General features: G+C 35.4%; 6 protein-coding genes across 6 annotated transcripts in view; all 6 read left to right on the top strand.

Moving 5' to 3' along the window:
* The window catches only part of LOC141485505 (uncharacterized), a 15,882-nt gene extending 8,621 nt beyond the window's left edge, over nucleotides 1–7,261 (top strand). Inside the window, exon 3 of the mRNA XM_074182330.1 lies at nucleotides 5,940–7,261. Coding sequence (XP_074038431.1) covers nucleotides 5,940–6,093 — 154 coding nt within the window. The 3' untranslated portion in view covers nucleotides 6,094–7,261. The remainder of the gene's footprint in view (nucleotides 1–5,939) is intronic.
* Nucleotides 7,262–12,451: 5,190 nt separating this feature from the next.
* On the top strand, nucleotides 12,452–53,585 carry LOC141485495 (uncharacterized). The gene is made up of 2 exons (XM_074182309.1): nucleotides 12,452–12,632; nucleotides 52,628–53,585. The coding sequence occupies exons 1-2, from the start codon at nucleotides 12,553–12,555 to the stop codon at nucleotides 53,547–53,549; spliced, it is 1,002 nt and encodes a 333-aa protein (XP_074038410.1). The 5' UTR covers nucleotides 12,452–12,552; the 3' UTR covers nucleotides 53,550–53,585.
* LOC111514793 (facilitated trehalose transporter Tret1) lies at nucleotides 24,762–36,535 on the top strand. Its single transcript, XM_023171035.2, has 2 exons — nucleotides 24,762–25,001; nucleotides 32,410–36,535. The coding sequence occupies exons 1-2, from the start codon at nucleotides 24,905–24,907 to the stop codon at nucleotides 33,804–33,806; spliced, it is 1,494 nt and encodes a 497-aa protein (XP_023026803.1). The 5' UTR covers nucleotides 24,762–24,904; the 3' UTR covers nucleotides 33,807–36,535.
* Nucleotides 53,586–59,440: 5,855 nt separating the features above from the next.
* Nucleotides 59,441–66,660, top strand: LOC111514792 (facilitated trehalose transporter Tret1). Its single transcript, XM_023171034.2, has 3 exons — nucleotides 59,441–59,630; nucleotides 62,614–62,901; nucleotides 64,453–66,660. The coding sequence occupies exons 1-3, from the start codon at nucleotides 59,522–59,524 to the stop codon at nucleotides 65,550–65,552; spliced, it is 1,497 nt and encodes a 498-aa protein (XP_023026802.2). The 5' UTR covers nucleotides 59,441–59,521; the 3' UTR covers nucleotides 65,553–66,660.
* A 12,098-nt stretch (nucleotides 66,661–78,758) lies between these two features.
* On the top strand, nucleotides 78,759–85,428 carry LOC111513121 (facilitated trehalose transporter Tret1-like). Its single transcript, XM_023169283.2, has 2 exons — nucleotides 78,759–78,931; nucleotides 84,437–85,428. Exons 1-2 carry the CDS (start codon nucleotides 78,856–78,858, stop codon nucleotides 85,282–85,284), a joined length of 924 nt encoding a protein of 307 aa, XP_023025051.2. The 5' UTR covers nucleotides 78,759–78,855; the 3' UTR covers nucleotides 85,285–85,428.
* A 20,928-nt stretch (nucleotides 85,429–106,356) lies between these two features.
* LOC111513119 (facilitated trehalose transporter Tret1-like) lies at nucleotides 106,357–116,958 on the top strand. Its single transcript, XM_023169280.2, has 2 exons — nucleotides 106,357–106,475; nucleotides 115,455–116,958. Exons 1-2 carry the CDS (start codon nucleotides 106,367–106,369, stop codon nucleotides 116,819–116,821), a joined length of 1,476 nt encoding a protein of 491 aa, XP_023025048.2. The 5' UTR covers nucleotides 106,357–106,366; the 3' UTR covers nucleotides 116,822–116,958.
* Nucleotides 116,959–120,909: the final 3,951 nt, after the last annotated feature.

The raw sequence follows: 120,909 nt of genomic DNA, 5'->3' as shown, positions 1-120,909 counted from the left end.
AAAATATGATGTAAATTTAGTATTTAGTCTACATATAAAAATCACTACGTGAAGAAGTATAAAAAACAAATACAGACATACATAAAAATATACCTAATGTCAACATATTAGTTCAGGCCTCCAGAAATTCCTCTAACGAGTAGAATGCCCTGGATTCTAAATACTTGTAGAGGAAGTTTTTGAAAATTCTCAGATCGGCAAGATCAATTTTGCTATTAAACAAATCTATGAATATATTATAGCAGAAAATACCTTTATATATGTGTGAGTTTTGCCCAATGTTTAATCTTGAGTATGGTTGATGTAGGTTACCACATTTTCTTGTATCGTACTTGTGTAAACTGCTATTTTTAAGAATGGAATTCTCTTGTGTTTTAATATTCAGAGTAATTTGAAATATATATAGTGAATACACTGTGAGAATATTTATCTTTGGAAAAATTGATTTACAAGATGTACTAGGCTTGACTCCAATCATACTTCTGATGATTTTTTTTGGAATATAAATATCTGATTTAGGTAGCTTGAGCTACCCTAAAACATTAGGCCATAACTGAGTGTTGATTGAACCATTTCATAGTATGCCAATTTCAGAGTTTCAGTTGATACAGTATTTTTCAGTTGTCTTATTACAAAACAGATTTTACACAGCTTGGTGGTTGTTTCGTTTATATGATTTTTTTTTGTAAATTAATATTTTATTAAAACAACGATAAAAATAAAATAAAAACAACAATAAAAATTAATTGGCGCTCCGGGGCAACTTCATTGATTCCAGTGGCGCATTTGCTTTTTCAGCTGCAGGAAAACCCGGAAAAACCTGCAACACCACATCATCTGAAGATCTTGATCCAACAATGTCCTCTCTCTTATAAAACAAAATGTAGGTTGTCTTCAGAGACTCCAATAAAATCAATGCATCACCAGAACACTTCGTGACACGACTATCGTCAAACTTAAACCAGTCCGTTTCTTCTTTGACCAAGGCGTAATAATGACCAAATTCAACGCCAGAACCACAGTGAACAATGACTGCATGAATATTATAATAGTGGTCTGCTAGGTTAAAATGTTCATCTATTTCGAACCTTCCAAAGAGTTTCTTGCTTCCGTTAGAGGTTGAGTCTTGTTTGAAAATCATCAGTGTTATTATTGGATTGACTGGAGCCTCAGCTATACTTGTTTCCTTATAACAGTCAGTTAGTTTGGCGCATGTTTGACAATACAGTCGATCATCACCTGTTAAAAATTCCATTTTCAGATGATTTTACAATAAGCTTTGCACGGACTGGTTATTAGTCGTATTAGGAAAAGCTAGATGAAGTTCCAGAAATTCACATAAGTTTTCGGTACTTCTTGAACATCTACCACAAAGTAAACCAGTGAGGATTTTTCCAGCAAAAGATTTACAAACACAAGACGAGATGGGTTGTACGGAATCATTCAGTCCAGAGCGGTCAGGAGTATTGATTTTGCTATTATTTTGCTCACGAAGAGTATTCAACAAGAACCCCAAGAATTCGGAACAATGATTTTTTCATGTCATTTAATTATCCAATATAACTCGCAGAAAGCGAGAAACATCAATCTGCTCAATGCTACTATGATTTACTCTTATTGATAAACTAGAATTCCTATTCAGATTTTTCGTTAGAAACTGCATGAAGCATGTTTTTTCTAAATTCACCACTAGACTATTGTAAGTACACCAGTTATAGAATTCATTCGCTACAGTATTGGCTCTAAGTACCATATCACATATTGATTTTTCTGATATAAGAAAATTGGTATCGTCGGCATACATAATTATATTTTGCGCACTTGGACATGAGTTAATCATATCATTCATAAAAATGATGAAGAGTACTGGGGCCATTATAGAACCCTGTGGAACACCCATATTAATTGTTTTTTCTTTTGATTTATTATTATGCAATACTGCAATTTGTTTTCTATCTTTCAAATATGCTGTAATCCAGTCATTCGCAACTCCTCGAACTCCTATTCGATATAATTTTTCTATCAAGTATCATGACTCACAGTATCAAATGCTCTGCTTGAGTCGAAGTATAGAGCTATTGTGTTTTGTTTGTTGTTTGAATAGTTATAAATGTTTTCACAGAGTTCTGCTACTGCTGTTGATGTTGATTTATTTTGCCTAAATTCATGTTGATAGTTTAAGACTAAATTATGGTGTTCTAAAAATTGTTGAGGCGGCAGTTGAAAGCAAAGTCGAGAATTTTTGATAACTGACTTTGTAAGCAGATGTTTCTATAATTATTATCGTCATTATTGGATCCTTCATTTTTATATTTAGGTACTAATTTGGAGGTTTTCAAATTTGTTGGGTATTGACCTGTAACGATTAAGTGTGCTAGTGGCTCTTTAAATGTTCTCTGACATATCTCAACGGTTTTCCAGAAATTTCATCAATACCTTCGGCTGTTTTCTTGGTGGTTTTTAGCTATAATATCCCAAGGACATTGATAACTAACGAAATAATTTTATCACAGTTTTCGAAAGCACGTTATTTGGTAACATCCCGACGCCGAAGGCGGAGGGATGTTACCTAAAATAACGTGCTTGAGGAAGTTGTGATAAAATTATGAGTTATTTATCAATGTTCGAGGGATATTCGGTGAGAAAATTTTTTGCAATTCGAACAAAATTATTTATTGAACACACAGTTATTAAAAGAACAATTCGTATAATGATATTCCGTTGATCTTGCTGTATTTGCCTCGGTTACTGCATAGGTGTTTCCACGCATACTATTGATTATTTGGTTATGATGTTCCTGATCAATATTCAAATAAGGTTTTATGGAATTTCCATTATTGTGCCCAGTAATTTTCAACAATTGCTGTTCTTGAACTCCACTCTTAGCTAGTTGACTGACTGCAGTTGCTCTATTAGAGTGATTGGTTATTTTCCTCTGTTTCGTATCCAAGCCAATTGCTTCAGCAGAAGATTTCGTCCATCCGTTGATTATATTTCTACCCAGAGGCATATTGTCATACCAGTTATCGCTTCCTGTCTTCCAGTGACGATTTGGCCTTGAAAATAGTCTATTTGTCTTGATATTTGTGCCTCGTTTTGATAATAATTTAATGAATAATCTGACAGGACAAGCATTGTTATCACTAGTTTGAACTAACCATTTGCTAGAGGCGCAGTTCTTTGAACCCCCTTGGCAAGTTTTACTGAAAATTGGATTATATTCTATCCTATTAGTTGGAGATCCATTGTTGTCCTTTTCGATATGAAAATAATCAACTAAGCAAGCAGCACCTTCACCACCTCTCCAAGCCAATTCCACCGCTGCTATGTGATAAAATTTGCGTAGGAGTCCTATAGGGGTATTTTCATCCCAAAAGTTTATAATTTTACTCATTTCATTTGAAGTTAATGGTACTGAGCTTGTTTTGCGTTTAGTGGGATCTGTTTGTAAATTTATTCGTGCTGCGTCGCGTGCATTCCGCGCTTGTTTGAATGCAACACTTTTAAAGGGGTCTAGCATGATATTATACTCCTTGTAATACTTTTCTTGTAATAATTTGCTTGTTATATTCCATACGGATTTAACAGTAGCCTCCTTAAACTCTGTGCTATCCTTTTTTCTCATATCAATCGCCCAATCCTTGAGTATTAATGCAAGCTCTTCGAGAGTACGATTTCCATCCAATTCATATTTTCTGGCGTCACAAAACTCCATAAATATTTTCCAAGTGTATTTTTTACTATTGACAGTATTTTTTGGTGTATTTTCTTCAATGATTTTGTCAATTGCCGCATCATTTTGAACACCAAAGCGAGGAAGTGACATTTTCGAAATAAATTGAATTACTGAAATGTCAAACAACTTTATTGTGATTTGAAAGGGTTATATTTTTAGGAGTGATTAATTTTTTGGGAAAGAAAGTTTTTGGCTTTCTACTACTCCATCTGATACAAAAAAATGGATTGGAGAATCTTCCAAAGAAAGGAAGGATTAATCAACTTGAAAATAAGTAACTCTATACATGGATGTGTAGATCATGCAAAGAAGTAACTTTCAGACACAAACTGAAAGAAAGTCCTCCTGAAACAGCTACTTTCATATAAACATTGAATTACACGAAAGAAAAAAATTCTTCGAAACAAATACTTCTATATGAACACTGAATTATACAGAAGATACTTTTCTCTATTCAGTTTGTATATCGTACATTTGTGGAGGAATAAGAATCAGATATCATTCACATGAGTTCTACTTTGAATGAATGGTAATAAATTGTACTCACATGGAACACTGTCACCCTAAGTGGTATACACGTGTTCATATAGAAGAAGTATTTGTTTCGAAAGAATTTTTTTCTTTCGTGTAATTCAATGTTTATATGAAAGTAGCTGTTTCAGGAGGACTTTCTTTCAGTTTGTGTCTGAAAGTTACTTCTTTGCATGATCTACACATCCATGTATAGAGTTACTTATTTTCAAATTGATTAATCCTTCCTTTCTTTAGAAGATTCTCCCATCCATTTTTTTGTATCAGATGGAGTAGTAGAAAGCCAAAAACTTTCTTTCCCAAAAAATTAATCACTCCTAAAAATATAACCCTTTCAAATCAAATAAGATTCCTCATGGCTGGGATTAAATCAAATAGGTGAATGAATGTCATTACGATGTCATCGATGACATAAGCAGATCAAGCTTATTCCGTGACATTCAAAATCGTAATTCATGAATGAAGTGTGTGTATTTTCTATAATGTTATCCAATTTGGTACTGAAGAGCCTTAGGGTAAGTGTCTTAAGGTGAAACACGTGTATACCACTTAGGGTGACAGTGTTCCATGTGAGTACAATTTATTACCATTCATTCAAAGTAGAACTCATGTGAATGATATCTGATTCTTATTCCTCCACAAATGTTCGATATACAAACTGAATAAAGAAAAGTATCTTCTGTATAATTCAGTGTTCATATAGAAGTATTTGTTTCGAAAGAATTTTTTTCTTTCGTGTAATTCAATGTTTATATGAAAGTAGCTGTTTCAGGAGGACTTTCTTTCAGTTTGTGTCTGAAAGTTACTTCTTTGCATGATCTACACATCCATGTATAGAGTTACTTATTTTCAAATTGATTAATCCTTCCTTTCTTTGGAAGATTCTCCCATCCATTTTTTTGTATCAGATGGAGTAGTAGAAAGCCAAAAACTTTGAATTGAAGGGGTTATATTTTTAGGAGTGATTAATTTTTTTCTTTCGTGTAATTCAATGTTTATATGAAAGTAGCTGTTTCAGGAGGACTTTCTTTCAGTTTGTGTCTGAAAGTTACTTCTTCGCATGATCTACACATCCATGTATAGAGTTACTTATTTTCAAATTGATTAATCCTTCCTTTCTTTGGAAGATTCTCTCATCCCTTTTTTTTGTATCAGATGGAGTAGTAGAAAGCCAAAAACTTTCTTTCCCAAAAACTTTCTTTCCCAAAAAACTTTATTGTGTTGGTTGCTTAGCAATGTCATGACATAAGTGATAACTACCCGTGAAAACTATCCATGGGTAGTTATCAGTGTAATGATGGTTTCATTGGTTATTTCGACACACATGACTAGAAATAGACAAATTTGATAGGATAATTTTTTTGTCAAAAAATTTTCATAATATAATCCTCAATTTCATATGCAATAGTCGGAGAGAGAAAGAATGTATGATAGAAATGAGATATTATTTTGATTTTATCATTATTAACTGGGGGACATTGCAAATCATTGAAGTGATTACTGAATATATTACAAATTTCTCTCAAATCTGTCACACAGTCTCCATTATAATTGAGCTTTGATACTGATTGATTTTGACTATGATTTTTTGATTCGTTAATAATTTTCCAACTTTTTTTCATCCTGTTTGAGGCATTTGTCTTTTCTTATCACTAGACCATCTTCGTTTCAGGCATGGAGGCGAACATGTGGTTATAAAAATTCCAGAACATATCCACACCGTCAAACATACGCACACCATCTACAAAACAATTCATCACAAACATCATGGAGGAGGAGGAGAAGATTACCATAGCCACGGAGGAAAACCTTTCCATTGGCACTGAAGCAGAAGAAGATTGTAGAGTAGTTGAATTAAGTTTCTACAAATTTTCTCGTGATCAACTGTAACTGATAAGAATTAGAGTTATAAATACCTGTTTAGTTTATAAAGATACAAACAGTTGGCTCGACAACGCGCCATCGATTTGTGCATCCGATATGAGTCGACAAACTAAACGAAATGAAACGTAACCTAACATAACCCAACCATTTTAGCGAACAATTCCATTTCTGCAATTCACAAATATTTTAAACCCTATTTTAAGGTTTTGGGAAGATTTTGCAAAATTCCTAAGTTATTCTGTGGAAACACAGTTATTTTCTATTCAGTGTTTCTATCGTCATTCGGATTTGAAGGCCGTAGTAGTTCACCGGTGACTCGGTCATCGGTGAATCGTCAAGATGAATAAACCTCTGAAGAAGCCAGGCGAAACGTTGGGATACAGTACCAAACCACGACGGCTTTTAAACCCGAATGAAGATTGTAACACTGAAAATCTGGGCGGGGAAAGCCTATACCAATATATTTTCTATTGTCAACTTCAATCGGTCAACTTAAATATTCTAGTTTACGGAATGTTAGGCAAATCTATATCTAAAATTCATAATAACAGTATCAAATTTACTTTCTATGGAATATGAAATGGTCCACAGGTCATTAGTTGTCTGTATAGTGTAAAAGAATTGAGACTCCACAATTAATAACATGTAAACAATGTAGACTGTGAATTGATAGTGCTTCAACTAGCTTCAAAATCTGAGGATATATCGACGACTCACGTTTGTACTCAGTGCATCATCCAATCAAGATATAATGCAAACATTAACTGTTTTGCTTTCCTCTTTCATTTGTACAAGAAAAGGATGGCATGTAAAAGTAGGTGTTTTATCGCTTATTTTGTTGATATCGCATGTGTATCCTTTCGTCCACCCAATTATATATATTTAGTTTGATTTCATTTCAGTTAGTCTATCGAAGCAGTAATGATATCTTTTCATCCGTTCCCTATTACCAATCCGTCATAAATCCACGATAGATATGTTTACTGCCAGACAAAAATATTTTAAGTGAAATTATTGTGATTAATTTGTTTTTTAGTGACCGTGTTTATATGTAATTGTTACTTTTGTTGTTGTGCAAAGTTTTCTGTAATACATGTTTTTTAAAAATCTGTTATTCGTTTCATTTCAGTCCTTTCTATCAAACATATTAACAGTGTAATTATCTTCGTACTTCCAATAAAAGTCCTGAATTTCATTCATTGTTTCAAAAAAAAGTAGTTGAAAGTTGGTAGTTCTGGGAAGAACTTTCTACTTTTCTATCTTTTTACAGAAAATGTGGGAATCTTCCAAAGGAAGGAAGGAAGTTAACTCTATATACAGGGCTATTCAAATTCGTATCTGTACATGGGGATCTCGTAAACGATAAGAGATAGAGTGTCAGTTGAATTGTGGCAAAGTTGCGTATTTTAGAGACCTATTCAATGATGTAAAAAAATCGAATATAGCTCTTTTGGTTTTGAAGATATACAGGAAAAACCAAAAAAACCCAAATTATGTTTTTGCCTATATCTTCTTTATTCGCAGACATATTGGAAATTTGTAATGAAAATTGAAATGGTGTAATTTATATACACAAAAAAATTAAAGGCGCAATAAATGTTCGAATTGGAGTCCTTTCATTTCGAGACATTTTTTAACTAGGTTTTTCATATTATTTATTGTCTATTATTCACTTTTTTGCTGCATTGTTGCGAAATCGTTCAAAATTTTCAATCTCGCCATATTTTCTATCTCTCTACAAATCCTATTTTTCAATGTCCCCCATAGAAAATAGTCCAAAATAATAAGATCTGGTTATCTTGCAGGCCATCTTATTGGCCCATTATTTGTCTCGAAATGGAAGGACATTTCGAGACAAATAATTATTGCGCCATTAATTTTTTTGTGTATATAAACTACTTCATTTCAATTTTCATTACAATTATAGTGTTCGTATGGGATGTCATATCATAAAAGATTTTCTTATTCGAAGTTCATTGTAGAAAACGCTTCCAGCAAAGGAAAAAATATGAATAGATACCTAAAAGTAAAAAAAAACTCTTGAAAAACTCTACGGTACATAGGGAGACGTGAAAGTTGCCATTATGTTTTTATTCAAATCAGTCAACCAATTTCCAGGGCCGTAATTTAAAAGGAAATAATTCGCCCAATTATAATCAAATATTACCGAAACATCCCGAAATATAAAATAACATTTAATTTCTCAGTATGAAGTGAACGTCTACGATCCAAAAACTACAACAAAAAATACAGGTCTGTATTTAAAAATGTAAAGATGAGGGTGGCCCAAATCAGATGACACCCTATATAAAACATTCATGGACATATTCTGATAGCCCACATCAAGTGCCAATAGCAGAATGTGGACAGATTTTCAATATATCCGCGAATAAAAAAGATATAGGCAAAAAATAATTTGGGATTTTTTGGCTTTTCCTTTACATCTCCAGAACCAAATATATATATTCGATTTTTTCACATCACTGAATAGGTCTTTAGTAACTGACGTTACTACAGTTTCGTCCATTTTCAAACACATACATTAAACATTACATTACATTACACTTATACATTATAGATTAATGTAAAACTTTGAAAATGACGTTATAGGACGAAAGTACGGTAACGTTAATTACAAATAAAAGTGGTAAAAAACAGAAAGTTTCAATTATATTTTCTTCATTATGATTTCCTACCACGTAGTAACAGGTACATCTATCAATTTACTATATAAAAATGTGTAGAGCATGCAGAGAAGTAACTTGCAGATACAATACATAATGGAAAAAAAGCTTTGTCGATGCACCAACTTTCATATGAACATTGAATTACACGAAAGAAAAATAGTTTCGAAACAAATACTTTGATGGAGTGAAGATCAAACTGATTTTTCTCTTGAAGATGATCACTTGGTTTGGTAATCCAGTAATATTCATTACTACACCAAAGGTTCTAAACAGTGAATCACAAGTAAATACTTTGATACGAACACTGAATTATACAAAAACACTTTTCTCTATTTGTATTCCAAACATTCGTTATGGAATTGAAACAGATATCGTTCATAGGATTCGTACACAATATAGTACATGAAAGAGGTAAAATTTCACTCACATGGAACACTATCATCCTCAATGGTGAACATTCGACGTTTCGGCTTGAGACACTTGCCTTATCGCATCTTCAGCATCAAATATGGATAACATTTTAAGACGAAACACTCAATTCATTCATAAACGTATGAGTTTATGTCACAAATGAGTTGAATCTACTCATGTCATCGATGACAGTACGTAATGACGTGCATTCGCTCATTTGATTAATTTCCCAGCCATAGGATTCTTGTTTGAACTGAAAGGAGTATCGATTGATATCTATTGAAAATATATCCCTTTCAAATTGATAGTTCTATTATACAACTTTTCTGCCGCGAGGTGACAAGGTGTTTTGACAACTGACATTTCGTGATATATTTTAAAATATTCAAAAATTATTATATACCACAATATAATATTTTTACAACTAAAAGTTGCTGGAGCAAAGTTGACAAACATATCTTCAACTTCATTATTTAAATTTAAAAAAAGTCACTTTCTGGAAAAATATCGATTTTGAAAAGATGTGAAAATTATGTTCATCTGAATTCGATTTTTTTCCATGAACTTATAGTTTTATATTCGTTTTTGACATCGACAAACAAACGATAAAAATCATACTTTCAAGAAAAAATTCTCTCAAAACCCATTCCAGTTTATGAATATTCATAATATGTATCATTCACTTCTTGAGAAAAATGAAATCTGTTAATGGATGCATTTCTCACGGTATGAAATGGTCCTGGAATAATTTCGTTTTCAGCACCTCTTATTCTCTCCACAAGTTTTGAAAGGAACTGCGGTTTTGTCACGTATTTCCTCAAAATCTCTACAGTCGTCATATCTGGTAATTTAGTGGGCCATCTGAGGGGCCACGTCTATCTACCGCTCTGGATAATTGACAAACCCAAATGAGTTTTTAAATGATCTTACATTCAGGCAAGATGAAGTATATCCCATTTACAACAGCGTTTATAACATAGGGTTTACAACATAGTCCTTTAGAATGGCCCACTAGCCCACCTCATATGACAACCTTATATTTTATGTGAAAATTCGGGAAATTTAAAGTGTACATCACACACCCGCAGTATATATAGTTCAAGTAAACGATATAGTGCAACCTACCTTTCAACAGCTCCCCTTTAATAATACAGTTAGGGAGCTAACTAATTTCATTATTCAATAATCATCTCTGATTATATAAGAATCACTGTCACTGTCGTCATTTGAAAGAATAATGAATTCATTTCCACCATTAATGTGGAAGAGTCCAATCTCTATAGAGCCTTTTTCAACTAAAACTACTTTTTTAATCCTTCTCTACCAGTCTTCTTCGGCAATATTAGATACTTCTTCTTCAATCAGCTCTATTACCTTCATACCAAATTTTGGAAAATTATTTTCACGCCCGATGCTTTTTTTCAATTTTCCCCAAATCAACTCGATGGGATTGAAAACACAAAAATAGGGGGTAGTCTCAGTATAGTGTGTCCAAATTTTTCAGCAATACTTTCAAGGGCAATGTTTTTGTCTGTGAAACTTCAAGTAGTTGGTTTTTGGTACAGTAATCTTCAAAATACAAATTGTTATTCATTAAAAAACTTTGTATTTCATCTTTCCTCGAATTTTTATTCGGTAAAGAAATCGGAACCCATCCTTCATTTCCTCTGCAATACACAATAATTAGTCGCGATCCTTTGTTTGCAGGCATGTTAGGCGTACACATTCTTGAACCATTAGTCCACCCGTTCGTAACTGTGTCGTGAGTGTCATACCAAGTTTCGTTCAAATAGAAAACTTGCCGTTATTTTTGTCTATATTTAGTTATTTGTTATGTAATTCCACTATTCTACTGCTTTCCATAACAGCTTGACGTTTGTTCATTATTTTAAATCTAAATCCTAGTTTCTTTATCCAATTCTGGAGAGTTTTGTCACAACAGCTCACGTTATGGCCGAAAGTATTCAATTTATTCCTTATAATTTCAGTTGTAGGAATCTCATTGCTTTTGTAACAGTCGTTTATTATCAATGACTTTATAAGATGAACATATAGAGGTTTTGATAATCCTGTATTACATCGCGTTTTGTGCTCATAAGGTTTGTTTTTGACTATTTTACGTACTTACAATTGAGAAAGGAATTTCGGTCATATCTGATGTTGCTTGTTATAGTTTGTTTTCCCTCGAAACCAAACTTGAAATTTTGATTCTTATATACATTGAATCAACCTCTCTGTGTTGCATCCGAATCTTATTCACTGGTATCTCTTTTTTGCATTGTTCACCATCGCTATTAGAATCACTACACTGGAAAAAGTCTGCGTTGTTATCATACTCGTTATTACTATTAGTACTTGCTCAAGGACGCCACATTTTAAACAGATAACAAAAATTTCGAATTTCATTTTCATGTATTGGTTTTTTTGGCCTTTGAGAGTGCCGCCAACTTTAAGTGTGCACAATATCGTTTACTTCGACTATACCAGAGCTCTCGGATAGAATAAGAGGTAATCCTACTTAAATTATCCTAGAAATATTCCATTATGTAAGAAATTAATTGTAAATAGAATTTATCATTGCCAGGAGATGAATGAAGAACATTTGAAATAACCGTTGGGTGACCTGAAATGAGTTTCGGATATTTTTTTTCAATTGTGATATTTATCGTTTACATATTCTTCAAACGGATATAAACAATGCTAATCACTCAAGATTGGCCGATCCGATTTCCAAAAATGGAACAGTATTCGCAATAAGGAATAAGTATTTATTGAGGAATGAAACTACAAAAACACTTGAGACTTAAATGTAGATTTTTGTTGGCAGGAGACACATCTGTGATAATTCGTGTGAATTTGTCTTCCAATACTTTATATGTGAACAAATTCACTTTCTGTTTACTTAAATCAGTCAAGCGTCTTTGACTTATGATATGCATGAAATTCAACGAACACCGATAATGTTTCCAAATTCCTACACGTATCTTACAAATTTCTTGAGCTATTACAAGATATTCGAAATGTTTATGGTGCATGTTACACAATAATATCTATGAACTATCTAGGAAGTAAACAGTTATTTAACCGCGAAAAAAAGAATTTTTTCTACCTTTATTTTGGTGTGTGAAAATTGGCGAAAAACCACAACAGTTCCACATCGTGATCAATTCGAATAAAAACTCGATGGTTACATATTTTCGGTTAGTTTTGTTCTGAAAAGAGTGATAGAAATTCGTAGGAGAGTTTTGAATTTTTCCGAAGACTTTGATTTTCGTAGTTTACGTGTAGTTTAGTGCGATCCTCATGAAGCTAGACGTGCTCTGTTTGATTTTTGTTGGATATTTCATAAATGTATCTGAGGAAAATGGAGGAGGCGGTAAACAGTGAGTTTTTTCTACTTATCTACTTATTAAAACAGTCGAAAATAATCATTTTTAATTTTTGAAGGGACTTTTCAATGATCCTTTGACCCTTTTTACCTAGTCGATGGTGGAGGTGTCCTATTAGCCTGTAAGAGTACATTCAAAACTGAATTAGTAGATACTTCCCATTTCGATGTCGAATTTCCTTCAATTGATTTATTAATTTTGAAATGCTCCATGAGCTACCAAATCTATCATATTGTTGCGATGTATATACCTGACAAACTAAGTTCGCTTGAATTTGAAGTCTTCTTCGAGTACCTGGAACAACTCAACTATCTCAGTGATGCTTCAGTTATTTTGATAGGTGATTTTAATATTTCCAAATTTACTGATGATAACTCTGTCGATACCAAAGTAGTAACAATGAAAAACTTCCTGGAAATATCCAATTTGAAACAATTAAACCAAATTAGGAATAATTTAGGCAGATTACTAGATTTAGTTATTTCCAATTTGGATTGTGAAGTGACCAGGGACTATAATCCATTAGTGTATGAAGATGGGCATCACCCAGCTCTGATGATGAACTTTACTAGTATCATAAATGAACAACCGAATTTTAGAAGTAATTTACAACAAAAAACGTATAATTTCCGAAGAGCAAACTTTCCATACAGAACACTGTATGAGATGAACTGGGATTTTTCCAATGTAACAGATGCTAATATGGCTGTAGAACTATTATATAAAAAATATTCACCATTTTTGATGAACATGTTCCAGTTTATAGAAATTATGCCCATAAACATCCTCCCTGGTTCAATTCGTCCATCATCAAAAATATTAAACTTAAATCTTCTCATAGAAAAAAATATAGAAAATCTGGTTCACAAGCAGAATTCCTTGAATTTTTGAGACTCAGACGTACTATTAAATATCAAATAAAAATGTCCTATAGTGAGTACACGGAGAACTTACAATCTTCTTTGTCAAAGGACCCCAATAAACTCTGGTCATACATTCACTCCAAGAATAATACAACCAGAATACCGGGCAAATTATATCTTAACAATAATACTGTAGAAAATCCGCAAAATATTGTCAACGCTTTTGGAACATTCTTTAGTAGCGTTTTTCAACCTCCAGAACGGAATACCATTGCCAAATATAATGACCAGAATCACGTTTGTATTAATTTCTATCCAATTGAAGAAGGTGAGGTTGTAAGTGCTCTGAAGAAAATGAAGGACAAAATGACATTTGGTCCAGATAACTTACCTTCTTTCTTCATCAGGGACTGTTCTGGTTGTCTCACTGTTTTTTTAACTAAGATCTTTAATTTATGTTTAAAAACGAGAACATTTCCTGAAAGGTGGAAAGAGGCTAGAGTTTGCCCGATATTCAAGAATGGCGATAAAGATAAAATCGAAAACTATAGAGGTATTTCATTGCTCTGTAACTTTGCAAAAGTTTTTGAAATCATTTTGTTTAATCGTATATATTCCTGTATCCGAAATATGATATCTCAAAATCAGCATGGATTTGTCAATAATCGCTCAACAGTGTCAAATCTGATATTTATCCCTCTATATATCGCAGAGGCGCTAGATGACCATAGTCAAGTAGATGTCATCTATACAGATTTTGCAAAAGCATTCGACAGAGTGGATCACACCATTCTATTAAATAAATTGAGTGCAATTGGCTTTACTGAAAATGCAAGAGATTTTATAGAATCTTATTTATCAAACAGAAAGCAGTATGTTTCATATAACGGATTCAATTCCGACATTTACCTAGCATCATCTGGCGTTCCTCAAGGAACAAATTTGGGATCACTTCTATTTTTAATATTTGGGAATGATCTATGTAACAATTTAATATGTGAAAGGTTGTGCTGTGCTGATGATTTGAAGATTTTTTCTATTGTGAATGATACTAATGACTGCTTAAATCTGCAGAAACAACTGGATTATATTCAAAATTGGTGCAATATTAACAAGTTATGTCTTAACGTTAGAAAATGAAAAGTTCTGAGTTATACTAGAAAAATTACACCAATACACTGTTCTTACAAGGTTGAGAATACTCAACTGGAACGATGTACCAAAATCAAGAATTTAGGTGTTATTTTTGACAAAGAGTTGAATTTCATAGAAAACACAACCTTAAAAGTCTCTCAAGCACTGAAGACATACGGTTTCATAATGAGAAATTGTAAAAATTTCACCAACATCAAAGCATTGAAACTACTGTATTTTTCTAATGTACGATCAAAACTTGAATATGCTAGTATTGTCTGGTCCCCTTTTTACGAGTGTCATAAAGCAGCCATTGAGGGCGTTCAAAAAAGATTTTTGAAATTTCTCATCTTCAAAATAGATGGTACATATCCTGAAAGGGGAACAAACAATGAGGAATTATGCATGAGGGTCAATATTGACAGCTTAGAGTGCAGAAGAAATTGTGCATTTGTTATATTTTTGTATAAAATCTTGAATGGCCTTATTAACTCTCTCAGTCTGCTCAGCCTGATTGATATCAATGTTCCTTCATATTTTTCTCGAAATCATGCAACTTTCAAACTTCCAAGAATAAGAACAAATATGCAATTGAAATCTCCCCTTTATATAATGTGTAGTGAATTCAATAAAATTAGCAATCGAATTGACATGCATTCATGTTCCATCAAGGAACTCATCTCGGTGATGAAAAATTAAACAGCATTGTTATATCGATATTTCGTTAATTTTTGATATGTTATTTTAATTATTGTTTAATCTACTGAATATTATTATTAATTTACTCATACACACCATTTTATGTTTTGTCATTCTTTAATATTGTCCTGTAAATGGGAAACTGTTGGACAATAAAGGCTATTATTATTATTATTATTATATATTGAATTTAACTTTTTCGGCTGTTTGAGATTGTGTATATAGGTTCGTGAAAAATACAGTCGTTTCTTTCATCATGTGGTGTATAAATTGTTTTTCTGTTTGATTGTTGTCACTAATGATGGTGGTTATTTCAAATGAAACGCTATGAAAATATCAAATTTGACATATCCTGTAATAAAAAAGAAGGGTCCGTATTTAAAAAAAAGTTGATGGTGGCCATGTTGACACGAAACGTTTTATCGAATATTTATAATTACATCGTCATAGTTCACTTCAAATACAATAGAATTTTCTTTCTGAGTTTTTTGATATTCTCCGAAATAACATTTCCATTCGAAAAAAACGAAAAACAGCATTTTTGGTTTTCCCCGTATAACTCGGGAAGGGCGAGAGTCCCTGTAAATGTTTTTCGACCATTGTATTGTTCCCGATGACAGTTATCTTTTTTCCCATTTATTCGTCTTCGTATCTGTTACGGTTTAGAATATAGCAATGTTACCACATGATAAAAGGAACTGCCTGTATATACCAACTTACATTCGAATCGTTTGAGCTGTTTAGGCATGAAAAAATAAAGAACGTAAATACATACATTACATCTATCCATCCATCCTCACAAACTTCACACATTTATACGAGTAATATTAGTAGGAGTAGGATTAGTAGGATTACCTATTCCAATGTATCTCACTCCAATCCTTTCAGTGTTTTTTTAATGATGCTATTCAACATTTTTCAACTATAAACCATTCAAATGTATGCTGAAATCAGCTTATATTGACAAATACAGACTTACCTTTCGGATGGTAGTTTGAATTTTCATTCAATTGGACGACAGTTTTTCAAAACATCAGCAGGGTGACCTGATTTTTAACTCTTGATTTGTACTCCAAGAATTACATGATAAAGTAATGAATTATTAACTCCGGAAATGCAAATTCAATACTAGTTGGGGCTATATTCACTTGAGTAAGATAAAAAATACATGGTGTACCATTATAAAAAAAAACGATGAATGACAAACTCTAGTTACTACTCAACCTATAGGAATACAAACTGAGTAGAGAAAAGTATCTTCTGTATAATTCAGTGTTCATATAAATGTATTTGTTTCGAAAGAATTTTTCTTTCGTGTAATTCAATGTTTACATGAAAGTAGCTGTTTCAGGAGGGCTTTCTTCCAGTTTGTGTCTGAAAGTTACTTCTTAGCATGATCTACACATGCAGAAATGAGCAAGTTTCAGTTAATTTCAGAGAACCTATAGTTAACACCAATTTCAAAAGCATTTGTCCTTTCACGTCCTCAATATATCCAAAATTGAAAAATAAACATTCTGCAGGTCCCGACGATATTCCAAACTTTTTAGTAAGAAGGATACTGAAAATAATTGCGGAACCATTAGTATATGTAATAAATCTTTCATTCTGTCATGGATTATTTCCATCAATGTTAAAAAAAGGAAAGGTGATTCCAATTCACAATAAAGGTAGTCCGTCGCAGATGGAAAATTATCGGCCAGTTATAGTTCCGTCATCATTTTCAAAAGTCATAGAGTATTGTTTTCTGGACAGGTTTCTTCAGTTTGTAAATGAGAATAATATATTAACAAATAGACAGTATGGTTTTGTTGCAGGCAAATCTACATCAACAGCCATGCATAACTTGTGTAACGAGTTAATTTCATCTATCGAAGCCGGCGAGTGCTCTATGGGGATTTTCTGTAATCTCAGCAGGACATTCGACTGCGTTGATCACGACTTTCTCATAACAAAGTTATCTAGATATGGAGTTCGGGATGCTCCTTTGAGTTGGTTACAATCATTTTTGAGAAATAGGATGCAATATGTCAGTTTACGGTATCAAGATGGAAATTCCATTGAACTCTTCAATTCTGATGAAAACCAAATCAATGTAGGTGTTCCTCAAGGTTCCATCTTGGGGCCCATATTATTTCTTTGCTACATAAACGATCTACCAAATAGTTGTGATGGAGCCTCGTACACTTTGTATGCAGATGATACATCTATAGTTCCAATAGAGAAGAAACAATTCTTAACGAACAATGCAATATTCTTATGAATAACATAAATGAATGGTTCGTTGATAATTACTTGCAGCTTAACGTGGAAAAGACCAATTTCATTCGTTTTCATAACAGACAAAAAAATGTAATCTAGATTTATCACTGCGCTCAAATGATACAAATATTTCGAGAAAACAAGACACAACATTTTTAGGCCTTTATGTGCCTTTATGCATTTAAATTTTAATAAGCATTGTGAACATATTATCTCTCACCTGAATTCAGAAAGTTACAAACTGAAAAACCTCAAAACTGTAATGAATGAACACCAACTAATACAATTATATCATGCTTTAGCTGAATCAAAACTGAGATACAGTCTTTGTTTCTGGGGAACATCTGCGCTAGCTGACAAAGTGTTTAAAGCGCAGAAAAAAATGATCAGATGTATAGCAGGAGTCTCTTCAAGACAAAATTGTAAAGAACTCTTCATAAAATACAAAATTTTAACCTTACCCTCACTGTTCATCTTTGAGTTGTGTATATATATATATTTGACAACAAAAATAACTTCCTTATGAATTTTAATTATCACTCTAGGACAACAAGACAATATTCTTTGTTTCATATTCCATTTGCCAAATATGAGGTTTGAAAGAATTCCCCAAGTATACTCGGTTTGAACATTTTCAACAACTTACCAGGTGACATAAAAAATTGCGAAAGAATAAAAATATTCAAGTCGAATTTGAAACGTTTTTTGATAAACAATTGCTTTTACAGACTTTCAGAAATTTTCGAATTGTTTTCACCGCTTTAACTGGTACTATGTTCTTTATTGTTTCTATTTTTATTAATATTTTCATTATGTTGATGTTCTGTTGTTGTTACTTGTTTGTTGTTGTTTGACTTCGATAAGAGAACTACCTCGAAAGACAGCACGCATTTCTGTTGCTTTTCTGCATTTTATTTATCTTATTTTAGTATCTGAATGTTGGCATGTAACACAGTACCATGTGCTAAATGTAGTAATATAAGCTTGACGATTACCATACAATGTAATTTTTGTCTAACAGGTAATAAAGTATTATTATTATTATTATTATTATTATTATTATCCATGTATAGAGTTACTTATTTTCAAATTGTATTCCTTCCTTTCTCTGGAAGATTCCCATATTTTTTTTTGTATCAAGATGGAGTAGTAGAAAGCCAAAAACTTTCTCTCCCAAAAATATATTATTTACTTTTCTAAAAGCGTTCAAAGGCTTTTTGAATTAAATTCCTGAGAAGATTTCATATTCAATAGTTATATATTTGTTTATTTATAACATTCTTGTAATGAAAGAGAAATGAAAAGATTGAAATGGTATTAATTTACAGTTTCATTTATTACCCATAGGTTTAAAAATATATAACGTTCTGGTAATCAATATTCATACAGTAATCATGATGAGAATATCAATAACATATTCAGAAATGATAAAACGTCGAAGAAATTGGAACATTTTTTTAATGATCGGAGGTAACTAATTAATATCAACGAATGTTCAAAAATTGGCGTACTGCCAAACTACATTGCCTGTTTGTATTTTAAACGCATCCACGAACCCCAATTTGAGAAATTTCGGAAGTTTCATTGAAAAAATATTGGGGAAAAATAAAATATGTACTGCTTCTAAAGAAATATAGTGTTCAACAAGGGTAATTTTTATTTGAAACTTGTCTCAGCTTCTTTCTTTGTAAGGAATAAATTAAACTTTTACGCCACCCATTCTTGATGATATGTAAAGCAAGAGTATGTTTATCACTACTTTTTAAATCCTCATAATAGTTCGTAGAACACACGGTATAATCTTTATGTCTCTCTTTGTTAGTCTGGTAATCAGTATCAAAGTAGTGATTGTGATATGAATATTGTAGTAATATTGAAAAGTTTTAAAATATAGGTTTTTTAACAATACTTTTCTGAAATAATACTTTTGGATAATGAAGATCAGTATAAAGAATAATAAAATGTTATTCTGCGAAAGTTCTGTGCCTGTAGTTTGTTAATTACCGATTTGTACAAAAATCGGCGTAATTTGCATTTTATAAACTACTGATAATTGATATTCACACATCATGATAAAAATATTCAAACGTAGATTTCAGAACTATTTAACAAGGCAATAAAATAAACAATATTAATAGCAATTTTATAATAAAGAAAAAATATTCAAAAAATGGCATACTGCCGAACTGCAGTGCCTATTTCTTGGAGGTGTATTTTAAATGAATTAAACCCATCCGTGAACCCCAATTTCGATCATTACGGACGCTCATGAGACCGATGGATGGCTACCGTGCGACGAGACATCGGCAGGTCCATGGTGACTGAAATCAACCCGGTGACGGCGCGAACTGATCAGATCTGCTGCCCTCAGACAACGATCGATGGTCAGCTGTGCCACCACTGACACGCACCTCCGATGGTAATAGCTACCGTATCGGTATTTATACAAATCCGTGCTGAGTGTACGTCGGTGACTTGCAAGAGCGGTTTATTGTGTATGGTGCGTTGCATAGTTATAAGGGGGCGATATATCAACGCTTACTCGGTAAAAAGACCAAATATTGTTAAAAGTGAAATAGAGAAATGATTATTAGATCAGTGGTGAGATCATCTCTATTGGTTAAACAAAAATTGAAAAAATCAATAACATCGTTATTGTTAGGAAGGATATAAAATGTTATGCTCGTAACAGAAAAAATAACGTCGATTCAAGGCAGCTATGCGCTAAATTTCCACTGAGGCTACACTTCATATCGAAAACAGTTGAAAGTGAGAATCAGCAACTTTTGTATGAAAGGTGTTTTCATATAACTTTTTCAGAAAAACCGGTTATTTCGTTTCTGATTTTATTGTTTTGTTGATTGTTATTGGAAACAATTTTTTCTGTATTCTCAATGCAATATTTTTTTAATCAAAATCAGATTGAACGTTTTATTTTGATGTTAGTCCTAAAAAAACAATCAACTTTCAATATAAAGTATTCGTGTGCTGATTTTGAAAATAATTTATTTTCAAAATCTACAGCGATCTTGATGAATTGTCTCTTTTTAGGTAGTGTAAAAAAATGTATAATACCATATAAAACTTTGACCAATGATTTGAGAAACTGAAAAAAAATTAGGAATCAGTTTTCTGGCACATTTTTTCATGATAATGTTATTTCTTCTACACCATTCGAAAGATTTTTCAATGAAAACATATCATGAAGATTTTGAAAAAATTGTTACTACTTACATGAATTGGCTATTATGAGTTAGAAGTTTAGTAACAAATGAATTATTTTGTGGCAAAAAATTTAAAAGAATAAATGTTTTCTCAGATTGTTGAAAAAATAGTTTCCATCAACGTTGTAGATATTTTTGATACCTAGAAATATTTTACACTTTCTGAACACTCTCATTCCCCGTTCCTTGAATTGCCATCAAATAATTGATGTTTTCTGAGAATTCAATCAAGGAAATCTCTTTGACATCTTCAGAATCCATTGAGTTTTTCTCAAGGTTTTTAGATGACAATATTTGTTTCACTCCTCATAAATTTGAATTGAATTTTCGAAAAACATCCTGTATAATGATAATAAAAATAAGATCAACCATTTTTATTATCAGATAGTACAAATTAGAAACAATGTGAGAACGAAAAAAAGAAAAAAAAATACATATATCTATCAGAAGGCAGAGTTAGCTCTAGTTCAAATTCACTTCTGAGCTGAAAATGTTCTCTCTTCCACTCAACCTCAATAACAAAACAAACTAAACCAAAGTATACCATAGGAAAAAAAAGAAAAAAAATTGCATGTTACAGCTATTTTCTAGTATGGCACAGAAGTGCCAAAACATTTGTTCAAATCCGCATGATTTGGATTTCATAAATAACAAAACTTCATAAATTTTAGATTCTGTTGTAGTGGCATCGTCCATAGATATTCTAATCTATGGACGATGGTAGTGGTGGGCCAAGTTCACACCGGGCCTGATTCCGTTCAAGAAAAAATTCAATGTGTCGTTGTCCGAAGATAGATCAGTATGTGTATACGATATCTAGACATTTCATTCTTTTGACGTTCGTCAGAAGAAATATACGAATGAAGCATTCTTCACAAATGAATTTATTGTGTTTTGAGAACAGAAAAAAATCCGAAACGTTATTCCTTTGAAGAAATTTTATGTTTTTCATTGTTTATTCAATTCATACACATACAAATTTCTGACTAATTGGACCCTTCAGTGGTTTATTGAACGCAGTGACTTTTCAGTGGCCCTTACACTTCAGCCGATTCCCTATTGATTCAATTTTGTATCTATATCTTTCCAGAATTTGTGTAAAAACCCAAAAAAACAGTAAGAAATCTTGACTCCTCCCCAAGGAAATGTCTTTCAAGGAATACCTTGATTCCGTAATGGATTTCTTTCTCATCACAAATATTTGCGTTGGCATATAATATAAATTTATGATGCACTGTTTGGAACCTTTGGTGTAGTAATGAATATTACTGGAGTTTTTTTTCCAACACCAAATCGTTATTTTCAACACCTCGGCACGTGTTTCGATCACCAAGTGATCATCATCAAAGAGGAAGATTAATCTTCCTTGGTGATCGAAACACGTGTTGAGGTGTTGAAAATAACGATTTGGTGTTGGGAAAAACAAAAAAAACTCCAGTAATACTCATATAATATAAATGATCTTATTATTAATAATAATAATAGTAAAAATAAAGTAAACTTTATTGTCACCAAGAATGAATCTTGTGGACAAAGCTTGTGAAAAATACATACATATGTAAGTATAGAAATATAAAATGTGAATATAAAAACACCTACAAAAAAGTAATGTTAAAACATACCTACACTATAGTTCAACAACGAAATTTTGTCGCAATATATATATATATATATATATATATATATATATATATATATATATATATATATATACAATATATTACTATTAATATAAATTACAAAAAGGATTTGAAGCTCTATAACTTCTATTTGATTATCTGCGAGCGCTTTCGACAGCTGGTCGTGCTGTCATCCTCTAGGCACTATTCTATCTCACTAGATAGATAGAATGGTGCCTTTTTGTTACTTACATTAAAAGTAAAATACTGAAAATAAAGGAAAAATTAGTTGCATCATCCAAATTGCATATATATATATATATATATATATATATATATATATATATATATATATATATATATATATATATATATATATATTCAGAAGTTCAGAAGTTAGTTGACCCTGCTCGACTCACTTCTTACTATACTGGTAAAATGGTATTCGTTACGTGTTCAGAGATAGAGTGTCCATAAACGCTCTACTACCTACTACTTAAATGTTGTTGAGTTTTACCTGAGTTCTTCTTCTTCTTAGTTGACCTCATCTCCCCGTTAAGGTATCGAATGTTAAATTTGAAATTTTCACGGATAGGACTATGCTGAACTGGTTTTTTCGGCTATTTGATCCGTGTATCGTCTCAAACAAACATTTATATCTAAACATGAATACAACCAAAAATATAATATAACCTTAATTCAAATATGCACAGTTTGTCACGTAAATTTATCATTATAAAACTCTTGCAAATTATATTAGGGTCTATCAGCCAAAAACGTTTTCAATCTCATCATAAACATTTTGTTTGTTATATTTGCTTGTTTTATATCTGAGGGCAAGGGATTAAACATCTTGGCCCCACTGTAATAATAGAATTCCTGACCAAATTTGTTAAAGTAATTGGCAATTTCAACTCGGTGGAACGGGTGCTATAAGAATGGCATGAAGCCTCAAATAGGGACATATTCTTGTAAATGAGGCAAACCGTTTCCAAAATGAACAAAGCAATCACTGTTAAAATCTTTTGCTCAGCGAATTTGTGTCTGCATGAATCACGAGGTTTAATCTTATACATATACCTGATAGCCCGGTTCTGCAGTACTAATACAGACAGAAGTGCTGATGAATTGCTTACTCTCCAAAACCGTATTCCATAACGTAGGTGGGATTCAACGTGGCGTATTACACCGTTCTGGCAGTTTTGATTCCCAAATTTATTGAAGTTACTCTCACTGCATAACATCCAGGACAAATTTTACTTTTAAGTTGTTCAATATGCTCAATAAATTTTAGCTTGTCAATGTGAATACCTAGATATTTAGGTTGTGTCTCGTTCTTGATCACTAAGTTATCACCAAATGACAGGTCATCAAGAGCACATCTAAATGATAAAATGTTTGTTTTAGTGATATTGAAGTATAGCAAATTAGCATCACACCACTCTTTGATTTTTTTCATATCATAACTTATTAGCAGGGCTTGCAAAAACCGCTTCTCAGAAGCTTGAAACACTGTTCCGAACCAGAAAACTGTACATACCTCAGCAACTTTTGATGCTTTATAAAGCTCAGATCAAGCCTTCTTTGGAGTATTGTTCCCATGTATGGAGCTTCGCCCCTAAGCATACCCTGAGTTTGCTGAATTCCATCCAGAAAAGGGCCATCTGCCTGTTTGAGAACACGAACATCACTTGCAACCTTAATAGCCTGGAATATCGAAAAAAGGTTGGAGATTTGTCTCCAACTTTCAAGTTACTTGACACATTTGATTCCACCAAGAGCGGTACCTTCATATCAGAAATACTTGACGGGCTGTGGCTGCTCGTCGTTTTGAGGTTCATCTCAGTACACCTCTTACTTCACTGTTCAAGAACTCTTTCACGTGTAGAACTGCGCTCGAGTGGAATAAACTTTCTGAGAAAGTTTTTTCAAATAGAGTTAATCCACAGCGATTCAAGTCCAATGTGAATCGCTACTTTCGCACAGGCACCGCTCGTAGAGCGCCTTAAGGCGCTCTCTCAGTGCTTGTGTTTCGTCCTTAACAAAAAAGACTCAAACTGAAAAAAAATTAATATTTATTAGGAAATGTATCCAAGCGAAGCAAGGACTTACCTTTGAGTTCGCAGCTGATTTGCTAATAAAGGTCACCTGTCACCTTTGAATTTCGTTCAATTTGAATACAAGATTATTTTTTAGTTGTGAAGTTTAATGACGTGCCCATGATAAAGGAGTAGATATTACTTCGTTTTGAGTTTTTCAACAATGACTGCTAATTAGCTGTTCATAATTGGCTCAGTAAGTCATTACCAATATTCAACGTGATATTTGCTTAGTTGTCGTGGTAAAACATTTGATGCCGATCAATTCATAGATCATGCTCCAAACAAAAAATATCACTCGTTGTGACTTTCCTCATTAGATGTATATAGTTTATCTCAAACTTACTGAAAATCTCTAGAGAGGATATGACTCCTGATCATAGAAATGAATTGCCACTGGTTGAGGAAGATGAAGAACTAAAAGAAAGCAGAGAGTGGCCACAAATTCTGGCAATTCTGATTGGTAAGTGTGATTGAGTCAATTTAATTTTCAAATATACAGAGTGGCAATTTAAATCGTACCTCAAGGTAGAAAGGCCAAGGAGAGATTTTTTGGTAACACATTTAATACGTGGGAAAGGGAAGTTTTGGCTTTCTAATTCGCCATGTTTATAGAAAAAAAAGTCATTATTTACTGTCACCGACGACATCACTGGATGTAACCTTTTTCTGAAATAAAGTAGTAATTTTTTCAATGAATTGACTGCTTTATCTTGTAATGTTATCCAGATTGGTGGTGATGAGGCAAGTTTCTCATTTCGAAACAGTGGTTGTCCGCCATTGAGGATGACAGTGTTCCAAGTGAGTGACATTTTATCTCTTTCATATGCCATATTGTGTAGCAATCCTGTGAATGATATGTGATTCAATTCCGTAACGAATGTTCGGAGTACGAACTGAATAGCAAAACGTGTTTTTTGTATAATTCAATGTTCATGTAAAAGTAGTTGTTCCTAAGGTATTTTATGTTTCGTATAATTCAATGTTTATACAGAGAATTTCTTTAGTGTCTCCCCCCTTTTATTTTTTGAACGGGTCACCTCAAAAAATTGAAATTTGGGATAATGAAATTATTGCATGATTACTTTATTTTGAAGGGAAACTTTCAAGAAACTTCCAAGATGGCGACTGGGTGCCATCTGAGAAAAAAATTAAATGGAAAGGGAGGTTTTGTGACATACCGTTTTGAAGCTCCTGACGAATACTTCACAACCCTAGAATATGAAGTCAATATCTTCACCTACTACAAAATGGCGGAACATTTGAAAATTTCCTAAAGACAAACACATTATTATCGATATTTCTAGAAATATTCCTTTTCATCTGCCATATGGCAATTCCAACAACTCGATAAGGTTTGTTAAGTTATTTTTTGTTTAAAGAAACGACAAAAAATGTTAGTACGACAATGAACATCATGGTTCATTTAGAATATCCTTATTTATTTTTCGGTTTTACTAGTGGAAAGGTACCACGTCAACAATCTCTGAAAAGGTCAACTCTCGTCCATTGGAAAAAAAATTGAAGCGATTTTTATTTACGGCGTAACTTCCACGAGACCGAAAGGATTTTCAGTGAACGTTTTCCGAATCGTCCTATCTGTAGAAAATATTTGAGGGAACTTGTATCCAAATTCACAACTACCGGTAGTGTAAATAACAAAAAGCCCCCAGGTCATCCGTCCATTCAGGAAGAACAGCAAGTGCAAATAACACAACACAACAAAAAAATATTTTTTGAATGTTTCCTACACTAAATTAGTCGATTTCTACTAATTTTGGGGTGATAAAAACGAAAATAACAATGAAAAATTTTTATTAGCTCTGGTTTTTGAGATACACAGTACTTAATCTTAAAGAGTAGTTATACTATACGTGAAAAGTGAAAGTACATAAAACAATATTGTTATGTTTCTTTTAGAATATTTTAAGTACAAAATTAATAAAAAAAACATTATTCTTAGTGTTTTGACAAATAAAAGAAGTTTGTACCACTAAATTTCAATTAAGTCCATCCGATTCATTGTAAGATCGCTGTCGTTTAGCTTGTCTTTTATAAAACACTTCCGGAGCATCCCTACACACAGACCAGCAGTAGTCTGCAAGCATTGCTTCATTCCAACGGCCCTGATATCTCTGTTCCATTAAGGCAATGTCTTGATGGAATCTTTCTCCATGTTCGTCACTCACAGCTCCACAGTTTTGTGGGAAGAAATTAAGATGAGAGTGAAGAAAATGAATTTTTAAGGACATGTTGCATCCAAGTTGGTGGTAAGCTTGAAGAAGCTCTTTAACCAATGCTGTGAAGTTATCATCTCTTTTGTTACCTAAAAACCCATGTACAACCCCCTTAAAGGCTTCCCAGGCTCTTTTTTCATTTCCTGTTAAAATCATGTCAAAAGCAGGATCATTTACGATTTCACGGATTTGAGGCCCAATAAAGATGCCTTCCTTGACTTTAGCATCACTCAACCTGGGAAACTTTGCTCTCAAGTACTTAAAAGCTTGTCCTTCCTGGTCCATGGCCTTCACAAAGTTTTTCATTAGTCCCAACTTAATATGTAATGGGGGAAGGAGAACATCCTTAGGATCTACAAGAGGCTCGTAAACTACATTTTTCTCATTAGGGTTTAGGTCTCGTGTAGGCCAGTTCATTTTTTTATAGTGTGATTTTCTATCCCGACTGTCCCACAGACACAAAAAACAACAGTACTTGGTGAACCCTAATTGCATTCCTAGGAGTATAGCAATGACTTTCAGATCACCACAGATGTGCCACTTGTGTTGTTCATATTTGATTGATTGGAGAAGTGTTTTCATATTTATATACGTTTCCTTCATGTGAACTGCATGACCTATAGGAATAGAGGGTAGCTGATTTCCATTATGCAGAAGTACAGCTTTTTAGCTTAGTTTTGAAGAGTCTATAAACAGTCTCCATTCAGATGGAGTGTGATCCAAATTCAAGCAGTCCATCAAACCATTAACATCAGAACAAACTACGAGGTTTTCTTTTTTCTCAAAAAAAGAAGCAAATCTTTTTGACGCTGTCTGTACTGAGATATTTTCACATCATGTTTTAGAAGATTCCACTGTTGTAGTCTTGACCCTAACAGCTCAGCCTTTTCCTTAGACAAGCGAAGATCTCTTATAAAGTCACTCAACTCTGCTTGACTAATTCTGTGCGGATCACTAGACCTATCTTACCTCAAAATCAGGGTCATAGGATGTAGAAGGATGGGTTGCTCCTTCTAAACAGTCTTCATCACCTTCCTCTAAAATTTCATAGTTTTGGGGTGGAGAAGGGACTGGCAAATTGTCTGAGTGTGGTACAGGCCGAAGAGCAGATGGGAGATTAGGGTATTTAACCGTTCCTCTTTTCTTCATAGATAAACCTTGCTTAATGGGAGGAGTTAAGCAGAAATAACAGTCGTCTGTATGATTGGTAGGCTAACGCCAAACCATAGGTACTGCAAAAGCCATTGCCCGGTTTTTATTTTTCAGCCACTCTCGCAATATGACGGAACAAGAATTACAACATATATGAGGAGCCCATGATTTATCTTGGTCCCCAACTTTCACACCAAAATAATGTTCATAGGCTGTCTTAACGATAGGTGTCATTTTACGTTTCTGAGCCTTAAATGCTATTTCACCACATATATAGCAAAAGCTATCGACAGAATTCACACACTTTCGAGGCATTTCAGATCAGCACTTAAATTAATTTAAAAATCAACTTCACACGATAATTTCAATAGCAACCACGTACGTACAATTGACAAACTCACATAGGTTATGTTTACTACTTAAGAACAGCTGATGAGAGGGGTGTTATGTAAACAAACATGTGTACCAACTGTTGGTGATGAAATATTTCATTTGTTGAAAACTCAATATACATATATATATAATATAATGATACTATATCTTGAAAACAAGAGCTAATATATAATTTTTATGGTCACTTTCGGTTTTAACACGTGGAAATACATTAAAATCATCTAATTTCAACCCCGAAACAAAAACTTTGTTGTGTTGTGTAATTGGTGAGATGGTAGTAAATCCTGAACAGTCTACTTATTCCGTCGCGAATGTTTGTGAGGTGTCTGCTTAAACTCTGTGGAGACTTTTGAATGGTACACCAATTAATTAACTGAAGATGGCCCTGATCGAAGGGCAGAATTCTATGAAATCATGACGGAAACCAATGTAAGCCATCCTACCTATCTCCACAATATTTGTTTTAGTGACGAATCTACATTTTTTTAAACGGCAAGTTCACATACAAAATTGCTGTTATTGGAGTTACACTAACATTCACGTTTTCCGGGAAACACATACCCAATATCCAGATAAAATTAACGTTTGGGCAAGAATATTGGGAAACCATACTGTAGGACCTCTATTTATTGATCAAAATTTAACAGAGAAACTGTATAGATATCGTATTCCAACAAGATCGAGCACCACCACGTTACTCCAGACAAGTAAGAAACTATTTGGATAGTACTTTTCCCGGTCATTGATTGGCCGTCGAGGTCCTACAGAATGGCCATCCCGCTCGCCAGATTTGACACCTTTGGACTTTTTTTATGGGGCTATTTGAAGCTAAAGGTGTATGAAACTAAACAGGCTTCAATATTGGATATACGGCAGAGAAGAATAAATATTTGTAGAGATACTGACATTCGAAAATGTTCGGCGTGAAATATCGGATACGCTGTTCATATGTCAAGAAGTTCAAGGGAACCATTTCGAGCATCTTCTGAACTGACCTCATATTATGTATATAGTTAAATGTCAATGTATTCAGGAAGATATTGACATTATATTCTAGGGTTGTGAAGCATTTGTTAGGAGCTTCAAAAAGATGTGTAACAAGACCCCCCTTTCCATTCAATTTTTCCCCCGATGGCACCCAGTCGCCATCTTGAAAGTTTCATCGGTCAGTTTCATTTCAAAATGAAGTATTCATGCATTAATTTAATTATCTAAAATTTCAATTTTTCAAGTTGACTCGTTCAAAATATAAAAAAAGGGACGACATTAAAGAAATGCATTATATGAAAGGACTTTTTCTTTCAGTTTGTGCCTGAAAGTTACTTCTTTGCATGAAGTACTCATTTTTGTATGAAGTTTATTTCGAAATAAATTTTTTCGGAAGATTTTTTTTTTGCAGATGGAGAACTAGAAAGCTAAGACTTTTCTTTCCTAAAAATTAATCGCTCCTGAAAACAAACTCCTTTCAATTTATTCATCATGTATATTTGTAATCTTTAGCGAAAAATTAATCTATTGAAAAAACGTTTTCCACATCTGACCAAAAGTACTTTCTCTCAACGTTGCGACGTTTCTTTGCTGTCCATCCTCCATCAGTATAAGTGCAAACACCTGCAAATGAGATTAGAATTAGTGAAAGTACTGTAAATGCGGATTACTTCCAACCAACTTTGATAGAATGTTGCCTGGATTACAACCACCCTATTTTATACTCCTTTTTTGGGTTTATAATCTTTCACAATCTGTAAAAATAAAAACTAATAGGCTGGGTCACAAGATCCTTTTTTTTGGAACTTCACCGAAAATTGTGATCCAGGGCTCATTTAATTCGGAATAACCTCTAGCAACTTTTTGAAAAATTTCGAGCGGGGTTTGAAAAAATTGCAAAAGTTATAAATAATTTAGTTAAAAAAAGGGGTATTGGTTTTTTGCAAATATCTCGAAAAACATTAAAGATGTCCGGATTTTGAAAAAGGATCCTTAAAGAAAAGGGAGTTCTCACGGAACTCTACCACCAATATTTATAATTTTAATTTGGAGGCGAAAATAGCGCTAAAAGCTGGCGAAGCGCGTCCTGCATGTGCTGACTGATACGGACCTTTGAACAATAAAAATTATTTTAACCCATTACATATCATTATTAAGAAAAAAAGTCACATATGTTCTAGACACTTGAATGAACGAAAATCCATGGAAAACAATTTTTCCCGTGATTATTTTATTAGATATACTTTAGTTAATTTACTAATTTGTACAAGTTTTAAATATACATAAGAACCCTGATCATTTTTAAACTAAAAACCTGATTTTTTTTTCACTTCTTGGAAAAAAAAGAAAAGAAGAAAGATTCTCTGGATTGTATGGGCGTTCACGCCTACTTGCAAATTTTCAAAATATGTGTGGAGTTTATGTATTTTGTGTTCTAAGATATTTTAGTTTCTACCTTTTTAAGACTATAGAAATATTGATGATGCTTCTTCGAAAACACATGTATTGTAATACCTACTGAATTTGTTATTACAGTGGCTGCAAAAATCTATAAAACTGTCCGTATTTGAAAAATGAAATTGATAATGAAATCGAATAGACGAAACGTCGCATCGCAAATTTGTTTTATGTCAGATTATACCAAATATGAAACAGTATTGAAGGTTCCTCCGCCTTTTTCTGAATCATTCGAAATGGAGGGGAAAAAGACAAAAAAAAATTAAATTTGGCAATCTTATATGGATGTTGGCAAATATTTCAAAAACAACCACTAATAGATAGATGTCTAGATAGATAGATAGATAGATAGATTTGATAAAGCTTTCAATTTAAACAATTGATAAAACTCAAGTCATAAAAATGATTACATTAGCATTACAAATATGACTTAATAAATAAAAGCACTTGGTATAAGTAAATACAATGAGTATATGAAAATTACAGAAACAAATAAGTGAATATCACAGAAAAAGATTGATGAGTAGAATGTAATATGTAATATTCAAGTTACTAGGAAGCTTAAATTTTATACAGACTGAAAATAGTCATTTGTCCATGAATTCTTATAATGAACTAGTACTATATTCTGTATCGCTGCTGTTCCAATGTTTTGACAGAATCAGAATCAACGAACTTGGGCGTGCTTTCAAAAAATTGTTCTACAGCGCCATCTAGTGGCGAGTTACAGAAAAAAATTGATAGCCCAAAAACCTTCTCTATGAAAAATTACATATACATGGCAAGTTTTATCACGATCGGTTGAGCGATGTAGAAGTATATCACTTACCAACCAACCAACCAACCAACCAACCAACATCCATTTTTATATATTAGATATAGTTCAATGTCACACAACAGATCGAAAACACGTTTTTTAAAAATTTGTAGTGTCCGATCTTCTTTGATACTCAAGGGTAAATGGTTGTAGAATTTAATGCGGCCCATGCTCTGTGTTTTTCAATAAATGTATAGGAACAATATAATTGGATTTCTGTCGTCGGAAGGAATACTCATGTCTATATTTGTCATCTTCAAAATTCGATTTGTTCTCGTTTACAAAAAGTACACAAACATAAATATATATAGCATATTCAGTAACCCTTGAAGGTACCACGACAATTGTCTGTGTAATTCATATTGAACATTGTTTTCAATGTACGTTTCTATATTATGAAAATATGTTCCAGTTGTTTACTCCCTCCCCATACTAATATTCCATATTGCAGCAGAGAATAAACAGTCACATAATATGCCGTTTTCAGTACATCGATTTTCAAGTGACTTCTCACCACTCGAATTGCATAACACTTATTTGCTAGTTTTTTTTTTGCAAAATAGTCAATATATACCTCATAATTCAGTTTATCATCTATATAAATTCCTAACAATTTTGTACTCGTTGAAATATCTTGTCTTCACTACTGAGCTGAAAATACTAATATTCTCTATCTAAAAATAGATTATTCTGGATATCGAAAATATGCTTCACTTTTGTGACATTCTAAAATCTTTGATAAAAACTTTTGGTCGAGTCGTGGAAAATTGTTTAAGTTTACTTTTTTCTCAGTACAACACTACAACAGATAAACTTAATTTTTTCAGGTTCTCTGACATCTCTAACAGTTGGAATTTTTCAAGCCTGGCCGTCTCCATATTTACTAAAACTTTCCAAAGATAAAGAAAACTACAACATAAGTGAAAATGAAGCCTCATACCTGCCAATGATTAATCCAATCGCTTCAGTAATCTTCTCACCATTTGCCTCCATATTATGCGATGCCATCGGAAGAAAGAAGGTCTTGCTGCTGACAGCATTTCCTCATGCACTAGCTTGGATTCTGAACGCTTCAACTAACAAAGTTTACCTGTTTTACCTAGCGAGATGTTTGATAGGGATGTCAGAATGTATGATATACCTTGCAATGCCTATGTACATTGGGGAAATATCTACCCCCAAAGTGAGAGGTACATTTGGTAATACATTAACTTTTTCAATTTTTTTTGGAAGTTTGTTGATGACGGTCTTAGGAAGTTACGTAAGCGTCAAAGAAAGTTCGTACATTTGCGTAACGTTACCGATTATATTCTTCTTCTCGTTTCTGTTCATGCCTGAATCGCCTTATTACTATTTGATGAAACACAGATATGAAGATGCGAAGGTGTCCTTGAGAACTCTTTCGGGGAAGAAGAATGTGGACAGACATTTTGTTACTCTTAAAGCCCTCGTGAGAAGACAAATGTCGGAATCAGGAACCTGGACAGACCTTTTCACAGTTCATAGCAATAGAAGAGCCCTGATTAGCTGTACGTATCTGAGGGTTTCCCAAGTTCTTGGTGGGTTCATGGTGTTCTTCAACTTCACGCAGTATATTTTTGAGAAATCTGGAAATTCTGGTGTGTCTCCACAAGTATCATCTATCATATTCATGAGTTTATGTGTATTTTTCAACTTCTGCGCAAGTCTAACTGTTGATAGGCTTGGCAGGAGATTATCTTTCATGGCTTCTGTGGGGGCGTGTGCCATAGTTCTGTTCTTGGAGTCTCTTTATTTTTACTTGGACAAAGAAGTTACCGGTGTGGACGTTAACAGTATTAAATGGTTCCCGCTAGTTGGGCTTCTTCTCTATATAATTTTTTCTTCGTTTGGAATTGCGGTTGTCCCTACATTGTTGTTGGGCGAACTGTTCTCCACTAGTATCAAAGCAAAAGGTCTGACCATGATGATGATGATATCTGCTGCATCAATGTTTTCTGGAAATTATATTTTCTACACCATGAGTTCCGCATTTGGCCTGTATGCTCCCTTATTGTTTTTCTTCTGTATCAATTCGGTCTCCTTTGTATTTTCCTTTTATTTGATACCTGAGACGAAGGGAAAAACCCTGGAAGAGATTCAACAGTCGATGAAGAAAAAAAAAAATGGAACAGTCAAGGAAAACCTTAACCTACTGGGTGTATCGCCGACGTTGGTCTTGAGCAATTCAACATTCAAAAGTTGAGGAATTCAAACCCCGCCGTTTAATGTGGATTTAAATATTCAAAAATGTTTCTGGAACTATTTTTGATATTTTGAAATTCCACAGTTTACCTTTTTTTATGGACAAAACACAAGCACTACAGGAAAATCCTTAAGGCGCTCTCTAAGAGCGGTGCCTGTGTGAAAGTAGAGATTCACATTGGATTTGAATCGCTGCAGATTAAATCTATTTTGAAAAACTTTCTCAGGAAGTTTATTCCACCTAAACGTAGTTCTCCAAATGAAAGAGTTCTTAAACAGTGAAATTCGAGGGGTACTGAGTTGAACCTCAAAACGATGAGCAGCCTCAGTCCGTCGCGTATTTTTCATATGTACCGCTCTTGGAGGAATCAAATGTGCCAAGTCACTTGAACACTTCCCGTGAAAGTATCTATAGAAGAGACACAAATCCCAATCTTTCTTCGATGTTCCACACTATCAATGTTGCAAATGATATTCGCGTCTACAGTCAGGTGGATGGCTCTTTTCTGGATGGAATTCAGCAGCTTCAGGGTATGCTTAAGGGCGGAGCTCCTAAGCATACTCCAAAGAAGGTCTGATCTGAGCTTCATGAAACATCAAAATTTGCTGGGGTGTGTACAGTTTTCTGGTTCGAATCAGTGTTCTGAGCTTCTGATGCTTTTCCAGCGTCATGATTGTGCCAAGACATATTGGTGTCCATTTGAACCCCCAACGAACTTATCGAAGCAGAAAGCGAAATTGTCTGTTCTGACATTATTATATCCGGTTCGGAGACATTTATCTTTTTGAAGAAAACCGATGTCTTCTAGATCCTCATTAACCCTTTATCGGTTTTTGACACCATATGGTTACAATATTTTTTTAATCCCTTAATGGGCAAGACAGTAGAGAAGCTTATTAAAATGTTCAAATCGCAGAAAATGATTCAAAATAACTCACTGACTTCCTTGAAAGTGTCAGTATATCCATATTGATAGTAGTTATCCGACTGAAGGTTGTAACCATATGGTTACAATGACCACTAAATTGGCATTGCTCCTCAAACGTATCTAATTCATTATGTATACATTTCTGATAGCTTAAGATTTTCAGTAGATTGAAATACATATTCATATAATTTATTTTTCACACATTTTAACATATAATAATTTTATTTTTTTGTATGAAATATTTTAAAACAGTTCTTCATGCCAGTTAGACATAATCTTGAATCACATTTTTCGCACTTCAGGCGGCTTGTACCGTTTACACAGGGCCTGCATCTCTCCTTGCTTGTGTGTATTGGCCAATGAGCATATGAATCAGTCCTTGACGCAGAATCCGGTCTGTCAGAAACCAGACGATGTATAATTGGTACCCCAATGTCAAAGCTGGGTCGACCTCTTCTGGCTTCCTTTCCGCAACGAGACAAACCCATCGCAACCTCCAACCTAAACCGTTTGAGAGGTATATATTTTTGGTTCAAAGCTGCACAATCCACATCTAAAAGATATGCAAATATAGGAAAATACCATCTTTTTACTTTGTGAGGTGTTCTATAAAGACCCATGAGAGCATTAGCTGCATCAACACCACCCATATGTTTATTATATTATTTGACGATTGCTGGACACTTGATATCTGTTTTTGTCCTCGTATTTTCATTGTCTATCTTCACAGTGTCTATGCGGGCTCATTTCACTACAATAATGCCTTTGTCTTTATCCCTTGTTTCTGTAGAACTTTGTCAATTTCTATCAGGCAACCAGCAATTCTATTGGCTCGTAGTGTTCCCAGGCTATTTATTTTCATTTCATCCTTGAGATACAAGAAGAGTGGCAGCGTAGCGAAATAGTTATCAAAATATAGAGCCGATTTGCTTGGATCATGCAATTTTTTTGCTAAAGCAATTACAGTTGCAGCTCCAAAACCCAAGTCAAACTCGTTCACAGTAATTTCATTCGTAGTTCCCTTCAAAACATCAAAGGTACTCGAACCTTGGTAGGGAATAAAATCTAATATATATCCTCTTACACCAGCAATAACAAAAAATTTATACCCCCATTTATGGGGTTTATTTTATATATACTAACGGAGATATCCCGCACGAGTACCCTTATAAGCGACTATCGTCTCGTCTACAGAGTACTGATTTTCAGTGTGGAATTTTCGAATTAAAGGGCGGATTTTGAAATACCTGTTCGTTGTGTTACCAGATAGATTTTCATTATTGTTGAAGTGAATATTACGTCTCAATTTCTTGAAACGTTTGGCTGACATCAAACTTGCTATCTGCTCAATTCGGGTGTGATTTGCCCAATAGTCTTCGAAAGACGGAAGATCTATTATTCCCATCAACAATAGTATGGATAAAAAATCGGTTATTTCCTTGGCATTGGTGTCTATGGATTTACCAGTTAGTTGTGTACTATACAGGTTAGTCTGGTCGATTATATCATTCATTATGTCAAAAGAGAAGAGTTTGGTGAAATACTCGATTGGAGCTGGTATCTCTTCATTTGTATCCGGAACGAAATATGTGTTGATCATTTCACATTAAACTTCCTTTGTCCAGCTGAAAGTTGGTTCTTTTTTTTCTTCTCCTTTTTTTTGCTGTTGGTTCCTCTATCTCTGCGTCCTCTTCGTCGAAATTTTGTTCAAGTCCAGATATATCTCCCTCATCTGATTCATTATATGCTGAAAAAAAATCTATTATCAACTCCCCACTTCCTTATATTATGATGGTTACCTGAAGTGAGATCCATAACTTGCTTCATTTTGGTTTGAATTTGGAACAATGTTAGATTTTCCTCGTCGTCGGAACTATCACTTCCTGAAGTTGCAGTTACTGTTTGTCTAATTTTGTTTTCAATTTGCCTCATCATCGGAATTTCCAGAACCATCGGAAATATTAGGCAAAGGTGAAAGTTTGAATTTCTTCCTCCCATAAAATGAACATGAGGAAATTGTTCCAAGATTTTTCATGAATATATATTTCGAAACCTAGATGAAACACTTTCTTAGTATGGGCAATGTAACCATATGGATACGCATATTTCAAAGTCAACATTGCTTCTATATTCGTGTAAATTGGATCGGAAACAAATAAACAACATATTACCTGATTCTTTCACAAAACAGCAGTGACATTACAGACATAAAATTACTATGGTTTCAGTAGGAATTGTAACTTTTATACGACTGTCACACATAACCTCTAACGCTGCAGCGCTACCAACAGGCATAACCTCGTAAAAACACACATTTCGATTGGCGCGAAAACCAACCCGCTCTTTTCCCTCCACAAAAACAACGTAACTATATGGTAACGTAGCCCGCGACACGTCAAACGGCATGGATATGATTTGGGAGGGTCTTGAAATTGACGTGACCATATGGTTACGTTGACCATCAAACAACATAAAAATATTCAGGGAGTCGCCCGATAAAGGGTTAAGATATGCAACCTCATGCTGCCGATGAAGACGTGCATTCGCAAAAAAATGTTAAAATTTGGAAAACGAACATCATCAATGTATCAGGACTGCTACAACGCATATGCAACAGTCGAAATTTGCGATCACACAAGAAGAAGATCATCACTAAAGAATCACGAGAAAAATTAGGAAAACTTATGTCGAAATGAATCGTACTCGATTGAAAATGTAAATGGAATCTTGAATTCGCCTTCAGAGCATTTTTCCAATTGTTTTGATAACTCTCAGAAATTAATTCAAACATTTTTCAATCGAAGCAATTTTTTGTATTTTTTGAAAATATACCCCTTTCAATTCAAACAAGTTTCCTATGGCTGGGATTGAATCAAATGAGCGTATAAGTACTGTTATCGATGACAGTACTTATACGCTTTTCAAATGATTGAATTCTCATACAAAACATAACGTGAAATGTATGACTATTTGTCACTTTTACAATTTTGTATACATGTCAAATAGGACATATAATGAAGAAACATTTAATGTAATGACATTATTGTAAACTCTTTATTTGCAAGACTGTGGTATGGAACTCATTCCATGCAACAGGTGGGATCACCTTAAGAGATGTTTTCATCAGTAGATTAAAAAAGTATACGTGTAGTTGGTATTTGTACAATAAAACACTCATAGATATATAAATTAATTATAACAATAGCGTATATAATTGATAAATCATCTTCAGTTGCACATAATTAATACACAAAGTATTACGTTTATTAATTAGTATACAATTTTTTTTTTGTTACTGTTTCATCTGTGGTTATATTTTTTTGTAAAGTTATATTAAGTTGTTTCAAAAGTTTTGTAAGGTTTTAGTTTACAATATATAGTAAAAAGACTTAGACATCTTAGCTATAATATGTATGAACTCAGGGATATACTCACAAACAAAATCTTAATTATTGTTTACAAATCTCTTGTTGAGTCAGTTATACGATATTGTATCACAGTGTGGGGTGGAATGTTTGAGAATGTGCCAAATATTGTACAGGTGCTCCAGAATACAGTTTTGAAAATACTTAATGTTGAAAAACTCTATTCTGAAACTAATCTGCTTGGTATAAAAAGTTTGTATGCCCACCAGTGCCTTATATGGATATACTCAAACTATATCAATTTTTCTAAGGCAAATACAAAGTACACCAGAAATGTACATAATTTTTCCATTGATATACCCCTTTACAAAAAAAGTCATACCCAACGTTCAGGCTACTATTTCGCTCCAAAACTGTATATAAGTATAAAAAAATACAAAAGAATTCATAATTGTAAATAATACTGTTTATAAGGAGTTTATTCAAACATACCCAATAACCCAGAAATATCACTGAGTACATTTTCTAATCTTCCAATGTGTCTTTCAGTGTATGTGTACCTTCTGATATTATGTAAACCTAGATGTATAGATAATTATAGGTACTTATTCTCATAAAATATACCAGCTTCCTCTGTCTATTCACTAATTCAACTGCAACAGTTATTTAATCTTTTATTACTTTTGTGCCTGACGGAAGCACATTACAAGCCACCGGCGCTTAGGCTGCTTTCCTCAAACTCCAAGTGGTCCTAACCATAATATTAATAAATTGTATATTAACATATTCCAAATAAATTGAATTGAATTGAATTGAATGAGTCTAGTTCAACTGTAACATTTCAAAGAATACTCGTTCAATAAAATCGAAATAGGCGCTATTCGAGTCAGTGCACTTTTGTCAACGTAACACAAGTCGATTTATTCCGTCAACATAAAAATTGTGTACTCGGGATTCGATGAAGTCAACGAAGGCCGTTATTGTCTGGTCCTGATTGGCGAAGGTTCTACCGGTGAGAAACTTATCGAAGTGCTTGAAAAGACGGTAGTCGCTTGGCGAAAGGTCTGGGGAGTACGGTGGGTGAGGCAGAACTTCGACGCTCAATTCATTCAATTTTCGGACGGTGAAACGTGTGGATGGACGTTGCCGTTCTGTTGACAAAGTACAATGCTAAGTATGTATTGATAAATTATGGGGCATCAAACGAGAACCTTTTTTCACAACTGAGTATTCATGCAAGGATGCCTCTATCTCACAATATGTAACATGACGATCTTGCATTATCAGTTCACGCACTGCATCGATGTTTTGTTGTACAACCAATGACTAGTCATCGGTGAATCATCAATATGAATAAACCTCTGAAGAAGCCAGCCAAGCTGAACGTAGGATGCAGTTCCAAACTACGACGGCCTTCAAACCCGGATGAAAATAGTAACACTGAAACACTGCTTAAGACGCAAAGAATTTATCATCAATGTATATTCTTCAGGTAATAAAGTACCTAATTGAAGCAGTGTTCCATATTTTTTGAATTCATCGTGTTCACATACAACTCCAAGAAGTCTCTTTGAATTTGTTACATCAAATTATATAACAAAACAGGGAATGTTCAAAATAAATACATTTTTCACTCTTTGACTGACTAAATTAGAACACTGTTTAGGGGAAACAAACAGGCAGAAAGTCACAAATAAAACCATTGTCACTTTCCTGGACAGCCAGGCCACAGTATACTCATATACAGTAGTCCCACTTAGCGTCGGGCTTTTTGATGACACTAATGACATTTCTCCCTACTACAATCTCAACCAAAGCGTCTAAACACTGCTCAACATAACAATTATTCATATAAACTGCGCAAAAAAATACAGTTAATGAAAAAAAACCATGTTGGGAACCTGAGAAAATTGTACTAATCATAATTTTGCATTTGTGTAATATTCAAGTAACCCAGATCATTTGGACAATGATTAAATATGCTTCAAGTAGATTTTAAACATTCATGGGATCGGCAGATGTTCATATTCGGATGTGACAAAATATATTTTCATTTCAACATGAAAAAAAAGATGAAGAATGAGTTTTTTTATCGACCTTTTTTGGGTAATTGTTACCTTCCACAATCTGAAAAATATAAAAATTATAATGGAGAACTTTATACAAGTGTAGAAGGGCAAACTTTTTAGTGGACCCCGATAAGTTACTGCGTAAAAATCAAAGTATTTTTCACAAAGAAAAATATTCTATTTATCAGTAACTTGTCGTATTTAACAATTTTGCCTATCAAAAAAATTATTAGGAAATAATACTTATCTTTTACGTTTCGGAGGCCAAAATCTGCCTCCGTCTTCAGAAATGGATAAAAAATTTGAATATATTCGCAGTTATTCCTTTTTTGATAGCTTATTTCTTTACTTCTTCGACAGATGTCAAAGAAGTTTTGAAATATGAAATTATATCAATGTTGTTGATTGACAACTGAAACATTCGATGTAATACAAGGTACTCTCCGATATCAGTTTGTTGCCATTTCGCCACTATCCAAAATTTTCTTCAAGATGGGTAGCCAAGTACGGTCTATTTCTAAGGAGCTTACGTCTCTTAGAATGAGGCTCATTAGTAATCTTTATTGTCCTATTCCATTCCACCATTCCACCGTCTGATTTTAAAATGTGTTCTGATAATTTTGATCCTGTCAATTGTCTATTTTTTATATAATCTCGATGTTCATTCTCACGCACTTTCAATGGTCTTGAGGTTTCACCAATGTAACTTTTACCACAAGAACAAGGTATTTTATAAATACAATTTTTCAGATTGTGGAAGGTAACAATTATCCAAAAAAGTTCGATAAAAAAACTGATTTTTTCCTCCACAAAAAATGACTTTCGGTGAATAATGAAGAATGAGTTTTGTTATTCATGAACTATGTTACGAATCCATGCGAAATTTCTTTGTAGTAATTTTTGGGGCCAAATATAGCATATTAATTCATTGATTTGGGAATTCAAGATGGCGGACGAGTTTGCCGATTCGATTATATTAAGGGCCAATTATTAAAAATATTCCTAATTGAATTCATCACTCGAGATTTGAGAATCTGTAGAGCCTATTCTATTCGAATTATGTAGTACTATTTAGGACTTGAAGAAGTGAAAAAGTAATTGTGTAGTGTTCAACAAACAAATTTTTCAGTAGGTTGGGTGAAACCCAAGAAATTCGACAACTATGGAAGGGTTGCGTGCCTATCTTGAACTCGTCGTTTGCGCAGACCTGAGACTGCAACTCCTGGGTCTGCGTGTAGAAAATTCAAACCAAAAATCACCCGAAGTGGGATTACTGTATATAGTATACTGTGGCCAGGCGGCAATTTAAGCGCTCAGCTCATTTCAAGTCTCCTCAAGACTGGTGGCAAGCTGTCTGAGCACACTCAAGGAGCTAAGTACCCAAACTAGGGTCACTCTAGCTTGGGTAGTCGGACATGAGAGTCGCAAGGGCAGTGATGCGGACGATGTTCTAGCTCGTGAAGGCGCATCAAAGCCTATAATTGGACCAGAACCATTCTGCGAGGTAGCGAAAGCATGTATAACGACATCATAAACTCATGGATGCAAGCTAAATCGATAGATTGGTGGAATAGGCTCCCAGGAATGAGGCAGGCGAAACAGTTCATGAAGAAACCATCGCCCAGATTCACGGAAGACCTGCTAAACTACAATCGTAAAGTTGTAAGGGTAGTGGTGGGTCTACTAACGAGGCATAGCCGGCTCAGGAAAAATATGAACAACATGGCTCAGACAGAAAAAATCCCAATACAGGTTTTGTCAAGAAGAGGAAGAAACCACACCGCATGTGCTCTGTGAATGCGAAGAGATATCAAGGTTGAGACTTGCAAAATGCGGGGAAGAAAAACCAGAGGTTGCCAGAAGGGGTCAGTGTCAAGGCTATAGAGTCTCATCAAAGAGATCAAGCTAGACAATGAGCTCTAACAACCAGGGAACATCACAATAGATCTGAAAAAGTCGCAGTGAATCAGGCCATGGGCTAGCTCCCCGACAATCTAATCTAATCTGAGCCAGCCACTTGTGCTGGCGAAACGTTAAGGATTCAGTTCCAAACTATGACGGTCATCAATCCCGAATGAAGATATTAACAATGAAACACTGCTTAAGACGCAAGGAATTTATCATTGATATACATTCTCCACGTAATGAAGTACCTAATTGAAGCAGTGTTCTATATTTTTGGAATTTATCTTGTTCACATACAACTCCAAACATTCTTTTAAGATTTGTTATATCAAATTATATAACAAAACAGTGAATGTTCATAAAAATAAATACTACATTTTTCAATCTTTGACTGACTCAATTATGTACGCCTATGGAACAGCCACCTAAAAATTAAATATTACTTAGCTGCTCAAGGAAATGGATTTTAGGATACTAGGGAACCGCCCTGGCTCCGCACGGGTGCAATGCTGATACTAAATAACATATAAACGCGTGCGATGGCTGCTAATCATAAAGTGTTATAGGGCGAAGCGCAGCCTACGACGCGTTATTAATAGGCACGCGCCGCCGGTCCCAGGCCGGTATCGCCGCAACCGCTGTGTCCCTGTATTTTAAATGTGAATTATATCATGCCGCCACCAGAGAAGAAGCGAACTCAGCATCATCTCCTGACTCTGCAGAATTTACTTGTTTGCTCATTTGTTTTATTCAAGTCAGTCAGTAACTAGCATTCACACTGTTAACATCGTTCTTTTGAGCTGAAAGTTGTATTTCGTAAATAAATAAATCTTTTTAAAAAGGAATTTCCATCACTCGTTTATGTTTTTGGCGCAGTCGGTAGGATAATCAGAATTGTGACGAATCGATCGCGCAGTTTTCGTGTTAACGATTGACTGATTATCGAACTCGAAATTGAATTTTAGTGATTAGTTTGTGGACTTGGATTACGGAGTGGCTTCTCAAACTTCAGAAAACCCAGTCTATTGGAGACCCGTACCCATTGTCAACAGCCTTTCATCGAGTTTTGGGACCAACATAGCCCAATTCTGCAAGGAGCACTGCCTGGAGAAGACAGAATAGCCGATCCAGACACAACCCCTTATAGTGGATAAGTAAATGAATACCATGCTCAAAGTCGTACTCATATTGCTGTAAGTACAATTTTAATGTCGCTCAATCAACTGTTGAATGCATTAGAAAATTTGGATATAAATACTCCTTCAACTGACTCACAAAGATTTTCAAACCCTACTCCTACACAAAACACAATCCTGAGACCACCTCTTCTCAATATTTTGCCAAATCAACTCCCTGATATAAATATGGCTCAATTTAAAGCAGAATATTAAGTTGCTTGCCAGAATTTGATGGCAACCCCAATGACCTTAACAGATTTTTATCAATTAGTGAATCACTTATCACAAACTTTTACGATAATATCAATGTAGATAATTTTCAAAACATTTATCTGCTGAACTCAATCATTTCCAAATTAAAAGGAAATGCAAAGACTATAGTAAACATTCAAGGAGCCAAAAATTGGCAAGACTTGAAAACAATATTAACTAGAAATTTCTCAGATCAAAGAGACGAGGTTTGTTTAAATAGAGACCTTGTTATGCTCAGACAATCTCATAACGAAAACGCTCAATCATTTTATGATAGGTGCTTGAATATTTTGAATTTGCTCTGTAGCTACGTAAATGTTCATGAAACAACAGATGTTGCCAAAACTTTAAAAAGAGAACTTTATCAAAATTTAGCACTAAAAACATTTTTATCCGGACTCAAAGAACCCTTAAGCACCACACTGAGATGTATGAAACCCAATTCACTTAGTGAAGCACTACAATATGTAATACAAGAGGAAAATGTTCACTATTTTCAAAATTTTTCAAATAGAAATGTTGCAAAATCTGTTGTAAATCAAAGACCAATACAACAAAGATCAGGAAATATCCCAAATAGTAATAATACCTCAAATTTGCACAATCAAAACCATTCATTCAATTCTAACACTTCAAATAACTTTTTCCAAAGACAAAATAACTTTCCTTCCCAGCCTATTAATATTCAACAAAGGTCTAGACCTCAACCACAGCATTTTCCAACAAATGCACAGGTTTTCAAACAACCGCCTCGAAATGTTTTCAAACCTCAAAACAAACCGCAACCGAGACCTTCCCCTATGAGTTTATCAACACGAAATACTCGTTTTCAACCAACACAAATGAGTGTTTCCACAAGAAATACTAATGCACAGCCATCCACGTCTTTTGCAAATAGGAGACCACAGCCTCCAAGAAATTGGATTAGTGAAGAACTATTTAATACAGAAACGGACGAAATCAATGAACCCGACCAATCTTTTGAATCCGATGAATATTTTGATACTGCTCAAAATATTGCCATTGATAATCAAGCTGAATCATATAATGAACATTTTATTTCCGAAGACATTGAAGCACCAGAAAATGAAAACATAAATTTTCATTAAGTGCCTCGGAAAATGTCAATACGAATCCACAAATAATTTCTTTCAATTCCTCAAATTCAAGTGAATTATCATACATAATTTTTCCAGAATACAACCTCAAACTTTTGATTGATTCCGGTTCAACCAAATCATTCATTGACCCCGAAATCGCCTATAAATATTTTCCAAATTCAATTAAAAATGACCCATTTATAGTATCTACCGTTTTTCAAAAATCTGCTCACAAGTACAGTGCGGAACTTCCTTCCTCACAAATATTCAATTTACCAAAACCAATGAGTTTAAAATTTTTCTTATTTAAATTCCATAACGTTTTTGACGGTCTCATTGGCCTAGACAACCTTAAAATTTTACAAGCTAGTATTAACTTCAACAAAGGATATTTAATAACACCATACACAAAAATAAAACTTTTATTTTATCAGACTAGTAACGAACTTAATTTAGTCACAGTGGCGCCGAGATCAGAACAAGTGATAAAAATCAAAACATCTATTCCTAATGGCGAAATTGTAATACCTCATTATAAAATTCATAATTGTCAAATACCACAATGCCTCAGTACAGCAAAAAACGGTTTTGCTTTAACAACCATTTTAAATAACACAGTTAAACCAGTAACGTTAGATTTTTCGAAACCTTTCTCAGTCGAAAAATTTGATAGGAATGAAATCCAAAATATTGACTTAAACAATTTTGAAATATCTACCAACCGAAAGTTAGACCTGTCAAAGATAAGAACCGAACATATGAACGAAGAAGAAAAATCAAAAATTCTTGAAATTTGTGAAGAGTTTTCTGATATATTCTATAAAGAAGGAACTCCCTTGACTTTCACAAGCAAGATCAGACACCACATACGAACGACAGACGAAATACCTATATATTCGAAATCTTATCGATACCCGTTTATTCATAAACAGGAAGTCGAGAATCAAATAAAAAAAAATGCTTGATTCAAAAATCATTAGACCAAGTAATTCTCCATGGTCGTCACCCATATGGGTCGTCCCCAAAAAGGCTGACGCTTCAGGACAACAAAAGTGGAGGGTAGTTATCGATTATCGGAAGCTCAACGAGAAAACGATTGACGATAAATATCCCCTTCCAAACATTCATGATCTCTTGGACAAGCTTGGGAAATGTCAATATTTCACGACATTAGACCTGGCTAGCGGTTTCCATCAGATCGAGATGGAAGAAAAAGACATCGAAAAAACGGCATTTAACACGGAAAATGGACATTACGAATTCCTCAGGATGCCATTTGGTTTAAAGAATGCTCCAGCAACCTTCGAGAGGGCAATAGATAATATTTTACGAGGAATTCAAAACGAAAAATGTCTCGCCTACCTTGACGATATAATTGTATTTTCCACCTCTCTTCAAGAACACTTGGAACGACTCAGATGCGTATTCCAAAGGCTCAGAGATGCTAATTTCAAGATACAACTTGACAAATCTGAGTTCCTACGAAAGGAAGTTGCCTACTTAGGCCATATAATAACTCCTGATGGTGTTAAACCTAACCCAGACAAAATTAGAGCTATAAAACATTTTCCCCTTCCCAAAACTACCAAACAGATCAAAGGTTTCCTTGGTTTGTTAGGATATTACCGTCGCTTCATTAAAAATTTCGCGAAAATCACAAAACCTTTCACAAAATGCTTAAAAAAAGGTGCTAAAATCGAACACAACAATGAATTCATCTCCTGTTTTGAAACATGCAAAAACCTCTTAATGAACGAACCCATTTTGCAATACCCTGATTTCACGAAACCCTTTAACTTGACAACTGACGCCTCTAATGTAGCCCTAGGTGCCGTCTTGTCACAAGGAACTATAGGTAAAGATTTACCTGTGGCATACGCCTCAAGAACCCTAAATGATTCCGAGCAAAATTACTCCGCCATTGAAAAAGAGTTATTAGCCATTGTATGGGCCACAAAATATTTCAGGCCGTACCTGTATGGACGTAAATTTAATGTCATAACGGACCACAAACCACTACAATGGTTATTTTCACTAAAGGATCCCAACTCTAAACTACTGAGATGGAGAATCAAACTAGAAGAGTTTAACTTCTCTATAATATACAAAAAAGGCAAACTCAATACCAACGCAGACGCCTTGTCACGTGTTGAAGTACATACCAAAGAAACAAGAACTTTTTGGGAAGAGCTAGATGACATACTCCAAGAGTCCGAGCGTCTAGCAGGCCCATCTGTTTCTTTTAATCGTCAAAATCCAATTAATACTAACCTAGATACCCCAGACTACCAACCGTCTTTAGATATCTTAGAAATCGGTCAACCTTTACAAGACAATGACAACATCTCTATGGTAGTAAACGTAGAGGCACCCAACACTGAAAACCAATTCGAAGAACTATCTATTCCCCTATTAAATAATAGCAACGAAATCGAACGAACTCACGAAAACAGTACAAGGATAGACAATGAAACCACCCTAGAAAATACTCAAGAAACCGAACAAACCGATAATCATACTGTTCATTCCAACGCGGACGAAAACCCAATCGTTAATATCCCAATAGTAAATTACGCTGTTAATTATGGTCAAAACCAAATCGTTATCTCATCAGTTTTGCACTCCCCAGCTAAACCAAAGATCACAATATTGTTTGAGAAAAAGAAAAGAATTAATGTTCAACTTTCTAAAAATAATTTGGAACAAGAAACTATCAAATTTATTAAAGAATATATTGTACCAGATAATCAATACCACCTATTCTTCGAAGATCCTAATTTATATGAGCCTTTCTCATTGATCTTACAAAAATATTTCAGAAGTACTTCACTAAAATTCAAAAAATGTAATAAGAAACTTCTAGATGTCACGAAAAAACGGGATATAGAAAACACAATCAGAAATTATCATGAAGGAAAATCAAACCACAGAGGCATCGATGAAACACTCCAAAGAATAAAAGAAAAATATTACTGGCCGTATATGAAAAACTCGATTCAAACATTTATTAACGAATGCGAGTTGTGCCAACGATGTAAATATGATAGAAACCCCGTGAAAACACAGATGAATGTCACACCCACTGCGGTAGGTCCTTTTGAAATTGTTCACATAGATGTTTTCACCTTTGAAAAATCCAAATTTCTCACAATAATTGACAGTTTCTCAAAATATGCACAAGCATACTTTCTCGACGCTGTCGCAGGTACTGAAGTTGCGAATAATTTAATTAACTTCTTTTCACACCATGGCATTCCTAAACAAATAATTTTAGATAACGGAACTGAATTCAAAAATGCAGTAGTTACGGAACTACTTGCTTTACATAAGATTAAAGTTCACTTTTGTTCTCCAAATCATCCTCAATCAAATGGAGTCATTGAAAGATTTCATTCCACCATTTCCGAGCATCTTCGTCTTCTCAATACAAAAGGATTTTCAAAAACACCAATAAAAATGAAAATGATTTATGCAATTCTAGCTTACAATCACTCCATTCATTCTGTAACTAAATTGAAACCTATTGATGTTATCAATGGACACACAACCAGTAACGAACCTTTTGACATGAAACTAAACCAAATACTTCTGAATGACTACGTCGAACAACACAAAGAACGTGCGAAACTACTTTATTCAAAAATAAATTCCGACCTTATTTCGAAGAAACAACAAACAATTTCCAAACTGAATAAAAATAGAGATTCCCCAGAAATATTTAAACGAAAACAGAAGATATTTGTTAAAACTCACGTACGGAAAAAGAATGCTAATAAATTCGCTAAACCCAGCAAAATTACATCAGTTAATAAAGACAGAAAAATTTTATCTACTGCACATCAAGCAAAGATTCACATGGACAATGTCAAACGCCCACTTCGAAGAGTTTACTCTTTCGACAACTAAACATGTGTTTATCGTTTCAGATTACCCGGAGTTCTCGCGACCCAAGAAGCAATAACACTTCGAAACCTTGAGAATAATCCCGGCTTGATTCCCGTAAAACTTGGCTCAGCAAAAGTACGAGAATTTTATCATTCGATTATTCATTATTATGATTTGAATCCGATAATAACTGAAATTAACAAATTGAAAACTAAATCATACAATCTAGAATATTTAATTTCAAAAAATGCAGATTATTTGAAAGACACCTCAAACTATTTGAGAATTTTAAAATTTGTAGAAGAAAATGCTGAAAAGAAGCTCATTGAAATACTACCACATCCAAGCAGAACCAAAAGAGGTTTAATAAATGGCTTAGGGTCAATTTTTAAAGCTGTCACCGGCAACTTAGATGCAAATGACGGTGAACGTTACGAAAATTTAATAAAACAGCTGCAGCAAAATCAAAATGCACTGACAAATAATATAAACACACAAAATACTTTAGCAATCTCTTTGATTGATAAATTCAATAAAACAGTTCAGCAAATAAATCATAACGAAGAAATGTTGGCAGAAAAAATAAATCAAATTTCAAAAATAGTTCAAAATCATGCTTACAGAGAAAATTCAAATTTTATCAAAGACATAATGAATCAATTAATCAATATGTTCGAAATGATTATATCAATTCTTCAAGACATCGAAAACTCGATATCCTTTGCAAGAATTGGAATCATGCACTCAAGTGTAATGAAAACTAATGAACTAAAAAGAGAACTAGAGTCTCTTGAAATTAAGTTCAAGAAAAATCAATTACCGATAGAAATTAGTTTAGAAAATATACCTTTGATTGAAAAATTAATTAAAATTGATTGTTACATACTCAACAACAAGATAACCTATATTCTCCATGTGCCAATAACCTATTCCTCTGAACTGAACCTTTACCATCTTTATTCAACTCCTATTTATACAGGGGGTCAGTTTAAGGCAATAGTACCGCGAAATAAATATTTACTGAAAAATGAATTGTACTACGCATTCATGAGCGACGCTTGCATGAAAATCCGTCCACAGTTATACATCTGTGAACAAGCTGACCTCTTCGAAGCAAAAAACACCAACCCTTGTGAAATCCAGCTTATAGACATCAAGGATCCATCCAGCTGCCAGCAAATAGATATCCACCTAACCCAATCAATGTTCAAACGTCTCGAAGAATCCAACCAATGGATTGGCCTCTTACCAAATGAAGAAACCATTAAAATGAAATGCCATCAACAAGAAGAAATGACCAAACTGATTGGCTCATTCTTAATCGAGATCCCAAATGGTTGCCAATTGACGACATTCCAAGAAGTCATTTCCAATGAAATTCGTTTAGCCACGCAGAGTAAGCCGATTTTATTTCCTGAAGTAAACATACCCAAGCAAATTTCAGCAACAAAACTGAACCTGAGTCTTCATCTGGACCAAATTGAATTAGACGAGCTACACGACATCAAGTCGAGAATAATTGAAAACCGTCTTCTATCAAGAACAGACTTTATCCCATTTACCCCCAGTGCATGGACTGTCATCATATACTGTATTCTGCTAGTCTCCATGGCTTACTTCATCTACCAAAGAGTGCAACGAACCAGATCGAAGTCCAAGGAACCTTTGGAAGCGCCAATAGAACTTCGAACTGTTCAACTTCCTCAGTAACCCTCCGAAGTTGAATCTGCGAAGGGAGGAATTATATCATGCCGCCACCAGAGAAGAAGCGAACTCAGCATCATCTCCTGACTCTGCAGAATTTACTTGTTTGCTCATTTGTTTTATTCAAGTCAGTCAGTAACTAGCATTCACACTGTTAACATCGTTCTTTTGAGCTAAAAGTTGTATTTCGTAAATAAATAAATCTTTTTAAAAAGGAATTTCCATCACTCGTTGATGTTTTTTGTGTGATATTTTCGAAAATATTCATTTGAATTACATATTGGGAAGGGCCATACTGATCTATATTGAATGCACAATGCTTCGTAAATGAGCCATTATTTTTCGAGGATAAAAAATTGTCATTGTGGGTTAACCATAAGAGTAAAACCACGATTGAATTCACTACACAAGCGATATAATAATAATAATAATATATACACTATAGTTCAACGTAAAAATTTTGTATCAACAGGGTTGTGTGCAGATTTGTTATAAAATATTATCAATACTTATATAATACGTATATAAACATATATACTTATATATAATATGATATGAATAAACACACCCATTACACCAGACTATCAAACATTTATATCCAAACAAGAATATAAACAAAAATCTCATATAACCTAAATTCAAATATCCATATTTTGTCACGTAAATTTATCAATATAGAACTCTTGCAAATTATAATAGGGTCTATCAGCCAGAAATGTTTTTACTTTTATTCTAAACATTTTCTTGGTCAAATTTGCCTGTCTAATACCTGAGGGCAAGTTATTTAACATCTTGACCCTACTGTAATAAATTGAATTCCTGACCAAATTTGTTAAAGGAATTGGCAATTTCAACGCGCTAGAACGGGTGCTATAAGAATGGCATGAAGCCTCAAATAGGGACATATTTTTGTAAATGAGGCAAACCGTTTCCAAAATGAACAAAACAATCACCGTTAAAATCTTTTGCTCAGCGACTTTGTGTCTCCATGAATCACAAAGTTTAATCTTACTCATATACCTGATACCCCTTTTCTGCAGTACCAATACAGACAGAAGTGCTGATGAATTGCATACTCCCCAAAAATGATATTCCATAATGTAGGTGGGATTCAACGAGGACGTAATACACCGTTCTAGCAGTTTTGATTTCCAAATTTATTGAAGTTACTCTCACTGCATAACATGCAGAACAAATTTTACTTTCAAGTTGTTTGATTTGTTCAATAAATTTGAACTTATTGTCAATGTGAGATTGAGTTTCGTTATTGATCACTAAATTATCACCAAATAACAGGTCATCAAGAGCACATCTGAATGATAAAATGTTTGTTTTAGTGATATTGAAGAATAGCAAATTAACATCACACCACTCCTTGATTTTTTTCATATCAGTAGATTTTACATTGTGTAAATAATTTGAGTTCTTGTTGTTCCACAATATCGTCGTGTCATCAGCGAAAAGAGTGAAATTTCCAGAAATGCTCAAATTTGCAGTGTCATTGACATATTATGGTTTTTGATGATGATATCATCGCAGATTTTTTTGTAGATCTCTTTAAGGTGTACAATACTGTAGTACATTATTTTGATCTATCTCGTAGGGTTCAGCTAGCGTTTGCAATATTAGAGCAAAAAATGTGTTTCAATAAATTGATGGATGTAGCCATTACTACGTGGTAGGAGATCATAATGAAAAGAGAAATGAAAATTTGTGTTTTTACCACTTTTATTTGTAACTAACGTTACTGCAGTTTCGTCCTATATGGACATTCTCAAACTAATACAATAAACTCTTTATTGTATTATTTATTGTAGTAATTTGAGAATGTCCATATAGGACGAAACTGCAGTAATGTTAGTTACAAATGAAAGTGGTTAAAAACATAGAAATTTTCGTTTCTCTTTACAAAAATGTGTTTATTTACAACATCACATTAGACACCTCCTCTCCTATATCATGCATATTATATACGTATAAACCTTCCTCTTGAATCACTGTATCTATTAAAAAACCTGCATCAAAATCCGTTTCGTAGTTTTGAAGACAGCGGAAAGCAACGTTATACTGTGTAGTGATGTAGAGATATTCCACATTCGTACTTCACAAATCCTGATTGTGTTACTATATACTCGTACGGGACTGCATTTCGAAATATCAAATCTTAGTTTTGCCAAAATAGGCCCTTTCCCTATTTTTATACATGTATGCAACACCGCTCTCAATGTATATTTATGGAACGCTACTTTCATATCTAATATAGAAATTCATGCAATTCTGTGTTATTATAACAGGATTATTTCCCTCTTGATAAGAAATATATGATTTTATCTGTCTCATTAAATACATTTCTGAGCATAAAAAACCTTATTCCATCAGTCACGTATTCAGAAAATGTCTCTACCAATCAAATAATACATTTCGTTTATTTGCAGTGTCCACGTGAAGATCCACGTACCTACTTTGATCAACAACCACAAGCACACCCACACGGTTTACAAGAAAGTCCCTGTTCACCACGGAGGCCATGAGAAAAAACATATCGTAATCCACAAACACGATCACAGCCACAAACATAAACACGACCATGGCCACAAACACGGTCATCAACACAAGCACAAGCATGGTCACAAACACGGCCACAATCACGGTCACAAGCATGGTCACAAGCACGATCACAAACACAAACATGGTCACAAGCATGACCATAAGCACAAGCACCTGTATACGCCGAAGAAAACCCATCATGACCACGGATGGTACAGCTATAAACCGGAGCAAGTTGCGAACTTGAAGGAACAGAGTGAGAGTTTCGATATAGACCCTCATAACTTCGATGATGACGGTTATAAGTCTACGAAAAAGTTAGTTCGAAGCGAGCATTTCGAGGTGCAGAGGAGAAACCCCTACGCTCCACCTGGAGACGAAGTTGAGGTTAAGGGAAGCTACAAAGTTCTGGAAACAGATCCGTACGACATCACTACCACTTCATACCACACCTATGATTCGCCTGTAACCAAAGAGATTGCTCAGGCTCTAACAGATTTTGGGAGGTTCCAAACTGAGCCTCGTTCTGAAGAGGTCAAGGAATCGGAAGATTACACAGAAGCAGAGGGAGAAGGTGAAGGGGAAGCGGGGGCGGATCACGAAGGGGTTGAGGAGTACGATGAAGACACTCAACAGTATCAGAATTATGAAGACTACGGGGATAATACCGAGAAGGTGCAGCATTATGTTGCTGATCCTAACCATGGTCAATTAGAAGTGGGAGAAAGGGATTATAATTATGGAACTGAGCATTTAGAGAAATATATTCTGAATAAGGTTTATGGTGGGGAAAGTGATTCCAAGTACTGATAACAGATCTCTATGTAAATAAATATATTTTTCTAAACTTCGCCAAGACTATTTATTATTACTATCATTATCATTATACTATTTGATGTAAGACAAAAAAAGGAAAAGAAGTAAAAGAGGAAACATAAAATAAAAGATTGTGAACGTTCCGATCGATATTAGAAAGCTCATTTGCATTACGTCACATAAAGTTAATTTGTGACTTCAACATCAAGTTAGTTCCTTTTTCCATGAAAAAGTATCATTGTGCCTAGATACTAGTCTTGAAACAAAGATTTGAATTTCTGATAGTAGTGCAGAACAGTCTATTTTGCCATTCAATAACTTATCCAGTGTGTAAAAGCCAAATGGAATAAATTCATTATTTCGGTTACGGTACATATTTTAACAAAATCCCGAAACACGTCAAATTTAAATTATAATTTGACATACTTCAACGGAAAAATGCTACCCCTATCTTCCAGTAGAATGACATGTACAACCCCCAATTTTTCAAATGGGAAGTATAGGCTTGTGATATATCGTTTGAAAGGTCTCTTCATTTTCTATTCAAAAATGTTATCGCTTTCAAGTCATGTGGTTACCAAAATTGGATAAAATACACTCAAAACTTATTGCAATATACTCAAAATTTATTTCATGTTGAGGTATTGATAATAAGAAAGTAAGCAAAGCATTAATAATAGTGTGAACATAGATATATAATTTTTTTTGTTGTTGATAGAGTTGTGCAAGGGAGAAATAGAATCATACAGTGTTAGTTGAAAAAAGTACTTTGAAGATGGCTATAATAATAATGACTTTATTCACATTACAATGAAAATGATTAAATTCACATCAATATATTAAATAGACATTACAGAAAATGTGAAAAAAGTAGGAAAGCGATAAGTGTAACACACTTGTTTCGCAATAAAAATAACAATCTACACATAGCTTACACATATATACATTTTTTTTACACATTTCAAATAAAATATACCTATGACTAGTTTATATCAACTGAACATACAGTGCGATGCAAATGTATGGAATAAATTCGATATTTACAAAAAAAGCGTCTTTCGGAAGAAATCCAAAAACAGGTCAACTTTAATTGACGGCCCATCTCATGATATTCACATGAAAGACATTTCGTCACCGGTGTTGGCGTGATGACGTAATCGACAATTTTTTTAAATGCAAACAGGGGTCATGTGGCACCTCATTCAAAAGGTCTACTAATCATCTATTCAACGGTATAACCATGCCAATATTCATTTATACAAGATGAACCAAAACATGTTATTTATTGAAGTACAATAAAATTACAATAAATGTTCAAATTGATGACCTTCAGCTATGATGCAATGTGAAAGCCGGGCACCAAATTCATTTCTAACGTTTCCGAGAACTACGGGGGTTATTTGTGCAATCTCCGCTCTGATGCGTTCCTTCAACTCTTCTAAATCATTTGGTCGATTTTGGTATCCCCATAAAAAAAGTCTAACGGGGTCAAATCCGGAGACCTTGGTGGCCATTCGATCGGCCCTCTTCTTCCTATCCACTTTCCTCAGAAAACAGTATCCAGGTAGGTTCGTACATCAACGGCGTAGTGTGGGGGCGCCTCATCCTGCTGGAACCACAAATCATTTCTATTTGGAAATAGCTGATTCAGTTGTGGCATCAGATAATCTTGAAGAAAGTGTAGATACCGAGCACCAGTTACGCTTTCCTCAAAAAAGTATGGTCCTATTATCTGGTTGTTCAAAATTCCGGCCCAAACATTCACTTTTTGTGGATATTGTGTGATATGCTCCTCCATCCAATGTGGATTTTCTCTTGCCCAGTATCGATAAGTCTGACGGTTTACGTGACCGTTGAGCATAAAAGTAGCTTCATCTGAAAATATTATATTTTGTATGAAACTCCGATCTCTGTGCGAGCGCTCCATCATGATTTCGCAAAATTCGACTCTTCTGTCAAAGTCATGTTCTAACAGTTCTTGGACCAGCTGAACTTTATACGGATGCCACTTTTCTTTTTTCAACACTCTAACAACAGTCGATTGGTGTAAATTATTATCCAGTGCGACTTGCCTCGTGCTGGTATGGGGGTTTTCTTGGAACGCAAGTACCACATCAAGTTTTTGGACTTCTGATATTGATTTTCTACCACTTTTAGGGAGATCTTTAACATGGCCCGTTTCTCGAAACTTTTTCTCAATTTTACTTATTGTTGATTGAGAAACGGGTTCTCGGTTGGGGTATATCACGAACTTCTGCCTGAGTCCTTACTTTATCTCCACAGCCAATCATAATTTAAATTTCGATTCTTTGGGTTTCTGTTACTTCCATTGCCAGATTATAAGTGATTTAAATATTTTTCTAGAAATAATGTCAACCGCTTCAATGATACTTCACTTCAATGACATTGACTAATCTCAAGTAGAGTGTAGGACTTTTATCACCATTTCTTTTTTCTAATCAACAAAAACAATAGAAGACAGTACGATACTTTATTCTCAGTGGCGGTGCATAGCATTATTTGGTTCAACGAATTACTATTATTTGTAATTCCAGTCTTCTGAATACATAATTTCGGTTGACCCTGTATTAATACATATTGAAACCATTATACCGTTGAATAGACGACTAGTAGACCTTTTGAATGGGGTGCCACATGACCCCTGTTTGCATTTAAAAAAATTGTCGATTACGTCATCACGCCAACACTGGTGACGAAACGTCTTTCATATGAATATCATGAGATGGGCCGTCAAAAATTAAAGTTGACCTGTTTTTGGATTTCTTCCGAAAGACGCTCCTTTTGTGAATATCGAATTTATTCCATACATTTGCATCGTACTGTATATACATTCAGTACTACACAAATATAATATAGACAGTACACTGAACAAAATTACACACAAATATAAGAGAAATATTGAATTTAAGACAATGAACTTTGGCTACTCTTGATAAAAATTTTGATAAAAGGCAATAATAATGTCTTTTTGCAATGGTGTCTACATTCTATTAAATTTTGAGTAAATTTCCTACCAGCTATTAACAAAAATATTTTAAATTTTTTTTTGAATAGTGCTGGAAATTTAATATTTTCTATATCTTCTGGTATGCTATTATAAAGTTTAATGGCTATAAAGGAGTGAGCTCTTTGTGAGATTGACTTTTTCAGTATCACGGGGTATGTTAATTTTTCGCAGTGACGTGTAGAGTATGGGTGATCACGAGATTTTGCTTTGTTTGAACTAAAATAGTATTTCACGCTTGTACTGAAAGAAAAACAACTGTCGCACATCCAAGTTTCCACACTCTTTATACAAACGCTCTATTGAAAATCGCCGATTTTGTGACAATATGAGTTTGAGCAATCTCTTCTGTAACGTTTCCAGAGGTTTCAAATGTACACGTAGAGCTGATCCCCAAGCAGTTATTCCATATCGTAAATGACTCTCAACAAGGGCCGTATATAAATGTTTCAGTTCGTTGAAAGGTAAATATCTTTTCAGAACCCGAAATCTGTAGAGGACTGTTTGGAGTTTTTTTATAATATATCTGATGTGGTAATCCCATTTTAGATGTGTGTCAATATATACGCCTAAGTATTTCGATTGTTTAACAGACTGAATTGTTATTGTATGGTTTTGTGTATTCAGAATATTGAGGTTGTCATAAGGACAGTCATAAGATGCATTGCAACTGAAAGGAAGAAAATTCGTTCTCTCCACATTTACAGTCATGAGTCTGTTATCAAGCCACAGTTTCAATAGTTGGAAATCTGCCTCTACCTTTTCTTTCAATTCGTGCCAACTGTCCGCTTCATAAAATATGGCGGTATCATCCTATTATGGCACCCACGCTATTTATTTTAAATATATCATTTATATAAAGGTTGAATAATAAGGGGCCCAACACTGTGCCCTGGGGAATTCCACATTCAATTTCTAACTCATCACTAGTTTTATCTGCTATTCTAACAACTTGTTTTCTGTTTCGTAGATAACTTTCAAATAATTTCAAACATATACCTCTGACTCCATTATTGTTCAGTGTTTGTAATAGTAATTGGTGGTCAACCGTGTGGAAAGCTTTTTTTAGGTCGATTAACAGGCAAAGTGAAGGTTTTCCTTTTTCTAAGGCTTTGTGAACTATTTCTGTTAGTTCAAGTATCGCATCTTCGGTAGATGTTTTTTCTTTGAATCCAAATTGTTTGGTCGAAATGAGTTTATATTTACTGATAAATGAACATATTCTTTTCTTCACTGATTTTTCGAAGATATTTGAGAGGTGGGTAATAAGCGAAATAGGTCTATAGTTACCGATTTGGGTTTTATCACCTTTTTTATGGATAGGCGTGACCATTGTTGTTTTGAGAGCGTTTGGCCAGATACCAAGTAACAAACATCTATTTACTATGAATACTAAGGATTTTAAAATGAATTTTGAAAAAGCTTTCAAAACTTCCGCTCTTATTTCATCGTTCCCTGGTGATTTATTATTTTTTAATTCATTAATAATAAAATTTAACTCATTTTTATCCGTTGGAATTAAAACTAAGGAGTTAGGTAAATTATTAGTGATTGGGGTGTAGTTGGGGTTTCTAGGTGTTTTGTTCGATAAACTCTTTCCGACGTCTACAAATTTATTATTGAATTCATTGGCTATGTCCCTATGGTCAATTAATAGTTCACCTTGATCCTTCGCGATTGGACTAATAATATTTACTTTGCGTTTAGTACCCGTGATTTCCCTAACAGTGTCCCAAAGTTGTTTAGTGTTTTGTTTATATATTTTATTTTTATAATAGTTTTGTTTGCTCTTCTGTATCTCGTTGGTGACTTTGTTCTTGAGATATTTGTATTTATTTATCAGAGTGATACAATTGGGGAATTGCTGTAGAGTTTTGAAAATACGATTGTGGAAGATGTGGAAGAATATATGCTTTTGAGTCTGCGTCAAATTTATGAAAATTTTTACATTCTTTCAGTTCGTTTGGGAGGCTGTTGTATATTTTTGGGCCAAAATAAAGGATATTTCTTTGAGTGTGAGTTTTGCTGAATCTAGGAACTTTCATTGTGAGATTAGTGGTATATTTAGATGAACATGTTCAAAAATTTTTATAAGTGAACATTCAGAGCTTCATACACATTATAGAAGTTTTATACAGCAGTATTTACCTCAAATGAGTTTTGTATAATGTTCCAATCCATGCTCAAAAATTATTTTGTGACAAATAATCAGCTTTTTTAAAGTGAAATGATCTATTATCTATATGTGTGCTGAATGTATTACGTTTACTTGTAGTTTCTAGGAATTGCTTTGTTTTTTACGTGGTTTATATTGTTACCAAAAGACTGCTAATACACTCATTATTATTATTATACCTTTTATCATTCTTCGGTCAATGAATGGAAACAGTAAGGATTTTGAACAAATGAAAAAAAATACATTTAAAGAGGAAGCAATTAAAGACTAATGATTATTTCAGTTGGGTATACAACTCATCTACATTTTTAAAATTAGAAATCTAATCATTCATAACTTGCTTCCTGATTTTGTGAGGCAAAATTAGGTTGGATTTTCACAATCTCAACAACACTCCGGTCTACTTCATAGGACAAGCACTCGATAAAAAAATCCAAACGATAGCAATTTCGAGTTACCTGAAATATTTTTGAGCGCTTCGAATCATCTGGCATGGAAGAGATCAGTGCTACTCTCACTGATAAATCAAAGTAAGTGTCAATTTTCATTATTTGAACTCAGCAGATGTCTAATCCATACCTGGTTTTGAATTCGGGCAGTGATAATACAACCCAGTATAAAAATAATTATGTAGCATTGCTTTTATCGCCAACATTGGTGAATATTAAACAAATCTTGTATTCCTTTATTATGTTGGATTACTTATCTTGAAAACAATGGGAGATATACACAAAATATCATCAGTTGATAACCAGAGTCTGGCAAATGGAACAAAACATGGTTGATGAAAAAGAGGACTTCGAAGAGCTGGCAGTCACTGATGAAGCAGAAGAAGAAGGAGAGAATTGGCCACAAATTGTGGCGATTTTAATCGGTGAGTTCATGCTGCTTATTTTTGTGTTTGAAATATCGATCCAGTGAAGCATCAAATAATAATAATAATAATAATTTCTTTATTTTCACAAATTAGTTTGCACATCAACAGTGTGATAATGCAAACAAAAAAGAGAAAGGCGTCAATAAATTCAAGTAGAGAAATGATATAAGAAAATGTATATACATATGAAATGATCATGATTGAATATATCTAGATGTATATAGGACCATCACATCCACGTCACAAACAATTATTACAAATAATATGAAATATAAATATAAAATAATATATTAAAGTTACTGATTCTACGTGTGTGAGTATAAATAAAAAAAGTGTATATTAAATAAACCGTACACTTCACATGGAAATAAAGTTACGGCTGAAACTCCTCAACAGTGTAGCAGTTTTTTGACAATGAAAATATGTACATTTGCTGAAACGTAATGTCATCGGGGAGTTTGTTATACAGTTTGCATCCCTGATATTCAAAACTTTTTTGGTAGAGAGCAGTTGGATGTTGACTGGGTAGAAGTAAGTGGCCATTTCGTGTCAAATGGGTATGTGAGGGTCTGTTGCCAGCCAATTTGTTTTTATTGCGGTATACATATGTGTATGCCTCGAGTATGTATATTCCTGCAACTGTTATTATTTTTAACTTCGTTGTTTTCTGAAAAGCAAGATAAATGTTCAGAATTCATTTGTGTGGTGTGGATCTTTTGTTGACACAGCCATCCAATTAGGTTAGATGCTGTAATGATTTTGGATACAAAACTCACCATAATAAAATCGAACTCTCCAATAAGTAATTGAACAATAAAAATGATGAAACTTAACCTACAAATAAAAAAAAGATTCAAAATAGAACTGGACTTCAAAGTTCAATTTTCATCTACAAGGTTTCTGAATTCTAAATCGCGAAACTTCACGTTGACAAATCAAGGTTCGAGAGTTGCATGATATTCCATCATAGAATTTGCTAATTTACAAGTCATTTCACGACCTATTTTTTCTTTACATGCCACGTTTACAAGGCCCTTTCGATTTTTTTCAGTTCTGACATTTTTATGATACATATTTCATAATGTTAGTGATTTCACACTTCGTTTGGTAGAAAATTGATTGTTAGATGCGCTCAACATGTCATCTATGGTGCAGTTGCATTCATCTACTGTAACATTCTTTCGACAGTAGATGAATGCAACAGGTTCAATGCAAATAAAATACACTTTTATGTCTGAAAGAACTTTCAGCTACCCATCTTAAGCAGGGGAGTAATAAATAATTTACAAGTGACTGCTCCATAGGCGAATATAATTGAGTCCGTTAAGAAGTGAAAAATATAGTATTTATTATAAACATTCAATATTGTTGTATAATTTGATATAACAAATCACAAAAGACTGTTTATAGTTGTTTGTATACGACTTGTAACAAAAATACGAATCAATAGCATGAATCGTTAAAAGATTTTGTTTTAATTAAGTAGCCAAAATTGTTTTTACTTTTACTTCCAATTAAAATTCCATTACTTTTTAATATACTTGTGATGCACTGTTTGAAACCTTTGGTGTAGTAATGAATATTACTGGAGTTTTTTCCCAACACCAACACCTCGACACGTGTTTCGTTCACCAAGTGATCATCTTCCTGGAACAGCATATGCAGAAATAACTTCAGTGAAGAATTCTGCACTGACACCTGTCGAATATAATCCAACGCTCTCTGTTTTATTATCCAGGGATTAGATAAGCTTCAAAGTGAGTCGGTCTATTTGACCCTCCACCGCAACCTACAAGGGTTTATTGTGGCTCACACCTATTCACACTCGACCAAATAAAACCAGCTCCTTAACGAAGCCGATTAGTTTGTATGGTGAGTGGTCTTTCTGGTCAAATGTTGAGAGTACGGCTCAGCCGAACTCTGAAAACCTGATTTGGTCCCCAGCGAGGCAGGCACAAAGTATATGCTCTGCTGTTTCATCGTTGATGAGGTAGTCGGATAGTCAAGGTGTAAGATTCCCACCTTGATACCCACGACAACCTTCCCATATGAGGGTTTTTGCACGTCAGCTACACCTGACGATGCCTTAGATTCAACCGTGCAGGGATTTTTAATCACCAAAGCTTTTTTTAGGTTCAGTTATTGGATCAGGAGTTGGGGAGTTGAGAAGCTCTCGCTCCTGAACCAAATTTACAGGGAGATCAGTTGGATTCATAAACTCGACATCCATCTCCTCTGTAGACTCGCTCCTGAACTAAATTCACAGGGAGGACCTCCACCTCTTCTGTAGATTCGCTCCTGAACTAAATTTACAGAGAGGTCAGGTGGAGGTTAAACTCGACCTCCATCTCTTCTGTAGATTCGCTCCTGAACTAAATTTGCATTAAGGTCAGTTGGAGTCGTAAACTCGACATTCATCTCCTCTGTAGACTCAGTGTCAGAAAGAATTTTAAGTTTACTCTGCCAATAAAAGTTCCACGAGTGGTTAGGGAAAGTAGGTCACTCACGTCAGAGCCCCGCATTACCTTAACAAGGCGATGCTACGACGAGAGGGCGCCCGGTATCTCGAAGGTTCCGTAAAGACAGCTGCTCAGTGTCATTCATCCTCTCGGCACGGATACACACACCTTAGGATTAAGCCATCATTGGGATGCCATTCAGTTAGGAAATAACAGAACCACAAGTGATTCTGTCATTCCCCTATTCAGCGGGGCTACGTGGAAGCAGGCATCCGATGGCCGGTTTGCTCAACCCCCACATTCCATGCTTGGTGTCAGTCCATTAATCTACAGTGGTCTGAACGAATTGTTCCTTTAGAGGATTTGATAGAATCACAACCTGACAACAATGTTTTCGTTTCAATGCAATAATATTTCTAATAATTCAGTGCCTACTATCATAGAATTTAAGTATAAAACAGTATGGGTGAGTGTACATTTTTTACATGTCAAATACTGGTACGAAAATTATTTAATTACAGGATGCTTCTCTTCTCTGACCACTGGCATGCTGTACACCTGGCCTTCTCCTTTTATATTAAAAATTGCCGAAGATGATAACTACAGTATTAGCGAGGACGAGGCCGCACATTTCTCCACTATTCCTTCCATATCCATGATGTTGTTCTGTCCATTGTCTTCAAAATTATGCGATATCATTGGCAGAAGAGGGACACTATTATTATCAACGATTCCATATACATTGTGTTGGTTACTCAAGGTCTTCGCGAGGAATATCTACGTCTTCTATTTAGCTAGGTTTCTGGCTGGTGAGTAGATGAAAATTTGAAACGTATGAATTACACGAAAAAAAAACGAGTGCGCTTTAGACTTAGGAACTATCTTTGGGTGATCAACAGAACGGAAGTGTACTCTTATAACACCCGTTATTCCAATATTTCGATAAAATTTATTATCATTATCAAGGAAGAGCTACAAAAAGTGATGCAATAATATAAAATTTATTACAAAAAGGCTCAACTTACTGTTAGTGAGGATGTCCATGTCGAAACGAATGTTACATTCAAACAGTTGAAACATGTCAATAAAATAAAACCACTCCTCACTGATATGAGGAAGATTATTTAAATTTACATAATAAAATCGTAATATGGTTTGAAATTATGAAATACTGGTAAAAGCCATGTGGCTGCAGATCACAGAGAGAGATAATAAAACAGTTGACACTAAGCTGCCATGTGATTCAGTTTGAAAAATGGTTTGTTTGTATGTCTATGTTGAACTATGGGATAAAAGAGAACAATTATGGTGCAACTATGATCAGGATTATCTGCTGTTTCGTGAGATTATCAATGAGAAAGTGTTATTAAGCGAGTGCGCTTTAGACTTAGGAACTATCTTTGGATGATAAACAAAACGGAAGTGTACTCTTATAACACAAGTTATTCCAATATTTCGATTAAGTTCATTATCATTATCAAAGAAGAGCTACAAAAGTGATACAATAATATAAAATTTTTTACAAAAAGGTTCAACTTACTGTTGGTGAGGATGGCCGTGTCGAAGAGCTTTTACCAGAAATACTGGTAAAAGCCATGTGGCTGCAGTTCACAGAGAGAGATAATAAAACAGTTGACACTGACAGCTGTCATGTGAACAGAAGAGAACAATTATGGTGCAAGTGTGATCAGAGTAATCTGCTGTTTTGTGAGATTATCAATGAGAAAACCTAATGTCAAATACATGAAAAAGTGTTATTAAAATGAAGTAACGCCCTGCCATAGAGAGGTTGGAGATTTGTTGCAATTTTAAAATTTGTTATGAATTAGGTTATTGAGTATACAGCATTATTGCTGATTTGAAAATCATGAAAATTTTTATCATTATTAAGTAGAAAGGGATAAATGTCACTGAGATGATCAATGTCTGATCTTTCGTTAAGGCAATTATTTGATTGTAATATCATAATTTGTGATTTGTACACTTTGCTGTTGGGTTATATTTTTCCTGAACTGATGACACGTAATATCTCGAAACAGGTCTGTAGGTGATCTACTCGGTACTGCTGCTGGATGAACGGAAATAATCTACATACATTCTGTTCGACATAACTCAATATGCAGCGTGGTATCAGCCAAGGAAGTAGTTGTTTTCCGGCAGAAATTCACCAGAACCTGCCGTGTAGGTAGGTGTGAGCGATGAATGTTTCGAGATAATGTTTTGAAATATTCATTTCCTTGCACGTATGTATCTCTCCTCGATACAGTCTTCAGACACGTTTTAATCTCAACAAAAACTCCAAAATCCCAAACCCGTATTTGATCAATAATGGTTCCGTTACAAATATCAACTTTTTTCAGGTGTAGGTGATGGTATCGTCATTCCATCGCTAGCGATGTACATGGGGGAGATTTCCACCCCGAAAGTGAGGGGAATCTGGGGCAACAGCATGACAGCTTCCATGTACCTGGGGGAACTAGCAATCACTGTGATAGGAAACTACTTTGGAGTGCAGCAAACCTCCTACATTTGTGCTCCGGTGATACTCACCTTCGCTGTATTCTTCTGGTTCATGCCGGAGTCTCCGTATTTCTACATCATGGAGGGAAGATACCAGGAGGCCAAGAACTCGCTTAGGATTTTCAGAAGGAAAAAAGAGATCAACAAGGAATTCAACGAACTCAAAGCTGCCGTTGAACGCCAGATTTCTGAGTCAGGAACTTGGAGAGATTTGTTTCTTATCGACAGTAACAGAAGAGCGCTAATAGCAGGGGTATTTTTGAGAATGTCCCAACTCCTAGGGGGTTCTTCTGTATTCATCGCTTACACGATGTATATTTTCAAAAAATCCGGTGGAAATGTCAGTTCAGAAGCATCGTCAATCATTTACATGACTTTATGTTTTTTCCTGAACGTGTGTGCAAGCTTCACTATGGATATAATGGGGAGGAAAATAGCTTATATAGCTTCTCTCCTTCCTTGCGCTGTGGTCCTCCTTCTAGAGTCCGCTTACTTTTATGTAGATAAGGAACTTCCAGACGTGAATGTCGAAAACTTCAAGTGGTTTCCACTTGCCGGAATGGTCATGTATATAATATTTTCCTCGTACGGAATTGGAATCGTACCATCCTTGATGCTGGGGGAACTTTTCTCCGCTAGCATCAAAGCAAAGGGAATTTGTATCTTAACTTTTGTGTTCGGTATCATGCTTTTCGTGTCGAATTATATTTTTTACGTTTTCCACTCCGCTTTTGGGCTGTTCGCCCCTTTTTTGTTCTTCTCTGTTTGTAATTTCGTTTCCGCGGTTTTGGTTTACTTCCTCGTACCAGAAACAAAAGGTAAGACTCTAGAAGAGATACAGCAAGATCTGAAGAAAGGAAAGTTATCGTCATTAAAAGAATTGAAACCATTTTTGGGAGAAATCAAAAGGACAGAAAGTGGTGGGATTTTATCGAAATGATTTGGAATTTTATTGTGGCCTCGCTGGAAAAGTGATAAAATTTAGATGAAAAATTAAGAAAACTGAAAATGTTTCGCTATTAAGAAGAATAGAAAAGAGCAGGGGAAGACGAGAATTGTGAAAGTGGATATAATTTCAAATCCTGTCATATCTTATAGAAGAACTGTATTCGCTCATTATTCTTCAATCATTTGATAGGTGATTTGCATTGGAATGTATCTTTACAAAATTTAGTATTCGAAACAAGAATATAATTTCAAGTTAACTGAAAATTATTATAAGGGCTGATTGTTTATAGTTCAATTGAAAATTGGTGATATTTTATTCTATACATGATGATAGGTAATTACAGAATTTTCTCAATTAATTTCATCAAAAAAGTGTTTCGCAACACGGTAGCTTCATCAGTTACTGGTACATCAAACTATGCTACAATGTCTTTTATATAAGAATAAATAATGACAAAACTCATTAGATAAATGATTGAATTTAGTAAAACGGATAGATTTTGAATGAAAAGTTAGGTACAATACAACATTACTTCTAGTAAACAAGTAAAATATTGGCATTCTGTGTCAAAACTTATGAAGGCAATACCCGAAGTTTTGAGCTGACGAAAATTAATTCTACCTATGATTGCCACCTTTCAATAATGAATAATGTCAATGCACTATTTGAAACCTTTGGTGTAGTAATGAATATTACTGGAGTTTTTTCCCAAAACCAAATCGTTATTTTTAACACCTCGACACGTGTTTCGATCACCAAGTGATCATCTTCAAAGAGGAAGTTTTAATCTTCCTCTTTGTAGATGATGATGAGGAAGTTTTGATCTTCCTCTTTGAAGATGATCACTTAGTGATCGAAACACGTGTCGAGGTGTTAAAAATAACGATTTGGTGTTGGGAAAAAACTCCAGTAATATTTAATGACAATCAAAATTATAAATACTTCAAATGAAAAATATTTTATTTCTAGATTTGCAAGGACCATTACTCATTTACGGTAAATGTCTTATGTGAACTGTTCAACAAAACTGTGACTGATTCCTTCTTCATACAATTTTTATATTTAATGAAAAATGGATAGATTAAATTATCGTCCCTCATTTTTTGTTTTCTTGTATAATAATAATATATTTTCCATAAACATGATTTTGTAATACAATAAATGTATGAATAAATAAATGAATGAATGATTTCATAAATGTATAAACAAATAAATGAATAAATGTATGGTAAATATAACAGTTAACCCATAAAAGGTTATATCCTTGTGCGTGGAGTTATAAGGAAAACAATAATGCAACTATATCATATATCATAGAGTATATATACAACTTTCTGTATCTGTAAGTAGGGAGGGTGAGTGTGAGTCCACAGCACTTAGGCCACATGTGACCCATTGTACATCCTCCCGAGGAGCTGTCCTACTAGGTCATCGTCCATCCTGTCCTTTCCAGAAAAGGTCACTGGGAGACATCTCCTTTATATCGACAGGTATAGGTCAAGACTCGCCGAACACACTCTCTTATTGACGATAACTCCGGGCACTCGCACAGGACATGCCTAACAGTCTCATCTTCCTGTTCACACATCCTGCATAGAGGTGTGTCCACTAACCCAATATTATGGAGGTGTATCCTTAGTTGACAGTGACCAGTCAGAAATCCTACTATTAGGCGTAGATTTTTCCTGGTCATCGCCAGATATTTCTTTGGCGCCAGCTTCCCAGGGTCGCCCAAGGTGATCCTGGGAAGCTGGAATACAGTCGCTGTATTGCGGCATTGCTCATAAGCCACGGATGCTCTTTTCGCTCTACTCTGTAGAGAGTTCCATGTTAGCTTCCTGTCGAGGATAGTACCAAGGTATTTTACCTCTTCAGAGAAGATTACTTTGCTTTTGAAGATTTCGGGAGGTTTTAAGCCCGTTAAACTTTTTTCCTGGCGAAAAGGACCATCTCAGTCTTCTTGGGATTGATCGACAGTGAGTGTTCCTTACACCATGTTTCTATTAATTTGAGCTCATCCTGCGCTCTATCGCACAGTGTGTTTACAAATTTGCCGGTCTGCAAGATAACTATGACATCTGCGTATGCAATTATGTAGAATCCATTTTTGTTGAGGTGAATAATCAGAGTATCCAGAACTATGTTCCACAGGAGGGGTGATAAGACCCCTCCCTGAGGACATCCCCTCATGACCAGTCCTTTCACTGTCCCTCCCTGTTGACATCCCCTCATGACCAGTCCTTTCACTGTGAGGTCTTCTACATTAATACTTATTGCTCTACTAGATAGCATCTTGAGTATCCATTCTCCCACTACCAGGTTACATTCCTGGAGTGTAGTTGCTGGGTGATTGTTGGAAAGGTTGTTTTATCAAACGCTCCCTCGATATCTATGAATATACCTAGGGTAGATTCTTTGTTGTCCAATGATCTCTCGATTCTGCCAACCACATGGTAAAGGGCCGAATCAGTAGACCTTCCCGGAGTATATGCATGCTGATTTGGATGAAGTGGGTTGTGAACTAGTACTTCATCTCTAATGTACCGCTCACGTAGCCTCTCCATGGTTTTTAAGAAAAATTATGTGAGACTAATTGGTCGGAATGCTTTTGGTAGGGTGTACCATCCTACCTGGTTTGGGTATAAATACTACTCTTACTTCTCTCCACTCACTGGGAATATACCTCAAAGCTAGAGAGGCTCTGAATATTCCAACCAGGTGCGGCATAATAGTGTCCAGTTCCCACTGAAGTAGGGCTGGTCTTATACCGTCAGGTCCTGGTGACTTGAAAGGGGAAAAGCCCGATATAGCCCATCTTATTTTGTCCTCATCAATTACTGCACTAGCAGATTGCCAGTTGTATTGTGAGGGTGTTGTTGGTACATCCGTCCAGTTCATCTTTCCAGGAAATACAGAACCTGGGAAGTGAGGTTTCCCTCGTCAGGATGCCGATACTCTAATGGTGGTAATTCAAGAGTGACTTCTGTAGCCTAGAAGCTAGTGGGAAGTCTTCGACTGCCTCACAATAGGCTCTACAGGCTTCTCTTTGCTTTGCTTTGAGATTGGCTTGATATATACCCCAGTCCTCTTCGAGTCTTGTACGTTTTGCCTTGTTAAAGGTCGTTCTCGCTCTCTTCCTGAGGTGTTCCAATTCAGGGCTTGTTTGAACCATCCTCATCGGAGAGGATTCCTTGTAGGCAATGTCTATTTTTTTGTGGATAGATACCGTGTACCTTTCTGGTTCTTCAGTGTTGCCAGGAGTCGGGATCTCTGTTTCCAGCAGAGCTCCTCTTAAGAGTCGACTGTACAGAGGTACATCCGTCCTCTTCGGGTCAAGGGATTATACAGTGGTCCTGAGATCCTGGTTTACCGTATAGGTAAACTTGCCAGTCTTGGATTCTGTTTGATATTTTGGCTGTCGTAAGCGTGATATCTATTGATGTTTGGATACGGCGTTAATAAATGTCGGCTCCGTGCCTCTGTTCAAGATTGTTAGATTTTTCTTGATTATATATTAATATAGGGACTAACCTCGGGCGTTGATATCCTTGCTGCCCCAGTTCAACTGGTGAGAGTTTGAGTCGCTGCATCTAAAGGGAGGTACACCGATGAGAGTATCAACGCCATATATTTGCCTTTTCCGACTGGACATTCAACTTTAACCGCAGTGAGGTTTGAGGTGCTGAATTGTGCCATCTGTATTTCCTAGGAATGTAGACAGTCGTCTTGTTGACGTCCTCCGGGATCCAGAGTGAGGCTTTGGTAAGCTTTGGGAGCTTATTTACGCTGAAGACAACGGGTGATGCCTCCTCCCACGGCCTGATATTCATTGTGGCTTTCTTCAGCCACTCTAGCGTCACATCGTCGTCGCAGACCACTCTGATGATCTCAGCGGAGTATGTCCACGACTTGAACGTGGACGGTTTGCTGTTGTTGCTGGAGGCGGAGGAGATGATCTTGTGCAGCTCCTCCAACAGTTGTTTTTTGATGAGACTCTCTCAATTTGCGGTAACCTTACCATACGGGTTTGTCTCATCTATGATGGCCACCTTGAGGGGTCTCAAGGCAGCCTTCATGGCCTTCTTGGGATTCCCTTCGTGGAGGTGCCCTCGTGAGGGCGTTTTCCTGCAGTGGCAGCCGGTTCCTTGCCGTTTTTCAAGGCGGAGCTCTTGGCGCCCGCCGCAAGTGGTGCCCTTGTTGTTGGAGATGGAGTGGAAGAGGGGGAGGGTGCACTCATAGTTGCTGCCTTTCCTGCCTCATTCGCTCTCTTTCTCCTCTAGGCCTCGGCGCCGCTGATACGCTTACGCCTTGGCTTCTGTGTTACGTCGCGAAGTGGTCTGCTATGTCCAGCCTCACTCTGAGCGGTAATTCGGGGTGTACATTTCTGTTCATCTCCAGCCCCCGCCTTAAATTGAGGTGAGCATTGCTGACCAGCCTCGGGATTTGTTGTTTTCTGTTTGTTTGTTTTTTGTCCGTATTCATGTATGTTCCCACGAGTAGCAAGAGAAGGATGGGTCAGCTCTGGCAGAGCCCCGCATTACCAGAGGAAGGCTAATTACAATGAGGTTTCGCCTGGTTCCTCTAGGGGATCGTTCGTAACCTAACCGCATATCACCCTGCGGCCATTCAGCTGTCGGCACGATTCCTTACACTTTAGCTTGGGTAGTCTGGTACGCGGTGGCATGTTTTGCAGGGCTTTTGGAGGGTTTTAGTTCCCCTCACCCTATTCATTCCTGCCACTGACCACGAGTCCGGCGACCCCGTTCGTAAGGCCACATTGCCTTCCCGGACAGGCCCTCCAGTCCCCTGGCCGTTCTCCTATCCGCCAAGCTTTCGCTTTTAGTGGGAAGCTTCTTCAGGGCCTATAATTTATTATATAATTTATTATAAAACTCACAGGGCCTATAATTTATTATAGGCCCTGTGAGTTTCTTCACCATGTGCTTCATTGCGAATCGTGTTCTTGGCTGTTCTTAAAATAGTGGATGTTAGCTATGAATACTGTCTTCACGTTATGTCTCTTCAAAATTCGGCCCACTTTGTCAGTAATTCCATGGATGTTGGGGAGAAAAGTAAAGTTTCAAGTGATTCTTGAAAATGGCTGTAAAGCAGGAGCTGCAACGTCGAAAAGATGAAAATTACAGACTCGGTTCAACCCGGACAACAGTATATCAAATTATTGTCCTCGGAAATCTATCCGAGAACTTATACACGAGAAACGGTTCTTGTCACTTCCGCTGGCTTCCATTCTGGATCATTATCACTTTCAGAGAATGGCATCGTAATAATTAAAGCAATGTATGTTCATAAACACTTCTTTCACGAAGAATAACAATTAGCAAGCGAAACGGAAATTAAATCAGCACATTCGCACCGTATGACCTGTGTCACATGGCAATAGAGGGCGCCACAAGTCACTGTGCGAGTTTTCATGTTGATCGAACCATTGTCTCATAAGGAACTTTACCCGAATGATCTAATTATTTCCTTGCGTTTATTAATATTCTTTATACAAATACAATTCAAATAATATTAGATGGTTTAAGTTAAAAACATAGAAAAAAATAGAAAATATGAGATACAGTGAATACTTGACACACGGTGTTTTGCGTGGCTTTCATTGTTATTGTATTAGTATTTTTCTCAGTCAGTTGCGGATCGACTTACTACATACTGTTATTGTAATAGCGATAATCAACAAGTGTGTGAGCCTTGGCGTTATTATTTATCCATAATTAGGCGGGTAATCTCATTGTTCCACTGTCGCTAAAGTAAAGTACGCAGATTTTTGTGTAAATGCAGTAGACAGAAGAAACAATAATGATGAAACTTTGACCCTGAGAGGCAAGCAAATATTGTACTGTATGAATGATATACAGAGGTGCTGTTAGTTACGTAATTTCTTATAGTTTCTTATCTGAAATCAGGGAAAATATTCAAATCTTCAAAATTTAACAAAAGTTGACTCGTAATTTATCCTACAGAAAAAAACCCTAACACTTGATGCCCTTGAAGACATTTTAGTTCGAGCTGACGAAACTCGAATAGAATTCAAATCTAAATGACCGTATACTTTCTTTATCAAGATGGTTAGATCAGAGCGCACAGCTCTGCTCGCTGTTTGGAAAAATCAGTTAACCGTTAACCAGCCCCTCTATAAACTTCAACCCTCAAAAGTCGAAACTTGTGCGAGTGAAAGATTAACAAGAAGTTGCTTTTGAATGTGCGATTACTGGCATCGATTAGCTTGTTAAGTAGATAGCAATATATCTTCCTACAACTGTTGTTGCTTCGAATTATTATAATCCCTCACAAAGCTGAAATCAGAATATTTTTTCGAAAGGGTTATATTTTTAGAAGTGTTTGATTTTTAGAAAAGAACGTTTTTGGGTTTCATTTCGGATACAAAGTGGAATAAAACCAGCTAAAAACGACTACGTTCACATGAGCATTGAATTACACGAAAGAAGAAGTTCAATCGAAACAACTACTTTTTCATGAACATTACGTACTCTTACTCTTATGAACAGTGTAGGTACTCCTTGAAGTTTCAGGTTGAAAACATTTGTAATCCACTACTCAAAAGCATCTATTCAAACCTTTGAAAGACGGAAACATGCATTTCGCTTCTACCGTCTGCCACAATAAACGATGACCATATCCCTATAGTGAATTCTCAAATCTATTTATTTCTAAAGAAGTTTCTAAAAAAGTTTCAAACTTTTCCAATTGTAACTCATCATAATGTGATTGAAGTCAGGTTTTTCTGTCAAAAGTTGGGTTGCAATCTATTTATTCAAGAGACTATTTCTTTTAAAAAGCTTGGACAGGGCTTACAGAACAGGAAATGCTTCAGGCAAATTTATTAAAAACAATAAAGACAGAACTTCAGTGTTGAATAGATCAGGGGTATATAAGTTGACTTGTGGCTCTAGCCAAAAACTTCATATTGGCTAAACGGGGAGAAGTTCTTCTCAAAGAATTGAAGAGCATAGAAGTAGTTTTTCGAATGGAAATACCAATTCCACATTTGAAAACCATCCTTTAGCAGAAGGACATGAGTTCAGTCATTACTATGACGTGTTTCATTCAGAAAAGAAAAGTTTTAAACTCAATCTTTAAGAATGTTCAGAAATGAATAGATTCAAGAATTCGGGGAATTTGCTGAATTGTTACTGAATATATTTTCAAATGTGGAAACTAGTTAAGTGATACATGTATGTATGCAGATAATTTCATTCATTACACGTTTTTGTTAATGAGTTTGTAAAATGAATGTTCTTATGTTTATGTTCATTTGTCTTTTTGACGTTTTTGGCAACATTCTTTTTGGGCTTCAAATTTCAGCCATGCATTTACTATTTTTCAGTTTCTGATTGTTATGGGAATTTAATGTGTAACTGAATAACGATTAACGTGCGAGACAATATTAGTATCTTGTATCCAGAAGGTATGTTAATTTATACTCCTAACTGTATTCTAACATCTTCTAGATGAGTTTTGATCGCTCAAAACTCAGTTGTAACTCTATGAGATTTGAAATAGTTATTTTCCAATTCGACACCAAGGGAAGGGACATATTTTGTTTTTTTTTTAATGACCCAGCTTGAGATACTATTTCAAAATTAAAGTTGATACTTGTGAACATATTTTTGTATAACTCAATATTTTAGAATGCCTAGAAATCAAAAGATTTGGGAATTCCAAGAATTTTTCCAAATGACCAAATCAAACTGAATTATTTCTCTCTTCTGAAACTGTTTTCTTACGTAGAAATTGCTAATTAGTTTATTTCAAGTCCATTTCATGAGTTGGTAAAAATTTCCTTGTATGGTGTTCAAATTTCTAAATAGTTTTTACCTGAACTCAGGTGAAATTATCAGACATTAATTAGGTAGTCATACGATTCAAATAAAGCAAAAATTAGGTTGAACTCAGTAAGTATAAAAACGCTTGATTTTTATTGAGTATCGGCCAATAAATATTTTGTCAATACGTGATCGATTCTTTTTAGGCGCCATGATGAAAGACAAACATTTTCTGAAGCCAACTGCAAAAATATTGGATATTGACTGAAATGATCTTGTGTGAAATTTCTCATTTTTTCAATTATATGAATTCAACTATTACAGATCGAATATCAATCTCCTGTAACATTTCTCTAGGTGATTGAACCTACTACTTCTACTAGTCATCAGGTATAAAATAATACTGATAATAAATCAGACGAAAAACTTATCACAATTATCAGATAACGGCTCCACAAATTACGAATGTAACCAACATTTAAATATTTTGCAAGAAAAAGTAAACAGGAAGTTTTTATTTTGAGGAGTTACTAACTGTTGCAATTTTCTCAAAACAAATATTACAGAACTCGATTGCAAAACGATATTCATCACAATATGATGGTCTTATTTTGTTTTCTCTGATGGCAACTACGATTGTAAATCAGACTGTGTGGTGAATGAGATTGGCAAACTGAACACAATGTTGCCAATATATCAACAACAAAAGTTACTACTATTTCAAACAAAAAAGCACCGGTGATTAGTAATTGAAATGAAAATATATATTATTCACCAAATTTATTGTATCGCCTTCAAATTCGGCCCCTTCCGAATTAAATTACTTACGCCAACGAACAACCAATTATCAAAACATGTTTTAAACACATTTGTAGGAATCAACTTACTACTCGCTACTAGTACTGGATGATGTTCTCCGTTGGTGCCAGAGGAAGCAGATGTCTGTCAATTCGCTGCAAAACTGTGATAATCGCCCCCACAACCAATGATCACTCCCCACACCGTGGGGTAAGTGATCATTGGGTCCGAGAATTATGTGCCCCGAGCAAGCGCAGTGAGCCACTGCGCAGCTGCTCGAGCTGCGCAGTGGCTGCTCGAGCAGCTGCCCTAAAAAGAAATGCTCCAATTCCTGCTGTCTCATGGTCACGGACCATGCAGAGAAGGGGATCCGAACTCCTGACGACTTTACAGGCTGTATCCAGCACCATTCTGTTATGCAGACACTCCAAACTCAAAAGTCCACGGCCTCCCTGTTGTCGGGGGAAGTACAACCGTGGAACGGACGATTTGGGATGCAAACTCCTATAGAAATGCATCATTTTTCGGGTCTTTACGTCGAGTTGATACAGCTCCTCCCGAGTCCACTTCACTACTCCAAACGAGTAGAGTAAGATTGGAACGGCAAGCATATTTGTTGCAGCAACTTTGTTCTTTCCCGACAGTTCCGATGACCAGATCTGTCGAAGTTTGTGCTGATACTTGCCGTGGAAAGAATTTTTCACTGATGTTACCTCTTGTGAGTGGCGTTGTTCCACCTCGAGGTAAGTAAACGTCTCTCCGGCATTCAGATGGTGTAAGATGCTTCCATCTACGAGCTACACATCCTCTGGAATGGACGATTTGGGATGCAAACTCCTATAAAGATGCATCATTTTTTAGGTCTTTACGTCGAGTTGATACAGCTCCTCCTGAGCCCACTTCACTACTCCAAACGAGTAGAGTAAAATTGGAACGGCAAGCATATTTGTTGCAGCAACTTTGTTCTTCCCGACAGTTCCGATGGCCAGATCTGTCGAAGTTTGTGCTGTTACTTGCCGCGGAGAGAGTTTTTCACTGCTGTTACCTCTTGTGAGTGGCGTTGTTTCACCTCGAAGTAAGTGTACATCTCTCCGGCATCCAGATAGTGTAAGATGCTTCCATCTACGAGCTACACATCCTCTCCGTAGTCCCCGCATCGTCCTCTTTTGAGATGGACCATTGCACAGTTGTCTATCCCGAATTTCATACCTATAGCATGCGTGTACTCTTCCACCACCCTCAAGGACTGATGGAGATCCTTTTCTCCAGAGGCATAAAGTTTAAGATCATCCATATAAAATAAATGGGTGACCTTGTGCCTCCGGTTTCCGAGGGTGCCACAGTTATACCCTCGAGTGTTTCTGAGCGCAACGGATAATGGCAATAGTGCGATGCAGAAGAGAAGGGGACTGAGCGAATCACCCTGAAATACACCCCTTCTGAAAGTGACCTACCCTGTTTCAACTCTTGCTTGACCAGATGTTATGGTGAAGCGAGTTCGCCAGAGTGGTATCAGTTGTTCAATGCATCTCACTTTTTTGTCGGGTACCGCAAGGCATCTGAGCAAATGCTAGATGAGCTCATGCGAAATTGTATCAAATGCCTTACGGTAATCGATCCAGGCCATAGAGAGATTACGCTTATATTGTATCGAGTCCTGCGTTACACATCTATCGATGAGCAGGTTCTCTTTATATCCAGCAACTCTCTCTTCTACCCTCTCTGCTCATATATCCGTTCGAACACTCGGTCAACTACGGTGAGTATTCGTGTGTATGAGATGCTTGTGAACAACTTATAACACGAATTCAAGCATGTTATCGGTCTGCAATTCTTAGGAATCGACAAATCCCCGCTTTTGGGGATGAGAACGGTCCGCCCCTCGACAAACCAATCCGGAATCGGCTGCTCTCCGTCCAGCCATGAGTTGAAAACTCTGGCCAGATGGTGGTGGGTACTTGGTAGATTTTTCCACCAATAAGTGTTCAGCCCATCTGGGCCTGGAGCAGCAAAGTTCTTGGAACCAACAAGGGCCCTTCGAACATCATCCGGGGTTATCGGGTTGCGCAGTTCATTGAGCTCAGGCTGTCGAAGCTCTCTGTTGATAGCTTCGAACTGCGCTAGGGCTGGAGTGTCTAAGTTGAGTGGCTGCGGGTGTTCATAGATATCCTTCCAGAAGGATTCCACCTGATCAGCGGTCGGCGGATTATCCATAACACGTGGAGGCTCTTGGAATAAGCGAGAAGGTTTCTCGCGGAACCTAAGGTTTTCCGCGATACTTCTCGCTCGCCTCACTGGTGACTTCTTAGCAGCCACTGGCATTCGTCTCCTATCAAGGCAGTGCTGTTTGATGGTCAGCAGCACGCCTTGGCTTAAAGTGTGATGGATACGTCGTAGATTGGCGGATATTCGCCACACTGCGGGCGTGAAAGGCCTATTGGCCGCCCTGTAATCCATCACACATTGGATACGAGACGCCTGTTGTCTCGCCGACGTGATCTTAGCCTCCATCTTGTGTATACGCCGTTCAATCTTCCGAACCGCAAGGCGGGGATTTCGTCCTTCCGATTCGGAAAGCAATTGGACGACGTTATACACGGCGGTGTTGATTTGCCAGATGTCAGCCTCTTCTGTTGAAACACTATGAACCTCCGCATCCAAACAAGCCAGTTCTTGTGGCTTCAGGGGCCTAATCCTGTAAAGCGCCCTGCGTGTTCTGACTGAATCCAGTAGTGACATGATGCGAGTCTCCTCTCCAGCCGTGCCAACGGGTGGTGGAACTGCCACTTCTACCACTTCGTTAGCAGGCTGGGGAGGAGCTATATAGCCCTGCTACCGAAGATAGGATACGTGATCCCTAAGATTTTGGGCGGAAAAGGCGGCATGCTCCGGATGTGTTTCACACCACAGAGCATTCAATCTCGCCATATACCCTCTTCGGGCGGGCTCACTACTCTCGTAGCAATGCATAAGGCTATCTCTCAGCTCATGCGTCCACTCAAAGTGTCCGTTGTCGTTGCCAGGGTTGTCGTCGGTGTGCAAATCATCGTTATAGGCCCCACCACCTTGCCTCTGACCCCTCCGAGCCGGTCGATTGTGGGGGCCTCTTCCTTGATTATTGGGAACCAAGTGTTGGGTCCACCGGGTGGTTAGCCCGGGGCTGCCGGTCCGGTTTTGCACCAGTTGCTCGGGTAAGTGGTGTCGTGTCGTGTGGTAAGTAGTGTGCGCTGGTCAGGCCCTATCCCCCAAGCCCCGATACATTCGGGAGGACGCACCAGCATTATCAACCCATGACCACTCCCCCCTCCGTGGGGTAAGTGATCATTGGGTCCGAGAATCATGTGCCCTGAGCAAACACAGTGAGCCAAGAATGACAGCCTTCTGCATGTGTGCGGCTAAGATTTCTACCTTAGTGCGGCAAGCCGGTATGATTTTGAGATTCGAGAGTAGAGAGGACATCATTCCACCAAGGACTCCAATAATCAGAACAAACATCTTGATAGAGTGATCTGGATAGAGTCTGCGGAGTTAGAAGAGAAAATCTCGATATTTTATCCGTTTTTCCTCCTCTTTTCTGACGATATTCGTCTCGCCAGGAGCTGAAAACTCCACGACAAATATCGTTTTGCTCTGGTGATCGAGAAGGACTTTATCAGGCTTATTAGCTTGCATGAGCCTGAGGGTGGGGAACGAATAGTTCCAATTATTATTATTATTATTATTATTATTATTATAGCGTTTGAAAGCCTTAATTGCGGGAAAACGACCTAATTTGAAGAAAAAGAAAGTGCTGCTTCATCAATACAATGCATTGTCACAAATCAATGAAAACGTAGGCAAACTTGTAGGAGCTGAAAACTCCACGACAAAAATCGTTTTGCTCTGGTGATCGAGAAGGACTACAGCAGGCTTATTAGCTTGTATGAGCCTGAGGGTGGGGAACGAATAGTTCCAATTATTATTATTATAATTATAGCGTTTGAAAGCCTAAATTGCGGGAAAAAACGACCTACTTTGAAGAAAAAGAAAGTGCTGCTTCATCAAGACAATGCAGTGTCACAAATCAATGAAAACGATGGCAAAATTGCATGAAAAGAGCTTTGAAATCTTCCTGCATGTATACCATATTCGCCAGATTTGGCTCCCAGCGACTACTGGCTATTCGTAGACCTCAAAAAAATGATCCCTGGTAGGAAATTCCGCTCGAATAAAGGGGTCTATTTGAGGCAAAAGTGAAACGTTTACGGATAATGCCAATGTTGAACAAAAAAAGCGCGTTTCCTTCTTTAAGTCCGGGACTTTCCAGCCCAGGTTTTATGTGATCATTACTTCGAACATTGAAAAGGGCAAAGTTATCCTTTAGAAACGCACAATATGTATTGAATTGTTTTGTTATATATCAAAGGGAATAAATAAATAGTTTTGAGTTCAAATATATAGACAGATGTGACAGATGACTTCAGTTTGTTACAGTTTGTAAGATGTATTGATGAACACTTTGTTCTGATCGTCATTCATTTCCATTTGAAATTCTTATTGCACCGGCATCAGTGTAACTGATAAATTCCCACTCTGTTCTTTCTATCAGTTGAATCTTCACAGAAGTATTATTAGTGATACGATTTCAATTTCAGATAAAATTGAAAGAAATACTATTGTTCTCAAACATGAAAAGTGAATAACACGGCATGGAGAACCTCAACGAAGAAGGTAAAACTTTGTTGAGGAGAAATTATTACTATCAAAAACTGGCAATTATTATAGGTGAGTTCAAATCCTGTTTCCCTAGTGAAAAACGGAGAAATTATCCAGTAGCATGTTCAGTTCTAGAACTTTTGTTGGTGTTTGAATTATTATTTCACATGGAGATACAAATATAATAAAATTTTTATAGAACATTTCGAATATATTTTTTGCTTTATTATGGATTTTTGTTCAAACATTCACTTTCAACGATATGAAGGATTCTGGAAGTCAGAAAAATTCATTAATTCTCTCTCTGTTAACAAAGATGTGTATTTAGATCAGGGAAGAGGAGTAACACTTTCAGACACAAATCTGAAAGAAAAAAGCCCTCTCGAAACTAATACAATAATTCATGAATTCAAAATATGTCTAGACATCCAACTCCTTCAAATAATATACTTTACATATATATATATATATATATATATATATATATATATATATATATATATATATATATATATATATATATATATATATATATATATATATATATATATATATATATATATATATATATATATATATATATATATATATATATATATATGCCTATGAAAATGTAGAAATAAGTAAACATAGTAATATTATGAATAACGATAACGGACCAATACCAAATAGCATACTATATAGCTTGTTGAAATAATATTGTTGAGTTTACTGATTACTACAAAAAGACACATTGTAAATATATTTAGATAGGCAATATTGTGAAAGTAATATTATATAGCTGAAAATTGTTCTATATATAGCTGTAACATTTAAACATACATAAGAACATATTGTAAAACAATTGAAAGGCCAATTGTAAAAATAATTTAGGGTGGTACACTTTAATGGGTGGTATTACTGATTACCTACCTGTATGATGTACCTGAATAGCATAAATAGCTTTAGTTTTGAGTAGTTTCTAGTTTTATCTTCCTCTTGAAGATGATCACTTGGTGATCGAAACACGTGTCGAGGTGTAAAAATAACGATTTGGTGTTGGAAAAAATCTCCAGTAATAATCATTACTACACCAAAGGTTCCAAACAGAACATCATAAGTTCTAGGAATAAGGTGAAATATTGAAATTTTAAGTTTTGCTATTCTCGTTTTGGAATCTCTTGTAGTCCTTCCTGTATAAAATTTTGGGAAATTTGAAACCGTGAAAACCAGACTATTATAAAATAATTATCAATAAAAATAAGAATTGCTCGAAATACATGTGGAACTGTGTAAAAAAACTACAAAGGAAAGAATCAGTCAATAAGATCAAAGAAATACAGGTAGACAATGAAACCCAAACAGACACTTTAATTATAGCAGAATCATTCAATAATTATTTCATCAGTGTGGGTGCAAACCTTGCTAATGAGATAACAGATCGACAATTCCGCACAAATATAATTTCAAATACACTATACTTGGGGCCAACAGATGAGGGCGAAATAAAACAGGTTGTAAAAGAACTGAAATCAAATAAGGCCCCAGGACTGGACGGAATAGGACCAGAGACCATAAAGAAATGCATTGATATATATCGAATATATCGAAAACTGGTGTATTTCCAGAAATATTAAAAATCGCTGTAGTGAAACCTCTCTATAAGTCAGGAACTAAAAGTTCCCTTACAAATTATAGACCAATTTCAGTTATTTCGAAAATTAGTAAAATAATAGAAAAAATTATAAAAAAACGAATTTTCAGTTTTGTACTACAGTACAATTTAATTTCTGATAATCAATTTGGTTTTATGGAGAAATCAACACGAGATGCAATGGCCGATTTAATCAAAAAGATGTACGCAGCGGTAGACACTAAGGAACCGGCCATCTGTGTCTTCATTGATTTGGCAAATTTGATGAAGTCCCTCGAAAAAATAGGATTCAGGGGAAAATCATGGGATTTAATAAATAGCTATTTGAATAATCGGCAACAATGTGTACAAATAGATAACACCCGGAGTAACAATAAAGCTATTCGTTATGGAGTTCCACAGGGCACTGTTTTAGGACCTATTCTTTTCATACTTTACATCAATGAGATGTTTAACCTACCCATTCCTGGAGATATAACTGGCTTTGCTGATGATAAGATTGTTTTTTTCAAAGATCAAGACTGGAACATACTGGAAGAGAAAATCCAAAATGCACTACCAGTTTTATTCAAGTTCTTCAGTAGTAAACTTCTGACAGTAAATGTTGGGAAAACAGTATACTTACCACTGGCCAGTTATGAACCAAACTTACCCGATTTCGATCGAATTGAAGTTAGAATTGAAAACCAATCTATGCTCCTGATGGAAAACAGAATTGTTAAATATCTCGGTATCACAGTAGATAGTCATTTGAGATGGGATGCTCACATCTGTAACATAATAAAAAAACTCCGATTCTTTTTGAGTAAATTCAAATTTTAAAAAAAATGATATACATCACCTTCGCATCATGTATTATACACTTGTTCAAACACACATCAATTATTGAATTATTGCTTGGGGTGGAATAACTAACAAGTACCTGAAAAATTTCGAAACACTACAGAAAGGGCTCATAAAAATTATACTCGGTAAAAAACGTGACTATTCTAGTAATGATCTTCATAGGGAATCAGGGTTTCTTGATATACGCCAAACTTTTTCACTCACACTCTTAGTATACCAAAAAAATATATTTCATCAAGCAAACACGTACGTCATATATACAACACCCGATATAAGAAAGAAGCCTTGAAAGTACCTAAGACGACTAAAAATATTGGACAGAGATGTTATGTTTTTCTTGCTCCTAAACCATTCAATAAAATTCCACCTGGAATTGAGAATCTCAGTTCCCTGTCCCTATTCAAGCGGGAAGCCAAGAAATGAAATACACTATTTGATAGACCTCAACAATGCAAATTGAAATGTATGCATGTTCTAAAATCGTATCTACTTGTGTATCATTTGTAAAATTATAAATTCCATTCAGCATATCAATTATATATGTGACTGTGTTTCAATTAGTATTATCGATTTTCTTCATTTTTCCTCATTGGTATTTTAATATTATGTGTTTGTGTTTGTTTACTAGCGTGAAATTATTTTATATATTTTATTTATTTATTTAATTGCTTTGCGATATTTTATCCAATATTTTATAAATTTATCATATTTTACTTATTTCAGAATTCATTGTATAATAACCTTAGTGATCCACGCGCAGGTTAGCCTTTGTGGTTTTTCTCTGTGTTTGTTTACTTGCATTCTTCAATAATGAATTGAAAGTGTATGTATTGATTCTTTGGTAAATAAATATTATTATTATTATTATAGAATCACCAAGCATAAAAAATGTTTTGAGCTAAAGGAAACTAATTCCACAAGTCCATCTATGTTTGCCACCTTTTAATAATAATGTCTACCAAAATTTATAAATACTTCGAAAAAAGGGAATTTTTCCAAAATTTGCCCAACACAATGTAAGAACCAATACTCATTTAGGGTAAATATTTTACGTGAAATGCTAAACAATACTGTGATTGGTCCCTTCTTCATTGATGGAAGCTTTACTGCCAACCGATATCTGAAAGCTTCACGACTAGATTATTTACCAGTTTCAAATATAATGTCACGTAGACAAAGAGACAGATTAGACAATACGACAATTTTTATATGGAACATTCAATGGAAAATGAATAGGACGTTACTAAGAACTTCCCATACCAGCGCGTTCACCGGACTTAAGCTAAATGGATTTCTTTTTAGGGGGTTCATAGAAAAACAAAATTTCACTAACATCGTTCTATTAGGAATAGCGAACATTTTGAAAATGTGGTTACTAATTATGAGACGGCCATATAACCGGAGCTTATTACGAATGCAGTCAAGAATTTTGTAAGAAGAACCGAATTGTGTATGTTGTGTATGTTGCATAATTATATGATTTATTTTGAACAAGAAAATCTACACAATATAAATTTAAAATGTAACAGTCGTATACAGAATGATATCTATTTATCGTTTCAGCCAATTTTTTGTAGTCCCCAATTTAAAAAATGGGTGGGAAGAAAGCTTCATTCAGATAACCACGACTTCAAATATAGATATATCTCAATGTTCACAATGATGGTACTTTACTCTTATTTAAAAATAAAATTTTCAAGGCTCCCCGTATATCATGTGTATTTTACTGTATTCTAATGAAGAATGTTTAGTTTAAAAGGATGCATGAACTTTTACCGAGAATAAGTTTTTATTGAAAAACCCTTAGCAAATGAGTTATTCAAATGGTGCATACTTTGGAGATAACACTGTAGCTAACAGATTTTTTGCTTGAATATCTTAACTGTTGTGTGGAAGAAAACTATCCTACTGAGGCTGTTGACAAAGAGACAAAACAAGCTACCAAGATCTCAAAAACAGTAGGGCAATGATGTATGAAAAATTTTGGACCTGGTCTGTTAAACATGATACCTGAACACGTTAGGAATATATTATACTCTATCTTCATATTGAAAAACCAATGAAAATGCAAATAAAATGATAGAACTAATTACATCACAAGCAGAGAAGTCACTGATGATTTGCGAGAAGCAATCCGAAAATCTCCTGGATTTGAGAAAAAACAGTTCGTGACTGCTGCACTCCGATAATGTACATGGCCATACTTTATTGCTTGTTCGTGAATTTTTGGCTGAAACAATAGTGTAACGAGACCCAAGCCTCCATATTCGCCAGACATGGCTCCGTTTGAATCATTCCCATTTACAAAATTAAAAAAACCTTGGAGGACCGTCGTTCTACAATTATATATGACACGAGTTTGAGAAGTGTTTCGAGGATTGGAAGAAATACTGGCACAAATAGTTATCAAAGCTTAGTACCTTACACCCATTATGGTCCAGACGTAGTAACTTAACCTTAACAAGATTGTCCAGCAGTGGAAACAAAACGTTTCTCCAGAAAACACTTTCTTGTTACCTGTGCCATTGCTGTTTCCCCATGTGGGATCTATATACGAGTACCAAACTTCCCCAAACAAACTGTTTATCGATATGTGGCTTGTTTTGTCGATCCTTGACACCTGTATAGCCGATTATGGATATTTCTCTTGTATCTGTAGAGTAAGGAGGGTGAGTATAAACTAACAGCACTCAAGCCACATGTGACCAATTGAACATCCTCCCAAGGAGTCGCCTCCTAGGTCATCGTCCATCCTGTCCTTTCCAGGAAGGTTAACAGGTCACTAGGAGACATCTCCTTTATAGGTAGCCCAACCCACGGGATTATGGTTATTTACTGGTGATTTTCTCTATTCTCAAAAGGAACGATGGTGGGATACGATTTTTGTCCTTCCTATATATGTGAGCAATTGATGTTCTCACACAGTTTATTACAGCAAAATTTGCCAAGGTAACATCACACTTGTTATACTATGGTCAAATATTTTTATATCTTCCTTCCAAATTTTGATTTTCATCTCTGTATGTAATGACTCTGTACCTATTTCTATCATAAAAAATATATGGTACCTATAGTAATACAACTATACTTTTCAGGTGCCCTGGCCTGGTTTAGTTCTGGTCTACTTACGTCGTGGGCGTCACCATTCATGATGAAGATATCACAAGACAAAGAAAATTATAAAATAAGCGAAGAAGACTGTCTGAACTTCTCCATAGTTCCACCAATAGCGATGATGATTACGTGCCCACTCTTCTCAAAATTGTGTGACATCATAGGGCGAAAGCCAGTTTTTCTTCTGTCAGCAATTCCTCAGCTTCAAGCCTGGTTGATAAAAGCGATAGCGAAAGACTTGCACCACTTCTACATTGCTAGAACTCTTGTAGGCATCGGAGATGGTATATTACTAGCCTGTACGCCAATGTACATTGGGGAAATTGCTTCTCCAAATATCAGAGGAACGTGGGGAATTGCTCCAGTTTTGTGCCTTTATGTAGGAGAGTTGATGATTACAATTCTTGGAAGTTATCTCAGTATCGAAATAACATCCTTCGTCTGCGCTCCTCTTCCTATTCTATTCGTTTTATCGTTTTCATTCATGCCAGAATCTCCATATTACCTCGTGATTGCGGGTAGAGAGGAAGCCGCAAAAGCTTCTCTCAGAAAGTTCACTGGTAAACAAGACATTGAAGAAGATTATTTGGAGATTAAAGGTAGCATATCACGTCAAATGTCTGAGGAATCAACGTGGAAAGCTCTCTTCGTTATCAACAGCAGTCGCAGAGCTCTTGCTGCTGGTGTGTTTCTCAGGGTATCTCAGATGCTGGGTGGTGCAACAGTGTTCATCAACTATACCCAGTACATTTTCTTGAAGTCAGGAGGAAATGTTAGCCAGAGGTGTCGTCCATTATCTACATGGCGTTATGGTTGTTTTTCAGTTTAGGAATGACCAATTTTGTGGAAGGCTTTGGAAGAAGAAGAGCCTACATGGTATCCTTAGGCTCATGTAGCGTTGTATTATTACTCGAATCTATTTATTTTTACATAGATCCAACTTCTTTTAAGTGGTTCCCACTCGTTGGAATGGTTTTTTATATAATTTTCGCTTCTTTTGGCTTGGCAACTATACCCGCTCTCATGACAGGGGAGCTATTTTCTGCTAGTATCAAAGCGAAAGCTGTGAGTCTTCTTATCATTGTGTTCGGCTTGATGTCTTTTTTATCCTGTAAAGTCTTCTCTTTTCTCAACTCGAAGTTTGGATTTTATGTTCCTTTTTTATTTTTCTCTTGTTGTACGTTAGTGTCCACATTATTAGCTTATTATATACTACCAGAAACAAAAGGAAAAACACTCGAAGAGGTTCAGCTGTGTTTGGAGTTAGGTACGAGGAAAGGAATGGAAAAGGAGCACTTGTTTGACATCAAGGAAATTGATTTTGTCAACAGGAATTAATCTTGTATTCAGAATTTGAGAATTCGAAAGAATGATCTCACTTATTTTATCAAAAATGATCTAGTCTATTCATTTCATTTGAAATAAAAAAATGTGTTACTAATTCATTCATTTGAATTTTGCCTACAGAGAATGGGAGCGAATTGACATCATCCCATAATGGAAGTGACCAAAAATATATCTATTTATGTTTTGCCACCCAAGTTTTCATCATCAGGTGAGGATCAATACTGGTGCTTTGGAAGTGACTTATTGCCTAATAATATCTAGAAGGGTGAAATTTCACTAGCGCCTAATGAAAATGGTATGCCACGGAGGCAGCTATAGCTACCTGCGTGGTGATTTTGATAGTTTACTTGTGAACACGATATCTATTAACTGAAACCACAAATGTGCGGTTGGCTCCTGTTGGTGGCTCCGTGCATTTGTATTTCTATCTTTTGGTAACCAAGTGTTGCCCATCCTTACACTTGGCTGCACCATACTGATGATGGGCCAAAAGCCCCAAACACGTGTCTATGGTTTGCCACTTTCATGAGTGCTATGTCCGATATTAACTTCTGTTTATATATATATATATATATATATATATATATATATATATATATATATATATATAGATATATATTTGAAAATTCTAGGAGTTAATTACCTATAATTGATTGGAATATGAGCGACGCACATTTTCTGCGACTCTCTAAACTAAAAAGTTCCAAACGTTTATACAGCGTGACTAACGGTAGGTTAGACGTTTCTGGAAAACGCAAAGCATGATTTTTCTGAAAATTTCACCTCTCCCATTTCCTTACCTGTTCTATCGATCTAAAATATTTTCAGCATTGCGGCGTTGCCACTTTCATCAAAAAGTCCTAGCAACTTTATTTTTTTAAATAGAACACCCCATATATTAATATATTTTTGGAATTGCTCTGGTATTTTAATACTTTTTCGTTGATAATGTCCTATACCTATCTCTACCGTTTTCGAGATAAAAAATAAATTGTGCTAAATATGGTCCAAAACATAGCCTTAATTGAAATTAAGTACATCAGTACTCTCAATTCATGAAAAGTTGATATTTTGATGATAGTTTGGACAAACTCGAAATATTCAAATAACACCAAGAAATCGACTCCATATCATACAGGGCGTGCTAAAATTACTATTATTTCCATTGTGCATAAAAGTAGTCAAAAGTTCATTTATTCAAATGAAACCCCTTGTATATTACTCGGTAAATTGAAAGATGGTGAAAAATGCTTCAAGATGATATATCATGTCCCTATATCTAAATCGTCAAGTTTTCCCAATAAAGTCGCTTCTTCTAGAAATATTATTTTTTTTTTAGAATTTGGATTTAGGTAGCAGTGGAATTATCAAGCTCATAGTAGTTCGATTACTTTTATAAGTAATTTACAAAGAGTTATCGACGGTGTTTCGAATCATCTTCCAAAATGAATGCAAATATCGATTATTCAAACGAAGTTCTTATGAAATTATTTATTATACACATGAACAAAGTGATCAAATAATTGTCAGAATGTGTGAAAAATTCAACCAAATGTATCCTGAATTAACACCAATGAACGAGAGGAAGTTTGTAAGGTTACAAAATAATTTCCTTAACTATGGCTCAACGTTTCCAGGGAACAACTGTACCAAAAATCAGTCATTTCTAGGTAAGAAGTAAGATTTTGTGGGCTAAAACATGTGAAAGTACAGACAATAACAGAATAGGATGATTCAAAATAACAAAATTGTAAACAAAATATCACATTTTCAAAATAAATGCTGAAAATGTTGTCCATTACATTCTAAACACTTCAAAATGTTTTTTTGTACGTAACTTGTGGTTGCTTTTTCAATTTCCTGGGAATCCAGATCTTCAATACTCCGTACTATCCGCCGTCGCAATTCTTCTTTGATAGGCACTGGAGTACTGTATAGCCTCTCTTTTAAAACACCCCATAAAAAAAGTCAAGTGGCGTGAGATCGGGTGATCTCGGTGACCAATCCCAAGGCCCTAAATGCCTAAACCAACGATCGTCGAAGAGTTCGTCAAGTTTCCTGGAAACTTCCTGGGTGGAATGAGCTTGCGCTCCGTCCAATTGAAACACGAGTTCCTATATTCCTCTAAAGGCAAATTTTCAAAAAAATCGGTTACAGTCGTCCTTAATATTTGGAGATATCCCTCTGCATTCAGTGTGTCTTCATAAATAAAAAAGCTAATTTTATTGTTCTTCAGAATACAGAAAACATTCAGGTCAAATTTTTCTTGAAAACCCATTTCTTTTGTAACATGAGGATTATGATCAGCCCAAAAATGTTTATTCCTTCTATTGAAAATACCATCCCTCGTAAATTTTGATTCGTCGCTCCAAATTATTGTTGACAAAAATTCCCGATCTTCCTGTGTATGAATCAAAAGGGATTCACAAAAATGCATTCTACGTTCGAAGTCTTCTGCTTTTAGAGCTTGAACTTTGTTAAATTTATACGGATTCATTTCGTGATTTTTCAAAATTCGTTGTACTGAAGCATGTGATACACCTAAATCTTTTTCTGCACTGCGAATGGAAGCCAAAACGTTAACAGTATTGTCCTCATTTGAAGTAACAGGTTTTGGTAATGTTGAAGGCGCTTTTAACATGGAGCCATAGTTAAGGAAATTATTTTGTAATCTTACAAACTTCCTCTCGTTCATTGGTGTTTAATTCAGGATACATTTGGTTGAATTTTCTACAAGTTCTGGCAATAATTTGACCACACTGTCCGTGTATAATAAATAATTTCAGAAGAACTCCGTTTCAATAATCAATATTTGCATTCATTTCACAAAATTATTTGTTATTGAAAATCTCTTTGATAGAAACACTTCAATCAGAACACCTACCAAAAAATCATTTAGAAAAGTTCACACATGCAGTTCGTGCTATTGGTAATATTAAATCCCTGTGAAGTTATTGACGATGGCGAAGTAGTATTCAGTTCAACTGTAGTCCTTCATGGTACTGATGTACTTAATCTCAATTAAGGCTATGTTTTGGACCATATTTAGCACAATTTATTTTTTATCTCGAAAACAGATAGAGAAAGGTATAGGGCATTATCAACAAAAAAGTATCAAAATACTAGAGTGTTTCCAAAAATGTATTAATATACGGGGTGTTCCGTTTAAAAAAATATAATTGCTAGGACTTTTTGATAGAAGTGGTAACGCCGCAATGCTGAAAATATTTTAGATCGATAGAACAGGTAAGGAAATATGAGAGGTGAAATTTTCAGAAAAATCTTGCTTTGCGTTTTCCAGAAACGTCTAACCTACCATCGACCGTGAGTCACGCTGTATATGACATCATTACTAATACCTCTCTCAGGGTAAAAACCATCTATTCTGTAAATTAAAAATTTACAAGACTTTCTTTGAACTCTTTCAATGGCTATGTTATGAATTTTATAGAATGCATTCCAGACGATACTTGCATATTCTATCTTCGAACGTACGTAGGTGAAATACAACAGCTTCATGGCTTTAATATTATGAATGTTTCTGTAATTTCTAACAATGAAACCATAAGCTCTGAGAGATTCTGAAACTTTTTGTGAAATATGTCTACCAAATGTTAATTTATGATCGAATATTACCCCTAGGTCTTTGATCTATCTCATTACATCTCAGCAGATCTGAATCCTGTATTACATACGGGAATGTATAAACCTCTTTTTTTCGACTATAACTCACTACTTTACATTTCTGCACATTGAGTTTCAATTTATTATTGCTACACCAAGCAACAAGAAATTCTAATCGATATTGAAGATTTATACAATCACCTACTTCCTCAATTATAGAAAATAATTTCAAGTCATCCGCGAAGCATAACCGTTCACAACCTGAACTTTCACATAAGTCATTAATAAACAATAAAAACAAAAGAGAACCTAGGTTGGAGCCCTGAGGCACACCAGAAGAAACTATATATGTTCTAGATTTATAACCGTTATAGGAGATGAATTGTTTTCTACATGTCAGATAGGATTGCATCAGCTGACAGGCAGTAATCGAAAAACCAAAACTCATCAGTTCATTGAGCAAGATCCAATGATCAATTTTATCGAATGCTTTAGAGAAATCCGTGTATATGACATCAACTTGGTCATTGTTATCTAATGCCTCGGAAACAAATCGAGTAATAATGACTAGATTTGTAACAGTAGAACGCTTAGTAACAAATCCATGTTGATGTTGAGATAGTTTCCGTTGAACAGAAGCGTATATGTGATTATATAAAATGATCTCAAAAATTTTAGAAAACATACATAAAATAGATATGGGTCTGTAATTCTCTATATATGATTTTTCACCACTATTGTATGCAGGACATACTTTAGCTAATTTCCAAATATCTGGGAATGTTCCAGATATCAGACATGAATTGAAAATTCTTGTTAAAGGTTTTGCCAATGCTCCTGCACAATCCTTCAACAAATATGATGGGATTATATCTGGGCCTGATGTCAGTTCGTCCTTTAGTTTTTTAGTTGCAGATATAACCTCAGTTTCTTGAATGGGGTAAAAATGAATATGGAAATTATTATTCACTGTACCAACTTTGTTCAAAAGTGAGCCAGATTTTGAATACACCTCATTGAAAAAATTACTGAAGGCATCAACAATATCTTGAGGATTCTCGAGTTTGTTTCCTAAGTAGGTTACTGATCCTGGTATTTTCGTGCTGTTATTCTTAGAGTGAACATATGACCAAAATCTGCTAGGATCTCTAGACAACATTGTTTGTATGTTTGCAAGATAGTAATCATGTGCGGTTTTTATTTGGCTTTTGATCAAAGCACGTAAACGTTGGAATTCAAATCTATTCTCATCACGTCTGAATTTCCTGAATTTTTTTCTGAATTTAGCCTTCTGTTTAATGTTCTTTATGATATCAGAATAAAACCATTCAGGATAAACATGACTAAAATTTTTGAATTTTGATATATGATTCTCAAAAATGCCATATAAAACTGAATATATGTTATCGACTAATTTATTAACGTCCTTGGACGTACCTAAATTACTTCAATCAGTTTCCTCTATCTCTCTATACAAAGATGGAGAGTTTGCTTTCCTAAAGTTATATGTGATGTTTGATAGGTTTAACTTGAAATTCTTTTCTTTGATGTGTATATCAACTATTTTCATACTTAATGCAGGATGGTGGTTATCTTCAGGTACAAAAGACAAATTTTCATGGGTAACATAACAAAAAAAAGGTAAAAAAACTAGAGCTAACATTTTGTTCAGGTAATTAGTTATACAGTTGAATTGTTTACACTCAAGCATGTCAAAGTAGTTGAGGGTTATACACGTTTTCGGATCATTAACATCCCTTTCGATGAACTTCGAAAAATTGAAATCGACAAAAAAATTGAATTACCCTCATATAAATAATCTAGCTGTTCCAAGACATCAAAAAAATATTCAAATTGAACTAATCCAATCGTATCAGGTATATACAAAGTTATTAAGGAGAATGTTTTATGATCCAAATGACATTAAACTATTAAGATATCAATCAAAGGAAACTGTATATTAAATGTATCAATATTCATTACTCCTGAATCTATGGAGTCCCTTAAAGCAATTAATACACCTCCCCCTGTTACCTCATCCACCATGTACACAGTAAGCGCTTGTGAAGAGTTCACAATTTGAAACATCCTCACGCAGCCAGGTTTCAGTTGACACTATCAAATCAAATTCACAATCACTGACAGCTGCGTTGAATGAGTCAATTTTACTGTTGAAACCCCTCACATTCTGATAATAACATAAGATGCTGCGTTGGTTTGGTTCACTATAACTGCTGGACGCATTTAGTTTAAAGCTTTAACTATTCTGGGGTTATCAACATAAGATCGTGCGATTTTACCACGTTAGACTTTTTCTTGCGGGATTTTTTTAAGTCGCAGATGTATGCGAATACTCCACAAACCATAACGGTCCTCAAAGCTAACATAACCCATGCCATCAGTCGAGTTCCGCCTGATTTATGCTCCAGAGTCATGGAAAATTGGACATTATAGATGCGTTCCACCCAGAGAAGCCGTAGTGGACATTTGAACGATGTTATATTCCACACATAATGGCATCTATAGGTTTTTCAAACGAATTAAAAAAATCGATGATATCTCTCAAACACTTTGTTTTATTCAAATTTGAAAATAGGAAGCGCTCAAAGAAAGACCCTATATATGTAAATTCTGCCAAGTTTATTCATTTCTTGAGAATACTCTTAATTTTTGGCAACAATTTATTCATTTTCCACCACTGAGTCTCCTTTGGCCTCCTCTGTGTGTCGTTTTTAATAACCTGATTTCTTTCATTTGCCAATTATCTTCCATTTCCATCAAGAGCCAAAACAATTCAAATTTTTATCGTTCAATAGTATCGAAAATCTATTGTGCTTCTAATTGATTATTGATATTGTTAAGATAAATTCGTCCACCTCACTTTGTTACTTCCCTTGACTTCTTTTGAACATGTGATCTCAATTGCTTATGCTTTGCTTTTGTTGATGAGTGTGTCGAGTTCTCCTATCCAACATGGATATTGTTATTGATTTTCCTCAACTAACGGGTCAGCCCATTCATAATTCAATTCAGTATTCTAAATATTTGTATGTATATACAATTTATGATGCACTGTTTGCAACCTTTGGTGTAGTAATGAATATTACTGGAGTTTTTTCCCAACACCAAATCGTTATTTTCAACACCTCGACACGTGTTTCGATCACCAAGTGATCATCTTCAAGAGGAAGATTAAATTGGAAAGTTTGCGAAGCTAACCCTATTATTTATGCTATACAGGTATACCACACATATGTATAAGTGTACCACACCTTTGGTGTTTTAAATTAATTTTACACTTTGCCTTATCTAATAATTTTACAATATGTTCTTATGTAATGTCTAAATGTTATAGCTATATATAAAACAATTTTCGAGCTATATAAAAATGAATTTCACAATATTGCTTATCTAAATATATTTTTACAATGTGTCCTTATGTAATAGTTAGTAAACCTAATAATATTATTTTAACAAGCTATACAGGGCTTTTCATGATGAGCGTTAATTAGCCGTTTCTGACAAACTATTTAACGGATCAACCTGAAAATTTCACAGTGTGCATAAATCAATATGACCTACACGCCTAAAATATTTCAGACGAAGCGGCGTTGTCGCTTCTACTATAAAGTAGCGGTTTCTTTGATTTTTCTAATGGAACACCCCGTATATAATATCATATTATGATTCATCATCACTTTGTCATATACTATTTCCCCATACCTATCTATTACCGTTTAGAAGATATAAATTAATTTCATTTTTTTTACCAAACATGAACTTTTATAAATGCTGATAATCTTGAACTCTCTTGCACTAAAACGATCAAATTTGAAATGGAGTGGAGTGATACTATGAAGAACTTCATTCCGAGTCATATTTTTATTTGCCTCATACAGGGTCTTCAAAAAATGCAGATACTTTGATCTCATGAAAAAAATGAGTGGAACTCAAGTTTTTCAAATGGAACACCCTGAATATTTCAACATTTTTGGGCTCTACATCCAATTTTAGATTAACTTCGTTCAGATAATACTATTTCGAACCGTTTTCGAGATAAACTGTTTCAAACAGAAACTGACGTGGTTTTCTTTTTTTTTTTTGTACTTAGTAATATTTCTTTTCGATCCAGTTTTTTAACTGTCTCAGATTAGTCAATTCGAAATTGGTATGTACCTACCTTAGAAAAAGTAACGTACAACAGTACACATTATTATTTTTTAATAGTGTGCTCTGGAAAAATAAATAAACCAATTATTTAACGTCAGACTTTCGTTGGTGGTTTTGACTGATTGTGATAGCTACCAATTATAATAGAATAACGTCAAGATTAGATTATGTTAACGAAGATTTCTTGAATTCAATAATATTTTATGGTGAGTGCAATGGAATTGCAAGTAGAACATGCCGAGTATTTCATGAAAGATATCCACAACTTCCGAAGCCGAATAAAGATGTGATAAATCGACTACTAAAAAACTGTAGGTTGAATGGAACCTTCCGTCCAAAAATCATTCGTAAGAAGACTAAAGTGGATGATGATGACAATGGTATAACAGTTTTGGGATACTTTCATGCATTTCCAAATGCTTCTTTGCACGAGGCTGAAAGGGAGATAGGTATACCCAACGTGACAATGTATCGAATTCTTAATAAGCATAAATGGCATCCCTATAAGTTCTACTGTGTCCAACATTTGAAAGAGACTGATTTACCTCGTAGAGTGGAATTCTTTGAATGGTTACTTGTCAAGACTCAAGAGGATAAACATTTCCTTGACAATATCATATAGACAGATGAGGCCAAGTTCACAAAAAATGGAGTTTTCAATAGACACAACAGTCATTATTGGGTGCCAGAAAATCCCCATGTTGTCCGCCAAAGGGGTCTTCAAGAAAGATGGCAATTCAATGTATTTTGTGCCATAAAGAATGAGTCAAGAAAGAGAACGTGTATGGTACCAAATGGATGGTGCTCCACCCCATAATTCTCATTCAGTCAGCGAAGCTTTAACCGAAATCTTCGAAGACAGATGGACTGGTAATAATGGACCTTTTCGTTGGCCTCCTAGAACACCAGATGGCAATCCATTAGATTATTTCGTGTGAGGTTTCATTAAAAATATGGTTTACTCTACTCCAATAACAATAATGGAAGATATGAAATCGAGAGTTACAACTGCTTTAAATAGTTTGACTCCAGACTTTTGAAGAGATTACATGTTTGTTTAAGTAGAGGTGGAGATGTGTTTGAACATATTCTGAAATACACTGACGATTAAATTAACTCAATAATTTATTGGTTTATTATTTTCAGTTCGTGTTTCAGCGTTAACAAAACTATTGTTTGAAGAGAAGTTTCATTCGATGGTTTAGGAGTATTTAAATAATTATCTTTTCATTGTATTATCTGTGACTAATTGAGAAACATCAAACGAAATCTGTTTTACGAAAATGAGTGATGAACAAGGAAACCATGTCAATTTCCGTTTGAAACAGTTTATCTCGAAAATAGAAATAGTGTTATCTGAACAAAGTTAATCTAAAATTGGATGTAGAGCTCAAAAATGTTGAAATATACAGGGTGTTCCATTTGAAAAAATTGAGTTCCAGTCATTTTTTCATGAGATCAAAGTATCTGCATTTTTTGAAGACCCTGTATGAGGCAAATGAAAATATGACTCGGAGTGAAGATCCTCATAGTATCACTCCACTCCATTTCAAATTTGATCATTTTAGTGCAAGAGAGTTCAAGATTATCAGCATCTATAAAAGTTCATGTTTGTTAAAATAAATATCGAAATTAATTTATATCTTCTAAACGGTAATAGATAGGTATAGGAAAATATATATCAATTTGTTGACAAAGTGATAATGAATCATAATGTGATATTATATACGGGGTCTTCCATTTGAAAAATCAAAGAAGCCGCTACTTTATAGTAGAAGTGACAACGCCGCTTCGTCTGAAATATTTTAGGCGTGTAGGTCATATTGATTTATGCATACTGTGAAATTTTCAGGTTGATCCGTTGAATAGTTTGTCAGAGACGGCTAATTAACGCTTATCATGAAAATCCCTGTATAGTATGCTATTTGGTATTGGTCCGTCATCGTTATTCATGGTATCATTATATTTACTTATATCTACACTCTCATAGACATCTAGTTGCCCGTTGTTGTTAATTTGTCTAAATAATCTTAATGAATTGAAGTCTATGGAATGGTTTTGTTTGCAAAATATGATGAGCGACTGCTGATTTTTCATGTCTTCCATATTTTAAGTGTGCTATGTGATCTTTATATCTAACTTTAATAGATCTTTTTGTCTGTCCATAATATTTTGCATCGCAGTCCTTACATTCAATTTCGTGAATTCCAGACTTTTCCGAATTCTCGACTTTGTCTTTTGGACTTCCCAAAAGGCTCTGTAGTGTATGACTTGTTTTAAAAACCACCTTCATACCTAGTTCCTTGAAAATCTTTCCAAAGTTCCTCGTATATTGGTGGTATGGAACTGAGATGTATTTATCTTGGTTTTTGTCTTTTCTGAAAGTCGAGATTTCGTTCATTCTTAACCTAAACTTCTTCTTCCTTATTATGTCATCTACAATACCAGTCGAGAAACCGTTAGTGGCTGCTATTTCCTGTATTGTACATCTTTCTTTTGTGAACCTATCATGTGTTAGAGGGAAAGTCAAAAGACGATGCACGAAAAAATTCAACCCAGCACGTTTGTGCTGTCCACGGTGATGTGAACTGTCAGTTTCGAAACTCATCATTATCATTATCATTGATATTATTGAATTGATATATGTAATCGTTACTACGTGGAAGGAAATCATTATGAAAAATGAGGATTGAAACTTTCTATGTTTTTTACCACTTTCATTTGTAACTAACGTTACTGCAGTTTCGTTTAACAGTTTAATGTATAAGTTTGAAAATGGCCTTATAGGACGAAACTGCAGTTACATTAGTTACAAATAAAAGTGGTTAAAAACATAGAAAGTTTCAAGTCTCATTTTTCAATAATATTATTATTATATTTTCTAATGAACTGAAATATCTGTTTACTTTCCACTCTTGAAAAATGGGAAACAAACCAACATGAGCAATTAGGGGCATATTTCTAAATAACTTCGATGTATAGTAGTGTTGATAAGAGTATCAAAAACAAACTAATGAGATTCTTGAAGAGATATATTACAGTTGGTATTCAGGGCGAGCTTCTCAGCAAATGACGTTGATCAAGGAATTATATAAAAATGTATATGATTCTATTATATTCATAATCCCTATTAGGATCTTCAACACGGTATGTCATGTGTAACTTGTATAGGTTGTGGTCAGAAGTACTTTTTTATCAAAGTATCAAAACATCAATAATAACAAGCTGACCCAACTTCTTACCTTCTCAGAAAAAATTGATGTTGTGTTCAGTTATTAACTGAGTTACATTTACTTTTTTATATTATGTTTGCGAAACACAAAGTTGGGCCATACTAACACAGCCAGTGTTGCCAGATCATATTTATGTTCAGCAGTAGATTTGATGCAAGAGAAACAGTAGGCTGATCCAAAAAGCACTAGGAAAAATTTCGTATAGTTATGACTAAGTCATCAGTTATATAAATTTCAACTATAAAATGGTAGAACAGTTGTTCGAGAGCCAAAACAGAAGGTCTAATGCAAAAACAACTTCCAAGGAAGATTTCCTCATCCTTGTTTTTTGTATCAAGATGGAGTAGTAGAAGGCCAAAAACTTTCTTTGTCAAATTTCCTATTGACGAGGTTTTTTCATCAAGCGAAGTACTTGACTTAAGACAGTTTTACTGGCATAGAATGATTTGAAGTAATCACCGATCATTAATTGAATTCAAACCTATATAGTACATGATCATGACACGTTAGAAGCGAAATGATGGAGGTCCCAAGTAGTGGGACCTTCTGGCCTTCATAAATAAAATTGACAAGAAATGGAGATGCATTCAATCATATATAAAGATAGGATATTCTTAAGTAGTGTAGTCGACAATGAAATATAATTTAAAAAATAAGAAGTAAACCAATTAACATTTATCGTCGAATTTTGACAACTTAGAAGATTTCTACATTTTTTCGTATCAGGAAGAGTAGAAAGCAAAAACCTTTTTTTCCCAAAAAAAAAACATCAATTGAAAAAAAAAAATTAAAATAAGTAATGTAATCAACCTAGCATTTACTCTCTGATTTTGACATAAGTATGCCGATAGTGAAAATAATTTACCTATAATTGTGGGAAATTCAGCATGGCCTAAGATATAATATAAATTTCATTTTCCTTATACAGTGCATTTCTTCAATGCACCCTCCTTTATTTTTTGAACGGGTCAATCAATGCATGAATACTTTATTTTGAAGTGAAATTGATAGATGAAACTCTCAAGATGGCCACTGGGCGCCATCTGGAAAAAAGTTGAAAGGAAAGGGGGATTCTGGGAAACTCCTGACGGATACTTCACAACCCTAGAATATAAAGTCAATATTTTCACCTGCTACAAAATGGCGGAACATTTTGAAGACAAACACATCAATATTGATATTTCTAAAAATATTCCTTTTTATCTGTCATATTCCAACAACCCGATAAGGTTTGATAAGTTATTTTTTGTTCATGAAAACGACAAAAAATATCAATACGACAATGAACATCATTGTTCAGTTAGAATATTCTCATTTAGTTTTCGGTTTCACTAGAAGAAAGGTGCCATAGTCAATTCTCGTCCATTGGAAGAAAAAATGTAAGCGATTTTTTCTACGGTGCTACGCGTAACTTTCACGAGACCGAAAGGATTTTCAATGAACGTTTTCCGAATCGTCCCATCTATAGAAAATATTTGAGGGAACGTATATCCAAATTCACAACTACCGGTAGTGTACATAACAAAAAGCCCCCAGGTCATCCGTCCATTCCGGAAGGACAGCAAGTGCATATAATTGGTGAGATGGTAGCAACTCCTGAACAGTCTACTTATTCCCTCGCGAATGTTTATGAGGTGTCTCCTTCTACTGTGAGGAGACTTTTGAAGAGGAATAGGTATCATCCACACAAAATTAAAATGGTACACCAATTAACTGAAGATGGCCCTGATCAAAGAACAGAATTCTACGAAATCATGACGGAAACCATTGCAAGGCATTCTACCTATCTCCACAATATTTGTTTCAGTGAGGAATGTACATTTTTTTCAAACAGCAGTGTTCACAGACAAAATTTCCGTTATTTGAGTGACACCAACCCTCACGTTTTTCGGGAAACACATACCCAATATCCAGAAAAAATTAACGTTTGGGCAGGAATATTGGGAAACCATATTGTAGGACCTCTATATATTGATCAAAATTCAACAGGGGAACTGTATTTGAATATGCTGGAAACTATTGTTGACCCTCTCATCACTGAAATCGTCGAAGCGAGTCCCAATGAATTCGTTATGGATATTGTATTCCAACAAGATGGAGCACCACCACAGTACTCCAGACAAGTGAAACTATTTGGATACTACTTTTCCTGGTCGTTGGATTGGCTGTCGAGATCCTACAGAATGTCCAGCCGGCTTGCCAGATTTGACACCTTTGGACTTTTTTTATGGGTTATTTGAAGCGAAAGGTGTATGAAACTAAACCTGCTCCTATATTGGATATATGGCACATAATAATAAATATTTGTAGAGATATTAACGTTACTGTGTGTGAAAATGTTCAACGTGAAATATCGGATAGGCTGTTCATGTGTCAAGATGTTCAAGGCAACCATTTCGACCATCTTCTGAACTGACCTCAAGCTTATTACCTCATATTATGTAGTTGAATGTCACTGTATTCAGGCAATTATTAAAAGTTCTGCCATTTTGTAGTAGTTGAAGATATTGACATTATATTACAGTGTTTTGAAGCATTTGTCAGGAGCTTCTAAAAGATATGTCACAATACCCCCTTTCATTGAATTTCTTTTCCCGATGGCGCCCAGTCGCCATCTTGAAAGTTTCATTTGTCAATTTCACTTCAAAATAAAGTATTCATGCATTAATTTCATCATCCCTGATTTCATTTTTGGAGTTGACCCGTTGAGAAAATAAAGGGGGGACATTAAAGAAATGCACTGTATATTTGCTTTTTTGTGATGACTATTGTACCTCTGTTGTAATTGTTGAATGATCATTATTATTATTATTATCGATTCAAATATTCCAATAGATATTCTGCTGTTCCGAACGAAGACAACAAAAAATCAAAAAATATGATAAATAGTTTCAACCGTGCTTCAGTTATAAATGGCGTAACTAACACGATTTTGAGAATTTGTTTTACATACTTATTCAATATAACAATAATATTGAGGAATAGATACAATAAAATGAAAATGAGCAAAAAATTACAAATTGAACAATTAAAATTGAAATTTTCTTCCCTCTTCCCTTTCTCCACTTCACCGGTTTACTGGGGGTTTTTCAGCTCTATTAACAGTCTCCATATGTGGCGTATATCTACACTAGCTTGGCTGAATGAACAACATATGAATATGCACCTTCATTGAACTTCCTCTTGAACCAGTATTCTTTCTTGTGGATGATTTATGCTTGGTACCACTTGATGCTATGTTGATGAGTCCGAACATGCTCTGCTATTACCGATATTGCTGTATATTTCTCTTGTTTTCGTCAATGCGGACTTTCAATGCCTTCTTAGTTATACCGATATAGGATATTCCGCACTCACAGGGTATTCGGTAAATGCAATTCTTGGAATCGCAGTCCGCGTTTGGTGGCCTGGTTTTCGTGAGGCGCCACGGATGGTGTTTCCGGATCTGAAGCAGGTTCTGATGTTGTACTTGACCCAATTCTTTTGATCCTTTACGACAATCTTCCGACTCAGGGAAGGGCTAGCAGTGGTTATAACGGCTTCTCTTCCTTGTGAGGCTGTTGCTGTCTTTTAGCCAAAATCTGTTCCATCATCACTTCGGAGTAACCACACCGTTGAAGACCTTCATTCGTATTACAGAGCCCGAAAACACGATCCACTAGAGTCTTGATGATTCCTTTTTTGGTAGATTGATGGTGGTTGGGTTCGTGATCTACCAAAAGAATAATCACTAGTGCATCGTGCTTTCGGGCTCTGTAACACGAAGGAAGGAACTAGGCATCATCAAAAAAGATCTTCAACGGCACAAAGTGAACTTGTAGAAGGATCTCATTGGACTTCATTCACAACTACATCTGGAGCCACTCTGGGTAGACCTTCGCGAGATCGAATTCCAGGAACGCGTCCACCTATCATCGCGCCGCTCCAGTTGCCTTGCAGCTAAACAAATATTTTTTCTGGCAACATCTCAGTAATAGTATATTTCTGCGTATTGCCTGAGAAAATAACTCATATTGCTGTACAAAGGTTCTCCAAATCATTAGGTAATCCTGGTCCAATTCAATGCCACAAAAACCCAGGCATCGGTTTTCTCCTAGCAGATAAATGTCTCCAAACCGGATATAATAATGTCAGGTCAGATAATTCCGCTTTCTGCTTCGATAAGTTTGTTGGAGGTTAAAATGGACACCAATATGTTCTGGCACAATTATGTCGCTGGAAATGCAAAGGCTGCTTCTCAAAAGCTTGGAACACTGTGTTCCGAACCAGAAAACAGTACAAACATCAGCAACTTTTGATGCTTTTTAAAGCTCAAATCAGACTTTTTTGGAGTATTGTTCTAATGTATGGAGCTCTCCACCCAAAATACCCTGAAGTTGCTGAATTCCATCCAGACAAGAGCCATCCGCCTGATTGGAGACGCGAACATCACGTGCAACCTTGATAGCTTGGAACATCGAAGAAAGGTTGGAGATTTGTCTCTTTTCTATAGATACTTTGATGTGTTCCGAACCGGAAAACAGTACAAACATCAGCAACTTTTGATGCTTTTTTAAGCTCAGATCAGACTTTTTTGGAGTATTGTTCTAATGTATGGAGCTCTCCACCCAAACATACCCTGAAGTTGCTGAATTCCATCCAGACAAGAGCCATCCGCCTGATTGGAGACGCGAACATCACGTGCAACCTTGATAGCTTGGAACATCGAAGAAAGGTTGGAGATTTGTCTCTTTTCTATAGATACTTTGATGGGAGGTGTTCAAGAGCAGTACATATCAGAAATACGCGACGGACTGTGGCTGCTCATCGTTTTGAGGTTCAATTCGGTATACATCGAACTTCACTGTTCAAGAACTCTTTCATCTGGAGAACTGCGTTTATGTGGAATAAAGTTTCTGAGAACGTTTTTCCAAATGGATTCAATCTCCAGCGATTCAAATCCATTGTGGATCGCCACTTTCGCAAAGGCACCGCTCTGAGAGCGCCTTGAGGATTTTCCTGTAGTGCTTGTGTTTTGTCTTTAAAAAAAAACACACGCTCAAGTCGGTCATAAGACAAATCAAAGTGATAGAAGTCGGAAATGATGAGATGCGAGTGGATGTGACATGTACAAAAACGAAAGAACCTAACCTTCTATATTCAGCCACAACGAACACCGAAAGAGCGACAAAAACTAAGTCGACACAAAGGAAAACGCAAGCGGTTTTCGAAGATTGAAAGCTAATTTTCAAGGCATTGTATTGAAGCTGGAGAGCAAGATTTCTGAAATTCATTTTGGAATAATCAATTTGTATCAAGTGTGTATTTTTAATCTAGTACAAATACTCAGTACCATTGCTACTATGATTCTTCACTGGCAGGAAATTTGAGGGTTAGACATTTATCAATCTGATTTGACCATTATTTTGATTCATTCTGGTAGGCTTGAGGTATTTCTCAACTGAATTAGCCTTGAGAATGAAGAAATGGCAATAATAATTTGTTTCGTATCAAATAAATGACTTGAACAATTTCCACCTCAGTACTTTGGGAAGATTCAGGAAATAATGGCATATTATATACAACTTATACAAATAAATCCCCCAATCCCTTGAAAACAAGGAGATTGCGGTTGCTGTATTTCTTCATATTGAAGGAGCATTTGACAATGCACTATCTAAATCTATAGGATCGTCTCTGACTAGGAAATGTATAGAATCGATCATAACTGGCTGGGTCTATGCCATGCTGGTAAACAGAACTGAAAGTACGACTCTTCAAGGCGAGGCTATCAGGTTCAGGGTCACCAGGGGCTGCCCTCAAGGTGGGGTACTATCTCCCCTTCTGTTGTCACTCCTGGTGGATAGTCTGCTTGATGCCTTCGACAGAAGAAAAGTCGATCTGCCAGCTTATGCAAATGACCTTGTCATCCTGGCAAGGTCCACGTCGGGAAGGGTAGCTTGTAATATCCTCCAACGCGCGTTGGACGTTGTTCACAGTTGGTGCCTGAGGGAGCAGATGTCAACCCCAGCAAAACTGTGATAATCCCCTTCACCAGGAGGAGAAAATTGGACGATCTAACGCCACTTTCCCTCAATGGTGAGGTCATTCCATTTGGAACGGAGTTGAAATATCCTGGCATTGTCCTTGATGAAAGACTCACATGGAACGCTTACTTGGAAAAAGTTTTATACGAAGCCAGACTGTCTCAAGGACATGTCGAAAGATTTCTGGTAACACTTGGGGTTTAGGTCCCAAATAAATCCATTGGACTTATGTGATGATTATCAGACCAATGATCAATTATGGTGCAATTGCCTAGTGGCCGAAAGCTTTACAGGAAACGGTCCAGGCGAAGCTCTTTGGCTTACAGAGACAGGCTTGTCTGGCTATCAATGGTGCCATCAATACCACAATGTCAGCGGCCATGGAGATCCTTCCAGATCTACCTCCTCTACATATTTTGTTGGAGAGAGACGCTAGATGGACTGCATACAGACTTGTGCACATTGCCAATTGCACAAATCAATTTAATGCAGAGTGCAACAGACTGTTGGTTGACACTGGAAGTCACAGCATTCTGGAAATGACCTCTGACACTATGCCTCCAACTGTCAACTACAAATTGCCTTGTAAAGTACTGTTCCCGAGTAGAGAGGACTGGATCCTCCGGGAGAAGGAAATATCAAGAGCAGATAGTTGTTGGTTCAAATTTGGATCAAAAACACCTTCCGGTTCTGGTGCAGGTGTTTTTAGTCGCAGACCCCGGACAGAGATATCTACCTGCCTAGGAACCTATGCGACTATTTCAAGCGGAAATTTACGCTATTGAATTGAGTGCAGAAAGATTGGAAAAATCCAACCTCATACACAAGTCAATAAAATCTAAATTGGTAGCAAATTGCCAGAAACGACTATCCTCGATAGGAAGACTTAACATATTGTCTCTGGTCTGAATTTCTGGCCATACTAGCCTGGAAGGCAAAGGAAGGTGCTGCAAGCAGCTTCATCGGACCAGAATCTGTCATTGGCATCACTTTAGGCTTTGCCAAACAAACATTGAACACCTGGATGGCAAGAAGATTTATGGACTTCTGGCAGAATCTTCCAAGGTTGGCTCACTCCAAGGCGTTTATTCACCTTTCGAAGCTACCAAACAGTTGTTGGACTACAGTAGGGATGTCTAACATGTCGCTTTAGACCTAACCTAACCCAACCTATATAAATATTTGACAAATAAATGTCCCACTTAATTAGTTCCCATTTCAGTTGGTAGTTTCAACAGTGTTCTTTCATGGTATAAATAAGTTTAGTGATGAAGAAACACTCACTAAGGCCTTGCCTGGGCGTGGGTGTTCTTTCATCGTGTATGGTTATTGAATAATTAAAAGTATATCAAAAAAGAAAGAGTGAAGTAGAGACATTAGACATTGAATAGTGTATTTGACTCGTGGACATATACACATTTTTGCAGCATTTAAGGACTATACTTACATATCGAGTGGTCCAACGAAAAGTATGCACCTTTTCTACTTTTTTTGTAACTCAACGCAAAAATGCTCGGACAGATCAAATTTGCTTTTGAGGGGGACACATTTTAGATGTATTTTTCTACATGTACCTTCAACCCCCTAGCTAGGGTGACTAACAACCCTGAAATTTTAAATGGAAAGTGGGGTCGAGTGATATATCATTTGAAAGGGCACATAATTCTCTTTCCAATGATACCTAATTTGTTGTATTTACTTGAATAGTTATAAAAAAAGCAAGAACATTTACTCGATATTTTTGGTGTTAATGAAAATGCGGAAAAAACGGCATTTTTATCACTACTACATTCCTCAATTTCTCTCGTGCGTTTTTTGGTTCAAATAACAACAGCAGATAAGTGTACAAAAATAATTTAGGCAAACGTTCATTGATTCAGTTCGGTTGCTTTTGAAATTATTTCAAGTTTACTGTAAAAATGGTTTATTCCATTCCTGAACGAGTTGAAATTGTTAAACTTTATTATCAACATAACAGTTGTGCTAGACTTACTGCTCGCCTCTTTAATAACAGTCATCCCGGGAAAAATGTGAATGATTTGTACATTGCCAAGTTAGTCCAAAAGTTTGTCGATACCGGATCTGTCGGTAATGTGAAACACCAGCCAGGGAAACCGATCAGAAATGAAGCAGTGGAAGTCGCTGTTTTGGGACATGTTGAATTGGATCATACTCAAAGTACCCGTCAACTTGCTGCAACCTCAGGTGTCTCCCGTTCGTCCATAATACGGATATTAAAAGCCTATAAATTTCATCCGTACAAAATTAAATTACTACAGGAACTCAATGAAGATGGTCCTGATAGAAGGCTGCAATTTTGTGAACAACTGAGCCAGCTACTAATTGATGATCCGCACCTATCATTCAACACGTGCTTTTCCAATGAGAGTACATTTTTTTTAATGGAGCTGTGAATAGGCATAATTGCCGTTACTGGGATGACAGTAACCCACACTTATTCCGAGAGGTCCATACCCAGTATCCTCAAAAAATCAATGTCTGGTGTGGTATATTAGGTAGTCATATCGTAGGGCCACTTTTTATTCCTGGGAATTTAACTGGTGAGGTCTACCTGAACATGCTTGAAGATACAATTGATCTCCTCATAACAGAAATAATTGAAAATGACTAAAATCATAATGATGATCGGCTTCATTTCCAGCAAGATGGAGTACCTCCTCCCTATGTTGCTCCGGTAAGAGAGTTTTCAGATGACCGGTTTCCTGGACGGTGGATTGGAAGGAGAGGCCCCATCGAATGACCTGCCAGGTCACCTGATTTATCGCCTTTAGACTTTTTTCTTTGGAGACACCTGAAAAATAAATGTTTTGCTACGCAGCCCGAGTCCATAGAAGATTTCCGCCAACGAATTACAGCAGAGTGCAGAAGTATAACACTTGATATGCTACAGAATGTTTGGAATAGATTTGAACAAAATATGTATTATTGTATGGAAATGGGTAACATTTTCAGCACTTGCTGAAGTAGGATTCTACTAAGTCAATTACGTCAATTTCACATTTCAAAGTACTGGGTTGTAGTTGTTTTTCTTCATAATACCTACATGTTTGAGTGAAATACAACAAATTAGGTATCATTGGATAGATAATTTTGTGTCCTTCCAAATGATATATCACTCGACCCCACTATCCATTTAAAATTTTAGGGTTGTTACTCACCCTCGCTAGGAGGTTGAAGGCACAGGTAGAAAAATACATCTAAAATGTGTCCCCCTCATTTTTGCATTTTTGCGTTAAGTTACAAAAAAAGGAGAAAAGCAAGGTGCATACTTTTCGTTGGACCACTCTGTATATTAATTATTTTCCCTAAAAATTGCGAGGATTTTTATCTAAATCCTTCTTTGAATTCAGGACGTTTCTTTTTTTCATTTCTTACTACATTCCCTAACTACTTCTGTCAGTACCACCATGTAAACTACATTTATGGAAGAAGATAAATTTGAATTCATTAGATAGGCTAAATAATTTCAACTCGCCAAGTTAGTCTATCAATGGTGAGTAGTATTTCGCTGAATAAAATAAGAATGGAGGCTTCCAACTGTATGGGTGGCAAAATCGTTACCGAAAATCATTCGGTACAAATTCTTGCGGTGATTTTTGGTGAGTAATTTTCCTAGCCGAAAAATGTAGAGTACATAAAATAGTACTTACGATATCAATTTATCAAAAGAGCAACAATTCACCAATACCAAATACAAAATATATCAATAAGTTTGTAAAAATGATGTTCAATGATTTTTGTACCTTCCGAATTCGAAAAGTATAATTTGAGAGTTCTTCAATAAATATATTTCATGATTTCTTTTTCAAATTTATGTTTTTTCGACCATATCATACTATCTATGTTGAAAGCGATGAGGTCTTCATTTCCGAAAGAATTCCTGAAGAATGACTTCTGTGTTTATTTAATGCATAAAACCACTTCATACCTATAGATCATGTAGTTGAAAGATTTGAAAATGGGCAACACACAGAAGTTTCTCTGTGAGATCTCTCAAAAGCTTTCGGTTGTGTATCTTAAGAAAAACTAACAAACTTTTTTGGAAACAGGAAAGTAACCCTACAATCAATTCAATCATACGCACACAACAGATATATCACTAGTTTTTTTTAATCGTATAGGATTTTCATAAAATCACCCATGGAGTCTCCCAGGGTAGAGAGTTGAGCCCTCTTATATTCATAATTTACCTTAGTGACATTTTTCAATTTATGTCCTCCGACAAATGTATATCTGAAGCTGACCCATATACATGGTTTTCTACAAATACTAAGTATATATCGAGTAGTTTGGTGAATTGGCATTATTAATGAGAGGTTAAACTGGAATAAATATATAGACTAGTAATATATAATGTATCTATAGTTATGTATAATGAACATATAGACTAGTTATGTATCTTTTTTTCACTTTTTTAATCGCAGCGACTGAAAAAAATCATCAACTCTCTTATATCTATTCACGGTACTGTTTATGAGGCAACTCTATCCAATCAATTGGGGTTTTTGATCTTCATAAATTGCTATAAAATCGAAACCGCATGGTGTATAATATTTACAAAAATATCACACATGAAAAGTACAGTAATATTACTGTATTTACAAACTGTGAGTTGAAAACAAAACGAAAATGTTTGTACAGACAGGGCAGAACAACTCTACAGATATACAATGGTATTCCAGGTAGTAGTATTCAAGTAGAACATCATTCAACAAGTGTTAGGACTTACTGAGAAGATAACATTCATTTCACTCATTTACATAATAACCTTCTAGTGCAGGGGTCTCCAAACTTTAAAGCCTTCAGGCCATAATGATTTTTTCAGTTTGTTCCAAGGGCCAATTTCTGTCCTTAACTATATTTCTAGACTAGGATAGTCGCAAAGTGCGTGACCTAGACAAACTTACGCTTTTTTGCATTTCAATTATTATTGTGTATTGTGACACTAGTGGAGAGTAGTGGTACTATATACTATCTTTTTCAGCTACCCGCTAGGTGGCATTAGGCGTAATTAAATATTTGGAATAACCGCGTTGGTTCGAGAAAGTTCTGAAAGCGAAGGAAGCGAAACTGTCTATTGTGAAATAAAGAAAAACAATAAGTCAAATCAAAATACTTTTATTGACGGGTGTTAATGTGTGATTTGTTAGTATGGAAAAGAAGCGAAAAATCGACAGTGAATGCAGAACGTTCCAAGAAAAATGGAACTTCCAGTATTTTGTGATTGAGTCCAGTAATAAGGCGCTATGTTTAATTTGTAATGAAACCATAGCTGTTCTCAAAGACTATAACATTAAACGACACTATGAATCGAAACATCTTCAAAGTTACTCCAAGTATACAGGAAGTTTACGGAAGGAAAAATTTGAAGCTTTGAAACGCGGACTCAAATCGCAGCAATCTTTGTTTACCAAAGCGAATACTGAACAAGAGTCTGCAACTCGCGCCAGCTTCGTGTGGCTCTTGAAATCGAAAAACGTGGCAAACCATTCACCGATGGAGAAATGATAAAAAATGCTTGATTGCAGTAGCCGAAGAAATATGCCCGGAAAAGGTAAATTTATTTAAAAGTGTCAGTTTGTCAGCAAACACCGTGGCTCGGAGGGTGCAAGACATCGCAGAAAATATATCAACTGTCTGACAAAAATGGACAACGGATGTGTCAGATACTGCTCAGGTGTTGATTTTTATTCGCGGAGTAGATAAAAGCTATGAAGTGTATGAAAAACTTCTTGATATTGATAGTATTCACGGCACGACAACTGGGGCAGATATTTTTAAGGGAGTTGAAAATGCCATTAATAAAAAGAACCTTCGATGGAGAAATTTGAAATCTATAACAACTGATGGAGGCAAAAATATGTATGGTAAAAATAAAGGAGTGGTTGCACTTGTGTCAAAGGCTATAGAAAATGATGGTGGTTCAAAACCATTAGTCTTACATTGTATCATTCATCAACAGTCCTTGTGTGGAAAATGTTTGGATATGTCTGAAGTTCTAAAATCAGTCATATCAGTTGTTAACTTCATCAGATCCACTGGGCTGAATCACCGACAATTCCGCGAGTTCATTCAACAGATTGGAGAAAATGATTTACCATATCATACTGGCGTTCGCTGGCTTAGTTGCGAAAAAGTCCTCAAGCGTTTTTTTGAACTTCGAGCGGAGATCGAAAATTTTTCAAATGAGAAGCAGCGCCTTTTTGCCGATTTAGAAAATAGTGAATGGATGTGGGAGTTAGCCTTCTATGTCGATTTGACAAATCATATGAACGAACTGAATTTGAGATTGCAAGGAGAAAATCAGCTTCTCCCTGATTTATACACCAATATCAAATCCTTCAGGCAGAAAATAATACTATTTCAATCGCAATTACGTAAAAAATGTTTCTCACATTTTGAAACATGTGAAATATTCAGCCACACTCGTTTTTCAGATTTTGATGTCATTGCGAATGAAATTAAGCTTTTCCAAAATCTTTTTGATTCTGACATTGAAACCCTAGCTTCGGAAGTCCAAATGGAAATTATTGATTTACGGTGCAGTGATATGCTCAAGAACAAATATCAAAATTCATCTTTGTTGGAATTTTATAAGAGTCTTCCACTGGAACAATTTGATGATTTGCATAAATTTGCTCGTGGGTTGTTTTCTGTTTTTGGTACTACTTACTTGTGTGAGAAAACGTTTTCCAAGATGAAGTAGATAAAGAATGTTTACAGATCTCAATTAACCGATGAGCATCTTAAATCTCTTTTGATAATTGGTACAAGTAAAATTGATCCACAACTTCAAAGTATTGTCGGTGGAAAATCACAATTACATAAATCTCATTAGTGTTTTTGTTTTACTGTGATTCATTTCAATTATTTGTTAGTTATTAATATGCTTAATCTTAGGTACTTTAGTTAAGTCATCTTTGTCATCATTTCTGTCGTTAAGTTTTACCTTGCAAGTAAATAAAACCGAGTAATTATCATTCTGTGTTTTCTTCTTCAACTTATAACAGCAATAGTAACAACAATTAGGTAATCATTGGCTAAATCATTGGCTGTCGCGGGCCGGATTGATGACACTGGCGGGCCGGATTTGGCCCGCGGGCCGTAGTTTGGGGACCCCTGAGTGAGATACATTAATTCCAACGCTTTTTCAATTATTCGGCATTCTACGGCATCTACGGTACTACGGCATCTACGGCTCTACGGGGTTCTTACGGTATTGACAAGACACCGGTATTGCCCTGCCCTCCGGGGATATTGAATTCTTTGTGAAAATAGAAGTCCTTGCCGCACTTAGGCAAAAATCTTAGCCGGACAGATGCAGAAGTCTATCATTCTTGGCTCACTCCTCTGGCTCTCACTTCTCAAAGGTCAGAACTTTAATTTAATTACTTTAATTAATTAAATCGATTCAATTAATTTTATTTTCATTTAATTTTAAATTGGCACATCCGCATTGTGAACTGTAAATTCAGGTACTCAATCAAGTCAAGTACCTCTACAGGGGTAATGTAGGTACTAATAGAAATGTAATGAATCATTGTTAGTTTATTGTATAAGTTTGAAAATGTCCGTATAGGACGAAACTGCAGTAACGTTACTTACAAATAAAAGTGTTAAAAAACATAGAAATTTTTATTTCTCTTTTTATTATGATTTTCTACCACGTGGTAACGGCTACAGCCATCAATTTTCCATGAATAATGTATGGTGGTCAACGGATTGATCCACTATAACTTTCTGCAACCGTTTGTTTGAAGGTGATTGACAATGTTTCGTGATGAATTTCACTAGTTCGGACTTCCATTGTCTACTATATGAAATGATTTAAAATCCCTGAAACAAGTAAAAGGGAATAATTAAAAAAGAATAGTTGAAAATAACAATTATATTAAGCAACAATAAACCTGAAATGAAATGATAGTGAAATAACCTACGAGTAAAAATATAATAATTGAATAAATAAAAATTAAAGGACTGCAAAAAGAAAATAATAAAAATAAAGTGTAGAGATTCCAAGTCACGTTAGTTCACGACGTTTCGATTGTTGGTATCTACAATCGTCTTCGGGTGATGACTGGTCATATTCTTAAGCACTTCGATAACTTCAAACCTTCGTCAATCAGGATCAGGCAACAATGGCCTTCGTCGATTTCATCGAATCCAGAACACCCAGTTTACATGATGACTTGTGGTACGTGGGCAAAAGTGCACTGATTCAAATGGCGCTCATTTCGATTCAGTTGAATGAGTAATCACTGAGTGTTACAGTCAAAAGTGGACTCACAAAAACGGACAAAACTTCTGAAACAACCTAAAAATGTTGCTGTTTAAGGATCGATTGATGTGAAATTCAGACTCGTGTCACTTGAAGGTACGTTCTATTGGAAAACAAATGGGATTTTATGTTAGTGATGCCATATATAGGTTACCTGAAAGACTTGTTGAACGACCTACTGATTCTAATTGACTTGCTCAATAACAAAATAATTTATCGTCTAGTATACTCAAGGACAGCACGTCAATTTTCTGGTTGACCACTTCGTACATAATTCAACGTCTGCGATTGTACTTTCATGCTCAAATTTTACCAAGTGACACTTTCCGTCACACTCTCCACTTTTTGTGTTGTAAACAAGAGTGAATGTTATAGGTGCTTCCCTTGAGAAAAGAATCAATCAACCAACCCACTAGAATAGCTGGCAATTGTTCAACATCGATTCATTCGATTTTCACTAATTCTCAAGATATTTCTGATTCTGGCGTTCGGGATCTTGATATATCTGATCACATGCTCTTTTACTGTTCCATGAATGTAGAACTGAAAGTCTGTCACGATTATTCATCCAGTTTCAGGTCTCTACGTAACAAAGACATGCTCTGTTTTCAAAGGGACCTCGAAAACATGGCATGGGACATTTAGTACTCGATTGAAAACATAGAACAGGAAATTATTTTTTTAACAGGTAACTTACTGCAACTTTTCAACCATCATGCAACTGTTCGACGTGTAAAAAAAACAAAATAAAACCCTATAGTCCATGGATCACAGATAATATTCGCAGTATGCAAAAACTAAGGTATGAATCACTCAATCGGTATCGAATAACAAAAATGGTGGAACATAAGGAACATTACAAAACTATGAGAAATGTTGTCACTGCAGCTGTAAGGGTAGAAAAAAGGTGTATCTGAACTATACTTTTAAAAAACTCAAACAAAAACAAAAATGACAAGAACTGAAAGAACTGAGCATCAAAAAGAAAAACAATGTTTTTTTAACAGAAGAACTACAGTACGTTGAAGCACTCAATCCGTACTTTGTTGACTAACGTAAAAACTCTCGCCAGCCAAGCACTAGTTTACTAGATGAATATACTGCATTTGGGTGTGAAAACATTAGTGTGATTCTAATAATACTATCCTGCCCCGTTATTGTGTCACATATAACGTATACGTATAATTAACTCTTGTATACAAAACTCCTATTTTCCACAGTTATGGAAGGAAGCTCTCGTCAATCCTCTGCCAAAAATAAGTTCACCATCAGAGTTTTCACACTTACGTTTAGTTTCTATTCCAGCTGTTCTTTGAAAAGTGCTCGAAAGAGCCATTGAGTCTCAAATAGTACCATTTATCTACCAGCGAAACAATCAGATTTTAGGCCAGATTACAGCTGTAGCTCTGCATTGACTGATGTGTCAGATGATCTTCTGAGGGGAATGGACAAAAGTAAGGCAACGATCCTGGTACACAAAAGCGTTCGATATGCTGAATCATAAAATTCTATTGGTAATTCTAAATCATATCGGCTTTTTGTGCGAGCTTGCGATTTGATAAAATCATTCCTAACGAACACATAACAGCGAGTAGTGTATAAAAATGGGAAATCGACGGCAATTCCTGTCACCACTGGTGTACCTCACGGGAGAATTTTGGGTCCATTATTATATGCAATTTATACTGCACAGTTCGTAAAGCCGTAAACTCGTTGCAAGTATCATCTTGAAATGTTGGGTTTTCCAGGTAGTTTAATTGAAGCCAGTCATTACCAAGAGTTTCGTTTTTATTCGTATCAAAGTTAACATCTTACATCGAAGAGTATATGCACACTAATGATTCATCAGAATCGGGGTTATACAGAATTGGTTGCTCATCACTTATTATCTAATTGTTATATATTTGAACTGCAAACAGTTCAATGTACTGAAAAGGTTGCAGTAATACATAATTAGGTCGAGGTGAGTTTAATGAACCTGCAACGTTTCTATACGTAGAATTGTGGAAAAGACAATTGAATATAATACGAATTTGGTAAACTATTTGAAATGTAAAATATGTGACTTAAATCTTTATCACAATCTATACGCAGACGACTCGCAGTTATACTTTTCCTTTAACCCATCAGATACTGCAGCAGCAGAATATTCAGTCAACTATGATCTGCAAAAACTTTTCGAAATATCAAATGAACATTTATTGAAAATCAATCCACAAAAATCCATGGCTATACATTTTTGTAATGTTAGAATCAGAGAAGAATTGCAGGCATCTTTGAACATTAATATAGTTAATGAGGTTATTTCTTTCAGAACATCCCCTAGAAATCTGGGTTTGATAATTGACAATACACTCAAATTCACGGAGCACGTCGCGTCAAAGTTGAGAATTGCCTATGCTAATTTGGAAATTTCTAAATCAAATCACAAAAAAAGAACTATGTGATTCAATTGTTTTCTCACACATGAACTTTTGTAATAGTATATATAGGTCGTGTTTAAATAATAGAGATTCCGGGCGCATTCAGAAATTACAAAATTCTTGTTTGAGGTTGATATATGGTATAAGGCGAAGACAGAGAATGTCGCATAGACTGAAGAAAATAAACTGGATGAATATGTATAATCGAAGACTACTTCATGCAACCTGTTTCTTCTATACAATTTTGAAATACGAAAAACCTCCTTATTTACACAAAAAATTATCTTTAGAAGTTATGTTCATAATGTCATATTCGTAGAATAGGAATTATAACTATACCTTCCCATAAGAAAGAGATATTCAAACGTTCTTTCACACATACTGCACGGCAAATCTTCCGAATAAATTCCGGATCACTGACTTCACAAAATTAATGACGTCATTCGAAACAATAATAAAAGAGAAGCTATCTTAACATCAACATATTTAGTACTCAACTGGCAGTTTTCATAATAATCGAAATATAATAATCTTAGTCGATTACCATTTACTTAGATATATGCATTTTCCCCCTGGGCCTCAACAGCACCTGATCTCGTATCAGAAAGCTGACAATAGGCCAATTAATCTGTATATTATAAAATATATGTAGGTATTATCATACTGGTCATGTAATTGTGAATTCGGATTAATAAACGTCTTACAATTTGTTCCAGTGTAGTGTGCGCTGGTCAGGCCCTATCCCCCGAAGACCCGATGCATTCGGGAGGGTGCGCCAACATTTTTAACCAATGACCACTCCCCACACCGTGGGGTAAGTGATCATTGGGTCTGAGAATCATGTGCCCTGAGCGAGTGCAGTGAGCCAAGAATGACAGCCTTCTGCATATGTGCGGCTAAGATTTCTGCCTTAGTGCGGCAAGCCGGTATTATTCCCCCTGTTGTCGGGGGAAGTAGAACCGTGGAACGGACGATTTGCGATGCAAACTCCTATAGAGATGCATCATTTTTCGGGTCCTTACGTCGAGTTGATACAGCTCCTCCCGAGTCCACTCCACTACTCCAAACGAGTAGAGTAAGATTGGAACGGCAAGCATATTTGTTGCAGCAACTTTTTTTTTCCCCGACAGTTCCGATGACCAGATCTGTCGAAGTTTGTGCTGATACTTGCCGCGGAGAGGGTTATTCACTGCTGTTACCTCTTGTGAGTGGCGTTGTTCCACCCCGGGGTAAGTATACGTCTCTCCGGCATCCAGATGGAATAGTAAGCTTCCATCTACGAGCTGCACATCCTCTCCGTAGTCCCCGCATCTTCCTCTTTTGAGATGGACCATTGCACATTTGTCTATCCCGAATTTCATACCGATATCATGCGTGTACTCTTCCACCACCCTCAAGGACTGATGGAGATCCTTTTATCCAGAGGCATAAAGGTTAAGATCATCTAAATAAAACAAATAGGTGACCTTGTGCCTCCGGTTTCCGGGGGTGCCACAGTTATACCCTCGAGTATTTCTGAGCGTAACGAATAATGGCAATAGTAAGATGCAGAAGAGAAGGAGACTGAAAGAATCACCCTGAAATACACCCTCTCATTATTATTATTATTATTTTCGAAACTTCCATTAGATATTAATTGAATATTATAATTACAAGGACATCGGTTTGATATTTTCAAAAATATTCATGTTTGAGGCTGATGAAAAATAAATATAGTCACAGCATTATTAGAGATAGTATTTTTTTTCTCAGTCGAGACCGAATGTTACAGTTTTCCTTGATTAACAGTATGGCAATATTCATAATGGGGCTTTCAAAACGAGACCTCGGCTATTTCACTAACTCTTCACAAACTGATCGATATATATTTTTTTCAGCTAGCTTATCAGCTATCACCTGTGGAATTGGCTTCTCGTGGTCTTCCCCGTTTGTCTTGAAGATTTCAAAAGACAAACAGAACTATGACATCAGTGAAGAACAAGCTGCACATTTCACGATGCTCCCCTTCCTCGTTGTGATGGTTGTCTGCCCGATCTTCAGCAAGCTGAGTGATGTTTATGGAAGAAAACGTATTTTGCTCGTAACATCTTTGGTTGATGTAACCGTTTGGATCCTCAAAGCTACAGCGAGGAGTGTGTATGTTTTCTATATCGCCAGACTATTGGTAGGAGTCTCAGAAGCCATAATGTTTGTCGCGCTGCCTGCCTACCTTGGAGAGGTTTCATCGCCGAAAATAAGAGGTACATGGGGAAATTCGATGACTGTGTCTTTTCTCCTGGGAGAACTACTAGTAACTGTTGCTGGGAGTTACTTCAACGTTTGGGAGACAAGCTGTATCTTCATTCCTATACCAGTTTTGTTTTTCATTTTGTTTTCTTTCATGCCAGAGTCTCCTTATTTTTACATAATGAGAGGAAGATACGATGAGGCTAAAATGTCCTTGCAGAGGCTGAACCGGAAAAAGGACGTGACAGCAGATTTCTCGTCTCTGAAAGCTGATGTTGACAGACAGATGTCGGAGCATGGAACTTGGAAAGAAACTCTAAAGATAGACAGCAATAGAAGAGCTCTTGCTGCAGCACTATTTCTCAGGGTGTCCCATATAGTTGGAGGAGGACACGCCTTTGTGAATTTCACTCAGTACATTTTTGATAAATCTGAAGGAACTTTCACGACTGAAGTTTCGTCAATGATTTTCATGAGTCTGGTTGTTTCTCTAAGTATTTTTGCTAGTTTAGGAGTTAATTGGCTCAGCAGAAGAAAAGCATATATGGGATCGTTAATTCCATGTGCTGCTGTTCTATTCATTGAGGCGGTATACTTTTACATCCACCAGCACCGACCAGATGTGAATATTAATTCATTTCATTGGATTCCTATAGTTGGTATGATACTTTACTCCATATTCAGCTCTTATGGCATCAATTTGATGCCCACTTTAATGTTAGGGGAATTATTTTCCACCAGCTTTCGGTTGAAAGCGATGAGCATTTTTTTGGTCATTACTGGAGTCATGTCTTTTATTGCTAATGCCCTATTCTATTTCCTCAGTTCTAAGTATGGTCTTTATGCGCCATTTTTGTTCTTTTCAATTTGTGATGTGATCTCAAGCATTGTTTGCTATTTCATTTTACCCGAAACGAAAGATAGAACTCTAGAGGAAATCCAGCAATTGATGAAAGGAAATGAGTCGAAAAAATCAACAGATGAAAATGAAAATTTGATGTGTTTCGATGGTAATTAATTGCTTGAGAAATAATCTACTTCTCTTCATGAAAAATATTTATCAGTTAAATAAAAATATTATCTATGAAGAACGATTTATACTTTTTCCTTCCTCTTTTCACTTCACATCAAATTCAAAGCTGAGATACTATTCGTTTTAAATAAAGGATATTCAAACCTTCATTGATATTATTTCACATTCAGAGATTATGACGTGAATATGACTATCAGCTTTTTTCCAGGATAATACCAAGGCAGATATTGAAATCGGAATATGAAATCACGTCTTCTTTCTCTTGCTGATATTTCTGTTTTCGAGTCGAATGAAGCATTAAATATTTCTTTATTCAGTTAGGGCTTTGAACATTGAATAGAGGTGATAATAGTAAATCGTGTTCAGAATGAGGATAAGATAGAATGATCTCTGTGCGTGGTTACATTATTCTAGGTTGTAACAATGAGTAGGTACCTACGTTGATTCGACTACAATGAATAACATTTCGAATAGATCCCCCTATGCCCCTCCCGGGTTGAGTGACCTGAAGTAAAAACTTCGCCCCACAACTTATTTGCGAGGAAAACTTAATACTTCACTCCTCCACCCCCGCTCTCCGAGCGGTCCTCAATTCAAAAAACTTTTCACAGGAGACATGGAGTTTCAAAAAAACTTCACTACTGCCACGTTTACCAATATAAACGAAGCTTTCAGTAACTTCTGGGAACATTTCCATTGGAGCTGTAAGGCAGCATTCCCTAAATGTTCTAGAAATACAACCTCTAAGCAACATAATAACAAAATTGTTCTTTCTACTCAGCTAAAGAAAAAAATTGAAAATCTTAGGCACATGAATTATCTGAAAAAACACGAAAACTCCGGCACTGCTTATAAGAGAGCAAAGGAAAGCGTAGAAATTGAAATTCGCCAGGAAAAGATAAATCATTATATGAAAAAAGTAGATGAGTCTAGCAATAAAAGCAAAACTCTTTGGAGTATAATCAAGCAACCATCTAGAACAACTGAGAGTAAACGTATAATCCTGAATCAAAATCAGAAATGTATCAGTAATGAAGTAGAAGTCGCGAAAACATCTGGAGAATACTTTTCAACCATAATTGACAAAAAAATCAAAACACATTTCTCGGGTAATTACTCAGACAGTTGCACAACAATAGCGAATGTTACTACAACGATGTTTTTCAAACCCGTAACAACAAACTAAGTAAAAAAAAGTCATAGCCTCATTACCTAATAAAAAAAGCACAGGGCATGATGAGATCTTTCAAAAAATTATTAAAGAATGTGTAGATATATTATCAGACCAAATAGCGCATATTATGAATTTATGTGTTGGTTTTGGAGAATATCCTGATCTTCTCAAAATTGCCATAGTAGTACCCGTATTGAAAAATTGTGACAAAAAGAGTATCGAAAATTATCGTCCTATATCAATTATCACTGTACTCTCAAAAATTTTGGAAAAACGACTACCTCAAAACCTTAGATCTAATGACAGAGTGCCAATATTGATTCAGGAAAAACTACTCAACAGAAACCGCAACGCTAAATTTTACACAACACATACATGATTTAATTGACGAAAAAAATATTGTTGTAGGAGTCTTCTTTGACTTGAGCAGGGCCTTCGACACTTTGAACACTAAATTTGTAGCAGACAAACTCTTCAACATTGGGATTCGTGGTAATGTAAATCAATTAATTGTTTCTTTTTTGGCGAATAGATGTTTTCAGGTAGAGCAGAATAACATCAAGTCGTATAAATTTTCAGTTACAACAGGTACCCCTCAGGGCAGCGTTCTTGGGCCACTAATATTTTTATTATATGTAAATGATCTTCCTCTCAATATAAGTCATGGAAAAGTATTTCTCTATGCAGATGACACGTCTGTCATTCTTTCTAGTAAAACATCTGACGATATGACACAAATGGTAAATGCTGTTCTAATCTAATGCTGGGTGGTGTAACAAGAACAGATTCATTGTCAACCAGAACAAAACGGTATACATGCAATTCGCGAATTCATCGAGAAGTCAACATAATCTCAATGTCAGTTTACAAAATAAACCTTTAGAACTGACCAGCTCGATAAAATTCTTACGAACTATGGTTGTCTCACTCCTCACATGGCAAGAACATATAGATTATATATCCAAGAAATTTAATCAATCATACCATTTGATGAAATCTCTCATGTGCAAGTTAGATACAAATTCACTGATATCAGTTTATTATGTCAAATTTCACTCTATCATGTATCAGAACATTTCTGTCTGGGGACTAGCTACTGGATCAGACAGGATTTTTATAAAACAAAAAGCACTGCTGAGATTGATATTTAATTCAGACTTTAGAACTTCATGTAAAAATATATTCCAACAAAATAAAATATTGACAGTTGCAAGTCTGTATATTTTAAAAACATTGCCATTGAAACAGCCTCGTGTCACTTGCTTAATTATATATATAAAGAGATTGACAACAACAAATATGTCCTATCATTATTTTTCGACTCGTCAAAAGCCTTTGATACAGTGTGTATTGAAACTTTAATAGATAAATTGGCGCCTCTAGGACTTCCAGCCAGTATAATAAAGTGGATACAATCATATATGACAGATAGAACCATGATAGTGAGATGCAATAATTCAATTTCACACAGTCAGGCTGTGAAACTTGGGGTACCACAGGGTTCAGTTCTTGGGCCACTGCTGTTTCTTCTTTATGTAGATGATCTTCCACAATATTTAGAAAACGTTCATGTTACCATGTTTGCCGACGACACAACGATAACAATATCCGATCAGGATGCAGAACAGCTTGCAGTTAAACTGGAAATGGTTGTAATCAATTTTCATCCTGGTGTCAGAGAAATAAGTTAATTCTAAACGCGTCCAAATCGGTAATAGTCAAATTTTTTCACCGAAAATTGTTACCCAACGAACTTTTTGTAATTGACCAAATCCAACCCTCTATGGAAACTAAATTTTTAGGCACTCATTTAGATGAGGGTATAAATTGGGGTAGACACATTGAAAGTGTATGTTCAAAACTAAATAAAGCCTATTTCGCTATTAAACAAATGAAATCAACCTTGAATATAGCAGGCTTGCTAAGCATTTACTATGCTATGGCATATGAACATATTAATCTGAATATATTGGCATGGGGTCGAGCAAGAGAATTCTTGAGAGTGTTTGTTTCCCAAAAGCGTTTAGTAAGACTGATTTTCAACTTGAATTATCAAGACAGTTGTCGATCTATCTTTAAAGAAAATAAAATTCTTACGGTGCCTGCTGTGTACATTTTTCGATGTATTATCTTTGCCAAACAGAATATAGATAATTATCCGTGTAATTCTGAGAAACATGAATATAACACCAGACACGGCAACTTATTGAAAATTCCTAAACATAGAACGACATTCTATGAGAGGTCTCCGGATTACAATGCAATCATATATTACAATAAACTACCAGAATCACTCAAAAGGACTGGAAGTAACATCATATTTCAAAAGAAAGTTAAAGACTTGCTATTAGAGAAATGCTACTATAGTTTCCAAGAATTTTTAGACGATAATTTCTGAAAAATAAAATATGAACTAGATCTGTATACGTTTTTATATATTTCAGTTGTGTATGTGTTTATATGTATGTATAAATTTATTTCTTTTTTTCTTTTTAGTGACGTCTTGTATAAATATTAACATTTTTAAATTCATACCTAGTATTAATTCTGATTATTGATTGACTCACCATATATACACTATGTATCGTGAATGGTGAATAAAATATTATTATTATTTTTTTTTTCACCGTAGTGTGCGCTGGTCAGGCCCTATCCCCCGAAGCCCCGATACATTCGGGAGGGCGCGCCAGCATAATCAACCAATGACCACTCCCCACACCGTGGGGTAAGTGATCATTGGGTCCGAGAATCATGTGCCCTGAGCAAACGCAGTGAGCCAAGAATGACAGCCTTCTGCATCTGTGCGGCTAAGATTTCTGCCTTAGTGCGGCAAGCTGGTATGATTTTGAGATTCGAGAGTAGAGAAGACATCATTCCACCAAGGACTCCAATAATCAGA

Source organism: Leptinotarsa decemlineata, unplaced genomic scaffold, assembly GCF_025532065.1.
Source record: "Leptinotarsa decemlineata unplaced genomic scaffold, Ldec_3_MD MMD2_P_RNA_scaffold_2, whole genome shotgun sequence".
In the NCBI taxonomy this organism is placed as follows: domain Eukaryota; kingdom Metazoa; phylum Arthropoda; class Insecta; order Coleoptera; family Chrysomelidae; genus Leptinotarsa; species Leptinotarsa decemlineata.
The sequence above is the reverse complement of the archived record's forward strand: the minus strand, read 5'-3'. Positions and strand labels throughout refer to the sequence as shown.

Excerpts from the sequence above, each read along its gene's own strand:
- LOC111514792 (XM_023171034.2), top strand. The coding sequence starts at position 59,522 with ATGGAACAAAACATGGTTGATGAAAAAGAGGACTTCGAAGAGCTGGCA. Across the intron at positions 59,631-62,613 it reads AATTGTGGCGATTTTAATCG|GATGCTTCTCTTCTCTGACC; the intron begins GTGAGTTCATGC and ends ATTTAATTACAG. Across the intron at positions 62,902-64,452 it reads TTTAGCTAGGTTTCTGGCTG|GTGTAGGTGATGGTATCGTC; the intron begins GTGAGTAGATGA and ends AACTTTTTTCAG.
- LOC111514793 (XM_023171035.2), top strand. The coding sequence starts at position 24,905 with ATGACTCCTGATCATAGAAATGAATTGCCACTGGTTGAGGAAGATGAA. Across the intron at positions 25,002-32,409 it reads AATTCTGGCAATTCTGATTG|GTTCTCTGACATCTCTAACA; the intron begins GTAAGTGTGATT and ends TAATTTTTTCAG.
- LOC111513119 (XM_023169280.2), top strand. The coding sequence starts at position 106,367 with ATGGTGAGTAGTATTTCGCTGAATAAAATAAGAATGGAGGCTTCCAAC. Across the intron at positions 106,476-115,454 it reads AATTCTTGCGGTGATTTTTG|CTAGCTTATCAGCTATCACC; the intron begins GTGAGTAATTTT and ends TATTTTTTTCAG.
- LOC111513121 (XM_023169283.2), top strand. The coding sequence starts at position 78,856 with ATGGAGAACCTCAACGAAGAAGGTAAAACTTTGTTGAGGAGAAATTAT. Across the intron at positions 78,932-84,436 it reads AAAACTGGCAATTATTATAG|GTGCCCTGGCCTGGTTTAGT; the intron begins GTGAGTTCAAAT and ends TATACTTTTCAG.
- LOC141485495 (XM_074182309.1), top strand. The coding sequence starts at position 12,553 with ATGAAGCTAGACGTGCTCTGTTTGATTTTTGTTGGATATTTCATAAAT. Across the intron at positions 12,633-52,627 it reads AATGGAGGAGGCGGTAAACA|TGTCCACGTGAAGATCCACG; the intron begins GTGAGTTTTTTC and ends GTTTATTTGCAG.